General features: G+C 31.6%; 16 protein-coding genes and 1 long non-coding RNA gene across 21 annotated transcripts in view; 6 read left to right on the top strand and 11 right to left on the bottom strand.

The window, feature by feature from the left end:
* Positions 1-2380: 2380 nt before the first annotated feature.
* LOC126670316 (annexin D5-like) lies at positions 2381-6165 on the bottom strand. The gene is made up of 6 exons (XM_050364019.2): positions 5966-6165; positions 5084-5229; positions 4666-4884; positions 3689-3904; positions 3529-3618; positions 2381-2856 (listed from the first exon to the last, which is right to left on the bottom strand). The coding sequence occupies exons 1-6, from the start codon at positions 6039-6041 to the stop codon at positions 2653-2655; spliced, it is 951 nt and encodes a 316-aa protein (XP_050219976.1). The 5' UTR covers positions 6042-6165; the 3' UTR covers positions 2381-2652.
* A 2978-nt stretch (positions 6166-9143) lies between these two features.
* LOC126670401 (U11/U12 small nuclear ribonucleoprotein 59 kDa protein) lies at positions 9144-13622 on the bottom strand. 2 transcript variants are annotated; one of them, XR_007638720.2, is made up of 10 exons: positions 13456-13622; positions 12934-13120; positions 12501-12843; positions 12325-12408; positions 11905-11970; positions 11183-11255; positions 10515-10900; positions 10174-10214; positions 9784-9929; positions 9144-9401 (listed from the first exon to the last, which is right to left on the bottom strand). XR_007638720.2 is itself a non-coding variant. In XM_050364114.2 (9 exons), the coding sequence occupies exons 2-9, from the start codon at positions 13116-13118 to the stop codon at positions 9851-9853; spliced, it is 1257 nt and encodes a 418-aa protein (XP_050220071.1). In that variant the 5' UTR covers positions 13119-13120; positions 13456-13622; the 3' UTR covers positions 9489-9850. The 2 variants fall into 2 exon arrangements, 1 of the variants encoding a protein (XP_050220071.1); XM_050364114.2 differs by lacking the exon at positions 9144-9401 and having other exon boundaries at positions 9489-9929.
* A 4078-nt stretch (positions 13623-17700) lies between these two features.
* LOC126669097 (uncharacterized) lies at positions 17701-24734 on the top strand. Its single transcript, XM_050362426.2, has 7 exons — positions 17701-18513; positions 20683-20721; positions 20815-20885; positions 23067-23131; positions 23225-23314; positions 23402-23494; positions 24157-24734. Exons 1-7 carry the CDS (start codon positions 17840-17842, stop codon positions 24556-24558), a joined length of 1434 nt encoding a protein of 477 aa, XP_050218383.1. The 5' UTR covers positions 17701-17839; the 3' UTR covers positions 24559-24734.
* Positions 24735-26534: 1800 nt separating this feature from the next.
* On the top strand, positions 26535-28580 carry LOC126666868 (purple acid phosphatase 17). The gene is made up of 6 exons (XM_050359751.2): positions 26535-27033; positions 27113-27220; positions 27381-27508; positions 27589-27717; positions 27953-28020; positions 28103-28580. Exons 1-6 carry the CDS (start codon positions 26694-26696, stop codon positions 28314-28316), a joined length of 987 nt encoding a protein of 328 aa, XP_050215708.1. The 5' UTR covers positions 26535-26693; the 3' UTR covers positions 28317-28580.
* Positions 28581-29021: 441 nt separating this feature from the next.
* LOC126669480 (UV-B-induced protein At3g17800, chloroplastic) lies at positions 29022-31442 on the bottom strand. Its single transcript, XM_050362959.2, has 4 exons — positions 31277-31442; positions 31047-31190; positions 30235-30539; positions 29022-30125 (listed from the first exon to the last, which is right to left on the bottom strand). Exons 2-4 carry the CDS (start codon positions 31188-31190, stop codon positions 29309-29311), a joined length of 1266 nt encoding a protein of 421 aa, XP_050218916.1. The 5' UTR covers positions 31277-31442; the 3' UTR covers positions 29022-29308.
* Positions 31443-41105: 9663 nt separating this feature from the next.
* On the bottom strand, positions 41106-46888 carry LOC126666769 (uncharacterized protein At4g15970-like). Its single transcript, XM_050359630.2, has 4 exons — positions 46558-46888; positions 43712-44077; positions 42164-42648; positions 41106-41411 (listed from the first exon to the last, which is right to left on the bottom strand). Exons 1-4 carry the CDS (start codon positions 46750-46752, stop codon positions 41381-41383), a joined length of 1077 nt encoding a protein of 358 aa, XP_050215587.1. The 5' UTR covers positions 46753-46888; the 3' UTR covers positions 41106-41380.
* A 5307-nt stretch (positions 46889-52195) lies between these two features.
* LOC126668949 (extra-large guanine nucleotide-binding protein 3-like) lies at positions 52196-61155 on the top strand. Its single transcript, XM_050362210.1, has 8 exons — positions 52196-53306; positions 53403-53540; positions 56150-56254; positions 56371-56556; positions 57231-57408; positions 58758-58999; positions 60025-60194; positions 60296-61155. Exons 1-8 carry the CDS (start codon positions 52323-52325, stop codon positions 60843-60845), a joined length of 2553 nt encoding a protein of 850 aa, XP_050218167.1. The 5' UTR covers positions 52196-52322; the 3' UTR covers positions 60846-61155.
* Positions 61156-62209: 1054 nt separating this feature from the next.
* Positions 62210-63770, bottom strand: LOC126669709 (U-box domain-containing protein 21-like). The gene has a single exon (XM_050363251.2). It carries the CDS (start codon positions 63646-63648, stop codon positions 62356-62358), a length of 1293 nt encoding a protein of 430 aa, XP_050219208.1. The 5' UTR covers positions 63649-63770; the 3' UTR covers positions 62210-62355.
* Positions 63771-65291: 1521 nt separating this feature from the next.
* LOC126670393 (uncharacterized) lies at positions 65292-67949 on the bottom strand. The gene is made up of 3 exons (XM_050364106.2): positions 67609-67949; positions 65698-65753; positions 65292-65444 (listed from the first exon to the last, which is right to left on the bottom strand). The coding sequence occupies exons 1-3, from the start codon at positions 67861-67863 to the stop codon at positions 65366-65368; spliced, it is 390 nt and encodes a 129-aa protein (XP_050220063.1). The 5' UTR covers positions 67864-67949; the 3' UTR covers positions 65292-65365.
* Positions 67950-73343: 5394 nt separating this feature from the next.
* On the bottom strand, positions 73344-84204 carry LOC126669665 (potassium channel SKOR-like). 3 transcript variants are annotated; one of them, XM_050363188.2, is made up of 14 exons: positions 84102-84196; positions 83738-83970; positions 82753-82977; positions 82603-82666; positions 81678-82017; positions 80913-81208; positions 80170-80250; positions 78597-78701; positions 77030-77254; positions 76624-76812; positions 75710-75785; positions 75299-75593; positions 74987-75108; positions 73344-73727 (listed from the first exon to the last, which is right to left on the bottom strand). In XM_050363188.2, the coding sequence occupies exons 2-14, from the start codon at positions 83944-83946 to the stop codon at positions 73489-73491; spliced, it is 2466 nt and encodes an 821-aa protein (XP_050219145.1). In that variant the 5' UTR covers positions 83947-83970; positions 84102-84196; the 3' UTR covers positions 73344-73488. The 3 variants fall into 3 exon arrangements, with proteins under 3 accessions (XP_050219145.1, XP_050219146.1, XP_050219147.1); XM_050363189.2 differs by having other exon boundaries at positions 73344-73724; positions 83738-84200; XM_050363190.2 differs by lacking the exons at positions 73344-73727; positions 74987-75108; positions 75299-75593 and having other exon boundaries at positions 75721-75807; positions 83738-84204.
* A 2571-nt stretch (positions 84205-86775) lies between these two features.
* On the bottom strand, positions 86776-91660 carry LOC126669962 (3-dehydroquinate synthase, chloroplastic-like). Its single transcript, XM_050363611.2, has 7 exons — positions 91338-91660; positions 90993-91143; positions 89938-90332; positions 88955-89078; positions 88036-88098; positions 87061-87204; positions 86776-86987 (listed from the first exon to the last, which is right to left on the bottom strand). The coding sequence occupies exons 1-7, from the start codon at positions 91631-91633 to the stop codon at positions 86844-86846; spliced, it is 1317 nt and encodes a 438-aa protein (XP_050219568.1). The 5' UTR covers positions 91634-91660; the 3' UTR covers positions 86776-86843.
* A 2381-nt stretch (positions 91661-94041) lies between these two features.
* Positions 94042-98082, top strand: LOC126666832 (uncharacterized). Of its 2 annotated transcripts, none has more exons than XM_050359706.2 (6): positions 94042-94136; positions 94307-94410; positions 96192-96355; positions 96508-96594; positions 97078-97236; positions 97831-98082. In XM_050359706.2, coding segments are annotated over exons 1-6 (606 nt in total). In that variant the 5' UTR covers positions 94042-94134; the 3' UTR covers positions 97921-98082. The 2 variants fall into 2 exon arrangements, with proteins under 2 accessions (XP_050215663.1, XP_050215664.1); XM_050359707.2 differs by lacking the exon at positions 94042-94136 and adding an exon at positions 94214-94232.
* A 1888-nt stretch (positions 98083-99970) lies between these two features.
* On the bottom strand, positions 99971-101178 carry LOC126670384 (mitogen-activated protein kinase kinase 9). Its single transcript, XM_050364097.1, has one exon. The coding sequence runs from the start codon at positions 101114-101116 to the stop codon at positions 100151-100153; it is 966 nt and encodes a 321-aa protein (XP_050220054.1). The 5' UTR covers positions 101117-101178; the 3' UTR covers positions 99971-100150.
* Positions 101179-113633: 12455 nt separating this feature from the next.
* On the top strand, positions 113634-117685 carry LOC126669792 (dihydropyrimidine dehydrogenase (NADP(+)), chloroplastic). The gene is made up of 7 exons (XM_050363352.2): positions 113634-114120; positions 114428-114691; positions 114785-114955; positions 116074-116186; positions 116271-116457; positions 117194-117303; positions 117387-117685. Exons 1-7 carry the CDS (start codon positions 113848-113850, stop codon positions 117541-117543), a joined length of 1275 nt encoding a protein of 424 aa, XP_050219309.1. The 5' UTR covers positions 113634-113847; the 3' UTR covers positions 117544-117685.
* Positions 117686-121364: 3679 nt separating this feature from the next.
* LOC126670188 (homeobox protein rough sheath 1) lies at positions 121365-125435 on the bottom strand. Its single transcript, XM_050363854.2, has 4 exons — positions 125239-125435; positions 124825-124935; positions 123030-123156; positions 121365-121552 (listed from the first exon to the last, which is right to left on the bottom strand). Exons 1-4 carry the CDS (start codon positions 125362-125364, stop codon positions 121536-121538), a joined length of 381 nt encoding a protein of 126 aa, XP_050219811.1. The 5' UTR covers positions 125365-125435; the 3' UTR covers positions 121365-121535.
* A 4343-nt stretch (positions 125436-129778) lies between these two features.
* On the bottom strand, positions 129779-139302 carry LOC126668772 (NF-X1-type zinc finger protein NFXL1). The gene is made up of 13 exons (XM_056104729.1): positions 139102-139302; positions 135440-138845; positions 134109-134229; positions 133993-134010; positions 132928-133153; positions 132592-132834; positions 132452-132499; positions 132298-132348; positions 131903-132163; positions 131754-131806; positions 131543-131663; positions 131199-131453; positions 129779-130931 (listed from the first exon to the last, which is right to left on the bottom strand). The coding sequence occupies exons 2-13, from the start codon at positions 138787-138789 to the stop codon at positions 129886-129888; spliced, it is 5793 nt and encodes a 1930-aa protein (XP_055960704.1). The 5' UTR covers positions 138790-138845; positions 139102-139302; the 3' UTR covers positions 129779-129885.
* Positions 139303-141598: 2296 nt separating this feature from the next.
* The window catches only part of LOC126670287 (uncharacterized), a 1631-nt gene continuing 1301 nt past the window's right edge, over positions 141599-141928 (top strand). The window contains exon 1 of the long non-coding RNA XR_007638705.2: positions 141599-141928. This exon is cut by the window's right edge and continues 372 nt beyond it. This is a non-coding gene — a long non-coding RNA (uncharacterized LOC126670287).

Genomic DNA, 141928 nt, shown 5'->3' with positions numbered 1-141928 from the left:
AAACAAAACAAAGTACTGGTGTATTTCTTATCAGCCATCTATATATGACCGCATTCATCTATTTAGCCGAGAGTTTATTCACTTTTTATTCATTATGATGAGATTGTTAGAACATTTGCTGCTTGATTTATTCATTACAAACACAATTGATTTTTGTTGGTGCACTTGACAAACAAAGGGTACAAATTTCAAATGAAATTGGAGAAATCGATTTTATAAAGGATAGTTTAACTGTGATGAAAGGTATACTACAATATGGTATTTATATTCTTATAAGAAATACAGTTGTACAAATAGTGACAATTGCTCGATCCTTAGAAGAACGTGATGATAAAACTGAGTCATGGCATCATAAATCAAGTAATATGGGTGAGAAGGGACTGACTATATTGAGAAAAAAAAGGGTTTTTAGAAGGAGAAAAGACACGAAAACGAAAATTATGTGAGACTTGTGTTATAGATATTTAAAAGCAACACATCTTGAGATTGATCAGTTCTGAAAAACAAACTTTTAAAAGAGTCTGAGATTATTTTCACTCAAATTTTTATGAAGACCTGCTCAGATTGAATCCCATAAAGGAATCAAATATTTTATGATCGTTATTAAAACTACTTAATAAATGGTGGGTTGTATTTTCTGAAATTAAAGGATGAACTATTGGAAAAAAAAAGTATAACGAGACACCACATTATACGGTATATATACACCACAATAGAATAGAATTATGGAACGGATGAGCCAAACACTCCTACAACGTGCTCGATGCATACGATTAAACACTGATCTTCTAATGCACTTTTGGATTATTTGGTTAATATATCGCGAGTTGTGACTCATTCACCATGCCAATCTTTATCCGAAAAGATGTAGGTATTTAAGTTAAATCAGATAGCTAATTAACCTCATCTCTTCAGAGATTGTAGATTCGATATGGGAGACTAAACATATACCAAAAGCTATATTGTTGATTTTTAAAACCTGATTCTGATATATACAAACAAATTGACAATTTAATGAACTAATGATTTAATAAGCTTTTGTGATATAAACTCAAGTATAGTATGAAATGAAGAAGCATGTGAGCGTATGATTTTCGTACGATCATGTTGTAAGTCAAAGATAAAGTCATGTCAAAGATCTATAGCTGAGAATAGGCCTAATGCTTTCAAAAAACTCAGACCTTATAATCTTTTTTCGATCCTGATGTTGAAAATTTGTCAATTTACCCTATTTCGCATTTTATCATTTCAATTGACAAGTTTTCAACGTCAGGGTATGATCGAAAAGGGCTTATAAGGTCGGGATTTTTTAAGGTTTTAGGCCTTGTAAATATGTATAATACCAGCATACGACTTGTCATATGGTTTTCATACAATCATATGATGCCTCAACAATCAGAAAAACATCCGACTGTTGGAGAGCATATGATCATATATATCAGGCAAAAAGAGCTCTAACATCTCTTGTTGAATCTAATCATTGCGGCTTCAACATATGATCACTTGGGTTAATATATATGTGTTCTAACTCATTTGAGAGTCAAAGAACAATCTTGAACAAAATTACGGAATTTATAGGTTTAATCATCTAAAAATATTCCATTTTTTGACTTTTTTCATTTATGACTCTGTCTTTTACAATTTTTAATTTTAGCTTATTTTTTAATTTTCAGTTTCAATTCTAGCTATTGTTGAAATTTGATTGAAAAAAGGTTCAAATATACCCGTCATATTGCTTTATATTTGAAATTTTTAATGATAAAAATGCAAATTGGAACAATGTAAAGCAATATGAAAAAAGTATATTTAATTTTTTTTCCACTCCAGTTTGAACAAATAGCAACAATTGAAACTGAAAATTGAAAAATGGGATAAAATTGAGAATTTTGTAAGTGACGATATAAAAAAAATCGAAAAGATAAAGTATTTTTGGACAATTGATCCTAATTTATATATGTAAACTCCCTAAAATTTCAATTCTTTTATAAATTTTTTGAAACACTTAAAAAGAGGTTGAATGTGTGGCTATTTAAAAATTAATTTTTAGTTTTGAAGAAGATAGGAATTAAAAAAAATTGTGTAAGATTTTATAATATAAGCCAAGAGAATCATTATTATAAAAGTTGTTAAGCTAGAAAAATAATAAATTCAGATGTGAGCTTGCAAAAATCAGTGTGGACTTGTAAAACGCTAAATTTGAAATGAACTTGTAATACTTATTGTAAACCATTATATTCTTGAATAATTTGTATGCTTCCTATTATAAAGGGTAATTGTAGCAATTTAATATTATCCTACTATTCTAGAATAATTTACATATATTTACTTTATCCGCTTATCACCGTTCACGTTCATCCAATGGTCAGATGGACAAAATAAATTAAAAACAAAATAACCGTAGTATTTTCCTTAAATTGTGAGAATGAGAAATCTGGCATCAACCCACACAAGTACATGGATATTCTCTCATTATACACCAATACGTATACAACAATCATACTATTAATTTGTACTCTATACACCAATACATATAAACCAATCATACTATCAAACATTATACACATTACACAATATGTACACAAACACAAGCATTTACAGAATTAAATTGTCTCTTCACCACAAGATTCAATCAGGGGTGAACTTTATATATCACTAATGATTGGGGCCCAAAAGCTCAAGAAGGAATGCTCGATAATGCCCTGACGTTTCTGAATGCACTGCATTGTTCAATGTCTTTTTATACTTCTTCAGGTATTCAGCTTTTATATATTGCATATCAATCTCAGTCCTCGTAACTATTACCCTTATCAAGGTGGTATCGTTCGTACCTAGGCCTTTCATCGCCTTGTGCAGTACCTGGAACGAAGTTCAACGGAAGACAAATTAATGGCTTTAAGATAGATACATTAGAATGAGCAAGAGCTGAACAGTGTTGTTGCAAAGTTCGTAACCTTATAGCAGTATAATGGTGCAGTAAAATTAGAAACAGACAAAAGGATCTTTCGCTTGTTCTAAAATCTCTAACTCCAGGTTTTAAACGCGATAATCCATATTTCAGGAAACTAAATACACTTGCAGCAAACATTATCAACACAGAATTTTTTTGCCATAATAACTATGAATGAATGAAGACGATGCTCTAAATTTGTTTTGTTACAAAAGGTGAAGACAAGAAAACACAATGCAGCACTGTAAATGAAAGATTGTTGTGACAAGAAAATTCTATGATTATCGGAAAAAATTAAGCTTTAAATTTAAAGTACTCATTATTATCCATTCAAAAATGACGAAAAAGTCCCCAAGGAATCTAATTTTAAGTGTTGAAGCTGAAGTTTTCTCTAACACAGGAGCATTCATATGCCTACTACCAATATTAAGATCACTTGTCTGATGTTTTCTCGATCACATAGTAAAGTCATATGTCTACCAAAAATCTCTCATATCCAAAACCATGGCATGTGAAAATATGATTTCTATAGTAACCAAATGCTGATGTAATATAAAGACAGATGTGTTCAGAAAAAATACCTTTGCAAAGTACTGTGCTGGAATTCCAGAGCATTGCAAAATTGTCAATAAAGCATACTTGAAAAGTCCTGATGTTTCACGCTTTATAGCCTGAAAAAGTATTCATTCAAACTTTGCCCCACAAAAGAATTTCAAGATTGAGAACAGACAGAAAGAATACCTTTTTTAGAGAGTTTCCATACATGTTGTGATAAGCATAATCTACAGCAGCTAAATGAGCTCCACTCCGTTCGCTGAATATGCGGATGAAAGTATTCTCATCGGTTCCTAATTTCTTCTCTCCAGCTTTATAAAGAGCTTTTGCATCACTCTGAGCCGTCACATTGTCAACTTCCCGACCTTCATAGCGAGGAATACTCGCATATGCAAGCAAGAGCTAAATCATATATTTCAGATACAGATAAATTCAATATTCTCCACGAATACAAGGTTAAAAGCAAACACCAAAGAAAGAAACATGAAAAAATAAAAAATAAAAGAACACACAGAGTTGTGCTGGGAAAGATGAAGTGGAAAAAGGAATAAAATGACACTAATAAAATCTTTCTTTTAAAAACAAGTCTTCCTTAAGAGAGAAGTAAAAGTTTTATATATTTGATGGGTAGTCCAATTAATCTTTCCATAAAGTAGCAATAGCTATGTTATATGCTTATATATGACCTACACCTATAGGGCACAGCAATAACAAGTTTCATTGCTACAACTAATTAATGTTACTAAAACTCCCAATAGATGACTTTGTCTCAATAAATCTAGCAGCTACTCAAAGCAATGATAGATAATCAACCAAAAACATTCATAGATGAAATATTATAATGTTCATTACAGAATGTATGCAGGTATTGGAAATCAAAATGAAGCCAGCACCAGCAAAAGGCTCCGATGTTACACAGGAATTAAAATCTCATATCGGGACAACATAGTAACAATGAGAAAAACTAAACAAAAACAAAAAATCCCTGAAATGTATCATAAACCGTTGTTTCTGAACGATGGAACAAAAACGAACATGTGAAACTAGGTGTAGAGAACAAATGAGATTTCATAGAAATAATAATAAAAAAAATCTTGGAGCACAAATTTACAAGAAAAAGCTGACCAGTATAAAATTAAAGAGATGCAGTAAACATAACATACAGTTTTATGATCCCCAGATACACGTGAGCTGACATCATGTTCCATATGAACCCCAAATTTTGCATAGTAATGCTGCTTAAGCACCTGAATCTGGGAAGGGGTGCGAGAACAGATTACTTCTGTTGCAGCTTCAAGATTCAACGACCCTGAAAGCAATGCTTGCCGAACAATTATTGCATCACGCCCAGGTAGATCGTGCATCCAAAGAAGAACAGCTGTCTGAAATACAACAAAAAATGAAAGATATGCATAGACATAGAAACCGCTATTTTGCCAATCTTGATCGCGACAAACTAGTTACAAACTCTCCATTACTTGAAATGAAAATCATAGTGCTATTATTCTTAAATAATTAAAAGAATCTAACATGCATACTACCAAAATGATTGAAAGAATTCCTGAGGTAAAACATTGGTACCTCCAATTTGCCACTGAGTTCTGAAGACAAGCGCTTAAAAATGTCCTCAGAGTACATTGTTTTGTACTCATGTTGGATGAGCATACGCTGAGATGCATCTCGATGAGCCAGTATATTAATCACAGCAGCAGTGTCGCACCCAAATCCTAGGTAAGAGAACATCAAACAAGTTCAAAACAAAATATCACACATTTGACAGAAGTTTCTCGTTTTGTCTTCAATTATCCTTGTATATGGAAATAGGATCTCGGTATTTGCAATTGCATTATCCTTTACAATGATGCTTTAATTATGATTTTCTAGACAAGCTCTGGTAAATTTATAATTCTTCAGTCAAATAAAAAGGTTATAAAGTGGCTTTCTTATTATGCAGTAATCACCCTAATCTAACAATTCCAATCTATTGCTACTTCTCAAGTTTACATTCACAGATCATCTCATTCCTCAGCCCAAATAAAATCCCCCGAACTCTCAAACAAATCTTTCTATACCTTCCACTCGCAATTGGGTTTAAACTCAAGAACTCGTAACCCTAAATACAACTGCACACATTTATCAAAACTCGATTGAATAACAAAAATATATGAGTTTCTTCAAAAATTCTCAAACCCCAGATTAACCACAAAGACTTTTTTTTTACCCTAAACTGAAGCCTAGGGTTACTGTCAAATTCCGGACGCAGACCGCCCGCAAAGCTACATACCTGGCAAGGGCTTAGCCGGAATTTGAACTCATGATCATGACACCCAAATGGCTGAAATTTAGACCACTACACCAAACCCGTGTGGACAAGAACATATTTCTTGATTGACAATCATTGATTAGTAAATAAAATTAATGATACTGAAATGAAAGATAAATTATAAGAGGGTCATGGGTTACCTTTGAAAGCGCGGTGGAGTTGAATAGCGTCATCTCTAGGGGAAGACAGATTGGGAGGAACAATTAAAGTCGCCATTCTCTTCTTGTTTTAGGGTTTCCAAAGAATCAAAATGTCAAATTTGAATTATGAAAATTAATCTGGATTTTGCTGATTGCTTTTTCTTTCTTGTTAACCGACCCACGGCTTAATTAGGATTAGGACACGCGTTTCTTCACTAACTCCATTTGTTTTCATTATTTTAAGCAGGAATTATTATAAGTTTGATATTTTTGCTTGTTCCAAAATTTGACATTAGTACAAATCTGAGACATATAATAGCTGGTGTTCTCGGAATGGGTCAATATGGAATGTATTACAATTCATCATATAAGTGAGTCTTTAATATCCGAAAAAATTTAAATATTGTTGCATGCATTGGATTTAAAGAAAAGAAAAGAGAAGATAATATAAAGAGAATTAATTTTTTTTATTTGGACAAACGATTTAATTAAAAAAAAAAAGAAGGGAATGGAAGGTGAATCATTCCCCTTCATTCACCTTCAAAGAGTTGAAATCAATTACACCTCATTTTGGGGTGGAGATAAATTCAACTCCAATTAAAAATATAAAATTTATAATGAATGTTTTTTCTATTTTTATAAAATTTCATAAATTTTTAATTTATTTTTATAAATATTTACATCATGTTAAAAAAAATAGTATTAATTATTTTATCTCTTATGTTACATCTTTTTAAATATTTTAATGGATTTCTTTTATTTTCATATCTTATTTTTTTATTTTTAATAATTATTAAAATAATTTATTTTTTATATTTTTTATTTTTATTAATTAATATGAATATTATTATTTTTAGGGAATGCCATAAAAATTCATCAACTTTAAATGTTTTGTCATTTTAATCACGCCGTTTAAATATTGTCATTTTCATACACCACCTATCATTTTTTTTTCAAATTCATATACTGTTTTAAAATCCGGTGAAATTGCTGATGTGCCGCATGAGCTCATTGTTATAAAATTAATTTTATTAAATTTATCAATAATTAGTTAGTTTTCTGTAGCACTATTAAAACCAATAAAAAAATGTATGAAAATTATTAAGGATGTTAAATAAAAATTATTGTCTTTTTTCTTTTCATTTGTTCAAATAAAAATAATATATTTTCCTTTCTCTTCACCTTTCCAATTATGTTAGCTATCAAAACACAATTATATTTCAATTTTACTTTCCCTTTCCATCCCCTCCCTTCCCTTCCCTTTATATTACATTCCCTTCCCCTTTCTCTCCCCTATCCATACAAAGCGTAAGTCTTAAAAAAGTGAATAACCATGCTCCGATTTTGACGCATAAATGAGACGTCAAAATTGGAGGATTTTTATTCACTTTTAAGACGTTGGGGGTATATTTGAACCTTTTCGAACGTTAATAATTTACTTGAGCCTCGAGTCAAACACTAGGAGTATAAATGACTCTTTTTTCAATATAAATTGAAAATAGTCAGTTTATAAAAATCTGGTTTGCATCAATTTCTAATTTTAAAAAATAAAAAACTAAAAACACAAAAGCAGTATATATATACATATAAATACACATATAACGTTATTTTTTATATATTTATGATATATTACAATTTAGCTTATATTTAATCCCTAAATATAATATCTATTAACTTTTTAAGTTCTATTTTAAAAAAAAAAATTATTCTTATATTTTAGTTAAACCAAGAATCGAAGCAAACTGAATTTTACTTTTTAATTCGGTTTGATTTTTATTTTCTTAAAAATCCAAACACTTATAAATTTGCAAAAATCAGCTTTATTTTTCAGAAAAAAAACGTTGGCTGCCCTATCAAATGTACTTGATCATAAGTTGCGGGCTGGAAATGGTGAACTACAAGATTATTATCTTGATTTATCCTCTTCAATGGCAAGATCAACAACATAAACCTTTTCGGACATTAAGAATAAAGTGGTACAAAAATTATCAGGCTTAAACAGAATAACTCTATCATTTGCGGAGAATGAAAATCCGATAAAAATTGTATCGGCATTTATGTCGGTCTATGCAAATGTCGTATTTTTTTAATGCCTCAATCTTTATGTAAAGAATTAAGTCGCTTAGAAGTGTTATTTTGTTGAGGGACAAAAATCTGAACAAAAGAATCATCGGATTAAGTGGCAGAAAATTTGTCGAAAAAAGTATCGAGGTGGACTTAAATTTAGAAACTTTCAGCTTTCAACATTGCAGTATTAGCAAAGCAGAGATGTCGTCTAAAACTTAAACACTTCCTATGGCAAGAGATATCCAATTGTCTCGCAATCAATGTGAATTTGATGCGTTGTACGCCACATATTAATCTGAGATGTACTGTTAGTACGCATGCTGAGAAAATTATTGTTCATCCATCCACAGAATATCCTATGGCTAAACATGTTTGGTTTGAATCAGAATATAAATTCCGCTTGAATTTGTTGTCTCGGGATTCTTTGATTGAATGGTGAAATGCTTTATTAAGTGATTTGCATCGACTGAGAAGAACTAAAGAGGATTTTGTCATGTACACCATTCATTTTAGGCCTAATCACTCAAAAACCCCTCACCTTTAAACTTTTTTTCAATTCCACCCCGACGTTGAAAATTTGTCAATTTTACCCACTTTTGAATTTTCCGTTTTCAATTGTACCCCAATATTTTAATTTTTGTTAATTTTTTTTACTTAAATGATGAAATCATTCAATTAATTAAGTCTAAACATGAAATTAAATTATTTTTTATTCAAAAAAGTACAAATAAGTCCTTTATTTTTAAAAACTAACTAAAAACCATAATCAAATTAATACTAATTTAAATTCTTAATTAATTTAAATAAATTTAAATAAATTTTAAAAATATACAATTAATATATGCGAGACATGGAGAATGTTTTAAACAAATTTCCAAACGCAAAAGACATTAATTTAATTTTTCAGGGTACAATTGAAACACAAAAATGCAAAATAGGGTAAAATTGACAAATTTTCAACGTCAGGGAATGATTGAAAAGGGGCTAAAAGGTCGGGTTTTTTTAAGACATTAGGCCTTCATTTTATAAGTAAAAAGTGTATATAAATTGAACATGATATGCTATGTTCAATAAACTTGAGGATCCCGATCCATTTTTATATTATAGCATATATTGAAAGCACTCAATAATCTAGTATTTCATCAAATTCATTAGTCAACTCAGACAATAATTTCTAAAACAACTGAACAACTACAATAGCATAAGGCGCCAACATAGAAAAAAATCTACAATTGATGGCAGGCCAAGTATTTTCTCAATTATAAGAGTTAAATTTATCTATAAAGCTACCCCCACCGACGTGAGAAACGTATATATTTTTTCCTTCGTCTCGAAGAACTCTCCGCATGAACTTTTCCATTTCAAGTCGCTATTTTCAGATATTTACATCATTAAGGACATTACCAAATGAAAATGAACTACGGCAATCTTTAAAACCAGGTTGTGCATCAAAAAATAGGAAGCTAAACTAAAAACAGATATTTAACAATTACAATTTTTATGATTTTCGATATTTATAGTTTGTCAAACAGATTTATCTAATTCAAGAATTATTATATTCAACACCAAAACACTTAATTTTTAATTTTATCAAACTATTTTCACATTGTCTATTAAGAGAAAATGAAGCTTGCTCTAGTCACAAACCACTGTAATTTCAAACTAAAGAATGCCGACGCGAGTGGTTTCTACTTCTATCATGCTAAGAAAAAGCTCAGAACATGTAAATTCTTTCAAAATTCAGAAAATACCAGTCATAGAAGCCACAGCTGCCTTTTCTGAGCTCTATAATATGTTCATTGATTGAAAAGAAATAGCTCATTGAGGCCTGATAAGGTAGGATGCCCATATATCATCAGCTGGAGGAGGTGGCTGGACCCAATGCCCTGGAATTCGACTGCAATCAAATTCTATATAAGATTTACGGAAAGATAACTAGCAAAAAATTAATACAGCATTGAGTTTCCTGCTCTCATAAATAGTGCAGCAAATGGGCAATACAAGTATGTGCATGCATTCAAAAAATGGTCGATGGAAAAATAAAAGCACGTGTTGATGTAGTAAAAAAATATGCTGAAATTTTCGTTTAGATTGACATTTTAGTTATTGTAGTTTCCAGCAGTAAGAACTTGAAAGCTCACCTTCCTCCAGGTCGTAAAAATGCATCCCATGTTCTTCTTACCTGCAAGCAAGAATAAAATATTCCATGAGGTTAAATGGTTCTCATGAACAGGAGACGACAAAATGATAAGAGTAGGTTACAAATATAAAATTTTGTAATTTTAGAAGTGTTTCCTGATACGGAACTGAAACACCAAAATGTAAGAGTCTACGACTTCCCGTCAACATTAGATTCAGAGAAAGGAAGTGGGCCAGCATTTGCTATATCGGCCAACTTGAGGTCACCTTGAACAAATAGAGAGATTTCCCTAGAATATTTGATCATTTACATTCTTAGAAGTCAGTAGAATATGCAAATCACCTCAATAAGTGTGCCCATATCATTATTGCTACCATGGTAATAGTGGTAGAACTCCATTGGTAAATTAGCTAGAGAATCGTATGCTACACTATAATTTTGACCTTCAGTTCTTTCTTCGGATAGGCTACTGACAACTACAGCAGAATCTACAATGTCTTTGCTCTCAGTTTCCTTGCCTTCATTCTCCCCAGTTTTACCATTATCATCACTTAAAACCTTTATTAAGGGTGTGCGACTATGGATTGTTTTCCTAGACTCCACAGCCGCAGCAATGGCGTCCTTGGCAGCATCTGTGTCAGCGGCAGCCACTGCTTGCCGCTCCTCTTCCTCAACTGCAGCTTGAACTCTTTCAAAAAACTTATCATCTTCCTCTGGGAGAAAATGCCCTATATGATATTGAAAACAAACAATAACTAAAAATGAAAGAAGTTTAAGAGTCTTTTAACACAAATAAACACCAAACCGTGTAAATGGTAATAAAAGTCTCAAGAACTTTAACGAATCAAGCCGTATTTTCTTTTCACAACTACTCTAGCTAAGCAATGGCCAAAATTTTGTGTTGAAATAACTATGAGCCTTACTGATGAGCAAGACAAAAGCCCATCATATCATAACAGGTCTGGAGGCAACTGGCAAATTGAAAGCACAAGTAATGGTATTGGACAAACCTTGCTTTTTCAATTTCTGAATCCTGATGGAGCGTAGTTCTTGCAACTTCCCCACGACCAAAACCAGCTCAAGCTAAAGTTATAATAAGACATTAAATTAGATACAGCATCACATCAAAAAGGGAAAAGGAAAAACAAAGCCGCAACAAATTTTTGTAACCAAGTTTTAATTTGCAGCTTCAAGCAGTCCAATGAGTAATCCAAACTGATAAAAATAAACAATTGGTTTGAATATTTGAGAAATTCTAAAATTCATGCACCTATTCTGAGTAAAGTGTAAAATAAATATACAGGGGTTCTCACTCTTAATACTTTCAGAAAAATAAATGATAAATAGATGAAGTTCCTTGACTAGTCCTATTCTTAGAAACTACTTCCAAATATTTGCTTTCAGAACACCTTGTTAAACTTTACTAATGTATAAAGCTCCATACAAACTCTTTTCACATCATATGCAAACCAAGAGAGATCAAGCAATAAGCTAGCAAACAACTTTGCAAATTGTCTGAGCCAAAAAGTAGAAACAATTAAAAGATTTGGACGTCTAACTAAACAAACTAAATATATCAGCAGCAGATAAGCTTCAACATTTTTCCAGCGTTATTTAATACCTTCTATCAGACAACATAATTTTGTATCATATTCCTTTTTTTTTTTTAAATACCTCTTATAATACAGCACTATAACATTCCTAGGCTATCAAGACAAGTAAAAAATCTCACCTCAGTTTCTAGTCTCTTTCTCTGCTCTTTTGATTTAAGTTTTGCAATTTCTTTCATTTTTGCCATCTGAAAAAGCATACACCCGGGTTACAGTTGTTAGTAATGCAAACTTTACACTACATCTAAGTAACAAACAGGAAATAAAAAAGAAATTAACAAAATAAATAGAACCATGAACTTTGTGGCAACAAAATAAAAGCAATTGTAATCATTCAAGTTCGCCACCAACTAGTGGAACCATATAACAATACAAATACAGATATATGAAGAGCAAGATGGTGTATAAAAAAAAAATTAGTAAATCAACTAAAGCATCACAGTACTTTTTGAGCTCGAGTCATATAGTCTGGGATAATCATTTGGCGGTTGTAAACAAAATGTCAAGATCGGTTGAGAATTAAATCATAATAGCATCACTACCTTCAATTGTGCAGCATCCTTGGCACTCTCTCTAGCCCTCCACTCATCAGCTTCACGATTAACTTGGTCAATTTGTTCAAGTTCCTAAACATCAGAATTAGATAATTGCACAACCACAGGCTGCAAAAAATAAGCAGGCCCGAGAACTTGAAAAGAAAAGGAAAATGCAAAACCACCTTCGCACGCATTTCTGCACTGCATTTTCTCTTTCTTTTCCTCCAAAGTTTATTCCGCTTAGACTTTAGAACTTTCTCGGACAATCTAATAGATGCTGATTTCTCCTCCCAAGGACATGATTCGTCAATGAGAGATCGAAATGGCTCTAATTGAGCACTTAATTTTGACATCAAGGAGTTTGCAGCATCCAATGAAAGTGATTCTTGTGCTTCAAATGTAATTTTCTTATCTTGTAAACAATTGGAAAAGCCAGTGGTGACAGGACCAACAGAATCCCTTTCTCCATGTTCAAATGATACATTGGCACCTTTCATTGTCATCAATACCTCAAGTTCCTTCTGCCTAGCAAGTTAAATATAACACATTTCTTCATAATACAAAGACTATAAAAATATAGACAATTAAAATAGATTGAATGAGAGGAAAGCGTACATTGCTTTAGCGAGGATGAGAGTATCTTGTAATTCTCTGAACCGATCATTAACATTTTTGGTATCCCAAAAAGCATTCGAATGTGGTGGATTGGGAGGTAACATTGGCAACCAACGATGATGAGGAGGAGGTGGAAGTGGTGCAGATGCAGCGGAAGACGCCGGATAAAACGGAACTGTATTCATTGCTGTAGAAAATAATAAAGGTACTAATTAAACTAAATTCACAAACTAATGAACTACAAAAAATAGATAAGAAATGGAAGTGCCTACCTTCAACAATTTATATAAGCATAATGATAATAATGTGATCAACATATAAAACATACAAAACATATTCAAAGTAAAGTTACTATTAATAAACAGTGAGAAATCAAATGAACTATTAACAAATGAGAAATCAAATGAACTATTAACAAATGAGAAATCAATTGAGATAATTAGTTGGCTAAATTTGTGTTTTATTAGGACTAATTAGCGAAGCTCAAACTGTAACAAAAAAGAAGGGGGAAAAAACCCTAACCTGATCCTTTTCAGCAACTAATGAGAGATCATCATCATCAAGAGTTGAGGAGGAGACTCAGACTGGTCAAATTCAAGAATAAAATAGTCATAAACATCGTCAAATGGCTTCATACCCATCGGAAACTATTATATGAAGCTGTGTTTTATGTGTTTCATTTGTTTTTTTTCAAAATGGTGTTTTTGTATATAAAAATTAAAATAAATTTAGAAGAGTGAAATTTTTAAAACATGAATGTAATTTTTGCAACTTTGTAATATTTTTACAAATAATTTTTTAAAAAAATAATAATAAATGTGGTATCTTTCTTAATTAGATTCATCTAAATAGTAACAAAAATTTATTTTTTTTCAGATAAATACATAATTTTTTCTTTCAAAAATTAAGTGTTTTTTTTATAATTAGGGGAGGGGAAGTGCTTGTGGGAGAAATTGAACCCACAATCTTAGCAGTTTTCTGCTGATTAGCAGTTCGAGCTACTCGAGTTAATTAAGTTTTAGTTGAGCGTTGCAATTACAAAAATCAAGTACTACTAGAACATCCCAATAGTACTATTTATAATAAAGAATATATCTATAAATAGAGAGTATTTTAAAAATAAAAACTAATATATTTAATTTTATTGCAATGAACTCTTCAATTTAAATTAATTTATTTTTAGAAATATTAAATTATTTAGTTATTTCTTTTTTTTTGTTTTTTTATTAATTATTGTCTCGAGAAAGGAATAACATTATATTTTTATAAGATAATATAGTTATATTATTTTTTTAAATTTTATGGATAAATTATAAGATAGATATTGAGTTTGGATCGCTACATATGGAGAGTTAAACTCACTAGGGGTGTAACTGAGTCAGGCTAACTCGCGAGTTACTCGGGATTGACTCGAAAAATACTCGAAATCGACTCGACTGAAATCGATTCGAGCTCGAGTTCGAGCTACTCAAGTTATTTATCGAGTCGAGTTCGAGCTCCAAAATACTTGACTCAATGAGCTTGCGAGCCTAATCGATCTTCGGTTAATTTAGCTTTTTACCCTTTTTATTTATATATATTTATAATAGTACCTTTATTTTAATATTAAAATATAATTTTTAAATATTTATATTGAAAATCAAGTCGAGTCGAGTCGAGTCGAGTCTCAATTATTCTGTCGAGTTCGAGCTCGAACTCCCAAAATAAAACTCGATCGAGCTCGAGTCGAGTTTCGAGCTTAAGATTTTAGAGTCGAGTTTCGAGTTTAAGATTTTAGAGTCGAGTCGAACTCGAGCTTGGCAGTGTTTCGACTCGACTCGGCTCGGCTACACCCCTAAAACTCACTCTCTTCCTTTTAAAAAAAAATTCACTCTCTTCTTTAACTTTAAATTATAAGGAGTCCATTAGATTTCTAATTTTGTATGCAACATTTTAAATCAAAGAGTTTGATACATTTAGGAAATCCATCGAAGATGCTTTTATCTTTATAAATTTATATTTAAAGTATCATGTTTGCTTTCAAATTTAAAAAAAATATTATTTTTTCTAATTTTAATGAATTATATAACTGAAATTTTATTATAAAAAAATTAACATTAAAAAGCTAATTGTAAACATAATTAAAACTTATGAAAAAAACAATAATTTGGATACAAATTCATTAAAGTAACAATAATAAATCATAATTATAACTCGATGAATTATTTAATGGGGTTTTTTTCTTTTTCTTTTTGTTAAGGATTAATTATATTCAAATAAGCAACTGGTTACATAATATTAGTATCATTTAATTGTAAAATGACTCCCTTTATATTTCATTTACGAAATTTGACAATTTTTTTTGTTAAATATAGCCTACTCTAATTGTTAGCGGAGTTAGCGGGAGTTAATATTAGATATATTTTAAATAGACACACTGCCGGTGAGTGTTAAGTGTCGAACCCTCAACCTCATACACATATCATTAGAGTTTGGCCAACTGACAACTGGACCAAGCCTTTAAGTGTGAAATTTGACATTTGAAAAAAAAGAAAATTACACTGATTTAGAGTCAAATTTTGTAATCAACAAATTTTTGTGCATAAAAATAAAGTATTTGTAGAAAAAACGGGAAAGATAATACTAGTATTATCCGAATTCAAATATCGATCTTATCTATAGTTTCATTGAATCAATCGTAATCTTAGCCAAACTTCCTAGTGTTTGCCCACCTTCATTCTCCAACCCTAAATTTAATACAACAATCTCTTTACGTGTTGTTTTGTTTAGTCAAAAACTAATCGTCAGAAAATGACACGTATTACATCTCAAGTCGCCGCATTTATCAAATTCCAATCTATTTTTCGTCATCAATTTCTTTAATACTCCATTTTATAGGGTTTAAATAAGGCTTAATTATTTAAAAACCACCCACTTTGAACTTTTTTTTCGCTTATATTTAGATATAGAAAAAAATTTATTTATACCCTAACGTATGTGTTTATGTTTCACCTCTATCCGAGATACTAAATTAACCTCTTTTCATTTAAAAAAAAGTTTTAAATAATTCTTACTTTTGAACATTTTTAAAGATGAAGTATTTCTTTATATTTTTTTAATAGAAAAAAGTATAAAATAATTCTTATATTTAATTGTTTTCAATAAATCATTTTTTTAAAATTTGGGGTAGAAGTGAAATATAAACACATACGTTGATTTTTTTTCTAAATCGGGATATAAACGAAAAAAAATTTAAAATTGGTGGTTTTTAAATAATTAAGCTTTTAAATAATAAAGAGCTACATCTAAAATCAACACTTTGACACGTGTCATATTTTTGCACCATACAGAGAAAGCCTAAATCAGAATTCGCACAATGGACCAACTTAGTAAAGTTAGTCCACAATGCTTATCTGTTTTCGGCATTTTCCATGTATTTTCAAACAAGTTTTTGCTTTACTTCTACTGAAATTAAAGAAGTCATTTTATTGCCATTTCGCCAAAAAAAAAAATTTATTGCCATTTACTTAATTTTTTAAAACTTTAAGTCAATAATTTATAAGTTATTTTTGTAAATAATTTTTTTTGTATGTTAGTTTCGGAAATTGTATTTTCAGCACCACATAAGCGTCACATAAGTTAAAGTGTGTGTCAAGTTAGAGTTGGATAAAACTGAAACAAAATCTTGTGTTACAAGACAAACTAAATGAAATTTAAAATTTTAAACTTTTGTGAAACTTTCTTAAAAAATTTGGTTTTTTAAATACATTTGGTCTTGTTTATATTCACTGTATATAACATATATGTACACTTTTAATAATGTATATGGGTGCATAATACTAATAAAATACCGGTACATTTAATGATGTATAAAAATGGATTTAAGTGTGCAATTATAATAAAAAAAAACTAAATAACTAAATTTAAATTGATTGTAAACAAAAGTAAATAGCATATTATCTTTAAAATAAAACTAGCTTAAATCAGCAATAAACTAAAAATAAACTAATCAATATCTTATTGAAAATAAACTAAATACAAATTTAAGATAGATTAAATTTAAATTTAATGTATACTTAGAGTACACTCTTCAAATATTGATTATAAATATAAAATTAAATTAGTCTAAATAAAATAATTTATTAATAAAAAATAAACTGAAAGTAAATTAATCAATTTTTTTATTAAAGACAACGTGAATGTAAACTTAAAGTAAATTTAAAGTAAACTCAATGTAATGTAAGTTTATATAAACTGAATATAAATTTAAAGTAAAATAATCTAAAGTAAACCTTAAGTAAACTGTTTATTTACTTAAAGTAAATTTGATGTAAATTTGATGTATATTTAAAATAAACTAACTTAAAATAAATACTTAATAAAGTGGTCATAAACTTAAAATAAATTCAGTTTAATTAGGATAATTTATTCTAAATTATAATATCAAAAATGACCTTTTAAATGATAATAGATTGATAATAAATTGAAAATAAATTAATTAAGATTTAACTAAAAGTAAATTGGATGTAAGTAAATTCAATATAAATTTGAAATAAATTAATATGAATTTAGGGGTTAATTGTTAAAAAAATTAAAAATGGATTAAATGACAATGTGCTATAAATTTAGGAGTCATGGTTAACCTTTTGTTGGAAAAAAAGTACAAGGCTCCAAATTTACCTTTTGTCAAAAGAAATTACTCCATAATTTATGTGTAGAATGTTCTATGTTTGGTTTTATTTTTTTTTTTATCTTAAAGCTTTTTAAATAGGTCTATTCCAACTAAATTTAGCCAAATCCAAATTTGATTTGCTTGTTCAATTGAGTGATAGAAAAAAAAATAGAAAGCAAACACCCAATACAACATTACAAATTTAAAATCATTTTTTGCAGATTATTTATCAATTTCTTTCTTTCTTCCTTGTTTATGATCATTTCTACACCAACGATCATTTCAAGACCACCACCGCAGCGACCACCGTCGCCGTTACCGTCACCAGCAGCACCCCCACCGCCACCAACAACAGCAACAATTACAAGAAGAATACATTTACAAGCTAAAAACAAATCATTAACGAAGCTCCAAACGCCGTTAATTTTCTATAAACCAAATTCAATGGCAATACAACACTCTCCTTCTTCATCGCCATCAACAACGTTAATTTTAACGTCCGGCGCAAGCGGTAGAATAAACGCTTTATTTTCCGTTAGAGCGTTGAAGAGCTTATTAATATTAATTAAAGCCGTCGTTCTATTCATATTACTTCCATTTCGCGGCGGTCGGAGAAGAACGGTGCCGTTAAATTCTTCCTCAACATCCTCCTCGTCATCGCCGGGCGATAAAGCTAATAATAGTAGTAGCAATAAAGATTTTGAAAAAACGTCCGTCACTAAAGTACGGGTCCCGGCGAAGATTGTGCCGTGGAAGAGCGGCGGTAGCGCGACGGTGGATCAGGCGGTGGCGGTGAGACGAGCATTGGCTATTAAACGGGTGTTAGAAGATGATGACGTTAATTCGATTAGAGAATTTTCGTTGTTTGTTACTGCTAGAGACGATACAATTTTTACTCAGCTGTGGTCCCCAGTTTCTGTCAAAATCAGGTACTGTTTTTTTTATTTAATTTAGAGGAATTTCTTTCCTTAATTATTGTGGCTCGTATAATTTTTGAATTGTTTCTTAGTACAATTTTTTTTCTTCGATTTCTGATTTTTTTTGCTTATTTATATACTTTTTCCAATTTCTAATCCCAGCAATAAAAATCTCACTTTTTTTTTAGATATAATAACTCATTGTCCATTTATAAAATTATTCTCTTGAACTCACAATTTTAGCAGAATGTTTGTGGATAACATTTGAACTATAACTCGTTGGTCCTCATGTTCATAATATTTGTTGCGTTTCATCTTGACACAAAGAATTAAGAAAATAATTAATGTCTTGATTTATATACACTATAATAAGTTAATCCTATCTTTGAACTTGTTGACATTTATAACTACTATATAACTACTATTTTTATTTGTGTTGGTGATTTTCTTTCAATAAATCAATAGGGGCAAATTTGGAAAAATAACTATTAATACTCTTTTAATATTTTTAAGTTGCAAATATTATGGACTAAAATAATTTTTCAAATACGACAAATATTATGGACTGGAGGGAATAATTTATATTGACATAGAGCATGTAAATAGAGCTATGGAAATATGGTAACTACACCAAGTGTATCTCCAATGCTGCATAGGGATTACATAGAAGAGCATATTCTTGCATATTAATTATTACTATCATTGTAAACCATGTCTGTGCACTGTCATATCCGAAAGGAATAATTTGCTGCTGTGTGTTCTTGATTTGTATCAGAAAGATTGTGACACCCAAATAGTGAACCTCTTGCTGTTATCTAACTATGGTCCCCGTCCTTATCTTACAATGCAGTGTTTTGTAGTGAAATGTTCTTAAGGGAGTATGATTTCTTTTTTATCTGACACTATTATCATTCGGCACACAATTCTAAAATCTTCGTATCAAATGCTATAGTAACCACATTTATTGCCATGAAATGCATGAAATGGAAAATTGATGACCCATGATCGATTTCTTTTAGTCTGGTGGTGAGTTTATATTGGTGCCTTGTTCCAGATGAAAATGGATGAAGTTACTGTGTTTTGTTGATTATTTGACCACTTACACTTTAGATGGCCTGCATAATCAAAGGGAAGATATGGAATAATAAGTGCCGGCCCTTACCTTAACCTTTTTGAATTCAATATTCTATATGACTTGTTTGATTACATTAAACTTCCTTAACTATGTTTCCTATGTATCTCCTTCAGCATTAAACACATACAAAAAACAATTCCCTATGTGCTTGCCACCCAGAGGGTTTTAGGAGGTTCATGTTTAACATGTTTCCCCCTCAAAACTGGCGTACGAATGTACAATACATTTGAGTTTGGCAGCTAAAGGTAGCAGGGTCAAACCTGATTATGAAGATAATGAACCACTCTAGACTTTGTGTATTTGGTACTCGGCATTAGTTATTTAAATGGGAAAAAAAAAATTGGACAAGTTGATCCAGCATATAGAATTAACAGGTGAAATAGATGTTACATAAACATCTTCAAAATAAGGGCTCAAAATCTAAATGGCACCAAACTTTAATTCGTATTAAAGGACCTTCAAATTTAATTTCTATTTCAGGCGATATATCTCGTCAGTTTCTAAATTGATTGGCAGGTAGGTGAAAAAATGTTCTTAGGATATGATACCACATCGATCGTATGTCGGTTGTGATCTAACGTGGCGCCTTACGTAGTAGTATATTCTTAGAACATGTTGTTTCTGATTGTCATATCACCCAAATTAGACATTCTTGAATTAAAAAATAAGTCTTTGATATCAATTAGATACAAATAGAAGTTTTGATGCCAATTGGAAACCGATTTTGAAGGTTTGGTACCAGTCAGGTATTATTCCTCAGAATAACCTTATTAATCTTTGGACAATAAACAAATGTACTCACATCTCCAATTTGGTTCAACAATCCAAGTGTATAGAAATCAATATCCAAATTGGTTCACCAATCACTCCTAGTTTTTCTTTTTAATTTTTTAAGCGATTCTAGTTGCCAGGAAGCATACTTTCTGATGTCTGCTACTTACCATAATTTTAACTTCTGTAATGCACCCCTCCAATTATAAGTGTTTTTACTTTTCTAATCTTGAGATTAATCTAATGAATATTATTGAAAATATTCATCTTTTCAGGGGAGTGGTTGTTCTTATGCATGGCCTAAATGAACACAGGTTTGTTAATTGCAACTCAATCCTGGCTGACTCGTCCTGATCATTTGATTTTCAGTTTGTTAATTTTCTCACGGCTCTAATTCTGAACAACAGTGGCAGATACAGTGATTTTGCCAGGCAATTGAATGCAAATGGACTTAAGGTTTATGGGATGGATTGGATAGGTAAGAAATAACACTACTCTGAAACCATTGTTTTCTGTTTCTTGACAAGCACTTCTTTGTTGGTTTCATTTAAATGAGCAATTTATTAAGAATTCATTAGCTCAACAAGTAAAATCAAGACGATATTGCATTTCTGTTTCCTTCTTGATAAAGATAATCATATAGGTCTATCAGTTTGTTAGATTTGATAATGTCACCAAAAATTAATAAAAAATTAATAAAATGTTATGTAGTTTAGGTATTACCATATGTCTGCAAGTATATCCTGCAGTACTGATATAGAAGTTCGAATGTAAGGCATGTGCTACCTTTTTGTTCCCCTAATTATAATTGTTACCAGTCAACTACATAATTCCTTAGAGGTTGATACTGGTGATTTTACTTTCATTTTAATGTTTTGAAGCTATGTGGCACGCAAATGGAAATGCTAAAAAATGGAAAAAGTAAAAACAATGCTTGTATAAAAATAGGTTATATATATAGAATCTCAAAATTTAAGAGAAGCATGTTCAGAAATGAAAACGAAATGTGGAAACTAGTACTGAAAAATTCCCTTGCAATAAATTCTTGAAGTCATTGTTCATAGTTTACAGAATAAAAACTAGCTTAAGAAAAAAAGTGAGAGAGAGGAAGGTGGGGGAATTTAAATGTTAATACGTAAAGTATTCTCATTCATATGAATGCAGACAATTGTAACCAGATGCAACTGTAAGAAGCTATGACATTACTTCTTTTAGGCAATGGGATTTGTGTTTGGAATCTCTTAAGCATATCATGTACAAGATGCTTAGGTTGAATGTTACTCCCTTTGTTTTAATCTAATCGAGAAGATTCTCTTTGCATATTATTTAAGAAGATTTAGTAACTATTTTTTTGATTACGTAACAGTTGTAGATTACATTAAATGTATCACATCTTTGTAAAAAAAAAAATCTTTTTAAACAAATTAATTGAAGATGGTAAAAGAGGAAAATTAAAGTAAAAAAATTCTATAAATGGAAATTGCCAATTAGAATTGGAAAGAAATTATTCTCAATTAGAGGACGGAGGGAGTAGTTAGGTTACTTTAATTAATTTATTCTGAAATTTAGATGGTGAAACAGCAACAAATTTCTAAACTCTTGTGTGAACTTTAGAAATATCACTGAAATTCAGTTTTTTCTTGGTTAACAGCATAAACGGACTCATGAACATCACCATAGTTGCATTCTTATAACTGTATCATCACAATAGTTCTTTGGTTCATACGACCGAATTTGGTCCACAGAACATAGAGCAAAAAACTGCATTGCTTTGATGTTGCTCTGCTTTCCTGTAGAAAAGCTTAACTTGGTTTCAGAGTCTGTACTAGCTGGATTATATTATAAATTCTCTAAAGACGATGATGACGACAATAGCAAAAAAAGAACATTTTAATTGAGCTTATATATGATCCATATCCTTAGCTTTCATGCTTTGTTTCGTTAAATGCTTTGTGATCTGGCGATCACAGTTCTTCATCATCAATGCATATATATTTGGATATTGCAGGGATTGGGATGTTCATGGTGCAAAAAACTTGTGAAGCTTCTCTTAATAAGTAAGCTTATTATTTGTGTGTACTATATGACCTTGCCTAAAATTTTGAAGGGGATGTTGATTGAGGACAAGACTAGGATTCATCATATCTATATTTCTAATTTTACGAACTTAACTTAAGAAAACATTTTTTTACGGGTGATTTATTGCAAAATTTTCTTTTCTTTTTGGGTTAGTTGCAAAACAAATCATGAAATATAGTGTAGTTGATAATTTCAATAATATGAACTTTTAATTTATGCAATTAAAAGATAATCTTTCGATTGATTACAATTCGATAAATCATTCATGTCAGAGTGTTATGATGTGCTTGACGTACTATTTTTTTTTTGTCGGAACTTGACGTACTAGTTCATGTCACATTTGTCTCCCATTGCTGAGTTTTCAGTTGATGCATATCAAATTTCCCCATGAGTGAGGAACTCTATTTGTTTCTGTTGAAGGATTTACATTTAAATCCTTTTTGGAATATGCAACTGTTTAGGTAACAAAATCGTAAGGTATAGGCTTGAGTCATTTGTTTGGTACGCTCCAATTATTTAGTTCGTTTATCTGGTTGTCTCATGTATACACATTTCCTTCTACTGTTCCTTCTCATTCCAGGACATGGCGGAAGCGATGGGCTACACTCATATGTTCACTCTCTTGATTATGCTGTCAATGATTTGGTATGTTTCTTGAGTTTCTTTGGTGAGATGAGGTTGCTGTTTGGTAACGTTGATCAAATCTAACTGCTGCTTCTTTTTTTGCACGACGGTCAGAAATCATTTCTGGATAAAGTTTTAAAAGAGAATCCTGGGCTTCCATGTTTTTGCTTTGGACACTCAACTGGAGCTGCCATTGTCCTCAAGGTATGGCTGGCTTGTGAGACATTTTTTTCATCACTTTGCTGCACGGCTGGAATCTAATAGGAACTATGCATTTATTCTCAATTGCAGGCTATGCTGGATCCCAAGATTGAATCCCGTGTATCAGGAGTAGTACTGACTTCGCCTGCAGTAGGAGTTCAGCCATCCCATCCTATTTTTGTGGTAAGAATACAATCTCCTTCATAGAAATTTCATATTATTAAGTGGTAGTATCTCATATCAACCCCCTAGTGAGGATCTATTTGTATTTCTAATTTGTTTTAAGATGGAATCCAACACCTATCTGCTTTAGCAGAATGATTATATTTTCTTTCCTATCATGCTTTCCCGTTGTCCCTACGTGAATATTACCTAAGTTTTGCCACATATTTTAGATTGGTGCTTAAATTGCAATTTATATCTCTTAGTATCTTGCTTTTAAATTTTGCTTCAGATGAAAGTAACTCAATGTTTTCCAGTCAAATTAAGATAACGTGAAAAACCGGCTTGTATTCTTAGAATATGTTGTCACGTAGATTGTCATGTTGTTTTTTGCTTGAAGAAGTAGCTTCTAGTAAGGCAACTAATATGGCAGCATATTTCAAAGATATACTTCAGCCACTTATCACGTTAGTTTAACTTGGTCGGAGAATATTAAGGTACTTTTATCTGAAATAAAAATTAAAGCTATAGTATTGTAAAGATACAAATTGAAGTTTAGGTATCGATTGAAATATATACTGGAGTTTAGGTACTATGACGTCGATGCATTTAACGTATGTAAATTTGCTGAAAAGAATTTTTGTAAATTTATAGTCCTTTTTTAATTTATTATATAATGGTAGGTGCTAGCTCCAATTTTTTCATTTTTGCTACCAAGATTCCAATTAAGTGCTGCAAATAAGAAGGGAACGCCAGTTTCTCGGGACCCTGAGGCACTCATAGCCAAATATTCAGATCCTCTAGTGTACACAGGAGCGATCAGGATGAGAACTGGGTATGAGATTCTTCGAATCACAACCTACTTGCAGCAGAATTTAAGCAGATTAACACTTCCATTTCTAGTTCTTCATGGTACTGCTGATACTGTAACTGACCCAGAAGCTTCAAGCAAACTGTACCAAGAAGCCTCGTCAACCGACAAAACCATCAAATTGTTTGAAGGATACTTGCATGATCTCCTTTTCGAACCAGAACGACAGGATATTGCGAATGACATAATCGAGTGGTTATGCTGTAGGATTTAATTTAACTTGATTCGAGAATAATATAATGTAGTTAGTGTCTTTAATGGATTTGCTGTAGGAAGCTTTCCGATTAAGATGACATTGTTATGCTGCTGAATAAAGTTCAGCATTTCTATATGTTGAAACATGAACCATATTGCTTTTTGGCTGATTGCAATGTTCAGCAATTTTTTTTATTTTTTTGAGCTGAAATGGGTTGCTTCTTTTGGTTAAATTTAAGTAAAAAGTTTAGACCCAAGGACGTCCCTTCCAGAATGTAATAAGAAACAGATTGTATAATTGTATTGACTTGAATTGTGAATTAGATGGTCACATTTCACTGATTCCTCAATTTTTCAACAATTTGCAGTCTTTATTAATTTTACATTTTAGGGTTAAGGTATAAAAATGATCCTAATGTTTACTTTGTGGCTCATCTGGTCCCTAATGTTTTTCGAGTCTCAAAAATGACCCTAATGTTAACAAAGTGGAACAAATATACCTTCCGTCTAATAGTAGTGTGTTTGAACGTTAACTCGACTGTTGTGTCGTACAATTAATCGTTGTCCTAATGTTTTTCGAGTTTCAAATATGACCTTGTTATTAAAGTGGAACAATTTTTTTTTTTTTAACAGAGATAGATTAAAAACTAACTACATCTACGACATTACAAATATATACAAATTATACGCCATTCACACCATCCACGCCGTGTTACGTTGAATACATGCCGCATCCGTCGCTTCTAACGCTTGTAGCCTTCTCCATAAATCTTCAATAATCTTCATCTTCTTTGTCCACAAGGGGATTCGAACCCACGCCCCTTGAGACTTGATGCCTCACTCTTAACCAACTGAGCTAGAGATCATTGGCAAGTGGAACAAATATAACCATAAAGTTATCAAAGTGGAACAAATATATCCTCCGTCTAGAGGTGGAGCATATATTAGTTCCATTTTGATAACGTTAGGGTCATTTTTGAGACTCAAAAAAATATTAGGGGGTTAGGTGAGCCAGAGAATAAACATTAAGGTCATTTTTGTACCGTATCCCTTAATTTTATAGGCAAAGCACAAAATGGAGTCTCAACTTTCACTGTTTTTGCAATTAAATCCCCCAGTTTTACTTTTGTTTAATTGGGTCCCTGAACTTCTATTTTTGTCTCATGAATTCTCAAGTAATGAAAATTATGAGCGTGTAATGTGCATGACAACATTTAAAACTGACGAAAGGGGATGTCTGTGTATTGTGATCAAATATCAAGAGAATGAGAAACAATTAACTTTTTAAAAATCATGAGAAAATTAATAACTGTAACCTAATGTTAGGTGAAAATTAGTAATTATTCTTAAACTAATTATCTCTAAATTTATTTTACGAAAGAAAGAAAGTAGGCTATTTTATGGCTGTCTAGTAGAAAAAAGAGTCCAAGCCTATTCAGTTTGTCCCTTTATTTCAGACTTTGCTATATTTTAGAGTCTGAAAATTGTTTATTTCTCCCCTCCAACTTAAGATGAAAGATTTAATTTAGTGAATTTAAACATAAGAACTCATAATTTATCAATGTTGGGTCAGTTTACGCCCTAAACTGATGTCAATTTGACAGGAAAATTCTTAAATGGATCTAATTCTCCACGTAGAATTTTGAACCATCCAATTATCGTGTGACATGTGATAATAATAAATGTATTAACCAATCAATAAATATCACAGTAATTGTTTATATTTTAAATGTGAATTAATATGATATTTATTGATTAGTCAATACATAATTTATTATTAACACGTGTCATGAATAGTTCATAATTTTAAACGACGAATTAGGTTTATGCAAGTATTTCACCAATTGACATAATTCTTATGGTCAAATTTATAAAATGATTCAAAATTTACAACAGGATTTATAACATCTTACAGACGCCAAAATGAAGCGAATATTCTATAGTGCATGACATTGGATCCAGCGGCATATGCGGATATTCCTCGTCACATGTTCTTCTACTGTTTTTATGTTCTGTAAGAGCTCTCAATCCAAACCAAATCTCATTGGCTTATTGTCCATGCAAACAAATTATTATAAACTCATAGTAACCGGAACCACCTTGCCTTTATATACACACTAGGGTTTTTACATACACATTTACAGTATAGCAAGCATGGTGACACAAAGATTATTATGGGTAGTTTTCGGTTCGTGTTTCGGGTTGTTTTTGGTCTCTGCTTACGGAGCTCTTCAAAAATTTGAACAGCAGCCCAAAAATGATGGGTCTGTCAGCTTTTTGGTGATCGGAGATTGGGGTAGAAGAGGCGGTTATAACCAATCTCAAGTTGCTTTTCAGATGGGAAGGATCGGGTCGAAGTTAGAGATAGATTTTGTGGTATCGACGGGGGATAATTTCTATGATAATGGACTAACTAGTGAAGATGATGAAGCATTTCAGGAGTCTTTCAGTAATATCTACACTGCACACAGCTTGCAAAAGCTGTGGTACAGCGGTAACTTTTCTCCTTTTCAACATTTTTGCTGGTCATTTTCGAGTTAATAGTGCTAATAATATGAGTGTTGTTGTTGCAGTTTTAGGGAACCATGACTACAGAGGCAATGCTGAAGCGCAATTGAGCTCTCACTTGAGGAAACTTGATAGCAGATGGCTTTGTTTAAGGTCTTTCATTGTCGATGCTGGTTCGTCGTTTCTGTCTCATTCTATGCATTATTATTTTTAGATCAAAACCGGGGTGGGAAGACTGCCGCATCTTGCCCCACCTTAGTTTCGCCACTAGAAACCGTGATCTAAAGTTTTGCTCATTGTTGAAGTCAATTTTTATTATTTTGGGTGCAACAGAGTTGGCGGAAATGTTCTTTGTGGATACTACACCTTTCGTAGATGCCTACTTCAGTAACGCAGAGGGTCATAAGTATGACTGGCGCGGAATTTCTTCTCGCAAATCTTACATTGCTAACCTTATCGAGGTTTATTTCATTGTTTCATGAATTAATGTATGTGATTCAACAAAAAGAAGACGTAATTTTAATTTTAATTCTCTGAACAGGATCTAGAATTGGCATTAAGCAAATCAAATGCAAAGTGGAAAATAGTGGTTGGTCATCATGCAATCAGAAGCATTGGACATCATGGCGACACTCAAGAGCTAGTCAATAAGCTTCTTCCCGTCCTGACGGTGAGTTGCATATTTTTACGTCAACTTAACCAAACCAAATTTGTTGATTCGGTTTTTACTTTTACACACCCTTAACTATGTTGCACGAGAACTTCTCAAGTCCTATGTTTCGGCATCCATTTTCAAAAACGTTTCTGAAACTACGTAACTTTAAAAATCTTATTGCCATTTTCCCATTTTATTTCTTCTTCTCGTGCTAAGAGCTAAACTGACTATGAGGCTATCATAATTTCAGGCCAACAAGGTAGACTTTTACATGAATGGACATGATCATTGCCTTGAACACATCAGTGACACAAATAGGTAAAGCCAATTGAAATGATTTTTACGAAACATATAGAACATTTTTTGTCGTCAACAATACTAAACCGTAAACTTGTGGCAGCCCTATACAGTTCTTAACAAGTGGAGCAGGGTCTAAAGCATGGAGAGGGGACCTTAAAGAAGTAAACAGAGGAGGTCTTAAGTTCTTCTATGATGGCCAAGGTTTCATGTCGGTTCACTTGACTCACACTGAAGTTCAGATTGCATTTTATGATGTTTTTGGCAATGTTTTGCATACATGGACTACTACAAAGTTGCTTCACCAATCATTCTAACCATATAACTTGTCAACCCAACTTTTCATGCCTTGGGTTAGAGTAAGATTAGTGGAAGATATTATCCTATTTTTTTAAGTATGATTACCAAAATATAGAAAAATCTTTATAGATTTTGTTAGGTAGAGTAGTGTTGATGTTGTAATTCTCTTATTTTATATATATCATTTGAAGAGGGGGCATAGCCCATTGATGTTGTAGTTTTATTTTTTAAGAGCTAGGCAGATTGTAAGGTTAGTGTAATGATCATTACTTGTTCTTGAATTCTTCTGTCACCCTACCAAATTATATTTCGATTAGAACTTACAAATGATTAAAATATAATTAATGGGTTAGCATTTAGAATGCAGAAACTCAAGTGTATATGAAATGAATTTAAACTATTGAAATCTAAAAAAGCTACATAGGAATCATTTTACTAGTTTGGCCTCTCATTTTATTATGTTTTCTTAGAAAAAAATTACCAATTGTTTTCTCTTGATTTTTAGATGTTAGATTAGCTAAATCTCTCCTATAAGGAAATTAAATGAAACCAAAATATCAAGAAAGTAATAATGAATTTACAAAATTCACAAGAAAAATACTAATTTTAACCTAATTTTTGCAGTTTTCTAACTTGGTATTCACTCAACATGTGAACTTGAGACATTTGATCAAATTTGATGATCATATATTGATAATAAATATTACTCCGATCAATGCGGATAGCGATAAAAGTTGCAATTCTGGGCATAACAATGCTCAGATTTGCTTATCTAAATAATAGCGATGACTCCAATAATACAATGAATTTCAGATAGCAAACTACATGTTATTGTGCAGATTAAAATACACAAATCACCATATCGAAACTATATACAGAAATAACAGTGCAATAACTCCTTTGCAATGAGTTATGACCAAATCTACACTAACTTTATGGAAATTTAAATTTGGTTAGATCTCTACTTTTGTAATAAACTTGCTTCAGTAGGCATGTAGGCGTATGTTATTCAGTTCATAACGAAATGGTACCTTGAATCGACATAGCTCTCGACGTCCCAAAGGAAAGAACCAAATGTCACAGCCTCCAAAACAAGCCTCTTCAAGCCACCAAAACTGATCTTAATAAGTTCCTCATTGGAAGTATCAACTGTCCCTTGAGGTGTTATAATAATTTCGGGTTTTCCAAACAAGGCCTCGGTGTGCTTCTCGATAATGCTGACCGCCTCCTTGGATCTTATTGTTGCATATCTTTGAAGTGTGTCGCCGTCAAAGGACATAACGTAGCTCCGGAGTCTCGAGGGTTTAATGGCACTTCCAAATCCCCCAGCACTGACATCACCGGCAGACAAGGCTGCCTCAGGGTAGGCCGACGCAGATTGAAAGGCAGCTTGTGGGCCACTGGATTTCATGTCATTCCTAGCCGCATCTTGAGCATTGTTATTTCCATCAAAATTTGGAAGATTTTTCATCGACTTCTCAAGCTGAAACCTTTGATCAACACGCTTAAGGAAGTAACCGTACATTGCAGATGCTGCATAGACCTGTCCAACCCTTACTTTGCTGATCTGAGCTACGGTAGTTGAATCTCCAGCCCGGTTTCCCAAAATTAGAGATAAGTGGTTCTGAATCATCTCATATGCTTCAGAAGAGTGAAGTTGCTCAAGCTTCTCATCTTGACGCGGCCATGAATCCACTGGGTCAGCCGAAGGAGCTATCGAGGGAACCAAAGAAATATCAGCATCCATAAATTTCTGCACAACCAAAGCATACAAAATCTCTTCCAAAGCTGTTTTCCTTTCATTAGCCTTCACCTCAGCTATTCTCCTAAAAATCAAATAAAAGAAGAAACAACAATCAGAATCTCATTATCAAACAAAAATCGACACAAGCCAATCACACGCAGCAAAACAGACAGTTAAGTTTCGGTACTGACCTGTGTAACACCAAGTCAGTGCCAGAAGCAGAAGGCTCTTCTTTCAGTTCCTCAGCATCACGGTCAGTTTGAAGTTGCTCAAGCTGTTGTTCAACTGCAGCCGGCACGAGATGCGGGTGATTCACCAAGATTTGAGCCAGAAACTGACCAACCGGTGAAACCAACTGAAGTGGAGCTATCGGAGATGGTGGTAGCCCACCAGAATCTGATGATGAAGAAGATGCTCTTATTGCTGAAATTCTCCTACTTCCATAACTACCCGCTCGTCTATTTCCTCCCTTTCTATACAAAACTGAACTACAATGCTGCAATACAAATACCACCCATAAAAACACATCAAACAACCAATATATACAAATTACATACAGTTTCTAAACTGATAAATAATTCTAAAAGTTAATATTGAACACCATGAGTCGCTGAGTTTATCGCGAATTACAAAAAGTGTCTTGAGTTATATTTCATTAAAAAAAGGATACTCCGTTATAGCTTTTATTACAACTGGAGGTCACTAGGTCAAAAAAATACAAAGACCTTACATGGCGCGCCGGAGTTATAAACTCAGCATCTTTTTTATAATTCGCGATAAACTAAATGACCTTTCTGTAATAACAAAAATGACTAATTCTGGCACTGTCATGCAAGTAAAAACGCTGCGTTTTAACATTTGTTGACCGCAGTAACATCCCGTTGTAATAAAAGGTATACTCAGTATTTTTTTAACGAATTTTAACTCAATACTCTTTCTATAATTAGCGATTTGAGACATAAAAAAGCAAAAGAAACGATATAATAAAAATGGAATACCGTACCTTAGTTTGGGACTGATGGGCAGTAGAAAATCGCAGAAAATCAGGGGCTAGAAACACAGATCTGCTAAAATTAGCCGAGGACGACGGTTTACTAAATACTCCGACGGGAGACCTAATTACACTGGCTGCCGCCGCTGCTTCCATCTGAAAAAAAAAATTCACAACAAATTAACAGAGTAACATTAAAATTTATGAAATAGAAAAATAAAACAGAATTAAAAGATGATTACCTGATGAAAATGAGAGAATAGTGGCGTAATTAAGCGTGTAATTGAGATTTGAGAGTGGGGAAGATGATTAAATATAAGTAATTTATTTGATTAATTTATGAATTGAGTCTTTAATGGCTGGCGGAATTTAGAAAATTGGAACTGGGTTGCCGTGGTGGTTCTTCTGTTGATATTTATTTATAGCTGTCTCCATTTTTTTTCTTACAGATTAATTAGATAGACGACCGAAGTAGCACCTCGAGTTTCGGTTATTTACGGTTATGCCATATTCCATGTGAGTTGTGCATACCGGTGTGATTCAGTTGACTGATAGCTAAAATGAATAAAGGGTCAATTCACCCCCTTAACTTAGCATAAAATATCAAAAATGTTATCCTCAAAATAATCGGTCAAATAGATCTAAAATTTTGTCAAACTGTATTTTTTTTCTCTTTACTAAAACAAGAGAGCGGAACACCTAATTAACTCTAATTAATCCGAATTAAACTCTTAATTAAAATAAATTAAATTCTGATTACAATTTTAATTAAAATCCTAATTAAGTATAATTAAAATCTAACTGAAAACTCTAATCCCTAAATTACTGCTGATCAAGACCCTCCACCAATAGAAATTGTCGTTGTCGTTGCTACTCTTCCATATATCTCGCATTATTTCACAATTTTAAAAGTCTCATCTTTTATTATTTTTCACAATTAGTTGAAAACAACAAAAAAGTAACCAGAAAGTTGAACGGAACTAATGGAAGTTTAATTAATCGTCACCATCTCTAAGTGTTTGGTGAAAATTTCTCCCGATGGATTGTTGTTTTCAAGGAAATGGAATCCGAATAAATGGTATAATTTAAGAGCTAAATAACATATTTAACCTTAAATCATTCATCATGTCTAGCCACGTGTAACAAGTCTCATAACATGTTAAATAAACAATTCATGTCACATAAACTAAACAAATTTGGAAATTTTTTTAGGTAGACTCAGTTTAGCACATCATCTGCGGACCAAATCTATTACATTATAACACATCATTAAAATAGAGGTACTATCGTAATATTACTATTCAAATGTGTACAAAAATAATAAACAAAATTATAATAGTGCCACTATTTTAATGACGTGTTATAATACGATAGGTTAGTTCATAGATGACATGGTGGACTAAGTATATTTAAGAATTTTTTAAAAAATTGTATACATCACACATGCCATAAATTTGGAAATTTAGGGCATTTTGGTAATTTCTTAAGCTGGCCTATAAAGAATTTCGGGAGAAGTCGGGTTGGTTTGAAGATGGGTCCCAATGGTAATAGAAAACAAAAAAAAACAAGAGTTAATTGTGGTTCAGATTTGTGAGCTTATAGGGTTAACGCGTCTGGCTCTTTGTGGAACATTCATTTTTGTGGTGTTTTTTAAGTACGAGTTTCTCCTTTCTACTCTCTTATTAATTGTTGGTCTTCAATTATTTTGATTTTTCTCTTATTTTATATGTTTAATTATAAATATTTGAAAGTAAACTGACTAAATATCATATTTTAAAATGGTTGTTCTATTGTGTTCACATAATTTATTAAGAGTTAATTGATGTTTGTTTGATTCAGTGATAAAAAATTCCCTGATCACTTAATAAAAATAAATTTGAAGATGAATTGTTTTTAGAAATTAATTGGAATTATGTGTGTGTGATTTTGTTGTAAATCAAGGTTATATATTATATGTTTTTTTAAAGGGTAAAATTTTCATTAATGATAACGAAAATTATAAATATGGACGGTTTTTCAATAAATTGAAATAATTATTTTAAAATAATGATGAGATCTCCAACCCCGGATGAGTTTGAGGCCTTCGGCGCCTCTTTTGAAGCCTTCTGTTAATACGTCATCGTATAGGCTTTTTCAATCGTCAAAAGATTACCCAAATACATGAATAATTCAAAGATTGAAAATACGATTTTAAAACCGCTTGAATTTAGAAGTTTAAAACTTTCAAGTCTCATCTTCAATATAGATCCTAGTACGATTCGCTTGATCTATTGAATCCTAACTTTCTGAACATCATCTTCAATAGATCTCACAAAAATAGATGAAACACATTTTAAAAAACTTCATTCAAACATAAGAAAAATTCTAGATAAAGAGATTTATTTAATAAAAAAAATATAATAGAGATAAATAATAATTTGGGCGGAGAGAATTAAATCACGAATTTTAACGTGATATGTAATTGCAACACGACATTTAACAATATCAGTTACCGAATCAACCAAACAAGACCATTTTCTTTGAATAACCGAATCAAACAACAAAATTTGGTCCCGATTCGATTCAGTTTCTCGTTCAGTTTTTGCATAGCCCTTCACGAACCCATTAAAATATGACAATTTTAAATAGTTCGTTCCAATTAAATCAAATTTTAAAATAATATCAATATTATTATTGCACCTGATAACTCACGGAATGATCTACCAAGTCTCCTAAAGCCCTCTTAAAGACACCAGTAAACAAAGACAAGAGCGCCGGAAGGGAATTTCGGACTTCGCTCCGATGAGCAAGTTAGTGTATAGTGAGAGAATAAAGAGAGAACATAATAGTATAAAGAGTGTGAAAAAGAGTATTAACGTGATATTTTACCCAACGATTATTATACATAGGGAATGCTAATGTGGACCAATTTGTTAAAATTGTGACGACGTGTACATATATGTTATTCTTTTTAAAAGAATGTGTTAGATGCGTGGGATGTTAGGATTAACAATTCAGAGTGTTAGACATTTCTTGTCTGAAGATATTTTAGGGTCCCCTCCTCTTTATTTTTCGGTTATGTTGTTCCTTATTATAGTTCGGTTAGGCTATTTTGAGTCGTCTCGGATATGCTATTCTTTAATTATAGCTCGGCTATGTTGTTTTTGGAATTTCCTGGCTATAATATTCCTTAGTCATAGCTTGGCTATGTTATTCCTTAGTCATAACTCGGCTATGTTGTTTTCGGATGTGCTATTCCTTAATCATAGTTCGGTTATGTTGTTTTTGGATTTTCCTGGCTATGCTATTCCTTAGTCATAGCTCGGCTATGTCATTCTTTAGTCATAACTCGGCTATGTTGTTTTTGTTGTAAAAATTTGTTTTGTTTTGTCTTATTCTTAAATTGTCATTTTGTGTTATTTCAAAACAACCAAAATCCCACATGGGAAGTGAAGAGCCTCAAATGTGAGTTTATAAGAGTTTATGCAATATAGGCTCATAAGTGTGTGGAAGGGAAAGCAATGGGCTCACGCCCCCCCCCTCCCCTCTTCGAAGTGAGGTTGTGGGTTGGGGTTCGGGATGAAAGTCGAGTGGGCTTGTCCGAGGCTCGACTAAACTTTTTGCAACCCGGTTTATTTTTTGATTATTATTTTTAAACAAAGGCTTATCTGAGAAGCCCATTATTTCACTATCAGAAATTATTTTTGCTCAACACCTAAATTTTCGGAACAAACTTTGACTTGACTTTTATCACACGTTTTAATTAAGCTTGCACTTTCATTTTCTGTTAAGCCACGTTCAAAGTTTAAACACGATTTTCTGTTATGCACAATATTTGATTTTCTATATTTTAAACTTAAACTGCTGGATTGATTAGATACTAAATATATCAAATATTAAAAACTGCTTCTTCTGCTCCTGTTCTAAAAAACAGAAGAGCTGGTTGAACCCTGGAGTATACAGCAATATACTTTTAGGGCAGTGACATTTCTCACGCCTCTGGCTAAAAACTTCACTCTCATTTCTTATTATCTAACAATCTAAAAGTATATTTCAAAATGAGTACTGAAAATGTTAACGATCCTACTGATCCTAATGGTAACTCTACTGCTCCGCCGACTGTTGCTGTTGCCACTGCCGTCGTCCCTCCGGCCTTGCTGACTGGTGTTCCTTACGCCAAACCTTTTCCGGACATCTCAAAGATTCAAGTCTTTGATGGTGAAAACTTCAGGCGCTGGCAGGAACGGATCTTTACTGTTCTTGATATGCACGGCGTGGCTTCTACTCTCACTGATCCAAAGCCTCTTCCAGCTGCTGTCAAGGAATCCGAAACTTGGCTCTATGCCAATAAGGTTTGCAGGCACACAATAATCAGTACCTTATCTAATGAATTGTTTGATGTTTATTGTGCATATAAGGAGGCGAAGCAAATTTGGGAATCCATGGCTGCAAAGTACACTGCTGAGGATGCTGGCAAACAGAAGTTTGTAATTGGCAACTTTTACAAATGGGAGATGGATGAGGACAAGGATATGATTGCTCAGATCAATGAGTACCATAAACTGCTGGAGGACCTTAAAGGCGAATCAATTACTTTGCAGGAGGAATTTGTTGCTGGAATTTTGATTGAGAAACTACCTCAATCATGGAATGATTATAAGCAGAATCTGAAACATAAGCACAAACAGCTTACTTTGCAGGAACTGATCACTCACATCATAATTGAGGAGACGAACCGAAAGGAGATCAAAGCTGCCTGAAACAAAGCGTTGAATGCAAGGGCTAATCTGGTGCAAAACAAAGGGAGCTTCAAGAGGTATGACCAAAAACCCTCTGTAGTTGTCAATACTGATTACAAACCTAAGGTTGTTAACCCCACTATTTTCAAGAAAAAGATCAGTTGTTTTGTGTGTGGAAAACCAGGTCACATTGCATCTCAATGCAGGAAGAGAGTCAGAAATGGCAATCCTCCTAAGCCAAATGCAAATTTGGTCGAAGGAGATGATATTGTTGCTGCTGTCATTTCTGAAGTGAATCTGGTTGCTGATGTGAAAAACTGGGTGGTAGACTCTGGTGCTACCAGGCATATTTGTGCAAACAAAGATGCTTTTACCTCCTACACACCAGTAGGGGATGGAGAAGAATGTGTGTTCCTTGGTTATTCCCGAACAGCCCCTGTTCTAGGAAAAGGAAGGGTTCTTCTAAAGCTCACATCAGGAAAGACACTGGCCTTGAATGAAGTTCTTCACGTGCCCAACATTCGAGCTAATTTAGTGTCTGTTGCACTCATGGGAAAAGGTGGGGTTAAGGTGTCATTTGAATCTAATCAGATTGTAATGACAAAAAATAATGTCTTTGTGAGAAAGGGTTATTGTAATCAGGGTCTATTTGTATTGAATGTTGCTGAAATAATAAAGGCAAATGCACTTTCTTCTGCTTACTTGATTGACTCGATTGATATTTGGCATGCAAGATTAGGACATGTGAATGCTAGTTATATTAAGAAAATGCAAACACTTGGTATAATAACTGGATTAAATAAAACAAACTTAGATAAATGTCAAATATGCGCTAAAACTAAATCAACTAAGAAAACGTGCCATTCAGTAATTAGAGAATCTGAATTACTTAGTTTAATTCACACAGATTTAGGAGACCTAAAACAAACCATGACTAGAGGTGGTAAAAAATATTATGTGACATTTATAGATGATTGCCATTCAGTAATTAGAGAATCTGAATTACTTAGTTTAATTCACACAGATTTAGGAGACCTAAAACAAACCATGACTAGAGGTGGTAAAAAATATTATGTGACATTTATAGATGATTGTTCTAGATATGCTAGAGTTTATTTATTAAGAAATAAAGATGAAGCATTTGATATGTTCTTAATTTATAAGGTTGAAGTAGAAAACCAACTTAATAAAAAGATTAAAAGAATTAGATCAGATAGAGGTGGTGAATATATAGCATTTAATGAATATTGTGAAAAAGAAGGAATAATACATGAAGTAACTCCTCCATATTCACCTGAATCTAATGGCGTAGCTGAAAGAAAAAATAGAACCATAAAAGAAATGATGAACGCTTTATTAGTTAGTTCCTCTGCTAGTGATAACTTATGGGGTGAAGCTATACTGTCTGCCTGTCATTTACAGAATAGAATACCTTATAAGAAAACTGGGAAAACACCTTATGAACTGTGGAAAGGTTATAGACCTAACCTGAAATATTTAAAAGTGTGGGGGTGTCTAGCTAAAGTAATGTTGCCTGACCCTAAGAAAAGAAAAATTGGCTCTAAAACCTCTGATTGCTTGTTTATTGGATATGCTGAACATAGTGCTGCTTATAGGTTCCTTGTTTTGAGAAGTGATGTTCTTGATTGCAACACTATAGTTGAAACTAAAAATGCTGAGTTCTTTGAGAATGTGTATCCACTAAAGACTGAGTCAATTTCTCGAATGCCTACTGTAAATGAAAATGAAACTGAAAATGTAACTGTGAACTCTAGTGAGGAGTTGAGCCGGAGCAAGAGACAAAGGATAGAAAATTCTTTTGGAAATGATTTTTATACATATTTGGTCGATAATGAACCTTTAACATATAATGATGCAATTTCTTCTACTAAGTCTGTTTTTTTGGAAAGAAGCTATTAAAACTGAAATTGATTCAATTAATGAAAATAAAACTTGGGTTTTAGTTGATTTGCCACCTGGCGCAAAACCCATTGGCTGTAAATGGATTTTTAAAAGAAAAATGAATCCTGATGGTTCAATTGAAAAATATAAAGTTAGATTGGTTGCAAAAGGCTTTTCTCAAAAACCAAACATTGATTATTTTGACACTTTTGCCCCTGTAACTAGAGCTTCAATAAGAGTTTTAATTGCCTTAACTTCAATTCATAAACTTTTTATTCATCAAATGGATGTTAAAACTGCGTTTTTAAATGGTGAGCTAGAAGAAGAAATTTATATGACTCAACCCGAGGGTTGTATTATTTTTAAAAATAAGAATAAAGTTTGCAAACTTTTGAAATCATTATATGGTTTAAAACAAGCTCCTAAACAGTGGCATGAGAAATTTGATCAAGTCTTAATTAGTGATGGGTTTTCCTCTACTGATGCTGATAAATGTGTTTATACTAAAGTGCTCGATGGTGAGTCTGTCATTATTTGTTTGTATGTGGATGACATGCTTATCTTTGGTACTTGCCTTATTATAATACACGAAACAAAGGCTTTTCTTGCTTCCCAATTTGATATGAAAGATATGGGTGAAGCAAATGTGATATTGGGTGTTAAGATCATAAGGAATGGTGATAGTATTATGCTATCACAAGGACATTATGTTGAGAAACTTCTTAAGAAGTTTGGACATTTTGATGTCACACCTGTGAGTACTCCTTATGATGCCAACACTCAATTAATGAAGAATAGAGGAGATCCTGTGGGTCAAACTGAGTATGCTCAGGTTATTGGGAGTCTGATGCATCTGATGAATTTCTCTCGACCTGACATAGCTTATACTGTGTGCAGATTGAGTAGATATACTCATAATCCCAACCGTGATCATTGGAATGGCATTGTCAGACTAATGAAATATTTGAGAGGAACCATGAATTATGGTATCCTATATAGTGGATTTCCCGCTGTACTAGAATGGTACAGTGATGCTAACTGGATCTCTGATTCAGATGAGACAAAATCCACTAGTGGCTATGTGTTTACACTTGGAGGAGGTGCAGTTGCTTGGAGATCATCTAAGCAAACGATAATTGCCAAGTCCACTATGGAGTCCGAGTTTGTAGCTCTGGAATTCGCTGGCAATGAGGCTGAGTGGTTGAAAAACTTCTTAGTTAGTATTCCTTTGGGAATGAAATCAACTCCTTCAGTGTCTATGCATTGTGATTGCCAAGCGGCAATAGCCATTGCGAATAATAAAACTTACAATGGTAAGAATAGACATATTCGTCTAAGACATGATGTGGTAAAGCAATTGCAAAAGGATGGAATTATGTCCATTGACTATGTGAAGTCAGAGCTGAATTTGGCCGATCCTCTGACTAAACCTTTGGGAAGGAAAATGATTCTTGAAACATCGAGGGGAATGGGACTTGTGCCAATTTGAGTATTAACCGTGATGGTAACCCGACCTCTGTGATTGGAGATCCCATGAATTTGGTTCATACGGGTAATAACAAGTCATGTGTTAGTCCTGCTAGTACTAAATTTTGATTTAGTTCATTCCTATGGTGTGGGTTGTGCTAGAAGCAACTATTGTGAGGTTGAGTTTGTAACTCTTAATGATTTCATAGTTCTTAAGGATAGTTTATATTTAGTTGCTATATAAACTTGATGAAATCACCTATATGAGTGTGGAGTGAGGCCGCTCCTATATGACTTGTGGCTAAGTCATTAGAGCATTCATGAAAATCCAGGCACGCGCACGGCCTATTAGCGCAAAACCGCGTTGAGTAGCAGTTTGTGGAAAGTAGAATGTGAATGTTGAGAATTATATCTTACAATGGAATTCTTGGTTCATAGAAGTTTAAAACTTCACCAAGCTAATTACCGTGAGTTATAACTCTTCTTTTCAGGTTTTGGTTCATAGTCTAAAAGACACCAAAACTAATGCATTTTATTTAACTTGAGAATTAATCCAGCAAGTGTTTTTTCTGTTTTGAAATAAGTGGGGGATTGTTGTAAAAATTTGTTTTGTTTTGTCTTATTCTTAAATTGTCATTTTGTGTTATTTCAAAACAACCAAAATCCCACATGGGAAGTGAAGAGCCTCAAATGTGAGTTTATAAGAGTTTATGCAATATAGGCTCATAAGTGTGTGGAAGGGGAAGCAATGGGCTCGCCCCCCCCCCCCCCCCTCTTCGAAGTGAGGTTGTGGGTTGGGGTTCGGGATGAAAGTCGAGTGGGCTTGTCCGAGGCTCGACTAAACTTTTTGCAACCCAGTTTATTTTTTGATTGTTATTTTTAAACAAAGGCTTATCTGAGAAGCCCATTATTTCACTATCAGAAATTATTTTTGCTCAACACTTAAATTTTCGGAACAAACTTTAACTTGGCTTTTATCACACGTTTTAATTAAGCTTGCACTTTCATTTTCTGTTAAGCCACGTTCAAAGTTTAAACACGATTTTCTGTTATGCACAATATTTGATTTTCTATATTTTAAACTTAAACTGCTGGATTGATTAGATACTAAATATATCAAATATTAAAAACTGCTTCTTCTGCTCATGTTCTAAAAAATAGAAGAGCTGGTTGAACCCTGGAGTATACAGCAATATATTTTTAGGGCAGTGACATTTCTCACGTCTCTGGCTAAAAACTTCACTCTCATTTTTTATTATCTAACAGTTTTTGAATTGTCGCCGCAATGCGCTCCGCTATACTATTTTTTAGTCTTCGATCGGCTAGACTGTTTCTTAGGTATCCCAGCTTGTTGTTAGCTCGGTCTAGTGCTATGTTCGAATTTGGATTTTACCTTGAATGAGACTTTTAGGTGGTTTGCATTTGTTCAACCTACATTACGTTATCAACACCTATATTTAGTATTTTAAGCCCTCAATGATGTATGTAAATAAATAAAGAAAAAACCTGAAACCCTTACAATAGTTTTATGTAGACAAGATCTAAAAGAATAAGCTCCTAAACTAGGGTAGACTAGAATTTTTTTCTTAATTAATTATAAAAATGTCAATGATTTAGCTTATTTATTATAACTAAACTTGATATATAGAGTATGATAAATTTTTATTTAATGGATTTTAAAATTTAAAAGTAGTATATTTTCTATGAAAAAATTAAGGATTGAGATTCCCTCAAGTTCAAATGAACTTGAGAGGGTCATGTTCACGATCTACACCGTTTATTGTAAAATGAATGGTGTACATCAATTTGATTAAAATTGTACTTTTTTAATCTACACCGTTCATTTTATAATGAACGGTGTAGATCGTGAACATGACCTACTCAAGTTGAAAATAAACTTGAGGGAATTCCAATCCAAAAATTAATATGAAAGAAATTCTCAAATAAACTTAAAAGTGTTGTTTGGCGAAGACAAATTTTGCCCTTCCGAGTCAAGTTTTCCACCACCGGATATTATTTATTTAAAATGAATAAAGTTTTCACAAATTCTAATTGTAATACTGAACAGTATGGCCAACAATCAACATGGCTTTTAAAACAATTTTATAAAATAAGAAAAAATAACAACAAAAATATTGTTCCTAAATTATAAAATACATGTAAGAAATTTATTATTCTTGTTGATGGGAACAAACAATTCCTCACCATAATTCAATTGATTTGAATTTCTCAAAAATGAGAGAAGAAAGTTACTGATCATTATTCCCCTGTTGAAGGTTCTATGTGTACTCTGAAAAGAATGAAATAAAGATAATGTGTCAATACATAGGACGGAAAATTTAGGAACATAAGGTTAATACGTCTTCTGAATTTGTAACACGAGTTCATTTAACTCAATTTGTATTTTTTTGAACAACTAATTCCAAAACTCTTTATCTATAGTCAATTACCTGATAATTTATATTTTTATTGCAAAAGATAGATTTAGGAAAATTTTATCGCAGCAATTAGAAAATTCTCTAATTTCTTTTTCGCATCCCTCACCTCCGATTTATATTTTACGCGTTTTAAAAATACAATTACAGGGTAATTTGACCCCAAAATAAAGAGTTTTGCGGTTAGTTACTCAAAAAAGTATAAATTAGATTAATGATCCTGTGTTACAAGTTTAGAAGGCTGCGCGTTGACCCTTTGTTCGAAAATTTAGCAACAATGTATGAAAAAAAAAGCAGTTGACAAAAATAAATTAAACTTATTCGTTTTTTTTTTTTACATATTTAACATTTTTTTAAAAGTTTAATTCAATTTAACTTAATTGTTATCTTATTTTTTAGAAATACATATGTAAGGCTATGAAAGTAAAATAAAAGGTGTGTGTGTGTATATATATAAATATATAATATTAAATTGAATTGACATTATCAAAATTTAAAAATTTAATTAGACTTATAAAAGGTAAATTTTTTAAAATAAAAATAGACTATTAGACCTATCAAAAAATAATACTATAAAATTGAAAAACATTACAAATGTTTATAATACCTGCAATTATCTGGGGCTCTCCAAGAGAATGATGATGGTAATGCTTTTAAATTTGGAGGTGAAAACAGAAATTTGGTCCAATCTTGAAGCACAAGTTTGAGATCATGAATTTTATTCTCCAAACCAATGCAACAATTAGCATGCATTGTGCATACCAAATTGAAATCTTCACTTGGTGTACAAAATCCTCCAAAATAATTTGGATCTAAAAATATCATTTTTAGTCCGAGTTTGTCGATGAACGGATCAAATTTGATCATGTTCAACACATCTTGATCGTGCATTTCTGGATAAAGTTTTCTCGACGAGTACCAAAATTGGTAAAATTGAATAGTACGAGGATTAGATTTGACATAGTTAAATCCACCATTTGGTGCATTATTTTTATCAGAAGAATTTCCCGAATAATAATCACAAGCTATTTGGAAATCAGCATCTGGATAAAAGTGAGGAAATGGATTCCGAAGCCACATCACATCTGCATCCTAGTAAAATTGTGAGAATTATATATTTTTCATAGGTGAACTAATCGTAAGAATTATAAATAACATTACCATTTGTAAAGTTGACATTTAATAATTAGCCTTATGGAAGTTCAAACTTTTTTTTTTCATTTTGTTTGGCTTAATTGCTTTAAAAAATTATAAAATTTATTTGTGTGTTGTATTTTTAGTACGAATTTTAAATTTATACAATTTAAACCATAAACTATCATTTTTTATAACTTGAAACACCGAACAATTTTTTGTTAAAAAATGCTAATAAGGGCACCAGAACATACACTGTTCGAGCATACATAATAATTTAAAAGTAGTTCCAGCAATGTTAAATTACACTTTTAATGTGTGTTTCAGCAATGTTCGATGTTTCCAGTATTTTTTACTGAAAAATTGTTCGATGTTTTAAATTATAATAATTTAAAAGTGTAATTTAACATTGCAAAAATTAAAAATCAATGTTAAATTTGTAAAAGACGCTAAAGTTTTGTTATTTTTAAAGCAAACACATAATTTTCTTCTTTACATATGTAAATAAAACTGTTAATTTCAAAAAAAATGAATGTAATTATAAAAATTGACATGAATACTACCCTAACACCAACTTTTTTTTAATTCTTGTATTTTCTTTTTCAAATGACCTATTATTTTGGAAAAAAAAGTACATTCCGACGTCAACATGAGAGTTGAGCCAAAATATCGACCGACCAACCAAATTAACCAACTGAACCTATATAATTTGGTTTTTGGTTACCGGTTCAGTTTGAGATTCATATTATCTAAATTGACTGAATAAGAGATTTGATTTGTTTAAATTTTTTATTTTCATTGCAATTTTATCGGGATTAACTGAACCAACCTATCCGGTTCGATTCTGAATTTTTTTCTTTAAGATAGTTCAGATTCAATTATAATTCCTTATTCGGTCGGTTCAGTTTTGGGCATTCAATTTAGGATATTTTATGCGGTTTTAATCAAACCGACCGAATGATCATCCTATTCGACATCAATATTACCATAAGCAAAAGGGTAAAAGGGTAAAAGAGAATACCGTGAAAACAAAGTTGTAACCCATCTCAAGAATTGTTGAGAGGAAATTAATTCTCCTCCACATCATCTCCAAGTAATTTGGGGTCATAAACTCAGCCACGTCTGTGAAATTAAGGCCTTTACTCACAAGTGCATAACAATGTTCATGCACTTCTTTGCAACGCCCGTACGCCTTTTCATCCAATGTTATTATTACCAAATGACTTAAAAGCCCTTTTGTATTATTTCCAATTCTAAAACTCTCCAAAAATAAATCAAATATTGAGCCTGCCTCTGCCCATGCATCATTTAATGTTGTTAATATTACTGTTTTATCTTCCATTGATGCTGCTTTTAATACTTCCTCTAAATTATCTTCCAACTTTCCCTGAAATAATTAGTTGTAAAAATATTAAATTATAAAAATAAGAATTATCTATGTTTAAATCTACAATTCATGTAGAGGTAAGAATTAAGATTAATATTCCACTCAATTTTACTACTCCCTTGTCCGACAAAAATAGAAAAATTCATATTTTATGTGTTTCAAAATATAAGTAAAGTTGATATATTAGTTTAAATAGCTAACTTGAAATATCAATATTATCTTTTATTAATTTCAACCATTTTTCTACATCATCTAAATCATCAATTTGTCCGATATAAAAATTAATAATAAATTTAGTTTTTCAAAATTTGCACTTTCACTCAGCTTTGCTGTGTGACCGCATTAGGTTTTCCATAATATAAATTAATAAACTAAAAATAATTAAATAATTAAATAATTAAATTAAGAGTATTATTGAAGATTAATAAAAAAAACAATTACTTTAAAAATGGAGATAGTATATTTTATTTTTATTAAATATAGAATGAAGTTGATTTATTCAAAAAATTATTAACTAATAAAATAAAATAAGATAAAAACTGACTATGCATTTATTCATTTTGTTTTTAAAATGATAAGATTCTAAAAATTAAATAAATAAAAATTTGTTGAAAAAATATTATTTCTAACCTAAATAGTAAATACCAAAACTCTATCACTTATGGTAATAATTATCAATTGTTTGTCTACTAATAGTTTAATAAATGTTTATTTTTGGTGAAAATATTTGAATAATTGTACTACACAGTCTTTATTTAGTAGCTAGCTTGATCAATGATTCAATATCTAACACTGACATGATCTTTTAAGATATCAAATATTCATAAAAATAATGGTTTATTTTAGTTAATTTAGATTCACCTAATGCAACTTATAAAAACATAAGTAGTAAATAGTTTTCTATTCCTTAAATAGGATTATGATTTTTATAAATACAAAAAGTATATGTTGGGAGAGTTTTATCGTCTTATAACTCATCCGGCTCGACTTTAAATTAGTTGGACAAAATTTCATATAATTTTATGAAATTAAATAAAATTCATCTCATACAACTTACAAATTACCATTAATGGTACACATTTTAAAAAAATATCCACTGTTGACACCCTAATGTTTAAGAAATTGAAAAAAGGGTCAAATAAGCCCCTAAAATTAAACCTATCAATCAAATAGACTCTGAATGTTTGAAAAAGTGCAATGAGGACCCCTAATATTTTTAAATCGTATCATCTGAACCCTCCATGATAGGGGTCCTCGTTGATACGATTTAACAAATATTAGGGTTCTCGGTGTTAATAAGAAGGGCTTAAATGATACAATTTAAAAACATTAGGAACTTATTTGACTCTTTTCGAACATTGAGGATTTACTTGACCCATAGATTAAATGTTAGGGGCATATTTGACCCTTTTTCCATAAGAAATTAGTGATTTTTTTAATTTGTTTTATTACAATCGTGAGAGAAAATTCTTTCATACATAATTTATTTTTTTCTCTAAATAATTAAAAAATAAATAAATACATAAAGATGCGGACTTTTCATATGTTCCATCAACTACAATTTTTTAAATAAATGTCTGCTGCCGGCCGGCTGAATTGAATATGTGATTTAATTGCTCGTGTCACGTTTCTATATTATAGAATTAGAGGGTTGACATCTAGAACAAAAGAAAAATCAAATCTTATCATAAAGTATTGAAGTATGCCATCTTCTTACATTATTTTTTAATTTTTTCATTTAACTAATGATAATAATTTTTACACTCTTCTTATTGATTTTGACACACTATTTTTTAGATTAACTTATTATCATTTTTCAGTCTCTTGTGCTATTTTTTAGAATATTATTATAATATTTCCATTTATAACCGTTTAGATAAAAAATTATAATAATTCATAAATTTTTTAATATTTTACACAATCGTTCATTTAATACCCCTCATTTTAGGTGGAAAAATCACAACCTATCATTTTTGTGAGTTAAAGGATTATTATATTATTAAAAAAGTATCATTATAAATTCAGTGCATGTATATTTAATGTAAACCATAAAGTTATTGAGTATATGAATTTACATTTCATGAATGTAAAATCTATAATAAATTTTAAATTCTTATAATGCCTAAAATTATTATAATTTTTTATTTTGGCTAGATGGATACTAAAATAATTTATAAATTCTACACTTTAGCTTTTGCCTACGCTCAAATTATACTCAGGAGTTAGGACCATATTATCAATTTTTGTTGAAACCCCATTTAAGAGTAAAAAACAAAAACAAAAAGAGCATACTATGAAAAAATCAATAAGACCCTATTTGGAAGAAGATATTTTTCTCTAAACCAAATTTCAATATGATAAATTATATAAAAAAAGGTATAAAATACAAAAAATTGTTCATATAAAGCAATTACCAAAGAACAAGATTAAAACACAAAATTAAGAAAAGAAACAAGAGAAGAAGAAGAAGAAAAACATACCATGGAGTGGGTTTGATTTAACATTGAAGAAGAAGGAAGAAGAATTTGAAAAGGATAAGCTGATTTGTATAAAACCAGGGATGAAATTGCAACAACTCCTATGAACAAGAAAATTGCTGTATTTTTGCCTTTGATGCAATGATTTCCCCAGCAAGAAATTGAAATCTTGCTGCTTTCTTCAGATGATATGTTCATTTTTCTTGTTTTCTCCAATCCAAAAATCACTATTTTGAAAAATTTAAGGGTCAACTCTCACCATTTTATTTCTCTCTATATGGTTTTAGTGGACTGTAGTAGAACTTTAAATACACACTACCCCCCATTCAAAATATTGAATATTCTCCTTGATTAATATGCAATAAAATAAGGAAGGCAACTCTAAGAAAGATATTTATGGAAAATAATTGATATATCTTTACCAATTTTGAGTTAGATTAACCAAAAATGGAATTTTTCAATGAGAGATAAGAGTCATCTTCCATTAATTTAAGTTAATTAAACAGGAATGAAGAAGAAAAATTTATTACTTCAAATAAATTGGGCTTTCGTAATTTAAAACTAAAATTAAATAAATTATAATCAAATTTATTAAAAGAGCTAGTCGGTTTTTAGGTTCAATCGACTTAATAGTTCACTATTTTGAATTTTATGGTAAAAACGGTTGAATAACACATATTGCTGTTTTTATGTTATACCAATTGAACCGGTCGGTCCGATATAATTCACAAAAAATTAATTATAATATTAAATCTACTTTTCTTTTTCTGTTCATTCTAAAGTTAATTATCATAGACACAACACGATTATAATCTAAAATGTCCAATATGATAAATCTTTAGAGAAACACAGTAATGTGACAAGTTTATTAGTCTGATTGATATTTTAGGGACTAGTTTAGCCTATAGTGGCAAAAATTTAGTAGATTAAACCGTAATTATTATAAATAAACCATAAAATTTTGAAAAAAATTTACATATGGAAGTTCTATAAATCAAATAAATCCATATTTTAGACGTTTATGAATCAATTTACACAAACACAAAGATTAAATGGGTTAAAAGAATTAAAATCGAAATTTTAGGAGAAATTCTTATGTAGACTCGGTCTACCACGTCATCCGTAGACTAACCTATCACATTATGACACGTCATTAAAATAATGACAATCTTGTAAATTCGTTTTTTACTTATTTACACCTTTGAATAGTAATATTACAAGATTGCCATCATTTTAATGACGTGTCATAATATGATAGGTTTGGTATACGGATGACGTGGTAGACCGAGTCTACCTAAGAATTTTTCAAATTTTAGACATATAGTCATTTTGCCAAGATTTAGTTACCAAACTATTTTAACTATAATTTCGGCAATACACATTAATTATGGTTAATTAAATAATCAATTATGGATTTTAGGTAAAAAGATTTAATCCTAGTGGACAATATTAAGGCTCTAACTCCAATCCTATATATTTTGTTTATGTTTTTTTTTGTTATTTGCCCAAAAAAATGCATAAATTCGCATGTTAGATCTTTTTTTTGATACCAAAAATTCAAATCCCTAATTGTTCAATATTTATATTATTCTTTTGGCTTAATTACTTAAAAACCACTCATCTTAATTTTTTTTTTCGTTTATACCCTGACTTAGGAAAAAATTCATTTATACCTTGACGTATGTATTTATATTTCACCTCTACCCCGAGGCATTAAATTAACCTCTTTTCATTAAAAAAAAGTTTAAAATAGTTCTTCATTTTTAACCTAAACTAATTAGAGTTTAATTAGAAATGAATTTTTTTCTAAATGAAGGACTATTTTAAACTTTTTTTTAATGAAAAGAGGTTAATTTAGTGTCTCGGGGTAGAGGTGAAACATAAACCCATAGGGATGGCAATGGGGCGGGGTGGGGACGGGGAAGCCATCCCCATCCCCATCCCCGCGTCTATGGGAAATCCCCATCCCCGTCCCCGTTTAATTAATGGGGATAAAATCATCCCCGTCCCCGTCCCCATGGATTCCCCATCCCCATGGGGATCCCCGTTCCCCGTATAATTAAATATAATTTATAAATAATTTTATTATTTTCATAAGATATTTGAAAAAAAAATTATTATAGAAAATACTATTACCTTTTATAATATTATATATTTAAAACTAAATAGAAACTAATAAAAAAAATTATGTTAAATTATTTAAAATTATAAATAACATACTAAAACTTATAATATAATATAAATATACATAAATATAAATCGGATCCCCATGGGGACGGGGATGGGGATCCCCATGGGGTGGGGACTATACTCCCCGTCCCCTCCCCATCTCCGTGGTTGGGGAATGATTTTCCCCCATCCCCGTACCCATGGGGGTAATTGGTGGAGATTCCCCGCCCCATTAGGGGCGGGTCCCCACGGGGAACGGGGAATCCCCTCCCCATTGCCATCCCTATAAACACATACGTCAAGGTATAAATGAATTTTTTCCTAGATCAGGGTATAAACGATAAAAAAGTTCAAAGTGGGTGGTTTTAGAGCATCCCCAATGGCCTCTCTAAAATAATAAAACTCTTTTAAATAAAGAGTTTATTCAAAAATTAAGAGTCCAATGGGCTCTCTATTATGTAAATTAAAAATAGAGAGTTGATTTGGCTCTCCACATATGGAGAGTCAAACCAACTCTTTATTTCACACATCATCAGTAATATTTCAATTATTCATATATTTTTAATCTTTTTTTTTTAATTCTCCAACAAACAGTTTCACGATCTCTGTTCTTCATTTATAAGAAAAAGATACACAAACCCTACATTCCTAAAACCAGAAAATATGAATTCCCAATTTGACGATGAAGAAAATTCTCGTATTGATTTATCGGTAAATTCTCAATTCCCAACTCAGTTTTCAATTTCTGATGACATATCTCCTTCTACGGAATCCAATTCCAAAAAATCTCGTGGTGGGAATTTTATGATAGAAGAAGATCTTCTCATTGTGTCATCATGGCTGAATATGAGTTTAGATGCTGTGCACGGTAATGAACAGAAACACAGAACATATTGGGCACGCTTATGGAAATATTTTCATAAATATAAAAATTTTGCAATTATGCAGCAGAATTCTACAGCAGGATACTGCAGAAATATGCAGTAGAATATTGCTGGAGTATGCAGCAATTTTGCAGCAGTAAAATTGATGGCTGCATTTACACCAGGCTTTAGACTATGTAGTGGGTGCGAAATTGAAATGAACATTGGACTAGTTAATTCTCATTGGTAGTAATAGAACTGTCATCAATTTAGCATCATTTAAAAAAAGAGAGATATATATATATGTAATTGTCAATTCATTGTTATTAATATTTATTATAATGACATGATTAATTATGCACCAGTATTAGAGAGTTTATTTATTTACTTTTACGAAGAAACAAAAAATTGGCAGATCTATTATCTATGGTGATTAAGAACACTAATATTGGTTGGTCTGTTCATATTGTTTTGATTGGTGAATTATTTTGTGTGAACTATTGGTGTTGATAACTGGTAAGTATTCATTCCCCTTGGTAGTTAGATAAAATCACACAGATTCTGCATATTTAATTATGCAGTGCAGCAGAAAACCTTATTTGCATTTAAACCAATAATGCATCAGAAAACAAGTTCTGGACTGGATATTTAAATCACATAGATTAGTTACACCTAAAAAAATAAAATCACACGGACTAATTAGACTTGCAAAACAGAGTTTTACAAGCTCTACACCAAATAAAATTGATCAAAAATTGGTAGAGAGCATTTTCTGTACAAACAAATAAATTGGAAAAATGCCAAAGAAAGTTTGAGTTTGCAGTAATATGGTTTATCTAATCTATATTAATTAGTAATCTTATCACAAGTTTGTTTTTTGTTAGATTTAAATTTGATTAAAAAAAATTCCAGATTTCCAATATGAAAATCGTACTCTAAATGGAGGGAAGAAAGAGAGCGAAACCAAAATAGAGAAAAAAAAGAGAGGCAAATAAATTACTGCTATTTGAAATAGATTAAATTTGAAGAGTCCATTGGAAAAGAATTTAAATTATCATTATCTATAATAAAGATGCTCTCTATTTTAATAAAGATGCTCTCTATTTTAAAAATAACCATTGGGGATGCTCTTAAGTAATTAAGCCTATTCTTTTAGACCAAGTTTTCTTGATTTTGGGTTGCTTTATTATATGAAAAATCAAATTAGACCTTAGAAACTCGAACTAGAACCTGCCTGGAAGAACCGGTTCTCACCCACACTCCCTCGGTTCTATCCGAAAATTAATTTTAGTGTACGCTTTAATGCTCATAATAGATTTTAAAGTGTACATACTGTATATATTACCTGTATCAGTTAAATTAACTTTTTACTAATTAAGAAAGAGATAGTAAATCTTTCTGAATTATTTTGTGTATAAAAAAGTAAGTATTTCTTAATAATCAAACAATTAAATATAAGAATGTAATTATTTATTTTGGGAACCAAGTTGCCCATTGAGATACTAGCTAGAGCTACTGGTTTAATGTGAATGAAGCCCCATCTACATCATTATCCACGTCACATTATAGCCAATGTGACCCACATATTATTCGTCAATGAATACTCTTTTAGTTTAATGTTGCAAAATAAATAAATTAGAATATCTTCAACTCTTTGCAAGACTATTATAAACTTTCAAATTTTATAAAGGGTTAATGTCATAAAAATTCACTAATTTTACACGTTTTCTCATTTTAATCATATAGTTTAAATTTTCTCATTTTCATGCACGAACTATCACTTTTTTTCAAATTCATGCACGGTGTTGAGGTGTCACGACTCCATTGGTGCTATTCGCTGAGGTGGAGGTCATTTTACACCAATGAATGAGTGCCACCTCAGCTCCATGCATGAATTTGGGAAAAAGTGGTAGTTCGTGTTTGAAAATGAGAAAATTTAAACTGCGTGATTAAAATGAGAAAACGTGTAAAGTTCGTGATTTTTTTTGATATTAACCCTTTTATAAATGATAATTGAATAAAGGATCAATTTACCCCCTTACAATTGGCACAAAATATTAAAAAGATTAATTTTAGGAAGATTGCTCAAAAAATCCCAATTTTTATCAAACCGTATCAGATTCGCCCTTGTGAAAAGAAGGAGAAAAGAAAGTCACCTGATTAAAAATATTAAGCCTAATTAACTATAATTAAACATAACTAACTCTGATTAAAAATCTATTTAATCTAATTCTTTAAATACAACTAGCTAGTCCAGACTTTTATATAAACCAATTAGTATAGTCTTTATCGAACTTCTATACGAATTCGTCACGAACTATTAATCGAGTTTTTTCACGAACAGTTAAACGAGATGTTCGTAAACGTAAATAAATTGAACACCACTATATTCATTTTCACCTCGTTTGAATAAATGAATATAAATTCAAGTTCAAACTCGGTTCACATATAATACGAACGAACACGAACCGAGCTCTTACTGAGCAAGAAGCCGAGTAGCCTAGTTCGTTTACATCCCTTCGTTGTTGCATAAAACCGGTGGTTGGAGCGAACAAACCGACCGAATCACCAAAGAACCAGTCTTAAAGACGGTTTTACTAGTTTTAAACATTGAAAATTACAACACTTGCATAAAATACAAATTCCAGCCAACTCACTGAACTCAACTTATTTTCTCGACTATTTCATCAAATTTTCCTTCATTTTCTCACCAACCAAACACTCAATCAATCAAACATGACAACTACAGAGACAGCAACATCATTAGCAACAGAATTAGACGAAGAAGAAGAAGAAAAATGGAAATCAGTTTTAAGAAAGATGTTACCCGCCGGTGCTCCGTTACCAGACGAAGAACACCTCGACTACTCAATCGCCGTTGAATATCAAGGTCCTCCGCTTCCTTACGACGTCCCTCGCGTCGATCCGCTTAATCTAAATCACGCTCCCGTCGTTACTCCGATTACCGGTGATGCTCATACAACTCATACTAATAATATCCCTAAATTTAACCGTTTCAGAACTGGAAATTTGAATTTTAATTCGAGTTCGAGTTCGAGTTCAAGTATGTTAGTTAAGAACAGAGAACTAAATGAGGTAAAGAGTACGAGTGTATTTAAATCCGGTAATCATCCCGTTTTCTCGGAAACGGATGATGATAATGTTATTTTTAATGATAAAGATGATGATTATGATGATGTTGATGGTGATGAGGGTTATTCATCAACGCAATCGAGTGCTGCGTTTGATGATTCCGTGGCAGGGAGTGCCGCAGTTATTGAGAAATTGAAGAAGAATAAGGATAGGAAAAGAGGAGAGTGTAGTAGATGTGGTAAGAGGAATCGATTGAAGGAGAGAGAGGCGTGTTTAGTGTGCGATTCGAGGTATTGTAGTAATTGTTTACTTAAAGCTATGGGATCAATGCCTGAAGGAAGGAAATGTGTTGGTTGTATTGGATATCCAATTGAGGAATCTAAGAGGTCTAGTTTAGGTAAGTGTTCGAGACTTTTGTCGAAAGTTTGCAGTTCTTTGGAAGTTAGACAGATTATGAGAGCTGAGAGAGAATGTGGAGCTAATCAATTGAGACCTGAACAGTTGTTTTTGAATGGGAGAGCGCTTACTCGTGAAGAATTAGCTGAGGTTTTAGGGTGTCAGAATCCGCCTTTGAATTTAAAGCCGGGAAGGTATTGGTATGATAAGGATTCCGGCCTATGGGGAAAGGTATTGAAAATAAATGTAGATCACTAGATTGTTTTGTTTAAGAAATGATTTTATTGTTCATGTTTACAATTGTTGTTTACTTTGTCCTTGTTTCAGGAGGGAGAGAAGCCTGATAGGATTATCAGTTCGAAACTTAATGTTGGTGCTAAGCTTCTAGTGGATGCTAGCAATGGAAACACAAATGTTTATATGAATGGACGAGAAATTACCAAGATTGAGCTCAAAGTATTGAAGGTATTTAAAGTTCTTTTCCATTGCATGCCATTTAGTCAATGATAATAGGTGAATAGTTGATACGTATTATTAATTTTTGACGTAAGTTTTAGGAGCTTTTATCTTTTTGTTTGGTAAAAGCATCATAGAAAGGAGGGGTTGGCAAGATGATACATCCTTTTCACGTGGAATCCGATTGTTTCTATTTCAATATTCTTATACCTTGAACTTTTGATAACAGCATCTGTCTTTCAGTATAAGTTTATAGATCAAGATTAGATTTTATTTTTGTAGTAATTCTACAAAGCAAATTTATAATAACGTCATGGTATATGGAAATCCATTTTGTTTCTGAAATGGACCAAACATATTTAAATGACAATATACACTAGATGTTCAAGGTCTGCTGATAGAGAGAGTTAAAACAATATAATGGGACGGGAATGAATTGGACTCTTTTATTCAAAGTTCTACTTACGATTAATCTGCAAATTTAATGTGATAAGAAGTGCTAAACCAGTACGATAATAATGATTTCCTTTTTTGCTACTAATAGAAGAGTGATAATTATTAAGAGGTCCCTCTTTGCATGATTACGATTATTTGGACAATAAAAATGCATAAAAAGTGTCTGTGATTGATCAGCCACTCGGAAAGGATGAAATTAAAGAAGTCAAATTGGTATAATGAAATTTCAGAATTAAATTTGCTTGAATTTAAAAGGAAGTTTTGGTTCAGAATCTTATTATATTAAATTTGCTTGAATGTAATAGGAACTTTTGGTTCAGAATCTAATTATAGGTTAGAATTATATGAAAAGATGAAGTTGATCATAGTAAGCATCAGTAAGGATGGAGGTAAAATTTTCAAAGAAAACTTTTCAAGGGAGTTTCTTTTCATAGACAGCACATACACAGGACGGATTCCTCCAAAAGTTAACGATATATGCTTATGTAGTTTGCGTAATGATGACGCCACCAATATTTTTGGTTTAGGTGGTTTTTTTTTTGAGAATTTAACTCTTCTATGATTTTAGGGTATTACATGGCTAAAGTGTTATGGTGAAGTGAAACAAATATGTTAATTATACTGCCAGGTAGCATTTGGTGAGTGGCCTTTGTTGATAAGTTCTTTGGTTTTCTCACTTAACATACGAAAAATGTTTTCATTTGATGTTAATGACCTTCATAGAGGAGTATGTGCACTTTTTGTAGTTAACAGATTCACATAAAACAAGGAAACTCTATTTGAGGCTCGGCTTGTACCTTCAAAAATAACAAAGGCTTATAACTCTGTGGTCCCGGTTTGATAATGAACATAATTTTTTTTTAGAGAAATAGAGTTATATGAGCTAGAGAATAGCAAGTTACAATCAGGAATATGTAGATATTTCAGTGAAGAGCCAGTTTAGATTTGCTTAAATCTTTGAGCACGCCAATTGGAACCGTTTAGAATCCTCCGTGAGATGTGAACTAACTCCATCAAGACAGACAACATGCTGCAGTCAATTTTTTGGATTTCTTTTACACTTTCTTGTGAGTCAGTAAGTGATCCATGAAATTATAAAAGCAGGTAGTTTATAAAGGTCGATGTATAGTCTTGTAGGATTCCACCTTAGTTTTTCATTGGTCTATATAGAATGTGTTGATGATTGTTTTGATTAGTAGTGTGGTACTGTGGTCTATAAAGAACGTGTTGATGACTGTTTTGATTTGTAGTTGAACTTAAACCTCGTGGACTCTGGCGCAAGTGTCAAAGAATATGTTCTCGAATTGAGAAGTTCATGCTGGTCTCCAATTTATGTTCACTTATGGAATTGGTCCTTAGACATTTTAAATATTTCTTTGAGCCCCGTAATTTCTTTTTGCCTTTGATTCATTATGAAGTCAACAAGCTTCTAGAAGTTCTTTGTTTAATGGTATCTCCTGCTAATTAAGTTACTGATTTCAAAGCTATTCTGAAGCTAAATACTCCTTCAATGGTTTAATTTTCCATTATTTCATTTGTTTTTAACTTACCTCAAGGTCTTCACACATAAGGATGTTGCTGGTCTGTGCGGCATCTCAAATATCTTTTTAGTGAAATATTTATGAATAATTTAAGATTTTGCAGTTCTTATTGTTAGTAAAGATTGAACTTCAAAAACAAATTATGCATCTATACTTTGCTCATTATTTTGTTGAACAAACATAGTTCATATTATCTTTTATCTTGAAGATTACTGAGATTTTATGTTGCCCGAGTATTGGATATCAGTATATTGGTATCAGCTTCTTGTCTTCTGCAATATGTTCCATGTCTGCTCCTTTTCACCTTTATATGTGTTTTGTATGGCATTGTTGTTTATTTTTACTAGTTTAATTGATTGTATGAACACCAATGAGAGTTAGGTGAGTTTTTCATTCATTAAAGTCAATTTACAGTTTGCTTGAAAGTGATTGTTTGATGTTTTAAACTCGAAATTTAAACTTTTTTCTGAAACATGATTTCATGTATATACATTTATGGTTGCACAAACCTTGGATGATACCTTTGAATTCAATTGGGAGTTACATTATTTGCTTTTTAAGTTTTGGGTGATACAGATTTAGCTGTTGTCGTTTTTTATTAATTTTTTATTCATGTTGCAGCTGGCCAAGGTACAGTGCCCCAGTGATACACATTTTTGGGTATATGATGATGGATCTTATGAAGAAGAAGGCCAAAATAATATAAAAGGAAATATATGGGGAAAGGTTCTCTCATTATCTGTGGATAATCTCATGTTTTTCATCTTGCACTTACATTTCAAATCAACCCATAGTTTTGACTTGAAATTTTATTCAATTGCCATTTCATTGTTGGTAGGCAGGCATCTACTCGTTTCGTTTGTTCATTATTTTCACTGCCTGTACCACCTGGGAATTCTTTGGAGCCTAAAGACGATCCAACTGCCTTTTCAGGTAGGTCAATGCCTGATTATTTGGATCAGGGCAGGGTCCAGAAACTTCTGTTACTTGGTTTGGAGGGATCTGGAACCAGTACAATCTTTAAGCAGGTAGGTCATATCTCAGAATTTCTTCCTTCACTTCATTTTGCATATGTACTCACAATCATACATCTACTTCATATTTTTTTATTGGTATTCTTGTTCTTCAATTTGATTTGTTTCTTTTTTCACCATTTCACCTTTTTTGTCTTTCTTCTTGGGGGAAAATAAAATAAATTTTTTTGTTCTTTGAAAGGTACACTTTTTCTTGTTTGCCATTGATTTTATGGTACTTTATTTGTGTTGTGGAGGGTTTTAAGCAGATCTGTGTGCAATTTTCTTACCTCTTAAAGACGTTGGTGTGGGTTAGTAATGAAGTTTCAGAGTTTATGGGTGTTATTTATACTTTTCCTTGACCTTCACCTTAAATTACCCTCGCTCCATCTGTAATGTTACATTTTTCGAGTTATCAATTGGTAATGGTTTTAGCACCGATGATGTCTGCCTTATGTCTGTTCTTGCATATTTGTGATTTTGATCTCTTAGTTTAGTTGGGCAGATATTTGGTAAAGAGAATCTACTGGGACTTGTAATTTCTTAGAAAATGTTGAAATTTCAGTTGGATAGTCTTGTGTTTCGGACAATACAGTCACCAATAATGTTCTTGCATGACAATTATCTTCTTTTGCTTGATACCAACTTTAATTTGATTCGTCTATTCATTTCCCCTCCCGATGGAGCAGGCAAAATTTTTATATGGAAATAAATTCACTGTAGAAGAGCTGCAGAACATCAAGCTTATGATTCAAAGTAACATGTACAAATATCTTAGCATATTGCTTGAAGGACGAGAGAGGTTTGAAGAGGAAGCTTTAATGGAAAGTGAGACTGGTACTTTAAATCCTGAAGAATCTTCTTCAGGTATTCTCTTTTTCCTTATTCTTTTCCTCAGTTATGGTATCTTTATTTGTTGAAATTTTGGAATATGCCTTTAGCAGTCCCAAACTTCCCACAAGCTCTGAAAGATCCTCATTTCAATGCGTAGACACCTCTCTAGAATACCACTTGAGTGCTATAATTTGCTTATGTAGGGCATACACTGGGAAGAAAACAAATATTAGTATGGTCCAACTGGCAATGAACAAACAAGCTGCTTAATTACCGGAAAATAGTTCATCCTTGCTCCCATATCTTGCATCATTAAAATTTGAACTTTTCAGATGCAGGAGTTGGAAGTTTAAATCGGTTTTGAAATTTGTGTCTTTATACACAGAAGCAAGTTATCTAAATTAATCCACCCAATATCATGGCCAACAATTTTAGAGTTTTGCGAACTTTTACTCCAAATTTAAAAGAGCGGCGTATAAGCAGCCCTAGTGAAACTCCAGTTTTCTGTCACAACTCACAAGTCTGTGTTCGCGCAACATATGTTTTTCCTTTTCTTTAACAAAACTATTATTTTTATTCCTTGCTTAGGTTTTGGTAATGGTTATTTAGCAAATATTTAATTTCGTAATGGACATTTGCTATATGGCTATAATCATAGTTAATTTAAGAAGGAATAAGAATAATAGTTTTGTTAAATTACCTTTACTAAGATCCCCATTACCATAGTTAATTTATGTCAAATAAAGACATTTGCTTCCTGAACTTAGGCTTGCGATCATAAATTGCACTTGCTTGATAATCATCCTCTAACCTCAGTTTAATTACTTTACTAAATATCTTTGGCTTAGTTGTGAATATTCTATTTTATATAAGTTGGCTTGCAGTTAGCTGATGTTCATTCTTTGACATTTTCCTGTACAACTTAAGTTAGTCAGTGTTATACTATGTTTGTTTGAAATGATTCTGTGAGCTTGTTTAGTAGATTTAATTTGTTTTTAACTCTAAGACTATGCATGACAATAAACCACAGAAACTACTCCAATCTGCTTCTTAAAGCTGTTGACCAACTTATTTTCCTACCAGCATCATTCATATAAACCTTTCCCTATGATAGGGCATGACATGTCCTTTTAAGTTAGGAAATATATTATCAGAATTAGTGGTTTGTGCTGTCTGTTTCTGAGAAAAGTTTGTACCACATTCTTAATATTCAGCTGAACATTGGCTTAGTTTGTCAGCAATTCATTTTGTTCTTTCTTTCTCCTTTATGCTAGGAGTACTTGTAATATCTATTTTAGGATATAAAATTCTTAGTATGTGATTAGAGAAAGTTTTTCTCAGGGTCTTAAGACATATCATGTTCTTGCGATGAATAATTACAGGTGACACAGGAACTGAGGTTAATAAGCACTGTATATACTCCATCAACCAAAGGTTTAAGTATTTTTCTGATTGGTTATTGAATATCATGGCTACTGGAGATTTAGATGCTTTTTTCCCTGCTGCAACTAGAGAGTATGGTCCTATTGTTGGTGAGGTCTGGAAGGATCCCGCTATTCAGGAAACATACAAGAGAAGTGATGAATTGCATCTTCCTGATGTTGCCAAGTATTTTCTAGATAAGGTATTTCACAAGTATTCTCATTGTAAGTATGTTTTATTATGAGTAATTATAGGTCAACCTAGCTGATCCTTTAGTTTTCTTTACATAGGTCATCAAACTTGCTCTATATATAGATATTCTTCGTTGCCATTTTTTCATATGCTAAGTTTTCAAAATGTACATTTGAATTCTGTAAATTACTCTTTCAACCAAATTTATGTATACGTTGGGATTGCTTCCTAAGTGTTTTTAGGCGTTTTGTCTTAACACATAAACATATATCGTATATGAGGTACATCGGACATTAGCTTCAATTAGTGGTAAATTAATTTGCACTTTTGTTGCTATGATTACAGTAGGTCATTTGTTGAGATACACTGGTAATATCTTGTAGGTGTTGTGTTGATAGGAATCCTGTTTACTCCCCAGTTAAGGATCATCTCCACTGCAATTGACTTCTTCATGCTTAGTTTAGTCTTTATCTGATTTGTTCCGTCAATCAATATATTCCCTCTAAAATCAAATCCCAATTATAACATGAACAAAGAAGAAGAAAATTCTTTTTAATATTCAAAAACTTGAGCATAATAATTTCAGGAAAACCCAGTAATAGGAAGTTAAGAAAAATTGTGACTTAAATATAAAGATCCAGCATGCACATTTCTTGTTCTTTTATTTATAGATAAATTGGGAGTGCAATTTTTCATGGAAGTTCTTTAGATGAGATTATAAAAAGTATTTGGGCACATTTCTATTTTATTATATTTCTTTATCATAAAGAAAACTTTATCTAAATTCCTAATTTAGCTATGTATTTAAGTTCTGTCTCATATAGTGAAATATGTATCGTTTTTGAAAACTCAATTATTTATGTTTTTCTTGACCTGGATATTTCTGTTCAATTTTGTTTTTCTTCCAAATGTTATCATGAAATGTAATCCCCGTTGTATATAGATTGAGGGAGGATACTTGGTGAAGTAGCATTTGCTAGCGCTCGTTCAATTACTGCTGTTCATCCAATCGAGTCTCACTTATATGTCTTGCAGGCTGTTGATATTTCAAGTAATGAATATGAACCTTCAGAGAAAGACATTTTATATGCTGACGGAGTCACCCAGAGTAATAGCCTTGCGTCCATGGAATTTTCATTTGATGATAGAAGCCCAATGTCCGAGATTTACAATGACGACTTTGAATGTTTGCCTTCCTTTTCCAAGTAAGTTCTCCATTCTTTTAATCTATTATATTTTCCTACATTGCTATTGGTAGTAGGTTTTCAATTGACCGCCTCTTGTGGAAATTTTTCTAATGTCCAAGGTTCCAACTAATACGCATAAATTCCAAGGGATTGCTTGATGGTTGCAAATGGATAGAAATGTTTGCAGACGTAAGAGGAGTTATCTTCTGTGTCGCACTGAGCGACTATGATCAGATGTGGACCAATGGTCCAGGTTCTCATTATAATAAAATGCTCGCTACCAGAGACATGTTTGAGAGCTTGGTGACCCATCCCTGTTTTAGAGACGCTCCTTTCGTACTTTTATTGAATAAATACGACGCGTTTGAGGACAAAATCAACCAGGCTCCTTTATCTTCTTGTGAATGGTTTACAGACTTCAGCCCTTTGAAGGCTCATCACAATAGTCAGTCTCTGGCTCACCAAGCTTACTATTATGTGGCAATGAAATTTAAGGAGCTATATTCTTCGCTTACTGGCCGTAAGTTGTTTGTTTGCCAGACAAGAGCCCGTGAACGTATCTCAGTTGACGAGGCATTCAAGTATGTAAGGGAGGTTCTTAAGTGGGATGAAGAAAAAGACGATAACATGTACGGAATGAACGGGGATGATTCATTTTACAGTTCGTAAATGGCCTCAGGCAGGTTGACATTTTTAACTTGGAGATTGGTGAGTTTTATTTGACAATTACAGATCTCATTAAATATTTCGAGATTGATTCGGGTTGGACGGAATTCTTTCATCTGTAAATGTTTATTATCATAAAAGCGATCATTTATTAAAAAATGACTGGTTATCAAATAATTGAAGAGCCAAGAGCAATTTATTTATTATACTTAAATGACATTCATAAAATGTATGTAATGAATTATGAGTTCAACACACTCCGTTGGGCAGAAACTGAATCAGTTTATGTGATTATTCTATTTTATTGTTTGAATATCTTGTACATATTGGGAAGGTTTTTTTGTCAATGGTTACTTTTATCTTTGAATATCTTGTACATATTGGGAAGGTTTTTTTAAAATAGTTTTTTCTTTCAATATTTAATTTAATTTCTAACTTTTATATGTCCACACACACCCTCGCATCGGTTTTTGCATGACGTTCTTAATGTGCCCCCCAGTTTCACATGTTACTGTGCATACTGCTGCTTGTCTTTGTTCCTATTTTTGTTCAAAGTTGAGATATATTATATTGATAAACTTATAAAGTACATCGTAAATCAACTGCTATAACAAATCAAAACAATAAAATAAACCGAATAATTGATCTATCTGAGCCGGAAAAAAAAACATAAAAATGAAATTTTTACAACACAATATCTAAAGGATTCAAGTGTTGAAAATATATGAACACCATTTACCTTCTAGTGTTTACATTTTCAACTTGTTTCATTCCTACTATACTTTAGTGATATGATCACAACCTCTCGAACAAACACTATACTGTCTCAGCCATACAAATTAAAATTATCAAATCATATAAAAAACACACATCAAACAACACAAATAGATTCATAACAAGGTTTATTTATCAAAAAGTATTTAAAAAAACCCTAGATAGATATATGTACGGGTGAATAGATGGTGATTTAAATTTACTGGTTAAAGAAACTCGGAAATCATTATCCCTTCAACCTCAAAAACATGATTTTTAAAATTGTCAATTTTCTATCTTATTTTCTTGCTTTTAGTTTTAATTGTACCTATTTTTTATTTTTTTTAATTAGAGTTCTTTCACTTGGAAAAACTACAAATTTGCTTTCATATTTACACAGTCTCAATTTTAGTATTTTTCTAAAAATATTAAGGGCTTATTTAGACTATGTATTAAATGTGAAGGACATATTTTAACATTTTTCAGAGTAAACAAAAATCCAATTTTGAAAAATACATACAATTAAAACTGAAAACTAAAAAATATGATAAAATTGACGATTTTTAAAGTAATATAAACAAAAAAAGACGAAACAGAGGGGTAATTTTGGATGATTAGGCCAAAAAATAAAGATATTCTATTTCTATAAAGTAAAAGTGGTTACATTAATTTGTATATCTAAAACTCATTTCTACAAAATATTATAATACACATAAATATATTTCAGTCTTCAATTGAAACTTAGATCCTATAAAACCCTTCAAAATGAACGTTTGAGATTCTTGAAATCTACAGACTCAATGCATTCAACTCCATTTCTATAAGGATTCATCATTTTCAAAAGCTCAGTAGCTTTCTCTTTGGTCTCATCACCACACCCAACTTGCAACAGTAATACCAGCTTTTGAAAAGCACCAACTTGAAGAGCTTCAATGGCAGTTTCCTCTTGTCTGCCATTCTTGTTAAGTTTCCAAATGGCAGAAACCGAATACTCCGTCGCCAAGTCCGAAACTCTCAACATTTTCTTAACCAAAACCGGCCATGTTAGGGCATTACTGTAAGCCTCTTCTCTCCCTTGTTTAATGTCACAAAGTTTGTCAAAAACGCCTAAAGCTTTCTCCGTAACGCTTCGGTTGCCCTCGATGATGATTTCGATGACTAGAGAAACTAAACCTAGTTTCACAAACTTTGATTTGGTTTGATCCGATGAAAGGAGATGGAAAATTACGATGAGTGAAGCTTTGGTTGTTTTAGGGCAAATTGGCCGTTTGATTAACTTGAATAGCACGTCATTTATTCCTTCAATGGATGCTAATGATTCTGCATGTTGTTGATCGGAAGAAAGAAGGTATTTCAGTGTATTAATGGAGTTTTGTTTCGATGAGAGATTATCTCTATGTTCTAATAACCATACCATTGAATTTAAAGATTCTTGTGAACCTAAGTATATTTGTGACTCTATGTTTAACATAGGGGACATCATCCAACTCATTGCGGATAATATTTCCTCGAAAACGGTTGCGTTTCTTTGGAAATCATTATTCGAATCCCTTGCGAATGCATGTAATGTTGCCGCTAAGCCTCCGCTTGCTCCATTCGCGATAATGCAACGCCTATTCCGCTCGCTTTCGTTGCCCCATTTCTTGATTTTTCGAACTATTTCTATCGTTTCCAATCTGTCTAATCGCTTCGTTGAAGCCTCGAGGCATGAAAGAATCTCGGACACTTGAGTTGCGGACACGGGAACTCTTGGTGTCGGAATGCGTTGGACTCCTTTGTTACGATTCGCTACGCACCAATCTTGAATCATTTCCCTGAGAGTATGATTAGGTATCTGATCAAAGCTGTTAAGCATTTGATTCGAAACGGGGCACATGAAGTTACCGTCTTCGAGCCATGATTCGATGTTTTCGCGATCGTACGTTATACCGGAAGATAAAGTGACCGGATCTTTCATAAGATCTAAAGAAATAGGACAAATAAAATGATTCGGAATCACCACCTCCATTTTCGAGTTGCGAACACTTCTTTTTCTTCGCCAACCAAACACCATTTTATGAGATATATAATTAAGAACCGAATCAAATTAAGAATGCAAAAAAATGATAAAGATTTGACAAGATTATGAATTTGAATTATTATGTGGCTTTGAAGTTATGATATATACTATATATAAAGAGAGGGAGAAAAAAGATTAGGTCTTAGACACGGTATTAAATCAGCTTTAAAGACTATATAACTCAGTCGAGACGCCGAAAGAAAGAATTGAAAGTGAGAAATGTTCAAATTTAAATAAAAACTGTGAAGAGTATGTCTTGTTGAATGGGAATATTTGAATATTGAACGTTGAATCTTTCAAACTTTCATGTTTTTCTGTTGCAAAATTGACAACATTTGTTTTTGGGTATTGTTCTCCAACTAGGCCTTTTCAGTGTAAAATGTTACGGCAAAATGATTTTTTTACTGAATTACTAAACACCGTCCCTTTTTACTACGCACCGCCTCCACACATTACCTTTTTGACCTTTCTTTATATAAAAACAAAAACAAATCCTTTGAATTTATTCAAACCTATCAAACGAAAACCATATTCTATAGTGTAAATGTTGAATTCTGGGGGAGATAGAGGTCTGGAACCGCCGGTAAGCATTCGATTTTAAGTGTTTTTATCGTATTAATGTTTTTTTTTTCTAAATTTCCGGGCTGACGCGAACCGGGGACGTCAGCCCGGAAATTTTTCGTCAAAATGGGAGACGTCTCAGAAGGACGTCTCTCCATCTGGGCCGACGCCCCAGGTGGTGTCGGCCCCACTGGTAGTTAATAAAAAAAACTTAAAAAAACCAATTTTATGTCGGAAAAGCTAGAAAAAATTATTGTGGAATGTCGATACTCGTTATCCGTCATTTTAATCGACGTATTCGAATGTGATTAAGAGTTTTTTTTAAAGAAGGGCAAAAATGAATTTTTAGGGGCGGTGTCAAGTAATTAGGAACGGCGAATAATAAAACCCTTTTTTTATACCACAATTTTTACCATCTAATCGAGTATATATTTTAAAAAAAAAATAATATTTTAGTCTGTCAATTTCATATTTTGAAATAAAATATCAAAGCCACAAATTATATATATTCTTGAAATTTATTTTTATAATTTTATAATTTTATTAAATAATTATTTTACACAGTTGGTCTTTAATTTTAATTTAATAATGCTTATTTTAATTTAAAATTAGAATTATATATCCAAAAGTAGATCTAATTTAATGGTTGAACATTTTTATTCCCATTTACAAAATTGGCAGATCAGAATGGATTTAGTCTAAGATAAACATTATTATAAAAAATGTTATTATTGATTTTTCCAATTTTTTCTTAAAAACAGCATTTTAAGAATAAGATCAAAAGATGAAATGAATCAAAAAAATTGGAACACAAAAGTATCACATAAAAAAGGTAGGCAAAATTAAGGAGAATAATGTAATGAGAGAAATAATTTTTAGTATAGGATAATAAAATCATTTATAAATTAAAAATAGAAGCTGAGTACAAAACCCTCACTCTAGAAACAGCTAACATAAAGAAACTGGGAGGCTCTCACGTCTCACCGGCCGGATTCATCCTTTAATCTCCACAAGAGAATAACAATTTGGTTCTATGTAAAAGCAAATGCCATCAAACAGGAAATTCAGAAATCATAAAAGAAAATGTGTGGATGGGATGCAATACAAATTTTACAGAGTAAACCTGTGCCTAATCATGAGATGAATTCAACTACTGGTCCTTCTGCCGTTTCTCCGCCTCCTCCAACCTTTGAAGCTCCTGGTTAAATTTGCATATGCGATAAACACACCTGCAATACACAAACATATAACTAACATCAGACTCCCAAAACTTCTTTGCTGTAAAAACATAAGTAGCACAGGCACTTTATTCAATCAACATTTCCATTTCGGAAATGTGCCGGAAACTTGGCGTTTCGGAAAAGGAACTTCAATTAGCATAGGAAACCTTAAAATAAGGTTGTTAAGTGTCCCGTTTTCCGTATACATGTCTCTGTCACATAGTTCACATAGGTAAAAACCGTAAGATTTCAGCTCACATACCAGTAAAGCAGGCATGCTGAAGCACATAAAATCACATTCCTCTGAGCTTTGTAAATCTGCAAACCAAAAACTCATCAAAAAGAGAAATGAATAGCTTGCAACTAAATTTCGTTAAACAAATAAATCATTTTTTGTCGGATGATCAATATCAAGAGAGAGTTAAAATGGCGGAAAGGCCATCTCTTATGTTCCACTGTAATTTCCCAAAAGCATATCATGCTTCAGTATACTGTATAATAAAGGTAATCCTAAAAGGGTCGGAATTTTCAACGTCCTTGATAAAGTTCAATGTCCAAAAATCGAACCGAACAGACAAATGGTTCAATTTGATATTTAAAAATAAAACATTTTTCAGTTCTGTTCAGTTTTGGAGGTAACAAAATTTCAGTTATGTTTTGGCAAAAATCGAGCAGAAAAAACCAAACCGAAATCAACAGAACCGAACTCCTAATTGAGGGCTGTGAGGATTATCGGAGAAAATAATGACAAACAAAATTCTTGTGTTTACTGTCAGCTGAATTATGTCTTAGGCAATGCATTTCCTTCGAGATATTAGCAATACACATGCAGCTGAAAACATCACAATACATGAAACAGTATGTGGCTAAGAAAGCACATGTAATGCGGTTCAGGATCAGCAATTAATACATAGCTTGCGACTGGAGTTCAAAAGCAAGAGCTGCAGAGAGGAGGAACCTTTTCCTTAATTGGCTTCAAAGGACAAAGAGATTCAAAGCCTTCCCATGTTAGCAAAAAGGAAGGGTACTAAACTAACCCATTTCCACAGGGGATTGCAATTTAATAAATAGCACTATTGAATCAAATTTCTTATCATTAAGAAGTGCAAGTCGGGGCATCACATGTTCTGTCTCGCAAAATAAAACTAAAATTTTGAAAAACACAGTTTACCATCTTATTTTAGATATAAAATTAGGGCCAGACACAGCAATACTACTTTCTTAAAGCTTCCATTATGAGAAAGAAACTGCTTCTTGTTACATGATAGTAAAAATATATTTACCAACTTTTTCCAGACTAACAAACCCTTAAATAAGGATCACTCTATACCATTTTGCACTTCTCAACAAATATATGTTGTATTATTAGGAGTAATCAAAATCAAAACTCGGTATAATATCTTTTAAAATCTTGAAAGTAGTGCTACCATACAGAAGTTCCACAGGTGTTATACAATCTTGAATACAAACGTGAGAAAAATAAGACACGCACATGCGCATAGGTTTCACACATAGCCGCACTCTGGAAGCTGCGATATCAATCATCCAAGCATAAGAGACATCTACCTAATATAGCATACATTTGTATTTTCTCAGCTGTTATGTTAATCGTAGACTACTAGTTTTTATAGTAGTGTTATATTTCCTAGTTGTATTCTCGACGATTTTCTAATCCTTGAATATCTAACGTATTCCACGCGTCCCAATATATTTAATAGCATAAGTACGTGCATAATGGACAAGGATAAAGGAACAAATTGCTCTTTCACACAGCCATTTACAGCTAATCCTTCAGATTAAAGCAAAAACGTCAACATTCAATTCAGAGTTCGTAGTATAATTATCTCAATTCTCTAGATACTCACTTGTCATTAATAACACGATGATGCATATTTGTAATTAAATGCTACTTCACATAACTTTGGAAACGTTAGTAGTCTGTTTGCACCTTTCCAAACCATGAGGACATATCTGATCCTTTGCCCAAACGTTAGGGGCATATACGACCTCTATCCCTTGTTTAATTGACTTAGCTAAGAAACAGTAAACCCTAATCTACAAAGAAACTCTAATCTGATCTATTTTAATTAATTTAAACAACTCAAATCTGATTTTCACAAACCTAAATATAAAATCAATCAATTAATCAGCTCTTAATTAAAAGAATACTCACAGTTTTTTCATAGCGATCTCTCTCGGCAGCAGTGCAGATCTCAGAGGTGCACATCAACCGATGCTCGTTCTTCCAATAAATATCGAGAAGCTGGAAGCCGGCGAACGGGATAATAAAGAGAGCTGGTTGAAGAATCAGAGAAACGAGAGATACTAATCGGTACTTCAACGCTTTTGGCGACGGAACTGTTAAAATCGCCGCTAGAACTGCTTCTGCTGCCACCACGTAAGTCAATATCATCCACTGCAACGCCATTTTTTGGTTGCTCTGGTTTGATCTGGTTTGTTTCGGACAGCTAGGTAATGAATTGAACGTGAGCTTTTTTTTTTACTTATGAGTTTTGTTTGTGTTTCTTTTTTGGGAAATTCTTACCTAGACCCGGTCTATAAATTTTCCATGCACGTATCCAATGAGTTGTTAGAAAATCAAATACAATCTTTTCTGGGTAATTGATTCTAGAGATCACTCAACTTTACAAATATATCAAAATGATCACTGAACTAAAAAACGCTACAAAATGATCATCATACTAAGCATTTCCTTACACAGGGAAGTCACTATCCCATTTCCGATCACTTTTATCACACGTGGCAGCCGGATTTTTTTATAGTTCAAATCACAAGCCATTATCATCTGAAAAAAGCATAATTCACTCCTCAACTTTGCAAATATTTTACAAAATAAAAATTAATAGTTTTGTTTACATTCTGACCATCTTCTACCTATTTCCTACCCATCTCAACTCGCGACTACCACCCACATCCGCGACAGTTCACCGCCGCCTAAGCTCCTCCAGATGAAGCACCTCTTTGTCTGGTTCAAATCCAAACGAAATCCATGAAGATCTTTTAGTCGGGTCCAAAGCCAGACAAAGAATCATCTGGGTTTGAACCAGACGAACCGAAATACTTATAAGAGATCAGTTCATACAAATTAGAGAAGAGCAGTGAATATTAAATGGAAATGAAGACTACCCAGCTTCTAAAACAAACGAAGAGACAAGAAATTGAAAGAAAAAAGAGTGAAAAAAGATGTAATCATTAGTGAATTCAAAAGCAGAGTCATTGAGTAGTTGCGATTTCAAGACATTATAAACCTCAAAGAACTTGGGTTTTGGATCTGTCATGTTCGGCTCTGTAATTATGAATATGAAGTCTGATTTTTAATTTTATTTTTGCTATTGAAAGGATAATATTGGTTCATGAAAATGCTAGTGAAGAGAAAATGCGCCATTCTTGAAACTGACGTGCAAATGTAAGAGTTTATTTATCTACATAACATTTTAATGTTTTTTATGAGTTTAATTTGACATTAATTGGTTATTCAAGTTTCAAATCAGTAATGAGTTTCATGTATGATCTACACCTATGCAACATAAACTTTGTTGGCTTAATTCGTTGTTTTTGGACAGCTAGCATGTAGAAGATGGGTAGGAGGTGGGTTGAAGATGGTGAAAATCTGAAACAAAAAAATTAATTTTTGTTTTAAAAATTATGTGTAAAGTTGAAGGGTGCAAATAACCTTTTTTTAGATGATGTGGCTTGTGATATGGACTCCAAATAAAATCCGACTGCCACATGGGATAAAATTGACCGGAACTCTCTTAGTGACCTCCCTGTGTAAGAAAATGTGTAGTATGATGACTATTTTGTAGTGTTTTTTAGTTCAGTGACCATTTTGATATATCTGGAAAGTTGAGTGACCTCCGAAATCAATTACCCATTTTGTTTCTTTTCTTATTATTTTCTCTTTCTTCTCATTTTTCTAACACCTTATTGGATGGGTCCATGAATTTTTCATAAACCGGGTCTAGGTCTTCTTTTTTATGCCTTCCTTAACGACCAAGGCTTTTTGCTAATAGGAAAAATTAGGCAAATACCTAATTAGGAAAAATATTACTAGTATTTTGTAACCCTTATTTGATGACTTTTTTGTTGTACCGCAGCGTGTTTTTTAATTACTTTTTTACTCGGTCTATTTAATTTTTATACCTAAATTTTACTCCATCTATTTTCCTTTCTAATAAACTTCTTATTCTATCAAAAAAATTCGTTTTCAGCTCATTATTTCTGTCAAGATCTTTATTTTTATTCTCAGCGATTTATTTCTTCTATATTTTTTCAAATCTGATCGAATTAAATAGATTGATTTTTCTAATTCTATCATCACTTCTTAAAAATTTATTGTGAATTTCAAATTTAATTTTTAGTCCGCTCGAATTTTTAATTTGTAATCAAATCGCTTCAAATTTTACTTTGAATTCAAATCAAACGATCATAACATTCTATAAAAACAATGAAAAATGTAAATTACAAATTTATTTATTCTCATTAAAAATCTATTAAAAACGGTTTCAAACAGTTTCAAATACAGTTTCAAACGGTTTTAAAAAGTTTCTTATTATCATTTAATAGAAGTTTATAGAATGATTTCAAACAGCTTACAAGCGTTTCAAACAGTTTCAAAAAAAAACAGTTTCAAATAGTTTACAAAGGTTTCAAACAGTTTACAATCATTTAAAACAGCTTTAAAAAAAAACAGTTTCAAACAGTTTACAAGCGTTTCAAACAGTTTCATAAAACACAATTTGCAACCTTTATCTAAAAACAATTTCAAACAATTTAAAAATATTTCAAACAGCTAAAAAAATATTTTCAAACAACTTACAAAAACTTCAAAAACAGTTTAGAAAAGTTTCAAACAGTTTACAAAAATTTATACCAGTTTCAAACGGATTTTAAAAACAGTTTCAAACATTTCATAAAAAAGTTAAATTAGTTATAAAAACAAGTTACAAAGTTTTCAACAGTTTATAAAGTTTTAAACAAATAATTTAAAATGATTTCTAAAAACAGTTTCAAACGGTTTACAATAGTTTCAAACGTATGAACAAAATTATTACATAAAATTAGGAAGAAGAAGAAGAAGAAGAAGAAGATCCAGAAGAAGAAAAAGAAGAAGAAGATCCAGAATAAGAGCATATGACGGTGGAGATGTAATCTTTCGTTGCTTCAAATTTTTTGAGACGAACGCGATTGATACTTTCATCGTTGATTTTTTATTTGTTTCAGATCTTTGATTATTTGTGTTATAAATCGAATATATTAAATAAATTTTAGAAAATTTAAATAGAATTTGTTAAGAAATTTCATGCAAGAAAATGATAAAAAAACTTGCAGAGAAAAGAAGAAGAAAAAGATGAAAGAGGAGGAAGAGGTTAGAGAAAAAAAATAGAGAAAATAAGAGCACTTCCAATGCAATGCTAAAATGAAGTGATAATGCCATAATTTAGTATTTAAACTTAAAATGCATCTTCATTGCAGTGCTATAGTTTGTGCTAAATTTAGCATATGCTATATAGCATATGCTAAAATACAACAACCAACAGCAATTCACTATTAATTACAATTTTACCACGGTCATTTTTTGCATTTTATTATTTTAACCTACTTTTTTTATTTTTTTACTTTTTTTATTTTAAATTTTGTGCTTCTATTTAATTTTACAACATCGATTTGATCTTTTAATAGTAGACCATACATCAATATAATAAAAAAATTAAATAATTTATTTTTATATAATTCATCGATTCTTTTAATTATATCTTTTGAAAAGCTCATTATTATATTAAAAAAAATATTACATAAATTTTAGTTTAAAATATTTAATTAAAAAAATTATTAAATAATTAGCAATTAAAAAAATTAAGAGATAATTATCTTAATAAATAATAAAATATTTTTTTTAACTTTGTGCATTGGAGTAAAATTTGAAATGCTATACTATCTATAGTATTTTACCACTTTTTCATGCTAAATTTAGCATAAAAAGTAGCGTTCCATTGGAGATGCTCTAAGGTGTGCATGTGTTTAAAGGAAGAAGAGTAAAAATGCAAATAAATTACTTTGTTAGTTGAGAGTATAATTAAAAAAAATAGAAAAATAGAGTAAAAAAATAAATTTTTAAAAATGAGGTATTAAGAACAAATAAGTTTTAAAAAGGAGTATTTTGTGCAAATTCTTCTTGTTAATATTTACAAAAAGAGGGCTTCATGTTTAATTGTTTTAAAATTTATGGATATTTTATCCTTAGGGTCGAATTTTAAAAATACAATCTAATTTTTAAAATGAATTATTAAAAACATTTGATCGCAATTGATAAAAAATATAAATATTTGAATTTATAAATTAAAATTCAAAATTTGAGACAAAACTGCAAAAAAAAAAAAAATCAAATTAGATATAATTATAAAAGTTAATTTTTTTAATGTAAAAAATAATTTGGCTTTGTATTAACGGAAAATTCTTACCTAGTCCCGGTCCATGAATTTTTCATGCACCTACCCAATGAGGTGTTAGAAAATCTAATATAATTTTCTCTCTTTTCTTATTATTTTCTCTTTCTTTTAATTTCTCTAACACCTTATTGGATAGGTCCATGAATTTTTCATGAGCCCGATCTAAGTAAGAACTTTCCTGTATTAACAATGAAAAAAACTTATAGAAGCTTTGAATAGTCAAAAAGTAGATTATGTGAATTTTTTTTGGCGTGAGCTAGCGGTGTGACAGCTGTTGGTGTTTTGCTAGTTTTGTATTTTTAAAGCGATTCAAATATTTTTAGGTAAAAAGAGACACAAATACACTCAAGTCAGGTACAAAAATTTCATAAAATCTTTAAACAACACTAAAATTAAGGTTTTGAGTCCAAAAATGGATTTATCAAGCAAATATTTTCGGGCAAAAATACACGAAAAAGGCAAACAACAAAAAGCAATTAATACATCAATCAAAATTGAAACTAATTGAAAATATGGAAAATTCTTACCTAGACCCGGTTCATCAATTTTCCATGCACCTATCCAATGAGGTGATAGAAAATCAAATACAATTTTCTCTCTTTTTTTTTTATTTTTTCTTTCTTCTCATTTCTCTAACACCTTATTGGATGGATCCATGAATTTTTCATAGACCGGGTCTAGGTAAGAACTTCCAAGAAAATATTACTCCTTTTAAAAGAAACACATATTGACGTGATAATTTTGATTGGGTCTCATAAGTCGTAAGTACTGCTTTGTGGTCTTGGGTAGTTTTTATTGATCTAGCTGAAAAATATAGTGTTTTGACCGTGTGTAGCGATTGAATTGAGATATGCACTAGGTTTGGATGACTCTTCTAACTTTAATTTGTTTATCGATTGATTTTACGTCGTAGATTTATGAGATTTGGTGGAGCAACAACAATATATATTTTATGTTATTTTATTAACCTAATTTTAATTTTCCCTCTTCCCTTCTAAAATTTGAGATGAAGTGTTATATTTTATATTATTTAACCACAAATCATTTTTATTTCGGTGTACTGCATATTCATATAGATGCCGAATAATGGTTTTGAGGCTACAATTGCCTAACAGGATTGGGATTTGAACTTGAGGGGGTCATGTTCACGATTTAACCGTTCATTACAAAATAAACGGTGTAGATAAAAAAAATTAATCAAATTAATCTACGCCGTTTATTTTGTGTAGAATGGTAATTAAATTGCTATTTTTATAAAAGGATATCAAATGAAAACTAATGCCTAGATTGCATTGTACACATCCTACAAAAGGGTGTTCCCAATATCATGTCTTCAACTAAATTTGAACCTACTATATCAGGAAGCCTATCAAAGGAAAATAGCCATTTCTACTTCACAGTTAGCCAAATTTTAGATGCAAAAACCTTTTAAGAAACATTGGCATCGAATATAATATTTCTATTTGCACAATTGAACGTGCAAATGGCTTCCATTGGATAACAATGTATGCATAGATATGACATTTAATGGTTGAATTAGCTTAACAACCTTTTACTATAGGATTTGTTTGAGGCCACTTATGCTATTCTTCACTGACCAAATATAGCTTCTGTGCATCATTAATCATGTCGATATCGAGAATTTTACCTCCGTCTTCAGACAAAATGCAGTTACTTGAGCATTTTAATTGCTCCATTGCTGCCTTGACAAGCTCTTCCATTGTTTGTGGAACCCACAAAACCACTCCACTTTTTCTCTTCTCTATTGGATCCCATGGGTGAAAGGGAAAGACTGTGCACTTCTCTCGTCGCTTTTCGGCTGCTGATCAGAATGAAAATATTTGTCAGGTGAATGTGTAGAGGGTAATGAAATAACTACAAGCATTAATATCAGAAAACAGTACAAAGTACCATGACTAGGGGTGTACAGGAACCAAACCAACCGAACCAATAAATTTGTTTGGTTCGATTTAAAAGTAAAAAAATTCAGTTCACTTTTGATACAAACTGAACCGAACCAAAAAAACCAACCATTTGAAATATTTTAAATCCTTGTAAATTCTATTCAGCATAATACCAAAGGTAATGATTGCTGAACCAATGACTCGTCCTATCTTCCTTTTTCCAAGGGATTTATTTCAGTCCATTAAATTTACTTCGATAGAAAAGTTCATGTTCCTTGATGATACCTGATTTCAATTTTTTGATCTAAACAATTAACCAAGTGGACTCACAAATTGTAATTAAGGGCACTGCAAATAATCCTCAACTGAAAATCTTAAAATCTAACAGAATTTTCAAGTTTCAAGCTGAAGCTTAATTTTATCTACTTGGAAAAGCACAAGTCACAAAACTTATGCAATGGGACTCGTTAACTTAGAACTATGCATTTAGGTATAATGTACCTAGTTATTTAGTTCAAACAGTGGGTAATTCTTGGCAAAGTGCAGCAGAAAAATGATATCAAGAAGTAATTTGAGAGGAATAATCTACTTGCCCTACTTCTTTAAGATCACAGTTCAATTAAAACAAAAAATGTTATGCTGTAATTCAAATAAATTGACAAAATAATAACATATTGTAGTATTTATCACATAAGGTTATTGAGCTTAGACCAAAAGAATTTCATTTCATCATTGGGTAATCCCTTAACACTTTCAACAGCTTTCCTATCCTTTAAATAATTAATCTTAGATAGGCATAAAGCCTTGTTACTTCCGTTTAGATGTGTGGAAAGTGTAAAGTTCAGTTTTAGGTATCACGGGTAATATTTTCATATGCCTTTAATCCTAGTAAAATAACTCATTTTAATTTTATAGAACTTTTGTAGATGGAGATTCTATCATCTAAAACATAACTGATTAATTCTAGATATCTACGTCTCATGAAACCAAAACAGTTATAGTGTATTTTGAAGCTGTATTTTCATTTTCAGAAACCTTCTCTTGCTTCACAAAACTAAATGTTCTACTGATATATCAATAGGCTCACAACTTTTGGGTGTTTACCAATTGCACCATAAATTGAAGATAAGATGTACCTCTAAAAAAAGGTAGGTATATACTGAAATTACAAAAGTACCTTGTATCAGTTGATGGGAAGCAGAAAACTCAGCCATCTGAGCTGTTTTTGCAACCTCAAGCAAATTGATTAAACTCTTATTGCCACCAACACGAGCATCATCAAGTGGGGTATTTCCCCATCTGCAAACAGTAAAAGCCAACCAATTACAAGTGAAGAAAAAGCAAATGACTGAAATGAAGTACTAACCCAAACTAAGAATTAAACAGCCAATTTCACTTATATGGAACACTTATCATATATTGAGTAAAAACATGATCATTTAAAAAGATAGTTCTTCCTTATGAATGATGGACGAAGTTCCAATTGTACCTGTCTTTTGAGAAAACACCAGCTCCTGCTTCCACAAGTAAACTTGCAATTGGGTACAACCCTTCTGCAGCAGCTACATGGAGTGGCGTTCGGCAATCAAAACTTCTGGCATTTGGATTCATTCCATTGCCCAAAGCCCTCTTTAAAAGACCCAAATCCCTCCTTGCAACCGCCATACATAGAAAACTACCAGAATCATCAGTTGCCAATGTTGCCCCCGCTTGAACCAGTAATGAAGCTACTTCATCACGCCCATTCTTAACAGCCTCAAGCAAGGGAGAATTTCCAAACTTATCTGGCGGACACAATAAATCAAATGCAGCTATAGCTTAATTTAGGTGAAAGATAGAATGGGAGAATATGTGAATTATACATGAGGAAGACTACTGCAATGAATCATTACAAGCTTACCTGAAATGTTGACATTCACTCCTTGGTCTATAAGGAAAAGCGTTATATCTCCATACCCTTTAGAAGCGGCAATGTGCTGTAGAGAGCACATATTAATTCTGTATAAGCATATTTAATTTCTGTACAATCGATTTTGCTTTCAAAATTTCTAATTAGAAAAATGAAAACTCCATAATTAAAAAATCACATGTTTAATGTTTTGACTAGATAGAAAGTGTAATTTTATTTTATTGTCTAAAATGTTAAGCTAATCGCAGGACATTTTCGTTCTGCAGTATGCTAAAGCTTCTAAATGTTGTCCACCAAAAAGTATAGAATAGACAGTATCTAATTCAATCTTGCCTCAGAGTAGAGGTGGCCACGATTCATAAACCGGTGGTTCCAAGAAATATTGGAACCGGTCCAGAATGCCCCTTAGACAGTCCGGGCCAGTTCGGAACAGAGCCGTTCCATATAACAGTTCAAGGCAATTCCAGAAAAAAATAAATTAAATATTAAAATAAGTTAAAAATAAAAAACCAAAATTAAGATAAGTGATTAATTATAGTGTTAATTTCATAGAAAAATCAACACCTTCACACGTTTTTTCATTTTAATCATGTCCTTTAAAAGTTGTCATATAAATTCACCACCTTTTGTTTTTTGCAAATCTTACAACTTTATTCAGGAAAAGATTTATTGATAAGGAACAAGGAAAAAAAATCCTAATTTTTTCAAAAATAGACAAGTTACTAACATGACAAGCAGCTTTTTGATTATATTTTACCTTCTATCATAAAAGTTAAAATCAGAACTCAAAATAATAGATACTTACAGGAAAAGGACAAGAATATGCAACAGTCTATCTCTAAAATTACAAGCATACTTAAAATAAAATAAGTATTTCTCAAAAAAATACTTAAGATAAGTCATACCAGAGGTGATCTTCCATCATAATCTGTCTTGTTAGGATCTGCTCCTGCCCCAATAAAACGTTTCAGACGATAAATGTCCCCATCATTTGTAGCACAATTCAGCCTTGCAGCTAGAACTGATTCAGATTTTTCAATGTAAAGGGCAACATCTGACTCCATTAATTCATTCTGGAAATTGGAATCCTTTCCCTGTCAATTGCAAAAGCTTACAGATATGAGGTTGGCTCATCGAGTTTATAGTTTCTAGTCATAGAGAGTGACTCCATTATCCCCCTTTCTGGTAGATGAGAGAAGACGTTACTGTCCCACAAGGAGTAGGCATGCTTACGAATTACAAATAACCATCCATTAGGTACTACTTGTGGAAAATATGCAAGAGAACGATGAGAAAATCATAATAAATCACCTCGATGAGGTTGTTCAATATAATTCGTCCATCGGAGAAGTAACTCTCTAGTATCTCCATAAAGGATTGCTTATCAACTAGTAAGAGCCTGCACAATTCCCGAACTCGAACTGTGTATGGCTGAGGAGTGTTGCAAAAAAAAGAAATTTCACCAAATGAGCCATAGGTTTGCATAGACATAGGAAACTCCTCTGTTTCATCATTTTCTTGTCCTCCTGCTTCCTCCTATAGATAATTCCCAAACAATCAAGTTTCTGTAATTAAACAATAATAACAACATAATAAATGAAAAGAATATACAAAAAAAAACATATATAGCATGTAATAATTATTAAAAATGCAAAAGCTTCCATAGTAAACAAAGATGTCCCAAGTGCATCTATAAAAAATATCTGGTTTATTTTTACTTAAAGAAACTATGCAGTGAAATTATATTTAATTCTTTCATCAAAAAAGTCGGACTACATTTTTTATTAATTGAGATGTCATTACTTTTGTAGCCTATTTTATCACAGCCATTGCCAACATCATTCTTGCCAGTAAGCATAGAATGCATCTTTGTTGTGTGATGACAAGGTTAAAAAAAAATTCAGAACAAGAATATAAAAAGGCTAGTAACTTCTTCAGCTAAAGACCACATTTTGCGTGCAAATTAGTTTTTCTTTGTTATGTGAACAACAATCACCCGAGATTACATCATATGAAAACCAGAACAGGATAGTTTTGGAAGAATCTAAAAAACTTCAATTCTCTAACAACCTTGCATCCAAACTGACAAAAATAGGAATCCTTGCTCACGCGCACAACAGATTCAATGTCAATAGTAAGAGCATAAAATTTCTGAGCTTTCTGATTAGGAATCCAAACTGAAAAAATAGGAATCCTTGCTCACGTGCACAACAAAATTTAATATCAATAGTAAGAGCATAAATTTCTGAGCTTTCTTATTAGGATGTATGCATATAAGAGCATAAGTTTCTGAGCTTTCTTATTAGGATGTATGCCTCCTTTTGTTTCTTAAGCTTTAGGCTTTAAAATATTGAGCGAAGGGTCAACCCGGTCCCTGAACTTGTGACCCAGAGTCGAATAATTCACTTTCAGCCATTTTAATCAATTAAGGATAATATTTTATTATTTTTAGATCAGTTAAAGACAATACTCTCTATTTTTTGGTCAATAAGGACAAAATTGGCTCATTCCGGCCCGTTGAACTTGTTCATATTGTATAATTTTGACCTTAATTGACCAAAAAATAGAAAGTATTGTCCTTAATTGATCAAAATGATTGAGACTGATTTATTTGACCCCGAATCACAAATTCAGGAACCGGATTGACCCTTTACTCTTTAAACATCCATGAGCTAAATATGATGATCAGTAAAACGAGATAAGGAACTTCATTTTCGGCAACTACAGAAACCAACAGACGAAGGGCCACAGAATCTGGACTATATGATGGCTAGATTAAGATGGAATAAAGTGAATGCAGAAATCTAATAAACTAAAGTCATGATGCTTAAGGATATGCAAATTGAGACAGAAATGTTGCTTCAAGATGAAAAATTACCATGACTAATTCACCATGACAGACAACATAAAACTGATCCACTATATGACCCTGCTCAGTGATGACTTCGCCAGGGAGAAAAAATTCTTCATGAGCTTTAATTGCCTGGTAAACCAACAGAATTAATTGTCAAAGAAGGCATTCTTATAAACACAGCAAAGTCAAATATATGCTAAATACTATTTATTGCAATGTCAATACAATAAATGCAAGTAAAGGATTGAATAACACAGTTTGTGCAAAGCGACATGTTGAAAAAGTAGCTCATCAAGACAAAGTTATACAAACACCAGAAGAATCAATCTTCCCAGTACATATATATTTTGGCAGGCAATGTGTTACATGGAAATTAAATAACTAAGACTAAAGTTGCTGTATGATGTTAAAATGTTTTAACAGATAGTCTGCTGTACCCAGCTGGGGACGGTTTTTCTTATTTCATAAGATGGAAAGAAATGGATCTATCATGTCTACAATATGGTGTTGATGAACCAAAAGATGATTGCATGATGCACAAAAGTAATGGCATGACTTTAGATTTTCCAATACTAGCTTTATCAGAAAAGGTTTCTGCCACAAGCTTCTTATACTGCATATCGCATATTTATAGTCTGAGCATTACGATAAAGCTACAGAAAACATAAGTCATTTAAGAACATAACAGTATTACAGCCTGAGCATTATAAACTTGAGTAAATTAGTATCCTTAAAACATTCTTAAATTGCTCCATTCTTTCATGCTATATAACATTAGATCCTCCCCTGATGTGCTCTGAAGCATACTTTAATTGTTTTCATGAGAGAGGAATCTTTTATCCCTACCATATCCTTATTTCTCATAGCTTACAAAAATTCCCAATTTCAGCTCTCTAAACCTTCTATTTCCTCCTATCATTTTATAAGAAATAATCTATTAGTCCTAGCATAGCAGCTAGTTTGTGATTTAATGCCAGTAATGAGAGGTTAATCCTCCTAAGCTTCTCTACTCATGTGTCATATTAAGAAATAAATTTCTCAGTTTGTGGATCAAGAATCAGATTGCTTTTGAAAATACAGAATCTGACTGAATTACAGAAGTTATTATAACTTCAAATAAACTAGAGTAAAAAGTCCATATAAAAATTAATGAAACCAGAAGATGCATGAAACAGTAAGTTTTTTTTGTTTAAAAACATCAAGTTCTTTTACTTTGTTATCTATAAATTATCACTTGGTAAAGGGTTTCATGATTCCTTTCATTGTAACAAGAAATAATAAGTTATAAATACTATTTTGTGCTACAAGGCTGATAAGAAAAGGTACTATTTTTATGATGAAATTGGTGAAGGAAGGTACTAGTTTCTGACAACAATGTCTGTAATTATTGCAGGGGCCAGAAAGTTATGAGGAAGTCTGTGCCGCTGAGAAAAAAGTTTGTCACTAAAGGTATTATCAAGCCCTATGCTTAAAAATGGTAGTCATTTTAGTTAATGAATACCCACTCTCAAAGAATTTTTGTGGAGACTAAGTAAAAAGACCAGTGCTTAACCTTTTCAAGCTAAAACAGTTTTTCCTGTAAAATGACAAGTCTTACAATTTGCTTGATAAATCCCGAAGAGCATCCTTCAAAAAGGGGAACTTCTTTAATAAATGGTTCATATAACTTTTGTGAGATCTGCAAAGAAGAAAAATTTACATTGTCAGGCATGCAACCAAGTTTTATATCTATAAGTGAAGTAGATAACGTTAGCTGATAAAAGGAATAAAACATGAAGTATCCACTGGAGAGGGTAAAAGAAAACAACACAATAGTTGAACCTGGCAGATTCAAAATATTAATCCAACCATCTTGAAGGCCATGTATAAGTTATTCATGTTAATGGCACTGCATATACCTTACCACATTGTCGTTTCAATTTACTATACCTCATATAAACTTATAAATGGCATATTACTTTCTACTACAAGAAAGTAAAAAAAGTTAATCGGCAATATCCCGTCCATAGGGGGCAGCATCAAGGAAGGACTTGTAAAACAAATATAAAAGCTTCCACCTCTTGACCAGTAAAAGATTCAATATGTTTCTCAAAGACTCTAAGCGATAGCTTCTTTGAAAATAACCTTTCTTTTTCTTAAAAATTGATAGATTTTGACCAAAAGAAAATTAATATCAAGTAATTCAGAACTAACAAGAACGAATTGCTTTTATTTATTTGAACAAGAACAAATTTCTTTTATTTATTTGAACAAGAAAAAAACAGATAATGCAGTCTCAAGTTCCAAATTAACAATATTCTATGTGTTTGTGGACTGAGATGCATCAAGTGTTGTCAATACCTTTGCTCGAATAGAAGCAGGAATATCCTGAAGAATAGCAGCGTCAGTGCAGCTTCGGTCATATTGTAATCTTAAATTCCCTTTAATGTCATTACTTATGCCCTTCCCTAGATTGTTTCTGTTCATGTATTTAATGAGATCAGACATTTTATCTCTAAACCTTTCAGTTTTTGATCCTTTCACAATCAATGCAGTCATGTTACCAAGTAGATAAGCCCCGAGAATCATGTCAAATGATACATAAATCATAACGAATATCATTTCCCTAACATTAACAGCATGTATTTCTCCGTAACCTGCAGAAGAAAATACATAGCCATTACGGATCATACAAATTTCAATTCCTGCACAAGTAACCTATGTTTGAAAATAGCACAGCTCAGTATCACATGAATCAAGTATAATAGTCATCCATAACAATAAGAAATAAGACTATTAAAAAAATAAACAATAACGCAATAAATAGGAAACTAGTTGATTGTGACTAAAACAACACATTAAATTTCGAGGAAGCTGGAGAAAACAAGGTTATAAGGATCCTCTAACCTATGAAGAAGCATGCCTAATACGAAGATCATTGCCCAACATCTATTTTCTTAAGCGCAATAAGTCTTCCTACTAATTTTCAATATAAGCAAAGTCAAAAAAAAAACCAAATTCCCTATTATTTTTTAAAAGACCGGTCAAACTGCTACCCTTCAGTTACAACTTCTATAAAAAAAATGGATTCAAATAGAGAAGAAACTGAACATAAGAAAAAATTACCGACGGTTGCCATGGTAACAATAGAAAAGTAAAGTGACGTGATATAGCGCTTCCAAAGATCAATATCTCTGAAGTTCATATAGTGATAGTCACCCATTTGTAAACTTCCAATCCATGTGTAACCTTCCTCGGAGGCAGGTACAGTAGTAGCAAGATAGTAGAATATACAGGCAGCGGTATGAGTGCAGTAGAGTTCAACAACAAGAAGTTTAACAATTCTTGTAAAAAGGTAATTGATCCTGAGATCTTTCTCCAACCTCTCGAAAAACTCCGTCACTCGTAAAGCCCGACTTAACCTAATCCATAACATGTACCTTACACCCTCTTTTTTCCCGCTAGCCTAATTAATCATTAGAAAAGCATTAAAATATATAACATTCAAATTGAGATGCCTTCCAACTAGGGGCTAGAAAAAAACCGGTCGTCCGAATTAACCGAACGAACCAATGATTTTTGTCGGTTCGGTTTTGATATAAGAAAAATGGTTTATGGTTCGGTTTGAAATTTAAATTATTCAAATTACCCAAACTGATTCAATTAACCAAAAGTTTCTCATGTTATTTTCGGTTTTAACCGAACAGACCAATTTGTCCGACTTATTCGGTCGATTCGGTTTTAATTTTTTCCTTTTTTTATTCGATCGGTTCGATTTCGGTTAAAATTTCTTATTCGGTCGGTTCTGTTTTCCCTATTCGTCCGAGCGGTTAACTCGGTTAAGGCAAAACCGAACCGACTGAAAGCTCATCCCTACTTCCAACTCTTAATGTTGAGAATTAGAAATTGAAACTAAAACTACAATCTTTTTCCAAGTTCAATTAAATTAAAAGGTTATACATCTAGTAGTAGTCAGTTTCAAATTCATTTGCAGAGTGTTTATAAAATTAGTAAAATAGAATTCAAGATAACCAAACAAACATAACCTTACTTTATAGATAGCATCCCAAGGCAAGCAACCCAACAAATCAACCAAAAACCTAGATTTTAAGTACCTGAAAAGATATTAAACAAAACATTACAATATTAAAATTTCTCATATTAATAACGGAGAAGAAGAAGAAGAAGGAAAAAATATGACCTAACGGCGATGAGATTGCGATTATAGACAAGGCGATAAGAGCGAAGGTCGCGATAAGCGACGAAGAAACGAACGACAATATCGATAAGAAAAGCGACTTGGCCGACGATGTCGAGAAGAAAAAGATCCTCCGGTAAACCTCTGAAGAAACCGAATTCTAGAGGAGTGAAGAAGGATGAGTAAATTGCCCATATCAGAATGAAATGCGTCCACACTTTATACCACCTAACACCCAAATTCACTTCATCAATTTAAATTCTCCACAATTTATAGTGTTTCTGAGTCAAATTCATACGTAAATGGAAACAAACGCCAAATTCATAATTATGTAATATTATAAGGACTAATTATAAAATAAAGCAAAATACATTTCTCTATATAACTTTAATTATTTTGCTACTATATGCTATACAAAAGGATTAACTCATTGGTTCCTTGATTTAATACTTTTAACATATTTGGTACCTAAACTTTTACTTGATTTTATCTGGTCTTTCTTTTACGTATTTTATTTATCTGACTCCTAAATTTTTCATTTGAAGTGTTTTAAGTGTATTTTTTTTATGTGTTTTTGTGAATATATTTTCTTCCAGTATCTTAAAAAAATTTGAAAACTTGCCCGATATTTTTATAAATATTTTTTAAAATTTAAAATTTTCTATTTTTAGTTCAATAAGAAATTAAATCAGATCGTCTAATTTCCTGAATTTATTTATTTTTAGCTGGCCTAAAAGTTAAATAAAAAATATTTTAAATTAATTAAAATATAAAGTGTGAGTTTATTAATACTGACGTATAAATTTAGGGATCAAAATGATCTTTTATTCAACAAATAATATGTAGCTACTGGCTACAGCTACAGCTACTAGAAACAAATAAAATAACCAAACGTAATCCAAGCCCCAATTTAAAAAAAATTAACGATAATCCACAAATTAAGAGAAAAACAGTTACTATCTTCAAAAAACCAAACAAAAACAGTTACCTTTTATCAGGATGAATGAAATAAGCAGGACGGGAAGAAGATCTCCCGCTAATGCTTCCTTCTCCGACGACAATCTCACTTCCGACCGATTCATTCCTAATCAACGCCGTAAAAAACTTCTTCCACGACGGCTTATTATTCTTGTCGTCGTCGAACTCTTCGTCGTCTATTTCACTCTCTTCTCTTCTGTCGTCTATTCTTCTATCCATGGCTGAGACGCCGATTAACCTTGGCTAGCCAAATCAGTAAAAAATTATGGATTCATTAGAAAGAAGAATAGGCGACGAAGTAAATTTAATGACGGAAAAAAACGAGAGAAAAAAATTGGTGAAAGAATTTAATTATTTAGTAATTGATATGGCACCGTCTTTTTGACAATGGCGGAATGTATAACAGTAAAAGAAGAAGAATCATCTTTGTTTAGGAAGTGGAATTAGGAATCCATTAAATTGGAACAATATTGATGTGCTTGGTGCGTATATAATGGTGGGTTTAACTGTTACTAATTATAAACAGCGTTAGTATTTTTTAGTCAAAAAAATATTTTTTTTATAATTTTAGCATTTTAAATATTTTACTTTGAGTTATTTTTCCGTTAAAAGTATTTTAATTTATTTAACTAAAAATCATTGGTGAAAACTTAATTTAACTAATAAATTATAACTCAAATATTATAAAAGCTCAGCAACAATCTATGTATGAGCTCAATTTTTTTTACAGATGCTCTTTTTTTAATTATCGGAAAAAAACAACAACTTAATTTAACTTATTTTTTGGATTTGTGTTAAGAATCATATATATGTTGTAGCTTATTCTTTTCTTAAGGGAAAAAACGGGCTAAAATTTTACTAATATCTACCTGAATAACAGCAGCAATAGAAGAAGGGGAACTAGACCATTCCTTACATACAGATATAGAATTGACCGCCCTAACTAAATAATTGGCAGCCAAATTCGTTGGGCGTTTTATAAAAGCATAGGATATAATAGAGCTTAACAAACTAAGACAATAGGCAATTATATCAAAAAAAAAAATAGAAACTTTGCAAAAAAACAAAAAGCCCAATTACTTAAAAATCACCCACCTTATAATTTTTTTTCATTTATACAATGACCTAGAAAAATTCTCAATTATACCCTGTTTTTAATTTTTATGTTTCCTCTATATCCTAAAATTAAAATTTTTGACAATTTAATTAACGTAAGGATGGAAATATTAAACAAAATTAATTAGAAGGATTATATCATACTTTTTTCTATTTAGAAAAATACAAATTAAAGACTAATTTAAACTTTTTCTTAAAGGAAAATAGATCAATTCAATTTATCAGGTAGAGGTGAACCATAAAAATTAAAAATAGGTTACAATTGAATTTTTTTTCTAAATCATGGTATAAACGGAAAAAAATTACAAAATGAGTAGTTTTTAAGTAATTAGACAAAAAAAAACACACATTTTTTCTTGGCAGAAGGTACAAAAAAAATAAGCTACAACAAATAAGCCCTCATGTTTTTAAAATTGAACACTTAAACTCTTGTTGTTTTAAAATCGAACAAATAAACCCTTTTAATTTACTTTTGGGACACTTACCCCCTCAAATTTTCGGTAAATATTTTAAACATTAAAATTATTTTTGAACTTTTTTCCTATATGATTATGAGAGACATGTTAACCATTGACGAGCGTTTCTAATAATGCTGGATGAAATGGGTTATTTGTTCTATTTGAAAATAAAGAGTGTTTAATTACATCAAAAAAAATAAAAAAAATGAGTTGTACTTTTATTAAAATTACGAGTTTTTTTTATACCTTTTACCTTTTTTCTTCAAATAAATCTTTTTGCACCTCTTCTCTAAAACTCTATTTGTAGTATGTTTTACCTACCATGACTATTATTTTATGTAGTTAATCTCAATTTCAATCTTATTCTCTATTCTTTTCTTTAGTATATATGTACCGTTATTTTTCCTTTTAATCATAATAAAAATTGAATTAGCTCCATATATAAAATATAATTTTCAATATTAAACAAACTTCAATACTCCAGCAACAAAGGTGTTATTTTGGTGAGAGATACCTTTAGCTTTTTTCAATATTTTATTTTCTTTAATGCTTTGATTAAGAATTGTGTGCTAAATAAACTGATCTTTATTCATCTAAGCAACAACTCTCAACATGTTTCATGTAGAGAAACGGTTTCGTTTTTGTTAGTCTATATAAACTGATCTTTATTCATTTTGTTAGTTAGATTTTGTAATCACAAAATTCATCAATATAATTTTGGTTTCTTGATTCTCTGATTTCCACCATCTTCTTTAATGGAAGTTTTTTTTTTTTTGGGTTTGAATACGATTCTTTAATGGAAGTTTTTTTTTTGATGACTTTTTTTAATGGAAGTTAAAAAGAGCTTGATTGCATTAATTTTATTAAACGCTAATGTAACTTGACTTTTAGTTTTATTAGGCAATCTATAAATAATATTATGCATGTTATTACTCAAGCATTCCGTTTTATATATCACTACAAAAAATTCTTTATTTGGCAACAAATTCTTTTGCAGCTAATTTTTTTTGCTGCTAAAAAATATTTTGCAGCATTAATTTGAAAAGTTGCTGCCATTAGTTAAATTATAGCAGCATTTTACAGTAAAATTTGTTACCAATTACTTAAGACAACGTTTTATTAGCAGCAACATGCCATAATTTTTTTTGTTGCTATATGTTAACAGTAACAATTTTAACACTACTATTAGCAGCAAAAATGTTGCTGCGAATTCTAGTATTTTTTGTAGTGTATATCAGGTCAATATAAACGTATTCTTAATTGTTGTGGTTAATTCTAATTTGACCAGATGAAAGTTCTTATACAAATTCTTCCTGAAAAAAACACAGCAAGGACTAATTATTTGAAGAATGCTTAATAAATAAGGATAGTTAAGGATCCATGTAATTTTGAAGTTTTTTTTTTTATAATTAGGGAGAGGAAATCATTTGTGGAAAAATCTAAATACACTATCTAGCAGTTTGTTGTTCCACGCTTATACCAGCTAAACTATAACTCATTGGTAATTCTCAAGTTACAATTGAAAAATGAGATGAGAGCATTTTAAATATTTATCGAAGATTTGGTAAATACAGCAAGTGTATCGTCGAGGGCCTTTCTATCATAATCACCGGTGAATATACAATTACCAAGAGGACCTTTCAATAGGATAAGCCTTTGCAATCCATCTGCTACCTTCTTATCAAACTGCAACAACATATATAAAGATGAGACCGAAGCTTAATTTCTTAGCAATGTAGGTCGTAGCTTAATTTCTTACCGCCATTGCAGACTTGAACATATCTACGGTCATGGTTTCCGATGGGACAATGGGTAACGTAGCTTGCCGTAGAATGTTGCCGACACGCTTTACAATAGAATCGTCGATCCAACCGAGGCGGTATGACATGTCAACTGCTATCATCTGAGCAATATCATGATACATCAAATTTTTCAATTTTACATCTTTTTTGTATCGATCTCTTATTTTATAAATAATGACTTCAAAAAAATTTAAATTTGATGCGACGGTTATCAAAATTATCGCACTGCTCGTATTTCCGAACATTAGCGTAAAATGATTGTAATTTAATTATTTTCTTATATAAGTTGTTTCTATAAATGTGAAATTGTGCCAATAAGAAATAATTTTAAAACTAATACTTATAGAAATAATAAGTTTTGTATTCATATTCACATTACTTCTCATTCACATTCCTATTCCGGTTCCAATTTTTAATCTTGATCCAAACACCACTTAAGTGTAAGTAATAACATGGGGTTTAATATACAAGTTTTATAATTTTGTCTATTTTTGTTTAGTTCGTTCTTACCATTCTTGCATTTTTACTTAATTCATATACTAATAAAAATAATTTTTTGACGATTGAAGCCTAACGTTTAGAACGTTACGAAATAAATTCTAATATTTTTAATTTTTGCATTTTGTATAGCCCAAACCGTTTTTTGACTATCATTTGCATATATGAAAGCCATGTTGTTGGCATATTAAATCCCAACATTTTAAAATTTTACAAATAAAAGCCCAACATTTCACATTTTTCGACTCTATAACCTAAAAAAGATGACAAAATTGCCGAATTCGGGATGAGACTATAAAATATAAAAATTGAGAAAATTAGGATTTGTTTTATAACATTTTAAACGTTATACTTAAGTCATTAAGAAAAAAAAAATGTTATGATTTATTTTGTCAAAATCCCAAAAAACATGCATCTATAAGGACATGCAATACCGTTCCAACTGCCACAGCTTCTCCATGGAGCCACCGCCCGTATCCAACACTAGTTTCTATTGCCTGAAAAAGAGATGACACACGAAAAAAATTGTAATCCAATCGTTAGTGTATTTATAATGACACAAATAATTTCATATAAATGTAGATTTTAATGATTTTATATAAATTTCTAAATAGTATACCATAGTTAATAAGTTAAATTTTGCATAAAGACCATATACATGCTATATTAAATCATTTAATATTTTTTAGAAAGATATTTACAATAGGAAGTCAATTATTAAAAATATGGAACAAACGACGAAAAAATTTCTTAAAAGAATCATATATATATATATATATATTTAAATAAATTATTGAAAATTTAAGATATTCATAAAATGATAGCGATAGAGTTATCATTTTCAGTAGGGAAAAAGGTCATTTATGCCCCTAACGTTTGCCTCAAGGATCAAGCAAGCCTTCAACGTTTAGAAAGGTTCAAATACGCCCCCAGCGTCTTAAAAAGTGAACAACCAGGCCCCCATTTTGACTTATAAATGAAACGATGGGGGCCTGATTGTCAAAATTGGAGGGCTTGATTGTTCATTTTTCAAGATGTTGGGGGCATATTTGAACCTTTCCGGACGTTGAGGGCTTGCTTGATCTTATAGGCAAACGTTAAGGACATAAATGGCCCTTTTCCCTTTTCAGTATTAATTAAAAGTTTTAATAACCTGATTAATTAATCTCTTTAAATAATTGACTCTTAACAGTTCATTCATATAAATTTTATGAATCTAACCAATGATTTATAATTCAAATGATATAATTAACGTTGAACATTTAATTGTTTGGTCATTGGTAATTAATTCTTCTCACAAACGCTCCCCTCTAAATTAATAAAAAAAAATCTATAAATCGAATAGACACTTACATGGCCAAACGTGTGACCTAAGTTTAAAATTGCCCTGAGCCCTATTTCCATTTCATCTAGGGATACAATCTCAGCCTTAATTTCACAAGATCGCTTTATGGCGTATACCATCGCCCTTGGATCCCTGCCAAATAATATGCAAACACCACCTTTATTTGGTTAAAATGAATTTTATATTTTCTTTTAAAATTCTTTTAAAATTCCTTAAATTTTATGTTGAAATTAGGTTTAATATCTTAAAAAACCTCGACCTTTCATCCCCTTTTCAATCCTACCATGACGTTTGAAAATTTGTCAATTTTATCTCATTTTGCATTTTTTCATTTCAATTGTACCCTGAAACAAAAAATTGACCTTTATTTATTTGACAAAAAAATTCAAACAAAGTTGTTTAAAAATGGTCATTTTAATGTAAAAAGTTAATTTAATGCAAAAAGAATCAATTTAGAGAATTTTTGTCAAATAAAAAAAATCAATTTTATGCTTTAGGGTACAATTGAAATGAAAAAATGCAAAATAAGATAAAATTGACTGATTTACAACGTTAGGGTAGGATTGAGAAGGGGATGAAAGGTCAGGGTTTTTTAAGACATTAGGCCTTGAATTTATTAACGAAATTAATTTATGATTTTATATTATAATTTGAAAAATTGATTATCATAATTTTAAACTCTAATGAAATCAAAAGAATTTGCCAATAAATTCCAAAAATTGAAACATATTTTATTATAAAGTGTGATGATCAATTTTTAATTGTTTATGACTAATACCTTATATTTTATATATACATATAAAATCAACCAAAAATCGACTTGAAAAGTTTTTCTTCATTGATAAAAAAATCTTCTTAACATAAAATAATAGTTTAGTAAAATTGTTTTTATTTTCTAAAATTCGATCACAATTTTATAATTCCTGACGTTCTTACAATAAAGAAAACATTAATTATAAGATGGTTATCGATGATCAGAAATGTATAAAACCTGGCGACGAGTAATTGCATATTCTTCTCCAGCCACTCGAAAAATTCAGCATCTCTAATCAAGCCCAATTTTATAATCTCTGCAAAACCTGACGCCAATTCCCTATCAGGCAGTGTTCTTAAAGTGTCTGTGTCTATGAGTACAGACTGAGGCTGATAAATTGCTCCGATCAGATTCTTTCCAAGCCTGTGATTTATCCCAGTTTTCCCTCCGACAGAAGAATCCACCTGTGACATCAGAGTCGTCGGAATCTGAATGAAACCGACGCCGCGAAGAAACGAAGCAGCTGCAAATCCACACATATCACCAATAACACCACCTCCAAGGGCAACAAATGTACAGGTTCTGTCCAGTTTTGATTCTATTGCTTTGTCGAATATTTTCATCAGATGCTCCTGTTGCAGCAAATCTCAGATACAACAATAACGTTAATAATTATACAAAAACTGTCCAGGTTACATATTTTTGAGTTTACCAAACTATGACTTTCGTATAAAAAGGTTACCGAACTATAAAGAATTACAAAATGGTTACTGACAGGGGGCCCTGGCCCCTCCCAAATTTTCATTATCAACAAAAAAGTGCTTCAATATTTCTGTTTTTACCATAAATTACACCATCAACTTTGGATTTTTATATGGATGGCCCCCTTCAGCTTTTATTTTATTCAAAAAATCCTTTCAAATTTTTTAATTTTAAAATATAATTACTAAATGTAGATTTATATAATTTGGCCCACACTAAAACGCAATTTTGGCTCAGCCTCTGGTTACCGAACTATAGTTTTTTCATAAAACGGTTAACAAACTATAAAAAATTTCAAAAAGATTATTTTATTATACATGTTTTCCTTGTACACATCATCAAGTGGTAGTCTTTTTGTAAATTTACAATAGTTTGGTAACTATTTTATAAAATTTTATAGTTCGGTAATCGTTTTGTAAAAAATTATAGTTCGATGATCATTTTATGAATTTTTTATAGTTCGGTAATCGTTTTGTAAACAAATCATAATTCGGTGATCTCAAAAATATTTAACCCGTCCGAATACCTACTGTGCTCTTATATTTCTCCCCGTCAGGCAAAACCATACTCTCAACGGAAATATCTGAGTTGTCTCTGGTTAATGCATGTATCACTTTAGCAAGAAACAATGGTTCTACTGTGTCATTGGTCACCACCAGCACTCTATTTCCATGCACATGTCTATCAAGAAAAATACTGAAAATCAACTCTTTTATACTTGAAACTAATTAAACAATGACTTCCCGGTGAAAAAAAAATGATAACTTCGACAACAAAAAAGAAAAAAAAATAAGTACGGTATTCATTTTATAACGAATTAAAAGTTCAGTAATTAACTCGCAGTTTAATACCCAACCAAAATCAAGCATCGGTACCTTTGAAGCAACTCGGGTTGATCAAGTAGTCCGGATCCAATGTAAACGGGGTAACTCCGAGCACCCAAGTCAACTTCAACGACGAGTGGTGCTCCAGATCTCGCTTTTACGGGAGACCGATCAACTATAAACTGAGCAGAACTGGCAAATATTGTTGGTTTTTTGGAACGGAGAGATGCAAATTGTTTTGAGTTTTTAAAGCCTAGATACAAATGGCTCCAATCTTTTTTAGACTTTAAATTTGAAGAGTTAATGAAGATAGAGAGGGATGCTGTGTTGGCAATATTGGAAGCCATGGAATTATATTAGGTTTGATGGAGAGATCAAGGAATTAAAACTTTATAGGTTTGATAAAGATGGATTAAACTATGATTAAATTCTTCAGGATGTATATTGTTGAAAAAGTTGTGATATATATTGATAAAGATTGACGATCATGTCTATGCCAATTACAAGTTACAATGACCATGCATATTTTATTCCAAATAATGTAAACTTTTTTGTTTATTCACTTGTTGAAGAAACATATATATTAGTGAATTGGTGATTCGGTGATTCATTATTGGCTGTTAGTAATTTATTTCTCAATATAATTTAATTTTATCTTTAATCATTTCTACATTATTTTTAATTTTATGTTAATATATATATATATATATATATATATATATATATATATATATGAATTTAGAAAAACTCAAATAAATTATTTGAGGATTTAATTTTAATAACAATAAAGAAACACATATTTTTGAATCAACTTATTAAACTACATAGATTTAATTTTGATGATATATAAAATGAAGTACAAAGAACATAAAAATATTAGAAATAGTTAGAAAATGAAGTACACAGTTTCATAAATATGTTCAAAATATATTATTTAACATTCAAATAGAGTTTAATAAATTTGTTCAAAACAGATAATTTAAAACTTAATTAAACTATGAGGACATTTCGTTCAATTTTTCAGTAGAGTTTTTAACTTTTTGAAAAGCTACATTTAAGCGCATGGTGATTTTTTTTTTATAATTTTTTCGGAACTTTTTAAACCTCCAACAACTGTTGTTGAAAAAAAAATTTGGATTTTTTTCCGAACAGCTGAAACTGTTTTAATATTTTTAATATATTTAAACAAAATTTTTCCTACTAAAATATATATACTCCTTCCGTCCCATAAATATAGGTCATTTGGACAAACACAATATTTTTGAAAAATATATATAGTTAAGTTTGTTAAAATAAATTTTTTATTCAGCTTTCCAATTTTACCCTTTAATAGTTTTTAGATATATAAGTAGTGTTTCAATGACTAATTTGTTTATTGTTGAGTCTTGTATTGGAACATAAAGTCATTAATTCATATGAGGATAACTAAACATATTTATTACTTCCTCCGTCCCAAATTGATAGGCAGTTTAGGACAAACACAAATATTAAAAAATTTAATAAATTTATGCAAAATGAGTAATTCTATAAAAACATATCACACTTGCCCTTATTTAATGCAGTGTTGACTTTATTTTTAGTGGATTTTGCTCTCTTTTTGATGTAATATATTATAATTAATGAGGATATATATGTAATTCAAGCATTCAAATAATAAATTACTGCCTATAATTTGGGACAAAAAATTTCAAAATAGTGCCTATTAATTTGGGACAGAGGGAGTATAAGACTTTGAGTTTTTAAGTTACTTACCAAATATAGAAGATGACCTATAATTTAGAATATCAAAAATATAAAGGTGATCTATTTTTGTAGGACGAAAGGAGTATTATTAATAATATATAAAATTATTAAAATTATTTTTAAATACTATGATTATTTAAATTACATAAAACTATTTTATTTATATTAGAGTAGTTAATAATTTCTTAATTAAATCATTAATTTATCAAAAGATAGATAAATAAATATATATATATAAATAAATTTAAATTAAATATTACTTCTTATAAAAAAATTAATTGTTTTATTAAATATAAGACTTAAGCAGCAATTTTGCCTCCTCAACTTGTAAGCAGTGGATAATTAACACATAAACTAACTTTGTCGTCAAATTAGTCACGAACTTATTGATTATGAGCAATTAGACACATTCTTGCATAGCTTACAAGTTGAGCTGGCAAATTGCCAGTTTAAAAGACAATTAACTTACAAAATTACTAACATGGTCCTTTGAATGGCTAAAACATCTTTAAGTGTATTAGAAGGTTGTGGATTCGAACCACGCCTTTGTAGCTAACAACTAATAATTGAGACTCTAAAGAGTCGATTATCATCTTTGACAGAAAAAAGCTTACAAGTTGAGGGAGTAAATTGTCAAGATGAACTAATTGTCCATAATCAACAAGTTCATGATTGATTACTCATAAAATTAATATATGTGTTAGTTGTCCGTTTAAATCTTAAATATAATATACTATAATCTATTTATAATTTAATGAAAGAAAATTATACTCTTTAAGGTCATTTTACATACATAAACAAGTAATTAAATTTCACCAAACACGTGTAGTCTATCGGCAACCAGCTAACAGCTATCGATAATAGTTAACAACTACCCGTTATTAGAAACAACTGAACTAAACAGACAAACAGTCTAATTTAATATGTAAAAGTGCAATTTTGCTCCACTTATTTGTCATTAAGTATATTTTGCTCCACTTACATATCATATGTAATGTGCTCTCAATATAAACATGAGGGGTCTATTTGTATCTTTTCCCTTCTATTAACCACAAGATGAAGTGAGCGGGAGTATCAGCCACCCGCCACTTCTTCTTGCTTATCCATGTAAGTCCAGTTTCTTTGCTTTATTTTCTTCATCTTCATATTGAAAATTAATGCCCTAAGTATAAATTAATTTGCTATTGGATTATAATTTGTCATGTATGAATACTGCCTTTTTTCATCCTTTAATTTTATCAATTTTTTAGTACTAAATTGAACATAATTTTGTGCAGGATGACTTCTGTTTTGAATGGAAATTTAAATTGTAACATTTTATGCCAAAATAGAGGTTTTTCTAAGGCTGCTATATCATCTCTTCCATTATTGGACAATGGAGGTTAGTGTTTTTTTATCTTTAATTTCATGAGAAATACTTTACTTTAATCTTAGATTATTTGGGTGATGAGTTTGAAGTGAATGAACTGATTTTACTATTTCAATTTTAGATTAGAGTCATGATTTTAGATGAATAATGCTTAATTACAATCTGAATTCCATGTTTTTTTAGTTGAAGAAATATAGTTTGTGATTGATGCATAAATTCAGAAAAATAAAAATAAAAGCCTGTCTTGATTGATTGCCTATGAAGATGAATTATAAAATCGGTGGCGGAACGGGGGGGGGGGGGGGGCGAAGAGGGTCGGCCGACCTTTGCAGTTTGATGCCCAAAGCTTATACTATTTGAGTTGTAGCTCGTTGGTTATGAGTTTGATTTCACAAGACACTTGATCTTAAACGCATCTTGCTCAACTTATTTAATTTCAAAATTGTTTGTAGTTTGCTTTAATTACGGGTCAATTATGCATCCTCTATTTGAATTGTAGAAGTTTATCAGCATCCTTAAAAGTGAATCTGCTACTCTGTTATCATGTTACTGTGGCAGGGAAGCTTGACAAGTCACTCGTTTACATTGCCATAGTAGTACCTTTTCAGATGTCTAAAACTGAATAATGAAATGTTAATGAAGCAACCTTATTCTTTTAACTAATTCATGAGGTTTGGTTGCTCGACACAGTTCTAATCCTAATCAGTATATTTTACTGTGCAAGTGTGTGTAATTCTAATTCTTTCATCTAGCATTAGTTGTTGGTTTTTCTGCATGTAGGATGATTTCCGAAAAATTCTGAGGGTTGAATGTCGTCTTTTAGTGGACAAATTCTTTTAGCTTGCCGAATTGTTTTTAAATCATTCTACCTCATGATTCCAATAAGTACAGATATAAACTCATGAAATCAGTTTAAAATGAAAAGTAAAACTTAGGCATGTATTTTTAAATTGAACTTTGGTCTATGGTTTGAACAAGTTAAATTCTTATTATTTTCTTCTCTTAAATACCATGGGCATCTTTTTCTGTAGTAAATCAGTTAGTTTCTACAACAATATTATGATGCATTTGGACTTTTGTCTTTGCTGCCGAATGGAATTTTATGGCGTTAGCTCAACACTTATTACACCATTAACTTTTTCTTGTTCCACTATTATTGTATAACAATGTTTCAGTTTACATTTTGGAATTCAATGTATTCTTTGTCTTTTCAAGTTTTGTTCTATTTGTTCAGGCTTCTCAGTTCTTACCATTATTCACGATTCTTTCATTTTCTTTTATGGTCGTCTTTGTCGCATTCCCAAATTAAATTTACTTGCTCAATCATCTATCAAATGTGCTTTAGATTCAACATGTATGTTATAATTTCTTGTTTTAATATATGAGTATTTATATTCATGACAATCTCTATTTACCTTCCAAGTTCTTGGTATATATGTGGCATGCAATTTACAACTGGAAATGCATCTTCTGTTTTAGACTGTTTAGCTTTTCATGATGCAAATGTTTGGGCTAAATTTGTGAGATTGGTCTATATATGTGGCGTGCAATTTACAAATGGAGATGCATCTTTTGTTTTAGACTGTTTAGCTTTTCACGATGCAAATGTTTTGGGCTAAATTTGTGAAATTTACTTTAATATGCAAATTTGGCATTTGCTTTTTGTTGTTGACAATAGGTTAGCATTTGGAAGTAAATGTAATAAGTTCTTTCGTTTCACGGCTTTCAATATTATTGTCATATAAAGTGTTTGACGATTTTTTCCTTTGGTTTTGCTCTCAATGAATTATCAGGAAGATTAGTCTCACGAAGCTTGTACAGAAAGAATATTTTCTCGTTTCCAGGAAATGCATCATCCAGCAGCATGATTTCGCAGAAGATAAAATTCATTACCCCTAAAAACAGCAGCTCCTCAGACTCGAATAGTAGTGAAGATGATTCTTCTAATCAAGGCAAGGCATGTATGAGTAGCTAGTTTCAAATTAAGCTCTTTTGTCACTTGTCTTCTAATTTTTTTTCCTCTTACAACTATTAAGAATTTTCGTAAACACTTGCGTTCTAGTTCTATTGATTTATTTTTCTATTAATTTTTATCTGTTCCTTTGGCAGACACCTTTTGGATACACTAGGAAAGATGTTATATTGATTGGAGTTGGAGTTACTCTTCTCGGCTATGGCTTGAAATATGGACTCGAGGTATCCTATCATACAATCGTTCCAACTTCCATTTCATAATTATGTATCTATAGATTTTTTTTTTGTTTACCTTACATGTGAATTAATGCACTATGAAATGTTGAAATTGCAAAATAATCATTGTATCCCACCTTACATTATTAACTTAAGTGAATTACATTTAGGGATAATTACTACCACCTTCGAAATTAGGTCAAAATTACTGTTTTCCCTTTTATTTTAAAAAACTATTGTTTTCTCTTGACATGTTAATTCCATTTAACTGCAAGGGGGTTTTAGTTATCTAACACCACCTAAATATCATGAAAAAATTGTGATTTTTCAAATGCAGGGAAAATAGTAATTTTAACCTAACGTCAGGATAATAAATGTAGTTATCCCTTACATTTAGTGTATAAATTATTTTCAAGCACATTTTAGTGCTATTAAAATCATCTTCAAATACTCATTGTATCGTTGTTGTTCATGTTTGGTGTTTTGCAGTTTGTCGGAGTTGATCCTTTACAAGCAGGGAATGTTGTTCAGTTAGTGTTGGTTTTAGGATTAACAGTTGGATGGATATCTACATACATCTTTAGGGTCTCAAACAAAGAAATGACATACGCTCAACAATTGCGTGACTACGAATACAAAGTCATGGAGGTAAACTTATTCCTTTTTATCTATTTAAATCAGTCTTCTCATTCCTAGAAAAATCAATAATTGTTATCTCATTGTTTACTGCAACAACAATACCCTTTGGTCTATTTTTTCCGCCATCTTAAGAGGTGTATCATGTTATAGATATAGTTTTTATTTTACACTTCCATTGGTTCAATTCTACTCTAGAATTCATTTCATTTGCAATGTATTAATTTAGTAATTCATTTGACATAAATATCGATCAAATCTTCAAAACATGAAAAACTGAATTGCTAGATAAATTTCTAAGCAAACCAAACACAACTACACTCATTGATAAATGAATTATACGAGTTCAATGTAAATTTTGCATTTGTCTCTATTTTAACATAAATTTTGTCATGATAGACGGTTTTTCTTTTCATGAGCATTAAAGCTCCCTTTAGATTAGTTGGACATTGCAACTCCCGATTTTATTTTCGCTGAAACAGTCCAACCATAGTGAAGAATTTAATGATCTATGTCAATTTTAGAAATTGATTCTATGTTGTGGTTATTCTTTGTTGTTATATTTCCTTCTTAACATGTGAATGTGGCGTTGATTTTATTTTACAGAAGCGGCTAGATAGCTTAACAGAAGCAGATTTAGCGGTACTACTCGAACAAGTTGAAGAAGAAAAGAGACTCGAAAGAGACGCCAAATAAGCTGTGAGAAGATTTATTGAATTGAAGTATATTTGAACAATTATATAGTCTTCACAACTATTAGAAAAGTATTGTAAAGTATTTAAGTTTTACTTCACCTACACTCACTTGAATATGGAATGTACTAAAACAGTAAATACAGTAATGGAGTTTCTTTAATCCCCCGTCTTTTAAATCAGACCGGACAGATTAATTCAATCAGGAATTGGAAGATGGTCTATTCCGAAAGAGAAAATAATTTTGGTTAGACTGTATTTGATAAGTTTTGACCGGTCTGACTAAGATTTAGACCTATCAAACCGGTTTAATCTTATTTAAAAATTAAACATACCAAAAAATTAAAAGGAAATGTATTTTCAACAGGCTGGTCGGATCAGTAGGTTGAACTGGTCTGACCCCTATCCGGTTTGAACTTTAAAGCACTGTTAAGCTTTTCTTGGGCCTGTTTTGGATGCTAGCCATCTTTTTGAGCTAATTACATTTTGGCAATTTTAGATCTTTAGTAAAAAAAATTGTTGTTGATACTGTAGGGGGATAATAATGCCATAATTTGAAGGGAAGAAAACTATCCAATCTTTTTTTGAAATATTTGTAGAAATATTATTTTGACTAAATGAGTTAATAGAAATACTACATGAAACCGGGGAAATTCTTACCTAGACCTGGTTCATGAAATTTTTTTGGACCTATCTAATGAAGTGTCAGAGAAATGAGAAGAATGAGATAATGATGACAAGAAAGAAAATTGTGTTAGATTTAGAATTTCCCATGAAACCGATGCACAGTACGAACCTGTTTGTTCGTTTAGACGTAGGCAATTTAGTGACCGGTTTGGAATGGAGTCGTCATTTAGCTGTACTAAGAGACATTCGTTTATTATACCGATTGACATATACCTCACTCCTTATCTTGGATGCATACAATATTTTATATCCAACCGAACCAAAATTTTGATTTTTAATATTTTTTGAAATGAACATTTAGCCGTTAGTATGTTCAACCGGCAGGTCCGATCCAGTTCTTTAATTAGTAGTGCATATTTTAATAAAATTATAAAAATTAGTACTATATGTTTCTATCAGTAGCTGGTTTTGCACTAAAAGGAAACAACTTGGCAGCTGAACTAATAATGAATCATATCAGCTTATGATGCAACTTGAAATGTCTTTTAGTTGGCACAAAAGAAAATGACGTGAAATTTTATTAATTTTAGCAACTTGCAATCCCCAACCCTATCATTTCAGCTAATCAAACTATTTTAAATAAATACTTCCACTACACCATTGGCTACACACGCCACGTTTATTTGAAAAATCTAATTAGATCCAAAAAAATTGAAACGTGATCCTTAGGTTGGTTTAGATGATCTTCAAAATCTTTCTAAAATAAATATATTCAACACCTGTAACCTTATTCTGTTTTTATTTAATCTTTAAATTTAATCTTTATACCAACAAAATACAGCTCAAATGGTATAATAATGAACAACAAACTATTAAGAATTTAAAATCTTAAATTTGAATTTTTCCACAAACGTTCCCCTTTCTAATTATCAAAAAAAAAAATATGTATTCCCTTTATTTTTTAGTTTGTTTGCATATTAATTTCCAATATTCTATTTTTTGAGCGATCTAATTCCATTTTTAAAATTTACATCCCACATCACAACTTTTTAATTGTTTAGCGTTTTGTAGCGTATCGTCGTTTTTACCGAATATAAAGGTATAAAATGTGTACAAAACGACAGTATTTTACAAGAAACGATGTCAGGAAACAGCTATAATTTGCCTCACTAAATTTTTTATTACTATGATTTCTCTATTTACGTAATCTTTTACTTTATATTTAAAATGATGTTTCCTATCATTTAATATTTTTATATAATCAAAATTATCTTTGATTAATAAATATTTCAATAAGTTAATTTTCAAAATTAATTTCATATTTTTCTAACAAAATCAGGCTTCTTTTAATTTAGTGAAGCACATCTAATGCTAAACTATAACAGTTTTAATCAAAAATTAACAGAAAAAAAATTATGTACTCAATCTGAATAGAAAATCTGACTTTTCTCTATTTTTTAAGAGCAGATTCACCAGCTACCAGAATATACAAAGAAATAATAAAAAAAACTAAAATTAAAACTTCTCCGACTCCGGCCGCAATATATACAAAAACTCAGACCAAAGACCCGAAACCAAATTTCAGTATTCGGGTCAATTCTCCGGTTTCATTCAATCGGATCTCGGATCTTACATACAAAAGGATGCGACAACAGCTGCGCCGCCGTCCACCGTTTACTCGACTCCTTCTGCAAGCAACACTCCACAAAGCTCCTAAACTCCTCCGACGCATCCTCCGGCGAGCTAGGCGGGTCACCAAAGCATATAGCACACATAAGAGTAGCCCAATCGGGTCGTTGACCCGGCGTCAGAAACGGGAAATGACCCAAATAAAGCTCCAACAAAGTAAGGCCCAAGCTCCATATATCCGCCGCATAACCGTTATAATTACCGCCGTAAGTATCCGGGTCGAACCGCTCCGGACTCATGTAAGCACACGTGCCCACGTAAGAATTACAAGCATCTAAAGTTCTACACATAATTTTACTGACCCCGAAGTCACTAATTTTTACATCCATCGTCTTGTTTACTAATAAGTTCGAGGGTTTTATGTCACGGTGGATAATTTTATGGGTGTGAAGGTAATTTAACCCGTTGAGTACTTGCCGAGCTATATGACTGAGTTTTGACTCACTGAACGTGCCCTCTTTTTGCAAAACTGAGTCGAGCGTACCCGAGTTCATATGCTCCATTAGAATCGCTATGTCGCCAGAGGGCTTTTCGTAAATACCGTGGCAGTGGACAATGTACGGTGAGTCAGTCCGGCGGAGGATTTCCATTTCGCGGAAGACTTGGCGGCGGATGATGGCGTCGTCGATGTCGGCGTGGACTACTTTCAGTGCGTAAACTTGGGAGGTTTTCCTGTGACGGACTTTGTATACGGTTCCGCCGTTGCCGTGGCCTAAGACGTGGAGTCTTTCGAGGTCGTTGGAGGATATGTTTGCGGTGGAGGTGTTTGTGGCAGCGGTGGTGGAGCTGGGAGGGATTGGTAAAGCGAAACGGGGGCGGCGCTCGGATGGTTCGGGTAAGGGGAGGCGGAGATTAAGGTGGCGGCGCTCGCGGACGACGGCCATGAGACGGAGGGAGGGATTAGATGAGAGAATAAGGAGGTTCTGGAAAGGAAGAGAAGTTTAGATTAGTGATTATATAATGTTAAGTAGAAAACGAAAGCACGTGGGAGATGATTCACTTGGAGGAGATTTGCCTCATTGTTAAAATTTATAATATTTTAAAAAAATTAATAAACAAAATACTAATATTATTTTTCTATTTCTTGTTATAACAATCTTTTTACTCATAAAAAGCTGTATTAAAAAATCAAATAAAAATTATATTACAAATAAATATAGACAAAACTAATATATTTTTTGAATTGAGGTGCTCCATTATAATTTATATAATTTGAATTATTGAATTTTTAATTTTATAAATAGCAGGTTATATTTTACGAAAAGAAAAAAGACGGGAATCCCCAACCGCAGTACTAGAAAGATCAAATGCTCGGAGAAAAGAGAAACGAATGGCTCCAACTTTCATATTTATGTTGATATAGCCTGTCTCAAAATAAATAAAAAATTAACTATTTATTATATTCACATTAATCCAAGAAGTATACATTGTAAAATTAATTGTTTTTTTTAGAGACATTGTAAGATTAATTTAGTGTACATAAAATTAAAAATGTAGAAATTTAATTTTAATAAACAAGGTAGATGAATTTGAAAAAAATATAATGGTAATAAAAAAATCTAAGTATTTATTTTGTCACTTAGTTAAATTAGAAAGAAAAAGAGTAGAAAAGGAAAGCACGTGGAGCGCAAGGAAGAATGGTGGAAGGAAGGAAACAAAAGTGGGGCGGGCGTAGGGTCCAAAGGCAAAAGAGGTTCATTTAACCTTCACACATTTGTGTCTATGAGGATGTGGTTAATTTGACATGAGGTTCATATAGGAATCTCCGGGAAATTATCCTACATTATTATCATCATGTGATCCTATTGCTTTCATTTTTTAAAAAAATTTTAATTTCACTCATGGTAGGAACAACACGTCACTCGACCTATTGTAGTCTTTTAGTCTTGATTCTATCTATCCGTTGGAAATAGGGTATTAAATGTATCGAATCGAGTCGGATTTTAAAGCGTTTATGTTCAACTTGCTACGTAAATGAGATGTGTATGTTCGGTTAATATATCTTCGAGCTTTGAACGAAATGTTCATATCTACTTCATTTAAAATTTATAATGTTCATTTACGGTTAGTATTCAGCTCCTGAAAAAGCTCGTTTTATTGTTAAACGAACGAACATGAACTCAATTTGTTTAACAGCTAAACAAGTTAAACACGAACTGAACTTAATATACTACTAGGGTTAGAGATTTATAAAATTATAGGAGTAAAAGATATATAATTGTTAGAGTTTTCATATAACTCATTTTACCTTTTAGCAAAACTACCTACTTTTACTTAAATAATGCAATTTTATCAAATTAAAGAACATTTATATTTTATTTAAACACAAGTTAGTTTGTGAATTTTTTTTATCAAACTCGTATACGAGTCCATTCACGAGTTTTTTTATCAAGCTCACATACAAATAAGTTCATGAACTCCTAATCGAGATGGTATACGAGTATGTTCACGAATAATAGAGCGAGCTCATATACGCGCCCATTTACAAACAGTTAAATGGGCTCATATACGAGTTGTTCATGAATGTAACGAGTCAAACACTGTTAAGTTCACATTTATTTTGTTTAAATAAGTGAACGTCGAATCAAGTTCGACCCGGTTCATTTAAGATACAAACAAACACGTACTAAACTCTTATCAAGCCGGACATCGAGCCTCACAATCAGTTCACTACAGTTTTAGTCGAAATATAAAAACTGAAACCATAAATACATTGTAAAAAAAGTAAGAGTTTTTGGCACTCGACATATTTAATTTATTTTTCTAAGCATAATAAATACATACAATTTAACAGTGATATAAAAAAAGTGAGAAGAATCTTACAGATCGCTCAACTTCCTTATTTATTTCTACATGGACTAATTCTAAGTAGGCCTAATCACTCAAAAACCCCTCACCTTTAAACTTTTTTTCAATTCCACCCCGACGTTGAAAATTTGTCAATTTTACCCACTTTTGAATTTTCCGTTTTCAATTGTACCCCAATATTTTAATTTTTGTTAATTTTTTTACTTAAATGATGAAATCATTCAATTAATTAAGTCTAAACATGAAATTAAATTCTTTTTTATTCAAAAAAGTACAAATAAGTCCTTTATTTTTAAAAACTAACTAAAAATCATAATCAAATTAACACTAATTTAAATTCTTAATTAATTTAACTAAATTTAAATAAATTTTAAAAATATACAATCAATATATGCGAGACATGGAAAATGTTTTAAACAAATTTCCAAACGCAAAAGACGTTAATTTAATTTTTCAGGGTACAATTGAAACACAAAAATGCAAAATAGGGTAAAATTGACAAATTTTCAACGTCAGGGTATGATTGAAAAGGGGCTAAAAAGTCGGGGGGTTTTAAGACATTAGGCCTTCTAAGTATATTCTTTTACACTTTCATTTTATATTTTCTTTCTCATCAATTATACTGACTTGAGCGTTAGTGTGAACAATCATTATTATCTCTCTTTTAACGTTCTCTTGATGTTAATTTGCTTTTTTTAGGTTTAAACTTACTGTAAAAAAATCTTACACAACTGCAAAATTCTTAAGAGCCTACCGAGTCAAGTAAGTCAACCTCAGTTACAATATATCAATTTGTTAGCTTTTCTTTACATATCAAAATTAATTAGCTTCCGGTTAACACTAAGAAAAATACATTTTTAATTACTTTTACTGTTCTTCCATTCACAAATTCCTTAATTTAACTACTTTACAAACTATTGAAATTTAAAAATTAAAATGTACATGTTTACACAATAATGACGTCATCGAGCATTGATTTAAACAAGATTGTTTTTATGCGTAGATATATTAACATTTGAAATCAATAATTATTATGATTGTACATATAAATGATATTTTTATTTAAAAATGATGGAGACAGACTAACTCAAACAGAGAGGACGAGCAACAAGTGGGTATTTAATATATACTATATAGTAGTAATTTATAATATGATTTTGTACTTATTTATAAATGTGGGAGTTGCATTTTGAAAATAAATATTGATAAAGATGACTGGATAGTGATGACAATGCTGCCAATTTAAGCCACCCGGCAGAATAGACCTAATTAAATATTAATCAATATTGGCAGCCCTACCTTAGCACAACATGTAGTTTGTAGGGTTTGTTTTGTAGATAATACTATTTTCTGTTTATTTTTGGATTGAAAGGTAATTTTTTTATTGAATAAATTGCGTAATTATGTTTGCTATTGTGACGTTCATATCTATGTTTGTAAATCATCTTCACGCTAAAAAAAATTAATCAAACTTAAGAATAATTTTGCCAGTGAGGCCTGCCCCGGTTGGTCAGGTCCTCCGATTGCATTCCTGAAGTCTCGATATCGAATCTCAGCACGATTATTTTTAGGCAGATTTAACTTAGAATATCTAACAACTAATTTAGAATAAATCTATCTCTGAAAAAAAAAACCTAAAAATAATTTTATATTATTACTCGCTAACACGTTTAATTTTATAAGAAGAATATAAAGGAGCATAAGTATTTTAATTGTTAAATTTTTAAATCAAACCGAAACGAACTATGCGTTCGGATTACATCAAATCAAACTGAAATTTTTTATTTAGTTCGTTCGGTTAAAAAAATTTAGATTTTTTTTTGAATAAATAGATATTTATTTTTTATTTTGAAATTAATTTAAACGTTAAAAAAATCATATAATAATTTTACAGATATACTATAATTAAAAAAATAGCTAAAAAGGTTAATGTTATATAAATTCATTAACTATACACGTTTTTTCAATTTAATCATAATACATGAAATGTCTCAAAATATATATACAAACTTTTAATTTGTGTCAAACTATTAAACACTAGCTCATAATTCAATATAATTTACTGAGGTGAGTGATGGCAATGGGGAGGAAATTTTCCGATTCCCACGAGGATCTGCCCCTGCTGAACAGGGAATTTTCGTTAATTACCCCTATAGGTACGAAAATGGAGAAGTTCCCCATTCACGGGGAGAGGAGTGTAGTCTCTATCCAATGAGAATCTGCTACAATACATGTATTTTTATTATTTTTTCATATATAATTTATATTTTAATTCAATTTAAATTTTATTAGTATAAATTTACAATAAAAGTATAATGTCATTTATAATTTTATAATAATCAAAAAATAAAAAATATAAATATTCATATAAATTAAGCATTCAGTTATAACTTTTTTAAACTTAAAAAATTAATATTTTTTATGCTTTAAATTAAAAAAAAACAATATTTTCTATATTTAAAAATATATATTTTTAAATAATTAGGGTAATTTTTAATGACACCAAATATAATCAATACACTTTAATTTTCAACCTAAAAACCAAAAAAAAATTAAAAAATAAAACCTTCATATTTCCAAATTAAATGAGTATGGGGAATTTTATGGGGATGGAGATGGATTCATCTCCATCAATTAAATGGAGACTGGAATTCCCCATCGAAGCGGGGATGGGAATGGAGATGGCATCCCCGTCCTCACCTATTGTATTTCCATTTCTCAGGTGATGCTCATTCTCACCAAGAAGAAAGTCATGTTTCGACTGTTATCTCATCAAATTACATTGAATTATACACTAATGTACCAATTTGACACAAAATTAAAATTGGTATATTTTTATAAATTATAATAGGATGTCTATAATTAGTGAATTTATATAACATTATCCTTAGACAATAAGCATAAATGTATGTATTTACATCAGCTTTTCAAAAATTTAGCTCTTATTTTCTTATTATATTGTTCTATTATTTTAGTTTTTAATATGTCCAAATCTGAAAGCTAAACAACAAATTTGTATACAGTTATAAATTGAACTAAACTATATTCATTAAATAATTAAACTGTAGTTGTGATTTTGATTCAATTTGATTTTATAGTCTAATTCGATTTTTTACACTCGTACCATTATCTTCATCAACATAAGATCAACTTACATTGAATATGGTACCACTAAAACAATATAATTACCATAAAATACATGTAAGATTCACTTAAATGTGAATACTATCAATACAATAATATATAATATATAAATGCAATTATAATATTAATATAAAATCTATTTAAAGTACATGTTAGATCAATTTGACTTAAAAATAAGATATGAATGTAACAGTATAAATCTATCTATATCCACTAGAACTAATATCAATTTGTTTTTTTACTTTCTCAGCAATTAATTTTCCGGAAAATATATTTTCTGAAAAGTATATATTTATAAATTAAATGAGGTTAATGTCAAATCCGTCTAAATTTTAAATTGGTGACATAATATTAATATAAATCTACATAAATCCACTAAGTCAATCCAATGTCAAATCTATTTAAATTTTAAATTATTGATCTCACATAATAAATATAACAATATAAGACCTACTTATATTTATCTAAAATGTAGGTCAGATCTACTCAAATTTTAGACTGTTAATCTAAGTGGATAAAACAATATAAAGTTTATCTAAATCAACTTAAAGTCTACATAAGATTGACTATCGACCACCATCGACGGCAGCGCCCAGCCACGGGATTCTGGCGACATAATTTCTTAGATAAAAAAAATAATGTTCTATAATTATTTTTTAGATTTTAGATTAGTCTTAACATTTTTTTTTAAATAGGTTATTTTTGTAAAAATTCCACTTATTGTGATGGATACAATTTTGTCTATTTCTCATTTTCTCTCTGTGACACTTTTTTTTTTAAGTGTCAAGTCAACTTCACTATGTACTTTTGTTTATTGGCCCATTTTGCACGCCAACAACTCACTTGGCCCTTTCTTGGTAATTTTTAAGTCATCTTTTTCTTGATTCATTTTCCAATACTTCCAATGCTTCATAATTTTTTTTCTCAAAAACTATATTTCTCGAAAGATAATTTTTTTAAAATATTCATTTTATTTTTAGGTTTTTGGACAGTAAATGTAAATTTTTAACATAATCTAACAATCTTAATTTAAAGACATAAATACTATAATAAACTTATTAAAGATAATAGAAGAATCAGATAAGAAAACAATAGACAAATATTTTATAATTTATATGTTCATTCAATAAATCAATTCTCTAGTCATTTAAAAGTTGAATTTCCAAATTTTATATTTTATAAAGAGAAAAGGTACAAAAATGACCTTCATGTATAGCCCGTGTCTCTTGTTGGCACCTCATGTATTTCGGATCTCAAATATCACTCTAACGTATTGAAATACTTAAAAATTCCAATTAACTTTTTTTTTGGTAAGCCCATCCGGTTTCCAAGGCTTCACCCTGACTAATCCGGATCCGACCCGTGTCGCGCACCTGACATGGTGGGTGAGTCTTCTAGTGGGAATTTTCTGCATTCACAAGGACTCGAACCCGAGACCTTACTTAAACGATACCAAGCCGCTTACCACTTGAACCAACTCCCATTGGTTCCAATTAACTTTAATTATTCTTAAAGTAACTTCAATTAACCTAAAATGGCCCCACTTAACCTAAACTAACCCTAAAACACAGCCTCCGCCTAATCTCTACCGCCCTTCAACACAACTTCCTCCAATTTCAGATTACTCCACCTTCAACACAATCTCTCAGCAAGAACCAACTCCTTAACCTCTAATTTCGGAACAAAAATCTCATTAACCGCAACTACAGCTGCTGCAGCACTGGATCCAAGCCACACTTGCATGAGTTCCGCAGAGGAATCGATGGTGATGGATACAAAGTATCCAAGTCTATCTACTGTGCATCCTAATAAGTTAAAATCGGGACCCAGATCGGCAATGACGGCGGATGCGAAGGACTTGACGGAGGTGAAAACAGGTTCGGGTTCAGTTGTTGTGATGATCGTGGGTAGATAAGTTGCAGCGGAGGAGAAGTGATAGATTTTTGCTATGTTTTGGGGATTTTTAGTATTGAGTTCTTCTTGATTGATGGTGTGTAGTTAAATTTCTAAAATGGGGTTCTTATTCTAGCAATCATGTTTGAATTTCTGTGTTGAATTTATGTATTAGAATTGAATTTACATCTGATTGATGGTGGGTAAATACGTCTTTAATATGTGGAATTTAAAGTGGAATCTTCTTTTCAAGTGAAATTTGTTGCTGGGTTTGGCAAGATTGATGGAGAATCAAGGTTGGATTTTTAAGGTAAATTTGATTTGGGGAAAGAATGCCCAGATGAAGACATACGATTGAAGATGAAGATAATGTGGTTGTAGGGTTGTTTGATTCGGTTATCTGGACAAAGTGTAAAAGATTGTGTTTTAGGGTTAATTTATCTTAGTTTAAGTTAATTGAAGCAATATTAGGTGAATTAGAATTAATTTCAGATTTATTAAACTTAATTAATATATTAATTAATTATGATTAATGCATTAAAAATATTAATTATGATTAATGCTTATGTGTTATATTAATTTAAAAATGATGACATGTCAGATTAATTAATGCTTATATCTACAAATAGATTGACACATCACACATTTAACACCAAAACTAACTTCTGTTAGTTTGTTGTGTTTTTTTGATACTTTTTCAATACGTTAGGGTCATATTTGAGATTCGAAATACATGAGGTGCCAACAAGAGATATGGGCTATACATGAGGGTCATTTTTGTATCTTTTCCCTTTTATAAATAAAATAAAATGAAAGCGAATTTAATTTTTTTCGAAACAATCTAAATTTATATATTTACATTCCTATCTAAACAATTTGATATATCAATGAATAACCGGTATGAGATTTTGAAGCTGGATCCAGTATTAAAACAATGAAACGAACACCAAAAAGGAATTTTGGACGTTCACTTTGACACTTAAATAAATATATTAATCTTAAAAAGAAAAAATAGAATGCGAAAATATAAATGGAAGAAATATCCTTATATGGGGAGGCTTATATGTGAAATTATTTGATATGATTATTTTTAGCAATTTCTGTAACGACGTTGAACTGTATGTTTTTGTTTTGTCTAGAAGAATATATCATTATTATGCTCGGACAATGTATTATATTATGAAAAAAATACTTAATTTTTAAAGGATTTTTACGGTCTCAGACCACTTGCTCATGTATAACGTTTATATTTGCGATTGAAGTATACTTTGCCAAATTTTTGATCTAATACTATTCCGAGTTGGCCCTAGATCGGATTATGATATTATTTTGTTCTGACATAAATCATATGCGATCTCCTGAAATTTTATTTTGAATTGTGATATTATTATGTTAGATTGATCAAAATTGACTTATTGAATTTAGTTCATTTTCCAGCATTTTGGAGGTATACTTTTATCACGATCCTTTGAGAATAAAAGCAAAATATTAGCGTATTGAAAACGCAATAAATTACGTGAATTTCTAGGTTTGTATAACATATGCAAGGAGAAAAGGTTGGCTTAAGAAAAGGAGTTATAGCTTCATTGTATTAGAAAAGTAGTATAATTGTAGTTAAATAGTTATCTTCTTCTTTGTACATTTTAATGTGCACTACTGGCTGCCTATATACTTTAGGAAAAAACTATGAGAATTACTTTTTAAAAACAAATTCAATTATGACAAGTGACGAATTCAGAATATTTTATAGTAAGGATAATATTGTATTGAAAGTTTATAAAATGGATCTAATTGATGAGCTATAAATTTGAAGGTGCGCTATACTATAAATTTTAAGATAGAAAAACTATATTATTAAATTTTATATTCATATCTTTTCAAATATTTTAAGGTGGGCGATTAAATTTTATCTACGCCACCCCTGATTATGACCTTTATATTTTAAACATATAACTTAAAAATCCTTAGAGTTAGCTTCTCTTTAACTTATTTGACATGAAATCTAAATGTACAACCAACGAATTGACATGAATTTGATTGAGTTGACTTAGATTTGACAAAGTTAAAAAAGTTTAAAGGCCACATTCTTCAAAGTTCCACATACTTTTTAAATTTTTATTTATCGATTTTTTTAAAAAAATTGTTTTTATTTGGCCTATGTGCTTAATTTAATTTGCCTATGTGCTTAATTTAATTTGAAATTTTAGATTTTCAGAAGCATGCATTACACTCACTGTAAATCGCGCGTGGAACCGAATTTAAATATCCACCTAATTCTGTATATTGTCAAAAATCGACTACATTATCAAATTTTGGAGACGGACCAAAATAAATAAAAGTTTAAAATACATGAGTCTATTGAATAAAATAATTTGAAAAAGAACAAGATAAATAAAAATGTAAAAATATGCGAGTCCCGTATTATTTTTATGTGAAAATTATTCTGCGGCTAAGCGCAAGGCTTACGACTTCCATCTATAAATTGACTCAATTAATAACAAAAAACGAATAATACAAAAATCTATTGAATTGTTTTAAAAACGAACAAAGGATCAATTCACCCCCTCAACTTGGCACGAAATATCAAATGAGTCATTCTCGTCGCTTTTGGTACAAACAGACCCAAAACTTGCGTTTTCGTATCGAATCAGCCCCTTTTTTATTCTTGCCCACTCTCAACCTGTGTTTGAAATACACTCTCCTGGTTAAAAGTCTAGAATAGTGCTTATTATTTTTAAAAAATTACAAAATAATACATGAATTTAAAAAAAAAAACTAAATTTTAAAAAAAATAAATTGAAGGAGGAGCAGCTCAGCTGCTCCTCCTCAGCTCCTCCGGCTGCCGGAGGAGCATTGCTCCATCGGAGGAGCAGATGGGTCTGCTCTTCCCCGTGGAGCAGACCCATCTGGGTCTGCTCCTCCATCGTGGAGGAGCAGATCCAGATGGATCTGCTCCGGCGAAGAGCAGACCCATCGGGTCTGCTCCTCCACGATGGAAGAGCAGACCCGATGGGTCTGCTCTTCATTGTGGAGCAGACCCATCTGGGTCTGCTCCTCCATCGTGGAGGAGCAGACCCAGATGGGTCTGCTCCGGCGAAGAGGAGCAGACCAAGATGGGTCTGCTCCGGCGAAGAGGAGCAGACCCATCTGGGTCTGCTCCTCCACGATGGAGGAGCAGACCCAGATGGGTCTGCTCTTCACCATGAAGCAGACCCATCTGGGTCTGCTCCTCCATCGTGGAGGAGCAGACCCAGATGGGTCTGCTCCGGCGACGGGTCTGCTCTTCCACGATGGAGGAGCAGACCCGCTGAGATTGCGGGAAAAAAATGCGATGAAAAAAAATTCGAAAAAGCGATGAATTAGAGTTAATTGTGTTTTATTAGAGTGAATTAGGGTATAATTAAGAGTTTTGATTAAGTAAAATATAATTTTTTTTAATAAATTTAAATAAAATGTAATTGATTCGAGTTAAATGTGTTTAATTAAGATATAATTATAGTTTTAATTAGTTAGGATATGATTAATTAAGTTAATTAAATAAAATTAACAAACTCACTCTCTCAAGGGCTCTTTTGATACGAAAACGCAAGTTTTGGGTCTGTTTGTACCAAAAGCGACGAGAATGACTCATTTGATATTTCGTGCCAAGTTGAGGGGGTGAATTGATCCTTTGTTCTTTTAAAAACATATGGGCCTTTTGTGGGTTAAGCCAAGTTTAAAAGCCAAAACAATTTGAAAGTAAAGATTAAGAATATTTTTTGCATTTTAACCTGTACATTTTTTATGGTGGTGGGCCATGCGGTGGAGGCGGTGGGAGAGGAGGAGTCCGGCCTTAGGCATGGTCACTAAGGCCTTGGCAAAGGTCACCAATGAAAAAGTTAAATTTTGTTATTTAAAGAGATTTTAAGATATAAATCAGAATTCTAAAAAAATAAAAAAATTAGTTAAAGAGTTGAGTAGTTTTCAAATACACATGGTCAAAATTTATTTAATATTTTATCATTGTTTTTAAAATAAGTTGAAAAATAAAATAATTTAATAATTATTAAAAAATGTAGAAATTAACAATGTATTAAATTTTAATCGTAAGTTGTTCATATCTAACGGAAATGATCGAACGACTTAATATGTTTACAATTTATAGTGTCTCGACTTAATATTGATGTTTTTAGTACAAAGATTTGGTCTTAAATTTTAAAAATGTGATGGTATCGGGACTATGCGTCAAGGCCTAAAATATAGATTTATAAATGGACCAGACTGGAGCCGGGGTTACTAAACTTTTTTATTTTTTAAATAAGAAGTTCAATTCATACCCGACCCATACTTTATTTTTACCATCCTAAGGGCATCTCCAACAATAACCTTCAAAATAGTGTGAATTTTACACTAAAACTACTCTACTACAATATTTCATCTCCAATAACTAACTCTATTTTTCACTCTAAAAGAATATTTTCAGCATATTTCTAAACAATAAAATTTTAAACATTTTATACTTACACCCATGAATTATTCAACACTTACAAAATACATTCATATATTTATTTATAATAAAATATATTATTAATTTTAATAATATATTTACTAAATATTTTTATGATATGTATTTTTAATTGTGTGTGCTAATTTTAAAATTATTAATTAAATAATAAAAAATATTAAATATACTTTATTTATAAAGTGTTCAATTAACTAATAAAAAAAATTATTTAATGTTACATATTTAAATTTCCGATTACATCGAACATTTTTAATTTGGACTATTGTAACAAAAACTAATAAATATTTAATAATGAAATTTATAATAAAATAGAAAATCAAAAATAAAATAGAGTTACTCTATTTTGTTCTCTAACAGTACTCTATTTTAAAGTACACTATAATAGAGTGACTCTATATATAGAGTAAAAAAATAAAGTATATTATAATTGAGTTGGATATAAAGTACAGTTAGAGAGGATTTGCACACCAAATTGACAATTTGGTGTGCTTTTGGAGATGGCCTAACTCAACTCTTGCACTCTATTTTTGCACGATCGGTCTAACTTTTTTCAAATTTAGATGTAATTGTATAAGGTTAATGTCAAAAAAATCACGAACTTTACACGTTTTCTCATTTTAATCACGTAGTTTAAATTTTCTCATTTTTATACACGAACTACCATTTTTTCTCAAATTCATACACGGTGCTTAGTTAGCACTCATTCATTGGTGTAAAGTGACATCCACCTCATCAAATTACACCAATGGAATCGTGACACCTCAGCACCGTATATGAATTTGAGAAAAAGTGGTAGTTCGTGAATAAAAATGAAAAAATTGAAACTGCGTGACTAAACTGAGAAAACATGTAAAGTTCGTAAATTTTTATGACATTGACCCAATTTTATATAAAAATAGAAGTTTGAACCGCCCATAAAATAATGGATTTTTCTTGGAATCATACTCGGACTCGGACCACATTTGTCTGGGCCGGGCAGGTACGAAGCCCATGTATATTATAACAACATTATTTTTACTTAAAAGAGTATTTATTGAAATGCAATTGTAAGAGTTACGTCAATGAGTTCCCTGAAAAGACAAAATTCACATGCAATTCAATTAGTGATACAATTCTTTATAAAATCCTAACAATAATGCTACATCAACAGATCAAGATCAAGATCAAAATCAAAATCAAAATTTTATTTTCTTAATCATTAACTCAAATTCAATCACTACCCATCTCTTACAGATCATTCTCTGACCCGGAAGAAACTCATCATCAATGGCTTCTTCTAGTTTCACCCAGATCAAAGGCAGAAACTCAGTCACTGAGTTAGCTGCTTTCAGGACTCGTCCATTGACTCAGCGTGTCAAAAACAGAGCTCAGTTGTTAAGAGTCGTAGCTGAAAATAAAGTAGAACCCGATTTGAGTGTCAGTGTAAATGGGTTGAAAATGCCTAACCCGTTTGTTATTGGGTCGGGTCCGCCTGGTACTAACTACACTGTCATGAAACGGGCCTTTGATGAAGGCTGGGGTGCTGTTATTGCCAAAACTGTAAGCTTTGTTACGAAATGAATGTTTTTTTTTGTTTTGTTGAGGAATTTATTAAATGTTTGTGAAATTTTATTGATGGTTTTTGGAATTTAAGTTATTTGTTTGTGTTGTTTTTTTTCGATAGCACGTACATTTCATTCGATTAACATGTCCCGATTTAGAAACATTTCAAACACTTGCATTTCGGACACGAAACTTGGGAAACTTTAAAATAACACTGTTTCACTGTTTGCCCGTGTCCGTGCTACCTAGGTTTTTTGCCTTGTGATATTTGGTGTAAAATCAAAGTACTTGGATTTTGTGTTAGGTATCACTAGATGCAGCAAAAGTTATAAATGTGACTCCGAGATATGCCCGGCTACGGGTAGGTGGTAATGGCTCTGCCAAAGGGCAGATAATTGGGTGGCAGAATATTGAACTCATAAGTGATAGGCCTCTTGAAACCATGCTCAAAGAGTTTAAACAGTTGAAAGAAGAATGCCCGGAAAGGATTCTCATTGCTTCGATCATGGAGGAGTATGACAAAGCGGCTTGGGAGGAGCTTATTGATCGAGTAGAGCAAACTGGAATTGTGAGCTATAACTATAATTTGATTGTGTATATTTATGAGATTTTTCAACTAGATATGTTATTGTAATGTAGAATTCCTGAAAATGTTTCTTAGGATGCTATTGAAGTCAATTTCTCATGTCCTCATGGAATGCCTGAACGTAAAATGGGGGCTGCCGTTGGACAAGACTGTGGACTTTTGGAAGAGGTTTGTGGATGGATTAATGCAAAAGCTACTGTACCAGTATGGGCGAAGATGACTCCTAACATCACAGACATAACAGAGGTCATTTTCTATCTTTCTTTTAATTGCTGGTTCAATGTTTAGAGTCACTTGATTTCACATATTCCAAGAAATTCGCATGCAGATATGCAAGTGATTTAGGACATTCCGAGTCTTAATTCTTGCTTTGATGTTTGTCTCTCTGTCAGTTCAAAGAAATGCGTACATGCAGGCTTTCATGCCATTTGAACAAGCAAACATGCTGCATAACCTATGCATTGTTTTAATTGAGACAAGCTTTTAGATGCGATTACGACGGTTGCCATTGACTAACACATGAATATTTCTATAGAAACAGCAGTTGTATACTGTTATATCCTCGATTAAGACACATGCCAATGTGGGGATTTATTAGGTTATGTAATTTTGATTAATTTAAATTAAAACCTCTTAATTATTGATGAAACTCTCTATTAGGGTGGAGAAAGCTTACCTAGGACAGAATTTTGTATTTGCTACATTGTCACTATTTTGTTTGGAAATCTCATTCTCATAACTTTCAAAAGAAAAGGAACTACTACTCTGCATCAGAGTAAGGTAGATGGGTTAAGTTGAAATATAAATGGAGTTTTAGAGTACAAATAAAGCTGACTTGAAGTTAAACGTTTGTATAACCTCCACATATTTATCGACCTTGTCTTCACCTTTATTAACTTCCTTCTGATCGCACATAAAATTTTCATGCAATATTGCCAAAGAAAGATTTTTCGATTGGTATGTTCTGATAAGAATAAAGGTCAAGTTTCTGAGCGAGTATAAGATTTGCGAGATTTATTGACATTCACAGTCGAATGATACTTGTAGAGATGTATCTATGTGTCATTGTTAAGATCCAAACACATGAGTGGTATAGATGCGAAAAAGACTAGAGAACAGCTATAGAAACAAGGTTACATTAGAAGTAAGAACAAAGAGATATGAGATGATCGAGAAGAATTTAGGAATATTCAAGGGGACATTTGAATACTAGCCAGCTAAAATAAATACTGCTATTAGTGATCTTGTTTCTGTACTGTCATACTTTGGGTGCATGTCACAAAATTCTCATTATTTACTTCGAATTCAGCATTTTATTGATTGGATTTCTACAAATAAGTGACTCGGTTCTTTTTGTTGTATAGCCAGCTAGGGTTTCTCTCAGATCAGGATGTGAAGGGGTAGCTGCGATCAACACAATCATGAGCGTAATGGGAATCAATCTGAAAACATTACGACCAGAGCCTTGTGTTGAGGGGTTGGGAATGTTTAAAAGCAATCACATTTCAAACTTAACTATTATTCTCTTATAAGATTTATGTGCTTTAATTTTTGTTATCAGATATTCCACTCCTGGGGGTTATTCCTGTAAAGCAGTTCATCCTATTGCACTTGGGAAGGTTATGAATATTGCGAAGATGATGAGATCAGAATATAATCTTGATGAGTACTCACTTTCTGGTATTGGAGGTGTTGAAACAGGCAGTGATGCTGCCGAGTTTATTCTTCTTGGAGCAAATACAGTTCAGGTGCACATTTATGACTATTGTTCTATTTTCTTACATCAAGCTGCGAAGCTTACTTTTTTTTATTCCGTTCATGGGTGTCTGAGATGTGTTGGCTGTCTCTTGAATATTAGTTATTTAAGGTCTTAAACTTGAAATTTGGAAGGTAGTTCTAAGTTCTTCTTTGTAGGAATTACATATAGAGTCATTTTATATTCCTTAGTTTGTTTCCTGAAGGTTTAAAATTTCATTCTAGAATAGAAAAGTGGTTTAATTTTTTTCTTGAGTTAGTTCCTGGAAAGCAAAAATTTTAGTCCTAACTTATTTGGCCTGAAATGTATTGGCTTTAAGTGATTCTTGTTCGCGTATTATCTTTTTTAGTACATGGTGATCCATATTGTAACGATCCATATCGTAAATTATTTATTTAATTCTTATGTTTCCACTATAAAACAAATGCTATGCTATTTTTATTTGTTTCTCAAGATTTTGTGGAACTTAAGCATTTGAATGAAGCTATTAATTTATACACATAATTGAAATGTAGTGAGCTAACTATGGTTGGTAGTTAAATTATAACTCTACTGCTACTCTCATTAGAATTAAACAAGTACCAACTCTTGCAATAATGTTATATAATTTTGAAGAATTGATCATTTTCTCATGAGATTTTTACAATTTACACCCTGAAAAAGTTAATTTCTCAACACGTCCCAATACTAAATGCAAGTGTTTAACATGTTTGATTTTGCTACTTTAGGTCTGCACTGGAGTTATGATGCATGGATATGGACTAGTGAAAAAACTGAACGAAGAACTGAAGGATTTTATGAAAATGCACAACTTCTCTTCAATTGAAGACTTCAGAGGGTATGCATTTCATTGTGAAGAACATTCCTATATTTTCCTGGCATTGTCACCCTAATATCTTGTTTTCCTCGTTGGTTATTCAGAGCATCGCTCGACTATTTTACAACTCACACAGATTTGGTAAGACGGCAGAAAGAAGCGATTGAACAACGGAAAGCTGTCAAGAAAGGTCTGCAGTCTGATAAAGACTGGACCGGAGATGGTTTCGTGAAGGAGTCGGAAAGCATGGTTTCTAATTAAATTGCCAGACTTCAGTAAGCTTTCTTTCTGTTGATATTTGAATAGAAAGACTACAGGAATACTTTTTTTTCCGTAACAAAACCAGAGGAATACTTAAGTTGCTGTTATTATAATTCATAACTTCTCCTGTGCTTGTTTTTTTTATCAGTTCGTGCATAGAAAAACATTGCATTTGCCAATTGTTAAAATCCAAAAAAATTCAACGCTTGAGGTTGTTTAACTCCCGAAATAATATTTATCACAAACTGCTTGGTTTAATTCTACTAAACTATGTCCGATTGAAATCCCGACTTTCTTCGAGCACCTATGAGTTTTAGATTGTCTTAAGAGAGTAGTCTAAGGGTGTGTTTGGTTTAAATAAGTATATCTTTTTTAAGAAATTCATTTGGAATTTCATGTATTGTATCTTTGGTTTATTAATTGAATTCATTTGGAGTTATATATCTCAATTCTTGAAAATTGGCTATTTTTATTTTAAGTTTTGATAAAATTAATAAAATTTGCAAAATGAAATTCAAGAGGTTAAATCTTTTTTTATTATTAATGAAAAAGTATTAAAAATATATTAGATTGAAGTATAGTTTAAATTTGTCAAATATACTCTTCTATAAGTTTTAAAAAGAGAAAATTTAGAAAGAGAAAAACTTATTAAATTTTAGAGAGATTTATGGATTTACCTAAAAAAAGAAAATAATTTGAATTTCTACCTCAACACGGAAAAGTCAACAAAAATACTCCATGATTTGGCCACTTTGATATTTTTACTCTCCATGTCTAACTTATTAGAATTTTACTCTGCCTTTATTATAGGCTTCTCTGACACACTCTCTCTCCTTTTCTCTCTTTTTTCTTTCTCTTTCTTTCTCTCTCTCTTTTCATACCTGACGTCTCTTTCTTTCTTTTTTTCAAACTTTTATTTTGTTTACTTGTTTCAAACTTGTTTCAAACTTTTTTAAATTAGATATTTTTTATTTCTTCATACTTTAAATTAACAAATTTGCTATTATAAATTACCAATAAATAAAACATTTTCTTTTCATTTATTTCAGTATTATCAAATATTTTATAATTTATAAATATATACTACTATTTAAATATTTTATTATATTAATAGCATATTCAAAAATTATTTGAATTAAATAAAAAATCACAGTATCACATTATCATATGATTATCACTGTATCACTTTATCATATGATTATCACAGTTTCATCTTAGCATGTAATTATCAGTGTATCCTATCGTATTGTCATCTTATTATCATATTATTATCAGTATCGTATGTAACAGATTATTATATGATAATGTGATGATACTGCTGGATAATATTAGACAAAATCATATTATCATGTGATTATCACAATATTATATTATCATATGATTATCACAGTTTCACCTTATCATATAATTATCAATATATCATATTGCATTGTCATTTTATTATCATGTCATTATTAGTATCGTATGTAGCAGATTATTATCATCTCGTTATCATAATTTTTCTGTAATTTGTTTTTATATAGGTATCATATTATCATACCATTATCATTTTATTATCAATAAGAACCTTATCATACTACTCTATCTTCATATTATCATCTCGTTATCATATTTTTTATGCATTGTTTTCCATATAGGTATCATATTATCATACTATTATCATAACTTTATTATTTAATTATCATCTGGTTATCACTGGTATCATGAATCTTTTAGTAATTATATTTTCACGTACATTATCATCCAATTATCGTATTTCATTATAATCTAGTTATCATACTGCAGTGTTATATGATAATATTACGATAATAACATGATAATCAGATGTTGTTTTTTTCATGCAGTGTTATGATAACAAAATGATAATATAGTGATAATAACATGATAATCATGTTATTATCACTATATTATCATATTATCATACTATTATCACAACTTTATTATTTAATTATCATCTGGTTATCACTGGTATCATGAATCTTTTTGTAATTATATTTTCACGTACATTATCATCCAATTATCATACTACTCTATCTTCACATTATCATCTCGTTATCATAATTTTTATGCATTTTTTTCTATATAGGTATCATATTATCATACTATTACCATTACTTTATTATTTAATTATCATCTGGTTATCACTGGTATCATGAATCTTTTTATAATTATATTTTCACGTACATTATCATCCAATTATCATAATCTTATCATATTTCATTATCATCTAGTTATCATACTGCAGTGTTATATGATAATAACATGATAACCAGAGGGTTTTTTTCCTGCAGTGTTATGATAACGAAATGATAATATATTGATAATAACATGATAATCAGAGGTTGTTTTTAAAAAAAAAATTAATTTTTTCTGCAATGTTATGATACTTACATGATAATGCAGTGATGATACTCATATGATAATCAGAATCTGTTTTTTTTTTGCAGAAAATCATTTTTTGTGTATAAAATTGTTTTTAATGCAAATGTTTAGATCTAAAAATGAGAAAATTCAAGAGTAATTCTTTTAGATCTGAAAATTAAAATAAATCGTATTAATCAACCACGAGTTGAGAAAAAATTTCCAAAATTAAATATAAAAAACGGCGGAGCAATGAAAGAACGGCGGAGGAGCAATGAAAGAACGGCGGCGGAGCGATGAAGGACGACGGTAGAGTAAAGAAAAAAATAAAGAAAGAAAGAAGAAATAAAAAAGAAGAAAAAAGAACCAGAGAATAAGAAGAAGAAGAAGAAGAAGAAGAATAAAAGGATGAGGAGAGAGGAGAGAGAAAAGGAAAGACAAAAATAAAAAAAAAGCCAACTGTAACATGATAGGAGTAGGAAAAATATACTTGGAGTAAAAAAATAATAAATAGTAGGTATAATTATAATATAAATATGTTTTAGAGTAAAAAAATAAAAACATTAAAATTGTGAGGTATTTTTTATATCTTTTCCTTATTGAGGTAGGAAATCAAATTATTTTTAAAAATAGAGTATCTATCCTAATTTTCTCTAAATTTTATAAGGCTTAAGGTCTTAAAAACCATAGATTTTTTAATATTTTTTCAGTTCCACTTCGACCTTGTAAAATATCAATTTGACCCTATTTGGGCTTTTACCGATTTCGATTTTGCAGTTTTTTTGTAGCAGCCGAAACTTTTCATAAGTTTTGGTAAATTTGTAAGGCTAGTAATTGTTGATACAACTCGTTTACACAATATGACACAAAATTGGAGGAGTTTAAGTTGAATATATGTAGGTTCAAGTCATAAACTGAAACGGTTAAATAACATGTTAAATATCTTAAACCCACCTAACCCTCTAAGATTAGTTATGTCAATAAATTAAATTATTACTTGTGTGACCATATGTATTCATATAACACATGTAATTTGTTTATTGTTGTTTGTTGTATTAAAATTAAAATTTAAGATTGTTTTGGAGGTTTATTGTTTGATAATACTGTTTAATTAACAAATAGGTTAAATATGTTATTAATAAACGTGTTAAACATATGAATTGTAGAATTTATAGTAAACGGATTAGACAGTTCAATAGTGTTGTACATGTCGTGTTTGAGTTTGATATTTTGACACGATTAGTTAAACAGGTTGTATTCGAGTTGAGAAAATATATTTATATTTAAATAGATATACGCCAAGGGACACGATTCATCAACCCCATATTTTTGATAGGTTTAGTTAATTTTCTAAAAACGCTTATCTTTTATAAATAAAAAGTATAATTTTGTGAAAGAAAAATAAATTAAATCTACTTTTATATAAAAGAAATTAAATATAAAACATAAAGGATGTAAAGCAATTTTGAATAAATCCTAATGGATAAACTCAATAATTTTTTGCATAGCAACCAAACAATGGGGTCATGTTTACATTTACTAAACAGAAAAAAAAGTGCACTTTTTGCATATTTTATATAATTAGCAGCAGCCACTAGGTTGGAACTTTCCCCTTTTTGCTCATTCTTCTATTAGTTCTCTCTACCTCCTGCAACTCATGCAATATATATAAGTGGATTAGTGGGATAAATTAATTTTTTCATAAAACTATTTACTTCTTTTATTTTTTTATGATATTAATCAAATATTTACTCTTACTAAATTTTAAAAAAAATGATCTAAATTAAAATTACACTAGAATAACTTGATATTACTAAAACAAAACTATTAAATTCTTATAGGAAAATGATAAATAAATTAGGAAAATTAAATTCTAATTATTTTAAATATATATTTTATAAATTTATAACATATGTAAAAGTGTATTCGCGGGGGAACACTTCTTATCGGACAAAAATACTCTCTATCAATTTATAAACTTTAATTGTTAAAAATATTTCATAATCACAATCAACAACAAACACTTATATAGACATAAAAATTCTCTAATTTTAAAGAAATCTTTCCTAATCCTAATCAATTAAAAATCTTTTTTTAATACTAACTACATATAATATTGTAATCTCTTAATATGTAGTCTTTCTATATGCATTAGGTTATTTATATTATTGATTTAAATTTTAATTTTTTATTCTATATTTAGATAATATTAAATATAAATCATGATAAATATAAAAAAAACCACGAGCAATAATCTCAAATGTAAATTATATTTAGATAATATTAAATATAAATCACGATAAATATAAAAAAAAGAAAACCATGAGAAATAATCTCAAATGTAAATTACGATAAATATAAAAAAAGAAACCACGAGCAACAATCTCAAATGCAAATTATATTTAGATAATATTAAATATAAATCACGATAAATATAAAAAAAGAAAACCATGAAAAATAATCTCAAATGTAAATTACGATAAATATAAAAAAGAAAACCACGAGCAACAATCTCAAATGTAAATTACGATAAATATAAAATTAAAAAATCACGCTCACGCTCACACTCACAATCTCAAATATAAATAATAAATGATTAACTAATAATTAATAATTAATAAATTATAAAAATCTATATATATGATTTAGCATATAAAAATACATTAACAATCTTATACATAAATCATGATAAATAAATAAAGTATGAATCACATGCAACACACGTGCACAACAAACTAGTTGTATATAAAAGTGAATTTGTGAAGTCAATACATTAATGAATAAGTTTATTCTTTTTATTTTATACTCTATGATATTTAAGAAGAAAAAAAAAAGAAGAAAACTCATGTAATTAAAAAAATTAAAATCCCACCCACTATCAAAATTTACAAAAACTTTACTAATTTTCAAATTAACTTATGCATTATTAATATTATAATGTTAAGACTAGCATTACAAAATATGTAATAGGGTGAGGATTACACAATTTAGAATACTAAAATCTTATGAATATTAAATTTTGTTATATAATAAAATTGTTTCAAAATTTTACGTAAAATATTTTTATTTTATTATGAGTTTTATCATATATACAAATTAAACACATGCGAAATAAACTAGTGTACCTGAAGAAGAGTCGGTAGATTGAAGATAATTAAGCTGAAGATGCATGTTGTTGATAAAACCAATTGTCTCATGCTGAGGTTCTTCCATTGCTACTTTCAATTTCTTTAATGCTAAGCAATATGCTTCCTGTCACCCATTCATCAAATATTTATAGCCTAATTACTTAAAAAAACCCCACCTTGAAACAATTTTTCGTTTATACCTGATCTAGGAAAAAGTTCATTTGTACCCTTTTTTTGATTTTTCGTTTTCAATTGTACCCCAAAATTTTATTTTTTGACAATTTAATTAATTATAGGATGAAAATATTAAAAATAATTAAATAGAAGGGTTATATCATCTTTTTTCTATTTGAAAAAATACAAATAAGTTAAAAAATGAAGAATTATTTTAAGTTTTTTCTAGATAAAAAAAGTTCAATTTAGTGTTTTAGGGTAGAGTTGAAAACAAAAAATCAAAAAAAAGGTACAAATGATCTTTTTCCTAGGTCATGGTATAAACGAAAAAATATTATAAGGTGGAGGTTTTTTAAGTAATTAAGCCAATATTTATCATGTCTTCAGTATTTGATTTCTTAATTAATGGTTATATGTTTTCATATATCAATTACAATAATGGAATCGTAATAAATATTTTTTAAAAATAATTAATATAGTCTGATCGGTCAATTTTATATATTTATGTTCAACTCGATCGTTTAAATAGATAAACATAAAATTATTCTCGAACTCGGCTCGTTTAGGATACGAACAAACATTGTCCAATTTTTTTATTAAGCCGACCACCAGACTGCTCGTGAGCAATTCGATTTGTTTACAACCCTAGTTAAATTCTAAAAATATCAAAACTTATGTTTTTATTAAATACTATAATGCTGCATGCATACTTCCTTTGCAATCTCCCGACCAAAAATATGAACTATTTCCTTTACTAAATTTTGTTAAATTTTTGTTAATTTACTCATTTCAACACCAAAAACCATCTTGTTTTTCACATTTTTCTTCTTTTACTTTCCTTTATATCTACCATAATTTTATTTATTTTTGGGTAGAACTAAATACTATGTGCTAACTGTTCACTATATTGAGTATTATTTCATTCAGATTCAATCCGAACAGAATTATATATACAAGCCTATCAAATTTAACGTACTTTTATGGGAAATTACCCTCTATACTTTTTTTTTAAAAAAACTTTTACAAAAACACACTGTTTACCTCTAATCTACTAATAAACAACCAAAAAGGGAAAAAATTTCAAAAACTGAAATATTTTTGAAAAAAGCCCTACTTTGATACCCTTTATTCTAATTTGGTACATTTTGTTAAATTAGAAGAAGCCCTTAATTGGTGATTCTACCAGAAATATTACTGTCTTGTCATTTTCAACCAATAGAGATCTGATTAAAGTAAATGGTCAAATCATACCATGTTTAGCTATATGTCACGTCTAGATTGATGCTTCACTACATTTATTCTTCAGCACAGATTTTTTTGACAAAAGATAAGAAATAGTTAGCTAATTAATTAATTAAAGAGTAAAGGGTCATTTTGAGTTTAGATTTTGTAACTCGGAATTAAATAATTCATTCTCCGTCATTTTAGTCAATTAAAAATATTTAATTATTTTTAATATCAATTAAAGGACAATATTTTCTATTTTCAAATCAGTTAAGAATAAATTGAGTTATCTCGATCCTGAGTTTGTTTATTTTCAAACCCTAATCACTAAGCTAAAGTTTATTATCCATTTATAAATGCAAGTGTAAGAAATTTGGATTGGGCTATAGTTTACCATGAAGTGATCTAGCTCTGGCTGACTCATTGAGCTTGAATTTGGCTTTTTATTAGGCAATTTCTGCTTAATACTACCATCATTTTCATCTGCATCACCAATGCCACCTATCTGGAAAAAAAGAAAAAAAACTCTTCAAAACAACATTTTCTATGACCATTTAGCTAGCTAGCTTGTCAAATAATCAATCCACTTAAAAATTCAAACCGTTAGGTGAAGTTTCAGTAATAATATTATCGGTGGAAGAGCAATTCATATGCGCGGGCGCCCGTCCTAGTCGGAGTTGATCGGAAACGCATATTATATAAAAATCCGATTCTAAACTTCACTCCAATTAAAATTTTCTAGCTACGCCACTGAATATATCTCTAACAATATTGACAAAAAAAGTAACAAGAGATGAGAAAGAAAAACCTTCAAGCAATCCATATGAGTCTGAACTAAAAGATCATACAAAGGATGGCTAGAGATTCTCTTCTTAAGAACTTCTGCTTCGTCTTCTTCTTCAACTTGTATCTCCTTACTATAAGTATTCTCCATTTTTTCTAACCTAATCAGTACTATAATTACCAGCTAGCTAGAGAGATGCAGCCTTTATAAATTTGCTAAAAATAGAGTAATAGTTATATAGTTTCATTACCATATATGCTCATATATAAGAAAGATCACTATTTCCAAATTTGTGTGGTGCTGTGCATCGGTCGGTTTGGTTATCGAACCAATATAAAAATATTCTCATATTAGTATTATGATTCAAATGAAAATAATAATTAAGATATTTATATATTAATTATTATATCAATGAAAATGAATATTTTCATGTCAACTATTGGAGAAATTCTTGCGTAAATTCAGTCCACCACGTCATTCGTGGACCAAAACTATCACATAATGACACGTTATTAAAATGATGGCAATCTTGTGATACTACTATTCAAATGTGTAAATAAGTAATAAATGAACTTACAAAATCGCCATTATTTTAATGACATGTCATTATGTGATAGACTTAGTTCGCAGATGATATGGTGGACTGGGATTGGGATTCCCTCAAGTTCAAATAAACTTGAGAGGGTCATGTTCTTAGTCTACACCGTCCATTGTAAAATAAACAGTATATATTAATTTGATTAAAATTGTACCTTTTTTTATCTATACTGTTCATTTTACAATGAACGATATAGATCGTGAACTTGACCCCGTCAAGTTCAAAATAAACTTGAGGGAATCTCAATCCGCTGGACTGAGGCCTCGCTTGGTTCGTTTTATAGCAATTCCTGGGAAATAACTTTCCGGAAAGTGTAGTTCCTGGGAAGTTAACTTCCCATGAAGTTTGATAAATGTTACTTGTTTCAATTTTTACTTCCCGGAAAGTATAAAATTAATTTTAATATAATATACTATATTTTTAACTAATAGACATAAATGTCCTTTGATGATTTTTATATTGTTAAACAAATAATTTTAATTTAAAAATCGGGCAATAAATAATTTAATTTTTGCTTATAATCTTTTATTTTACGATTCAAGTACTATTTAGAAGAGTTTTGAAATATCAAAATTTAAAAATTATACTTTTTTTATTAGTATTTTATATAATATAAAATATTTACTTATTATAAATAACAATTATAAAATAATATAATATATTTTTTTGAAATAAATAAAAATATTTTTATATGAATTTTAAAAGAAAAGAAGAAAAGAATTAAGGTTAAATTAGGAAAAACCAACAAAAATGTTAGGAAAGTTCTACTTCTTTGGATTTTGCTAGGAAAGTTACTTCTCTAGTCAAAGGGAAGTCAAACATCCAACTTCCCAGGAAATAAAATGTAAAAATTGAACCAAGCAAAAAAAATTTGTTACTTCCCGAAAAGTATAACTTCCCTAATATAGTTACCCCCAACCAAGTAAGATCTGAATCTACTTAAAAATTACTCCAGATATTGATATTAATGAAAATAATAATATATTTATGATATTAATGGAAATCACCATTGTGGAATATTTTTATATTAATATAAATGGAAATAAACTCTCCATTAATATGGTCCATAAAAAAGATTTTAGAATAAATGTAACACAGATTTAATGTCTGAAATCATGCAATTACTTACATTAGTCGTGTGAAAGGTATAAACTTAATTGCAATTATGCTAAGTCGTGGGTTCTATTCTTTCGACAAACGCTCTTTTTTTTCCAATTATAAAAAAAATAAAGTGCTTTGAATAAATTATAACTATGGAGCGGTAACTTTATACCGTTCACATTTAAACTGATTTTCACTTGAGCTGAATAAATCGGTAGGTGAAATTCTAGATAAAAAAACTACAATATATTTTGAATTTTTTAAAAATTATAAACATAACATTGTAGCTTTATATAATTCGATTAATTTGACGTTCGATTAATTTAAAAAATTCAAATTCCAATAACAACACTATTTTTTTTTTAAACTTACTAATTATGACCGAACCAATTTAACTAAAAATTGAACCGAACCAAAATATTAGTTTGATTCGGTCGATTAATTCGACTATATTTGCCTACTCCACAACCCTAATGTGTTGAGTAGGTAGCACAAAAGAAGTAATAGTACTACTACGGTCATAGCTGGTTCAGTTCCTTTTTTAAAAATTTGGTTGGATTGACCCATGCATGCAAATATAAAAAATGGTATTATCCGTCAGAGATACACTGATTAATTAATTAAAGGGGTTATTTTGGCCTTTTGTCCAGCGTCTGTGTCTGTGTATTAGGGTGAATGAAAGTTACGGTTCAAGAGGGTTTCTCGAATAATGGGAAGCTTTAATGGGTACCTATATTTTCCACTTTTCTACTGCTCATTCTCCAACTTGTTTTTTTCTACCAGAAGATCCAAATTCGTTACTGTTTTAGGTATTCTTTTTTGTTTTCTGTGTAATAGTTTCTTCACTGTTCAGAGACATTCAATGATTTTCCAAACTGTTTATTGCCTCACCAAAATTGACTCTTCAACATGTAATGTGTCGATGTGTGTAAGGCCATCTCCGACACTATATACTATTTTTGGTGTAAATTCATCAAATTTACTTCAACACTTATCTCCATTTTTAACGTACAAAAATTATCGATACCTTTATTGAATCATAAATTTATACTAATAAATTATAGCTTAAATTAATAATGTAAGTGTTGAACAATATTTGTTAAGGTCGTAGGTTCTGTTCCTTAGTGACCAAGTTTAATCTCTATTAATAGACAAACCCACGACTTGTAGAATTTAAAAATGTGTACGGCACATTAGTAGTACCTAAACATTATTTAAGTTTATTTTTTTTTGTTGAGTTTTCTTAAACCAATTCAATTTTAAGAGTTTTGGGCATTAGAGTGAAATTTAGACCATTCTTTTGTTCTAATTTAGTTTTAAGAATTTTGGACGTAGTTGTTTAAAGAACCACGTAAATTTTATGTTTTTTTAATTAATTTCTCTATTTTTCTATTTTAATTAATTTTTTACTATTCCATTGCGTCTAATTCCACAACACTAAATGTCGCGTCCTAAACATTCTCTAGGACCGACTAATATTTGTTATTCTCATACATAAAAAGATATTCGTTATTCTCCCTAAAATCCTAAATTTCTACACACACCATAAACATTCTCTAGAACCGACTAATATTTGTTAAATGGATTTTGTAATACTATTGCTTAGTTAAATATGATTAAATCGTGATGTTATTAAGATAATATATTTAGAAAAGTGTGCATGATGATCGAGTTTTTAGACAAAAGAATGGAGAAAATCAGTTATTTTCAAGTCAGCTCGAGGTAAGCTCGAGTTTAGGCCAGAGCTTTCTCGAGCTGAAATTCACTCCTCGACCCGTTTTTCATATGCCAAGACCTCAACTCGTCGTGGTTTTCGCTAGGGGTGGGCAAAAAAACCGGCCAAACCGCAAAACCGAACCGAAACCGTAACACCGAACCGGAATATATGGTTAACCGGTCCAAGAGTTTAGGTTTAGGTTTTGATTTTTAATTTTTTCGGTTAATGGTTTAGGTTTAGGTTTTTGAACTTTTAAAAACCGCGGTTAACCGGTTAACCGATTTATAAAGAATATATATTTTTATAAATTATATATATATATATATATATACATATTTATGTTTTTAATTATTCAAATAAAATATATTTTATAATCTACACATATAAAAATTTAAAACAAAAAAAAATATTCAAAAAATATTTTATCTATCAATATATTTTTATTTTAGGAGTATATATATATATATATATATATATATATATATATATATATATATATATATATATATATATATATATAATGAAAGAACTTTATTTTTCTTAATAAAATATTTATATACCTAATTGAAATAGGAATAAATAAAATTTATATTTTAATAATTAAATAGAATGAAAATTAAATTTTAATTATTAGACTATATTTAGAATTTTATCTATAAATTTTATCTTTTTTTATATCTAATTTTTTTAACGGTTACATGGTTAAAAACCGCAAAACCGAAATACCGGAACCGTTTTAAATGGTTAACCGATTTAATGGTTAACCGTTTAAAATTTTAGGTTTAAGTTTTTAATTTTAAAAACCGAACTACTATAAACCGATTTACATATTACCCTCGTGGACCGGTTAACCGGTCCATGCCCACCCCTAATTTTCGCATCAGCTAGAGCTGACTTGAAATATATGTCGGTATAAAAGGTAGCTATAGCTGGCTTGAGATATTATATGTTGTTATCAAAGGCAGCCCTGCTACAGCTAGTTTGGCAACTCTCATTCAGTCTAGTTCACCAAATTGCATAAGCCTGGACGAACCGGTTCGGACCGCGTCCGGCTTTCAGCTATTCATTGTTAGTTATATCTATTTTACAAAGTTTTAGTTTAATTCCTTTAAAAATGAAAAGTTCACTTCTAAAGGAAAGGAGAAGAATGAGTGAAAAATTCATTTTCTTCTCACATTTCAATACAAACTTAAAAATAACTAAAATGTTTTTTTTTCAGTACTTAAATGTGTAAACTATGCTCTATTCTTACAGATTATATAGTATAGACCATGCCAACCTCCACAAGAGCAGCATGAGGTATGTTCAATGCCACAGGAGGCTCTCTGCAGTTTTTATCAAGGAAAACATAACTCATAATCAAGAATCTCTTGATAAAGTTTGAGTTTTCCCTCAATGTTAAATGTGACTGACCCAACAAATATGCAGTACCACTCTCCCTTGCATTTATCAGTTCCTGCAGCTCCTCCCTTACGTAATCCCCCATTTTACGGCTTTTCACGGGTAACATAAACCGTACTTTTTTCCGATTCACGATATCACCATTTGGACTTGCCGGATTTTGGGCGTCGGACCCCAGAGTTAGGCTGCTGCTGCTTTCGTGTAAAGGAATCAAAGCATTTCCGTCCGGGGATGACTTACCGACAACCACCATTCTTCCTTCGGAGGAAGTCAATGACTCGCAATCGTTTTCTTCTGACAAAATGAACTCTCCTATAGAGCGGATAATTTGTTCCTCGAAGTCGTCTGTATCTCTGACATAATCGCAGTATCCGTATCTCACAATGCATCTGTAGATTCTAAACTCTTTGGGACCAATCCGGCCAACAAGGTACCGTTCACTTGGCGGAATGTGAGGCACTGGTAGGGACTTGAAAGACACAAATATTAGCACTTGATGAAAAGCGGGAAGGTTTGTAATGAAATGTGAGAAGAAAGCTGGTATTCCTGACACTATATCGGTGTAGATTAAACCAATTCCTGGAACTCTGGAAACTCCAAGGCCTGGGCTGAAATCTGTAAGCCATTCTGTCGGCACCTTGTTTTGTAAATCAAGCTCGTACTTCTTCTTCGTGCCGTAATGCCACGAAAGCATGATTGTGAATGTCAGTGCTGAAAGGACGATTAGATACCAACCTCCTTTGTGAAAACTCAACAGACATGCCGACAAATACACAGCCTCCACAAATCCGAAAACCAGTAGAAAACATGCTGACATGTACAAAGGCTTCTCCCATTGCAAAGCAATCACAAGAGACATCAGACAAGTAGTAACTACCATTCCAGAAACAATAGCCAGACCTGTTCCGAATTTATCCGTAGATACATGTTAGCTATATAATTCTTTGTTAACAGAGAAATCAAAGCAGACGAAGAAAAACTGATCTTCCACTACCTATTGTGGACTTCAAAATTTGTAGTCGGACTATTACAGAAATGGGGAATTGTAGTCAGGACTCATGGTCCTATGTATCATTAATAATGCTCTCAATGAATTCAACAAGATTCCAACATTATCATTTGCTACTCAAAATAAGTATTAAGAAGTAGAAGGATAGTGATAAATACCTGCTGCGCTTGCAATTTTATGCAAGTCACGGAAACCAATAGTGACAGTGAGGCAAAGGATCATCAGTAACCAATTAACATCAGGAATATAAACCTGCCCGCGGCGGTTGTTTGATGTATGTATAACTTTTACCCTAGGGAAACAACCAAGTGCCAGGCACTGGCTTATGATGGAAAAACTTGCCGTTATAGTTGCTTGGCTTCCAGTTACTGAAGCGAGTAGTGACAAGACTATGAAGATGTGACCAAGATGATCTGGATTTTCCATCTCTCCACAGGTCAGGTATCAAAATTCAAGAAAATGAAGCTATTAAATGAAATCAAAAAGCAGTAAAACGACTTACCAGGCATAGATTTACTAAGATGGTTGAAATCATTAGAAGCATTCACATTTTTAGAGATATATGCAGCTTGACCAGCATAGCATAAAATTAGAAGTGGATAAATCAAGCAGGAAAATGTCATCTGCAGTGTAGACATCATACGAAAGTTTATCATAATTCAAAATCGAATGCATTATCTATAAAACCGTACAGTTGATAACAATTTCATCACCTGAATAGATTTCTTTGAGAAATGTCCAAGATCTGCAAACATTGCCTCTGATCCTGTGGAGAAATAGAAAATGTAGTTCAAAATATTTGTAATTTCAAAGCATTGACAAAGGTGAAACTGAGAACGCTTTTTAGCTTATGCTATCGGACCTGCAACGCAAAGAAGAATGCTGCCAAGCGACCTCCAACTCCTTTTGTTGATGTTTTTCACAAATTTATACATATATGCTGGAGAGATTGCACCAAGAATTTTGGGGTTGTAATGGATTATATTATATATCCCCACTCCGCTGATAAACAAAAGCCATATGGTAACAACTGGTGCAAATATAGACCCGATTTTAGGAGTTCCATATTTCTGCAGCATGAAAAGGCATACTAAAACAGCACATGCCAAAGGAACTGGTACATCTGTGTAAAGGAAAAAAAAACAGAAAAGCGCAAAGTTCAGGAAAAACCCGAAAATATATAATTCCTAGATGTGCCTTACAACATTGTGTATAAAATCTAAGCCATAGAAATGTACTTAAGTTTGACAATCTTACAGCTTTCTAAAGCATCTGATATGCTGCGTTGTTTCTTTTCTGAAGAGGAATCTGGACAAAACCACATATTACGTCAAATTATGAAGCGATTTGATAAACATTGTTATAGTATATCAACAAGCATATACCATCATCATTAGTAGTTTTATCTTACATTTTATTTTAGACAACCATCGTTGAAGGCCTGACGAAGCTGATAATACTGGTGAAGCCATAAACATAATTGCATCATTTCATCGTTAGAGAAAGATGAAAGAAGAAGATGAAACTGAACGTGTGTTAAGAATGACGAACCGGAAATAGACGGGGTCAGCACTGCATCTCCAATTATCATACAAGCACCAAGCAGTGCTGAGAAGAGCATTAAATAATGGCTGCTTTTATGCTTTTCGATAGCCCTACGAGCCCTTGAATCAACTTTACTTCTTTCAGGGCTACCAAATTCATGATGTATGATCTCATTAGTGCTTCTATCATCTGGTAGGAGACCAACTTTAGCATTTCTACATAATAACGAGTATAACGCAAAGGTACCACCTGCAAGAAGCCATGAAAGTACATAAGGCTTTCTGTTGCATTTCAATCAAAATCATCTACCCGTTGAGTTCAACAGTACAAATAGACCATTACCCTCGCCATTGTCATTGGCTCGCAGTACTATGAACGCATACTTCAGCAAAGAAATGATGGTCATAGTCCAAAAAATAAAGGAGAAATATTCATATGCAGTTTCATCTGATACGAAATAATCTGTTGGAATTGTTCCAAAGACATATAAAGGAGCCGTGCTTATGCGACCATAAACCACTCCAAGGCTTTGGAATGACAGAATGAGTGTGTGCCTCCATGTTTCCTTCTGTTAATTAGCATCAGAAATAGATAATAACACAGTCAGGCTGATTTTATTGAAAATTAATCAAATAGCAGAGCATTTAACAATGATTGTGACATTTAGATGTTAACCTATGAGTAATATCAAAACAATAATTGATTCTTAGTTGACTATGACAGAGTTCTGATGAATAGAACAAGCATCCGTTATGTATGATATAATACAAGATCTAATAGTAATAAATGAAGTTTTAACATATGCAGACTTTCACATTAAACTACTTTAGAAGTGTTTTCCAAATTATGCGCAGCTCGAACGGAAAGATTACTCTTTCTCCACAATTTATGCAGCCTGCAATTAGCCCTTCCCCGCAATATATAAACAATTTCCACCTAACTATATCGGACCGGAGATCCTTTTCCTCAACATCATGAGATTTTATCAACTAATCTAGAATAGACCAACTTCTGCATTTACTGGTGGTTGTCCAAAAAGGCATACTTAACAAATATGAAGACATTTAGCAATTCTAAAAGCCTAATAACTTAAAGCCAACTCTTATCTTTTCAGCAACAAATCAAAATTCCCCAAAGGTTGATGAACCTGTGGATAATTTACTATATATTATCATCAACTTAGATCTAGTTGCCTTGTCAACATAGCAAAACAGTGGCGGACCTATAAATTTTTCATAAGGTGGGCAAGACTATACTGAAAGTTTATAAGACGGACAAGATCGACAAATATGAATTTTAAGGTGGGCATATTATAAATTTGAAGATGACAAAACTATATTATTCAACTCTATATTACTATTTTTTGAAAGGATTCAAAACAATAAGGTGGCCAATTGACCGCTATACGCTCTTCCTATGTCTGTCCTGCAGAACATTATGTAAGCTAGGCAGCACAGACACTTCATTCAATCAATTGTCTCGTTTCGGAAACGTTTTCGGACACCGAACTTCATTTTTTTTACACAGAAAACATTAAAATAACACTGTTTTGAACTATGGCAAGCATAAAACCCCAGATCATCAACTGAAATGGAAATGAAAAAGCCAAAAGTAGAATTCCAGACAGAAATGGAAATGAAAAAGCTGATAGAAAACATAAATTTGCATGAAAAAAAAAATAGAATACCTCAAGTCCACCGGAACACTGTCGACGTGGAGAATGCATTATACATTAAAAGATGAAATAATTTAAGAGAAAATATGAGTAAACCAGCCAACAAATATCAAGAAAAACAACAGAGAGAGTAGCGATGAGAGCAATGCAAAATGAAGTGAGAAACGTTAGAAACTAAAAGGAAATGGAAGATGGTGAATTAAAACAGAATTGCAGCTGTTTTTTTATTAATTTATCATTGGTTCACCAGAGGGAAAGCCCAACTGACAGTGACTAACTAGAAATTTTATTTTGTTTTTATATTGTAAGAATAGTAAGACATAACCAACGGAATTTGTCCAAGTGGTAAACAACTTAATATCGCTTCAATGAGATTTCGGGTTTGAGTCTAGTGAATACAGAAAATTCTTGCTGACAGATTCACCCACCATACAGGTGCGCGACGCGGATCGGATCTAGATTAGCCGGGGCGAAATTTTAAAAACCGGATGGGCAACCAAAAAAATAGTAATACATATATTAGGCATAATAGAGACATGTCACATGTTTTCTCTCTTTAGCACATGGGTTATCGCCACATGGGGAGTCTCTATTGTGTTCTCATTTTAATTAGGTGTGCGAGTATTTTTATCAAACGATACGTTGCTTAACTTTTCTAAAATAATACTATAATATGTATAAACAAGAAACAAATGCTTGAGGTGATTTCTAAAGTAACTTTAGCTTATTCTAAAAAAATCATTGAAAAAATTAAAACAAATTACTTCTATAAAAGTAAATTAATCCTAAAAACACCAATTATAAGAGATTTGAAGATTAAACATCAAAAGATAAAATCTCACGTAAAAAGTGAGACGTGGAAATGACCAAGTGATAAAAGAAAAAAGATTTTTGGAGCAATTTGATATTTGTGTCATTTATAAGAGAATAAAAGAAGAAAGCATCTAAAATATTTGTTGATTGTGCAAAATATTTGGCCCCTAGAGGAGGTTCCAATTCAACATCTTCCTTACAGCAAATGTACATGCATTTTCAAGTTTAACAGCTACCTAATAAACCCATTGAATACCAGCAATAAATGGGCGATATTAACCACTTGTCACACAGCCATCAACAAACGGGAAAATTGGTTTTAACCGCAAAGATACCACTCAAACTGCTGCAGTAAATCATACCACCTAAGCTATTGCATTGTCATAAGCTTTCTCCCAATCCTCTGCCACATCAGCCGACTCGGCTGCCAACTTGGCTTCACCAAGTCCTCCAATCTGCCCCCGTAAATTGGAGCTGCTTATATTTGAATCCCGTACTGTAGTAGAACTGCTTTCTTCTTGTTTTGCTGGGTTGGAAGGTACGGATGAACTCGCAGCAGCAGATTCCGGATCTAAGATAGTCCACCGATTAACTGAAGCTGCAATCATCGGAGCTTCTTTCGCTCGCCATGCAGAAGGCTGAACGTCTGCAGATCCATGAGACCACTCTTCACCGCCGCCCCATGGATCTTCCTTCCAACCATACTCTGGAGCAACAGCCTTTTTCCACGACTTCGATGCAACTCCTCCTTCTTTAGCACCACCTGCTGCTGCTCCCCAAGGATTAGTAGCACCTGTAGCCGCCAATGAGCTACCATTCTGATGAACCACAACTGCACCGTGATACACGGATCCGTGATCCAACCTCCTCATAGCAGTAGCCGCACGAGCAGGATCGTTAAACACAGCAAGTGCATTCTTGTCATTCAACCAAACTAGTTCGCATTCCCCACCAAATCTTAGAACCAGCGAGCTTATATCTGCTTCCCTTGGCAAATCTAGAAAAGAAACGACAAGCCTGGGATCCATGTCTACGAGTGGATCGAAGACAGCAGGATGGGGAGCGGATAAAGTGGTAGTACCCTTAATTCCAATCACACGAGATGGGGGTTTGGATTTCAGTGTAGCATGTACCACAATGAAACGCTTTGGCTCCCGACCGGTGGAATAAATTGCAAGTTTCCATCGTTCAGCTATCAGCCTAACTGCATCTCTCTTATCCTTCAGCATTGGACAGAAAATATGAACCTTGAGAGCAGCAAGGGAGCCCCTGTTCTTGCCAAGTACCAAGTATTTGCACCTCTCCTCCACAGCAAGCACCCACTTCGGATCACGCCTATACAAGTCCGAAAGTAGCTCTGTCACAGCAGAAACCTCGCCAAAATGAAGAGCTTCCAAATTCGGGTGACCTATATCAAAAGCATCAGCAAGCATCCTTTTGCGCTCTAACTTGGCGCATTCATCGTCGCACATAAGCTTCCTCTGGCCTAGGGGAACTTTCTTGCCAGTTGATTCTACTGGTTGCAATTGTGCAGGCAACTTTCTAACAACAGATGCTTCAAAGACAGAATCGGCATTAAACCCACCATTGCTTCCTCCAGCATCACAAGGAACGGATGTTGTTATCCTTCCACAAGAGCAGGTAATCATGACCGGGAACTCACATCTTACATCAGGACAGAACGCAGCTGGATGACAAAGTGCCATACAGGTATGTCTGCAATCTCTCCTAGGCGCACCGCATGTCTGCCCACAAGAAGTTTTCGAGCCTGCTTCACTTCCGCATGAAGTATTATCACAAGGTGATGGATGACATGTTCTGCCACATGCATGCAAGCCACACTGCCTGGTCTTACCACAGAGTTTGTTGCATCTAATATCCTTAGAACCACAAGGTATGTTTCCAAGAACCACATGCCCGCCAACACACTCCTTCGCTATAGGGACTGAACAAGGTGGGCAATCTCCAAAGTGGCAACTGTGAGAGGCTGAATGGCCGCAAGGCTGAGGAATTGAGCATGGCAGTTGACATGAAGGAGGAGGTGTGCCACAAGGAAGAGGCGGAGGAATTGAAGTTTTTCCACATGCACATGTCAAATCAGTAAAGATCGTCTCAAGGCAAGGCGGACAATGTCCACTATGACACAATGATTCACAAGAATGCTGTCCACACCTGAGCTTCTTCCCACAGGCCATCTGACAAAAATGTGGATCCCAATCACCAGAGAGAAGATTGTTTGGGTTGGAAAGTGGGCAGCACCTTTCACTACACCGATGTCTCCCGCAGTTTTTCTTCCGACCACAAGGTTTCTCACAAGTAAATTTTTCGCTCTCTTCACTTGTTTTAAAGCATTCCACAGTTCGAGAAGTTGATCCGCACCGGCATTTTTGAGTCACAAGAACCAGACAAGGCGGGCAATCCCCGCCATGACACACCTCCTTACAGTGGTGTCTCTCGCATCGAAGACTTTTGCCACATATTTGGGTACAGTTTGGAATTGGGTCCAAACAACTTTTTCTTTCCACCTGCAAACATGATTTCCCACAATTGCATGATTTGACCCTCCCTGGCATTAACTCACAATCCCCACAAGGGCCTGGATGGCAAACTTCATAACAGAAATGATTTCCACAACCCAGCATCTTCCCACATGTTGAGTCACAAAAAAAAACACCATCCTCAACTTTCACTTCGCCTTTTGTAGCTATATCCCCGCACAACAGAACCTCTGCGCTTTTCTTGCAAAAACACGAAGCATTAACTAGCACCTGACAAGGATCACAAGGACCAACATGGCACATCTTCTCACACCGATGACGCCCACATTCAAGAAGCTTATCACAATGCTGGCCACATGTAAGAACAGAAGTCCGATCAAAGCATCTTGTTGTGATCACTTTTTTACCACATGGACATACCCTCGGCGGAGCAAATGCTTTACATGGAGGGCATGGACCTGGATGGCATTGCAAGACGCAAACATGAGGACAAAGATCTTCTTTGCTCTCGCCAGGACCTGGAACTCCCTTCTCAAGTGGTTTTCCACATGGTTCACCACAAGAATGTGGTGTCAAATACAAATCAGAAGGTGGATCAATCCTCTTCCTGCAAAAGCAAACATACCGAATTTCCTTTGACGAAGTCAGCTGCACTGACTGGCAACCTGGGCACCGCCAATTAAATCCTTGATTCATCTCAGCTGACAAGTCACTAGAAGTAGGAGCACGCGCCCATTTCTTGATGCAACTCAAATGAAAAACAGAATAGCAACTCGAGCAAGACCAAACAGGAGCAGACCTCCGCACCATATCATAACAAATCATACACTCAACAGTACCCTTCACAAGTTTCTCCTGAATTTCTTGCAAGAGCTGCGGCAAATTGGGGTCTTTCTCTTTCAACTCCTTAACCCCATGAGTGTGGCTCTTCTCTCTCCCACTCTCCAAATCCCTCCTGTAATTACTAGGACCCATCCTGCGACCTCTAAACACATTATTTTCAGTATTTCTACTTGGCCGAGGATTTGGCTGATTAGAGTGTGTCCCGCTCGCAATTCCACTAGGCTCAGAATTGAAAGGTGGCGGCGGATTAACAACAGCTGTTGGAGTAGGCGGTCCTCTCGGAACCCATGTTTGACGAGCATTTTGATTGGGGAGTCGACTACTCCCAATCCCATCCCTTCGGTCATTATTATTTCTTGATTGGGGAAAGCTCATACTCTGGTAACAAACTCCTTCGCAACTCTTATCCTCCACAGCTACCACTATTGATTCTACAAACAACAATTTTGGAAAATCTAAAAAATCGATAGAAATGAATAAAATAAACAAAAATAAATCGAAATTGTTTCATTTCTGATCAAAAACCTAGTTCAAGTAGGAGATAATACTACCATAAACAGCTTGTTAATTTCGAATCAAATAAGCAAACCCTAATCGATTATAAACTACTAAATACCGATTAGATTCAATTTTCGTTTATTAAACTGGAAATTTAAAATAACTAAAGAAATCAGAAAACTAAAGTACCTTGATCAGGCGATGAAATTGGCTGCTGATCCAAGTAATGCGCGCTAATTTTTGTTTGGGGCTTGAGAAAATTTGTTTGTTTAATTTTCTGATTCGAGTTCTTGATTTGAATTATATAGATAACCGGATAGAGCGAGAGATTCTGAGTCGGTTTGGTTAAGGCAGAGCCGCAGAGAAGAGCGAGAGCCTTGCCGTTGGCTCTAAGGAAGATTTTTCAATTATACGGACTGGTCGTGTCGTCTTTCGCCACGTGTGTGCGTGGTCAGCACTCTATTTCTTGGCAAAAGGTGAAGATAAACCCTTCAACTTTTGTTTAAAGACAAATTATGTCCTTTAACTGTATCTCTGCTCAATTTATTTCACTAACTTTTTAAATTCAGCCCTTTTGGAATGTTGTCGTTTGCAAAATTCATCAGAGGATTGACACATCATCATCATAATGAAGATGATGACATTTATATGCCTTTCCATGATCATAATGATAATCACTATAAAATGGATTTCTTACAAGCGGTAGAAACAGCGACTGCGGCATCGTTCTGTCAAGAGTGAGTTTTATAAGGCGATGTATACAATAAACACACGTGAATGACATAAAAAAAATTGCATAAATTGTAACCAGTGGTAATATTAATATTGTAAATAAAATAGTATTATTTCTTATACATCTATCTCTGTTAAAAAAAATTCTGCTCTTGATTATCATAATTAAATGTCTTCCTTTTACTGCATTTTCCAGCCATATCTTCACTTATGGCAGAGGCGGTATGATAGTGGGTAGGGTGTAAAAAAGTCGAACCAAACCCAAACTAAAAATGACCGATTTGATTTTAATATTAAATTTTTTTTATACATGTTGATTCGATTCAGTTTTAAGTTTTAAAAAATCCAAAAAAACTGATATGTAAATTTATTAATTTTTAAAAACAATGACTATCATTTAAAAAAAATTATTTTATTTTATAATTTGATTTAGATTTGATTTTAAAATTTAATATATTTGATTTTTATTTTATTTTGATTTATGTAAAATTTTTAAAAAAAATATCGTTTTTTTTATTTTTGTAAAAACAAACCGAACTGAACTTAACTGATTTTTTTTTTTCAAAGTTCAGTGCGGTTTTCAAATTCTTAAAAAATCTTTCGGTTTTAATAATTTCACTTAACCAAACCAAAAAAACCGAATGCGCAATCTTAGTAGTGGGTTTCACTTAAATAAAAGGAGTGGCGAATTTGTAAATACCGTAATGGATAAGAATTTAATAGTGTCCGTTTAAAAAGTTTGTGAACAGAGTCGAACCTAATTGAAGATAAAAGTATAAATATTCTTTGAGATAAAAATTGGCATGGCTACCCGCCCGCCCGTCTAGTCCCGTTCGTCTTGTGCAGACTTGAACAGTAATTTTTGATCTCAAGTCCGACTTGAATATAAAAAGAGCTCGCCATAATAAGCTTTTAAAATTGAAAAAAAAATCAACATAGGCCCCCCTAAATCCGCCCGAACCCATAAAAAAGTGCATTAAAGCCGACCTTAAATAATATATTTACAGCGTAATCGATCCAGATTCGAGCCGGATTTGGACTTATCTTTAAAAAAGTCAGGTCCGTCCAAATCGGTCCGAGCCCGGTCATATCTGGCCCTGAACAGGTATAATCAAAGTACATAGTTTCAACTTTTGTCAAAAGATAGAGATTTAGATCCAGATTCTAAAACGGGCTCCATTTTACTCATACGAGTCAGGCCCAATTGATCCTCATATAGTCATATTTATTGGGTTTGACTTTAAATTTAGATCCAAAAAATATAGAACGATGTGGACTTTGATATGTCATCATTTAGTAAGGTTCAGATTCGATCTTGTGAATACAGAAAATTTATGCTGGCAGACTCACCATCATGTTAAATATGTGATGTAGATTAGATCCAGATTAGTCAGTGCGAAACTCTGAAAACCGAATGGGCAATCAAAAAAAAGTAAACTCAGTCTATCACGTCATACGATGTGGACTTTAATCTGTATGCGCAAACATCTCATATACTGCCTTCGGCTTAATAGAGTTGTCCACCTTGTAAAATTTTTTTGTACTGAAACTCTTGTCCATTTTCAAAAAGTAGCAACTTTTATACTCAAATTTTTTATATTACCCCTATTTAAATCTACTAATGAGTAAATTGCAAGTGAACTCTATATTAAATAAAGGTATTGATACTCAAATTTTTTATATAACAATGATTATTTTTCTTAAACTGTATGATAAAAACAAAGTGTATAACTCTATTGGGACAGAGGGATTAAAGTAGTCGTAGTCTACCACATCATGCATAAACTAACCTATTAAATTACAATAATTTTGGTTGTTACTCTTTTACACCTTTTAATATTGAGGTTACGACTATGCTACTATTTTAATACTCCCTCCGTCCCAACAGAATTGTCCACTTTACCTTTATCACATAGTTTAAGAGAAGCAATTATTATTTAGGCAAAACCCATGCGGAGGCCCCTCTACTTTACCTGTTTTGTTCGAGAGGCCCTTGACGTAAAGTTTGTCACGTCTGGATCCTTGTACTTGTCAATATTTCAATTTTAAAGCCCTTATGTGGATGGAAAATGGAGAGTGTAACTCACTCTCCGTTAGTTAACAGAAAAAGGTGATGTGGAATTTTTTCCATATATTCAGATTCACGTGGCATTATTTTTTTGTACTTATAACAACTAAAATCACAACTTAATAAAAATATGTAAAACAAAACAAATTTTATGGCAAAATTGTTATTTTGCCATCATCTTCTTCCTTGAAAATGCTGAACTTCAAACCACAAATA

The sequence above is a fragment of the Mercurialis annua genome, linkage group LG2 (assembly GCF_937616625.2).
Source record: "Mercurialis annua linkage group LG2, ddMerAnnu1.2, whole genome shotgun sequence".
NCBI classification, from domain to species: Eukaryota; Viridiplantae; Streptophyta; class Magnoliopsida; order Malpighiales; family Euphorbiaceae; genus Mercurialis; species Mercurialis annua.
This window is presented reverse-complemented; position numbering and strand designations above follow the sequence as displayed.

Coding starts and splice junctions, on each gene's coding strand:
- LOC126670316 (XM_050364019.2), bottom strand. CDS start 6,041: ATGGCGACTTTAATTGTTCCTCCCAATCTGTCTTCCCCTAGAGATGAC. Junction 3,905..4,665: donor TATCTGGGGATCATAAAACT/GTATGTTATGTT, acceptor TATATGATTTAG/CTCTTGCTTGCATATGCGAG. Junction 3,619..3,688: donor ATGGAAACTCTCTAAAAAAG/GTATTCTTTCTG, acceptor ATACTTTTTCAG/GCTATAAAGCGTGAAACATC.
- LOC126670401 (XM_050364114.2), bottom strand. CDS start 13,118: ATGAATACAGTTCCGTTTTATCCGGCGTCTTCCGCTGCATCTGCACCA. Junction 12,844..12,933: donor CTCATCCTCGCTAAAGCAAT/GTACGCTTTCCT, acceptor TTAACTTGCTAG/GCAGAAGGAACTTGAGGTAT. Junction 11,971..12,324: donor AGGATGCTGCACAATTGAAG/GTAGTGATGCTA, acceptor ATGCTTTTTCAG/ATGGCAAAAATGAAAGAAAT.
- LOC126669097 (XM_050362426.2), top strand. CDS start 17,840: ATGATCATTTCTACACCAACGATCATTTCAAGACCACCACCGCAGCGA. Junction 20,886..23,066: donor TTATGGGATGGATTGGATAG/GTAAGAAATAAC, acceptor TTCTCATTCCAG/GACATGGCGGAAGCGATGGG. Junction 23,495..24,156: donor CATCCCATCCTATTTTTGTG/GTAAGAATACAA, acceptor ATATAATGGTAG/GTGCTAGCTCCAATTTTTTC.
- LOC126666868 (XM_050359751.2), top strand. CDS start 26,694: ATGGTGACACAAAGATTATTATGGGTAGTTTTCGGTTCGTGTTTCGGG. Junction 27,509..27,588: donor ACATTGCTAACCTTATCGAG/GTTTATTTCATT, acceptor TTCTCTGAACAG/GATCTAGAATTGGCATTAAG. Junction 27,718..27,952: donor AGCTTCTTCCCGTCCTGACG/GTGAGTTGCATA, acceptor TCATAATTTCAG/GCCAACAAGGTAGACTTTTA.
- LOC126669480 (XM_050362959.2), bottom strand. CDS start 31,190: ATGGAAGCAGCGGCGGCAGCCAGTGTAATTAGGTCTCCCGTCGGAGTA. Junction 30,540..31,046: donor CCCATCAGTCCCAAACTAAG/GTACGGTATTCC, acceptor TTTGTATTGCAG/CATTGTAGTTCAGTTTTGTA. Junction 30,126..30,234: donor ACTGACTTGGTGTTACACAG/GTCAGTACCGAA, acceptor TTTGATTTTTAG/GAGAATAGCTGAGGTGAAGG.
- LOC126666769 (XM_050359630.2), bottom strand. CDS start 46,752: ATGAACATATCATCTGAAGAAAGCAGCAAGATTTCAATTTCTTGCTGG. Junction 44,078..46,557: donor TAAATCAAACCCACTCCATG/GTATGTTTTTCT, acceptor TAATTATTTCAG/GGAAAGTTGGAAGATAATTT. Junction 41,412..42,163: donor AGAGCCCCAGATAATTGCAG/GTATTATAAACA, acceptor CATTCTTTTCAG/AGTACACATAGAACCTTCAA.
- LOC126668949 (XM_050362210.1), top strand. CDS start 52,323: ATGACAACTACAGAGACAGCAACATCATTAGCAACAGAATTAGACGAA. Junction 53,307..53,402: donor ATTCCGGCCTATGGGGAAAG/GTATTGAAAATA, acceptor TCCTTGTTTCAG/GAGGGAGAGAAGCCTGATAG. Junction 53,541..56,149: donor TTGAGCTCAAAGTATTGAAG/GTATTTAAAGTT, acceptor TTCATGTTGCAG/CTGGCCAAGGTACAGTGCCC.
- LOC126669709 (XM_050363251.2), bottom strand. CDS start 63,648: ATGGTGTTTGGTTGGCGAAGAAAAAGAAGTGTTCGCAACTCGAAAATG.
- LOC126670393 (XM_050364106.2), bottom strand. CDS start 67,863: ATGGCGTTGCAGTGGATGATATTGACTTACGTGGTGGCAGCAGAAGCA. Junction 65,754..67,608: donor GAGATCGCTATGAAAAAACT/GTGAGTATTCTT, acceptor TTTGGTTTGCAG/ATTTACAAAGCTCAGAGGAA. Junction 65,445..65,697: donor TCAGCATGCCTGCTTTACTG/GTATGTGAGCTG, acceptor TGTGTATTGCAG/GTGTGTTTATCGCATATGCA.
- LOC126669665 (XM_050363188.2), bottom strand. CDS start 83,946: ATGGATAGAAGAATAGACGACAGAAGAGAAGAGAGTGAAATAGACGAC. Junction 81,209..81,677: donor TGTTACCATGGCAACCGTCG/GTAATTTTTTCT, acceptor TTTCTTCTGCAG/GTTACGGAGAAATACATGCT. Junction 77,255..78,596: donor GTCATGGTGAATTAGTCATG/GTAATTTTTCAT, acceptor AATTATCTATAG/GAGGAAGCAGGAGGACAAGA.
- LOC126669962 (XM_050363611.2), bottom strand. CDS start 91,633: ATGGCTTCCAATATTGCCAACACAGCATCCCTCTCTATCTTCATTAAC. Junction 90,333..90,992: donor GGGAGAAATATAAGAGCACA/GTAGGTATTCGG, acceptor TTGCTGCAACAG/GAGCATCTGATGAAAATATT. Junction 87,205..88,035: donor AAGCTGTGGCAGTTGGAACG/GTATTGCATGTC, acceptor GATATTGCTCAG/ATGATAGCAGTTGACATGTC.
- LOC126666832 (XM_050359706.2), top strand. Junction 96,356..96,507: donor ATTCTTCTAATCAAGGCAAG/GCATGTATGAGT, acceptor TTCCTTTGGCAG/ACACCTTTTGGATACACTAG. Junction 97,237..97,830: donor ACGAATACAAAGTCATGGAG/GTAAACTTATTC, acceptor TTTATTTTACAG/AAGCGGCTAGATAGCTTAAC.
- LOC126670384 (XM_050364097.1), bottom strand. CDS start 101,116: ATGGCCGTCGTCCGCGAGCGCCGCCACCTTAATCTCCGCCTCCCCTTA.
- LOC126669792 (XM_050363352.2), top strand. CDS start 113,848: ATGGCTTCTTCTAGTTTCACCCAGATCAAAGGCAGAAACTCAGTCACT. Junction 114,956..116,073: donor ACATCACAGACATAACAGAG/GTCATTTTCTAT, acceptor TTTGTTGTATAG/CCAGCTAGGGTTTCTCTCAG. Junction 117,304..117,386: donor TCAATTGAAGACTTCAGAGG/GTATGCATTTCA, acceptor TTGGTTATTCAG/AGCATCGCTCGACTATTTTA.
- LOC126670188 (XM_050363854.2), bottom strand. CDS start 125,364: ATGGAGAATACTTATAGTAAGGAGATACAAGTTGAAGAAGAAGACGAA. Junction 124,936..125,238: donor CTCATATGGATTGCTTGAAG/GTTTTTCTTTCT, acceptor CTTTTTTTCCAG/ATAGGTGGCATTGGTGATGC. Junction 123,157..124,824: donor CAGAGCTAGATCACTTCATG/GTAAACTATAGC, acceptor AATGGGTGACAG/GAAGCATATTGCTTAGCATT.
- LOC126668772 (XM_056104729.1), bottom strand. CDS start 138,789: ATGAGCTTTCCCCAATCAAGAAATAATAATGACCGAAGGGATGGGATT. Junction 132,164..132,297: donor ATCAGATGCTTTAGAAAGCT/GTAAGATTGTCA, acceptor TCCTTTACACAG/ATGTACCAGTTCCTTTGGCA. Junction 131,807..131,902: donor CATTCTTCTTTGCGTTGCAG/GTCCGATAGCAT, acceptor ATTTCTCCACAG/GATCAGAGGCAATGTTTGCA.